Genomic DNA, 144,179 nt, shown 5'->3' on the forward strand with positions numbered 1-144,179 from the left:
TCAACGCTATATATTATTTCCCAATGATGTATGGCTATCTTATGATGTTTGAGTAGATCCGTTTTGTCCTATGGGTTAATTGATGATCGTGATTGGTTTGAGTTGCATGTTTTATTATTGGTGCTGTCCTATGGTGCTCTCCGTGTCGCGCAAGCATGAGGGATCCCCGCTGTAGGGTGTTGCAATGTGTTCATGATTCTCTTATAGTGGGTTGAGTGAGTGACTGAAACACAAACCCGAGTAAGGGGATTGTTGCGTATGAGATAAAGGGGACTTGATGCTTTAATGCTATGGTTGGGTTTTTACCTTAATGAATCTTTAGTAGTTGCGGCCGCTTGCTAGAGTTCCAATCATAAGTGCATATGATCCAAGAAGAGAAAGTATGTTAGCTTATGCCTCTCCCTCAAATAGAATTGCAATAGTGATTACCGATCTAGTTATCGATTGCCTTGGACAAATAACTTTCTCATAACAAAAAGCTCTCTACTAATACTTACTTTATTGCATCTTTATCTAAACAGCCCCTAGTTTTTATTTACATGCTCTTTATTATCTTGCAAACCTATCCTATCACACCTACAAAGTACTTCTAGTTTCATACTTGTTCTAGGTAAAGCGAACGTCAAGCATGCGTAGAGTCGTATCAGTGGCCGATAGGACTTGAGAGAGTATTTGTTCTACCTTTAGCTCCTCATTGGGTTTGACACTCTTACTTATCGAAATAGGCTACAACTATCCCATATACTTGCGGGTCATCAACCGCCGTGTCTTCAGTGTTATCCCTGTTGTTTCGACGCTTATGTCTATTGCGTCAGGGCTTGCCGTTGCTGTTTCTGGCTTCACAAGTGCCAGGTTCGCTTGCATTATTATTGCAATGGGCTAGCCAACTATCTTTGCCCGCGCAAAAGTGGGTCATGAGTGTCATAAAGGCCACAATAGACTTTGGCTTTTCCTGTCCGAGATGTCAGGCAAGCCATTCATCACGGATTCTATGCTTAAAGGCCGCTAGGGCTTCGGCATCCAAACAGTCTACGATCTGGTTCTTTTTAGTTAAGAACCTAGTCCAGAATTTCCTGGCTGACTCTCCGGGCTATTGGACAATGTGACTTAAATCATATGCATTCGGAGGCGGACGTATGTTCCTTGGAAGTTGTCCAAGAAGGCTTCTTCCAAGTCTTCCCAGCTCCCGATAGAGTTTTCTGGCAGACTGTTTAACCAGTACCGAGATGGTCATTTGAGCTTTAGTGGGAGATATTTGATGGCGTGGAGATCATCACCACAAGCCGTGTGAATATGGATGAGAAAATCCTCGATCCAGACCACAGGGTCTATTGTCCCATCATATGATTTGATGTTTACGGGTTTGAACCCTTCTGGGAATTCGTGATCCATTACTTCGTCAGTGAAGCAAAGAGGGTGTGCGGCGCCTCTATATCGGGCCACATCACGACGTAGCTCTGATGGAGTCCGTCTGCAGCATTCGGCCCGAGCGTGACTAGGCTTGTTACATCCAAATAGGTGGCCGTCATCACGTGTCGAGGCACGTCCTCGCAATCCGTAGATCGATCTAGTATGTCCTGCATTATTGTCCAGTTTTTGCCGCAGGTCATAGGTATGTTCCCGAGCTGTTTTATCTCTGCCTTTACTGTGAGGTGGAGCGGGCTGGTGTTCGGCTTGAGTTTCTGCCTTGTCCTGACCATGTGGTGGTCGGTCAGCCGCATTGCACGATGATGGTAGGGGCTCCAACGCCTCATCATCGAACTGAGGTAGCAGTTTACGCTGCGGGTAACTTTTGGCTGGGTGCTTAAGGCCGTATTGCTCGGCTGCCAGGACGTCAATCCATCTATCATTGAGCAGATCTTGATCATCTTGAAGCTGCTGCTGCTTCTTTTTCAGGCTCCTTGCAGTGGCTATTAGCCGGTGCTTAAAGCGTTCCTGTTCGAGGGGTTCCTCAGGCACGATAAAACTCTCGTTGCCGAGGCTCACCTCCTCCTCGGAGGGTGGATAATAACTACCGTCCTCCGAGTCTTCGTCTATGGCTTGTTCCTCATGGCTGACTTTCCCATCTTCCTGATTGTCCTATTCGGTAGTTTGTTCGCCGGGGTCTTTTATGTCTTCGGCACCGTCCGGAGCGTTGTCGTCTCCTGTGCCGGAGTTGTTGTCTTTGCTGCGGCGTGATTTGGAGCGGCGCCGCTGACGCCGGCGCTTCGGTTGTGTCCTGGGAGGTTTATCCCCAACTGGGTCTTCCTTGTCATTGCCGCTATTATCTTTTGGCGTATCCACCATGTATACGTCGTATGAGGAAGTGGTCGTCCATCGTCCGGTCAACGGCGTGGTTTGGGCCTCCTCTTCTCCGGCATCGTCGTACATGCCGTCGATGTCTTCAGAGTCATAATCAAGCGTGTCGGTTAGGTCTTCGACAGTGGCTATGAAGTGGGCAATGGGTGGGAAACGAAACTCTCCGTCATCAGCCTCCAGTTTGAACCGGACATAATTCGGCTGCGAGTCCCCCACTAAGGATAGATTTTTTAATGAGTTTAGCACATTGCCCAAGGACGAGTGCCGAAAGATGTCCGCGGAGCTGAATTCGACGACCGATGACCGATCAAGCTCGACGCATGCGAACGTGTACAATTCGGAATCTGTAGCCGGAGACGAGTCCGGGGTTCCGGTGACACAAGCCCAGCTCGATGTTGGGTCTGTGTGCGGCTCGAATGCCACCAAGTCTGCAGTCTCCGAGGCGGGGTTAAGCTTCCTATCTTCGGGCGACGCAGTCTGCTCCAGATCTAGGGCCAGAGTGGCCACAGGCGCTATCTCCTGCGCACGACCAGATGACATCTAAGTCATGTTCATCGTGGTGGTGGGGAGCGGCCGCCGCGGTCTCGAATCCGTTGAAGATCAAGTCCCCGTGGATGTCTGCAACATAATTTAAGCTCCCAAATCTGACCTTATGGCCAGGGGCGTAGCTTTCAATCCGCTCCAGATGGCCAAACGAGTTGGCCCGCAGTGTGAAGCCGCCGAATACAAAGATCTGTGCGGGTAGGAAGACTTCCCTTTGGATAACATCATTGTAGATGATTGAAGGAGCCATCAAACCTCTTGATGACGGCACAATGGAACTCTCAATGAAAGCACCAATGTCGGTATCAAAACCGGCCGATCTCGGGTAGGGGGTCCCGAACTGTGCATCTAGGATCGATGGTAACAGGAGACGGGGGACACAATGTTTTACCCAGGTTCGGGCCCTCGCTATGGAGGTAATACCCTACTTCCTGCTTGATTGCTCTTGATGAATATGAATATTACAAGAGTTGATCTACCGCGAGATCGTAATGGCTAAACCCTAGAGGCCTAGCCTGTATGACTATGGTTATGAGTGTCTCTCGATCTGGACTAAGCCCTCCTGTTTATATGACACTGGAGGGATCTAGGGTTACATAGGGTCGGTTACAGAGAAAGGAATCTTCATGTTTAGTTGCCAAGCTTGCCTTCCACGCTAAGGAGAGTCCCATCCGGACACGGGTGGAGCCTTTGGTCTTTGTATCTTCACAGCCCATCAGTCCGGCCCATGGCTAACAGGCCGGACGCCCGAGGACCCCTTAGTCCAGGACTCCCTCAACCGTTTGTGGTCTCCTTTTTAGAATTTGAACAAGCATCAAAGTCAACAGCCATTGTCATATATTTTTAGTCACCGTCTGTAGTTTATTGGTAACTGTCCTTCCATTGAGAAGCATAAGGCGCCCATGTATTCCATGATTTCTGTCTGAACCAAAATTAGTTCATCAGTGTGTGGCTTACCTAATAGTATAACATTAATATTGTTGGATTCAGGGTTTGAATCTGGCCAATGGTGTCAATAGAGAGCAACTACAGAATTTAGCACATCCATTACAAAATAGAGAAATTCATAGTGGATCTAGCCCAATGGGCTAGGGTGGGCCAACAATAGAACTGTTCATAAAAATTATCTTTTTCTCAATATTCTTTACATTTTTTCCTATGCTATAAAGCTATTTAAAAAATCTCAGGGTGAGTCGTGGCCCACCCTGTCCACCCTCTACCTCCGCCACTGCATGTAACCATGCTTTTGGCGGAGTAGCATGCTTCACCCACCTCACCTCTCATACTATTTCATTCCATCTCCAAATTTGAACTAAAAGTCCAAATTAAGTTGAGTTTGCATATTTGTGTTTGTTGTAACTTTCGAACAAGACCACTCTTGAATAATTTTTGACATTTTTTTACTAAGTTTCAAATATTAAACTTGAATGTTGCAATATTAAGTTTGTACCAAGTTTCTTTTTCTTATAGGGTTTAGTGTTTAGCACATAGGGCTTAGGGGTTAGGGATTAGATTATATGGGGCTAGGGGTTAGGGTTTAGAATTGAAGTTTAAGTTTTCGGAACTGGTGAATTTATCATTCGATCTATCAAGTTTTAGTAGTTGAAACTTGGTGAAGTTTATAAACTTGCCAAAACATACTCAAGAGCTATCTTGTTTCAGAGCCCTCGTCACACGTAACATGAATATGCAAACAAAATATAAATTAGACTTTGGCTGAAAAGATATAATAGATTTAAATTTAGAAGTCAAACGAAACCAACATGGAAGGTGGGGTGTGTGGGGTATGTGACTTCATTGGATAAGGAAGAAAGTCTATGGTTGTGGCCAGAAGCCGAATTACAAAACATCACTCTCGCAGCAATAGAATACTCAAATACTTCGCCCCAGCGAGACCCCATAGACACATTCCTCTTTAATCTTAGCAATAATTACTCCAACCGACTCTGCAACGTTGCAGAAGACCCTTGCATTGCATTCCTTCCATATTTCCCATGAGATGAGAAGCATTAGAGAGATGAGTGGTCACCAGAACTGCGTCATGTTGGTTGCATTGAGGCTCCACCATCTTTAAAAGACTCCATTTGACCCCAATGTAGAAGGTTCACATTATGCATGCCCAGCCATCCCCCTTGATCAGATTCCACACTCTTGTTGTGTATCTATAGTGGAAGAGAAGACGTGCCACCGTTTCTTGGACTTGCTTACAGAGGAGGCATACGTTACAATTAGGCCATCCTCTTCTTTGGAGTAGACCCGCCGTCCAAATCCTGTTATTGACTACAAGCCAAGCAAAAAAACTTACATTTGGGGGGGGGGGCAGTTCCTCCAAAGAGTGTGTACAAGTTCAGTATCAATCAATCCTCTGAATTTGACCTCCTGCACAAATTTGGCGGAGTAGTGTCTGTCGTTCGTTAGCTTCCAGTAGATGGTGTCCAACCCGTTCGGGTTATAAGATGAATGGAAGATAGCTTTTCCCAAAGATTAGCGAACTCCGTAAGGTGGTCAACAGAGATGCCCGCGTCGATGTTGATTTGGGCGAGCCAGAAGTTTTTTTTTATCAGAAAGACAGTAAGGGAGGCCCCTATAGTATAATTGGTGCAACAAATCCAAATTGCAAGTACCATGCCTTAAATCTGGGTTGGTGGGAAGGCATCAACCCCTTTCCACCAGTAGGTTATGCCTTAGTCTACGCATGGCCTTTTGGACAGAGCAATTCTTACTTTTTGATAGCAGGAAGATGCGGGCGATGTCTTTGGGTCGTAATCCATTGAGCAAGGTATAATCCCAAAAAGAAGCATGAAGGCCATCACAAATTTCCACCTTTGTAGCAGCCCCAAAAATGGCACGCTCGGCCTTGTCACACGGTTTCCCCAGACCCACCCAATGTTTCATCGGTTCCATCCATCCAAACCACAACCACCGAATACGCAATGCAGCGGCAAACTTTTTTAGATTTAGGATACCCATGCCTTTGTGAGTTTTTGATTTGCAAACTTGCTCCCAGTTAATTTGCACTTGCCCTCGGTAAATTTATCACATACTACCTATAAATAAGCCCGCTGCAGAGCATGAATCTTCTTCAGGAGCTCAACCAAAAGATTCAAGGCTATCATGGAGTAAATGGTAGTGGGCATGAGAATAGACTTTACCAAAACAACCCTCCCAGGAGAGGCCACATGCTTTCCCAACCAAGGCACAAGTTGGGCCGCGAGCCTATCCTCAAGCGGTTGAAAGTGGATCCACTTCAGCCTCTTCACTGACAGAGGGAGGCCAAGGTATTTCATTGGAAATGAAGAACTGTTGGCCGGAAAAGGTTGAAGGATGCCCCTAACCGGAAAAGCGATCGTAAGCATTTTGGTCAATGAGGGAGTCCCGGATTAGGGGGTGTCCGGATAGCCGAACTATCACCTTTGCCCGGACTCCTGGACTATGAAGATACAAGATTGAAGACTTCGTCCCGTGTTCGGATGGGACTTTCCTTGGTGTGAAAGGCAAGCTTGGCGATACGGATATGTAGATCTCCTACCATTGTAACTGACTCTGTGTAACCCTAACCCTCTTCGGTGCCTATATAAACCGGAGGGTTTTAGTCCATAGGACGAACAACAATCATACCATAGGCTAGCTTCTAGGGTTTAGCCTCTCTAATCTCGTGGTAGATCTACTCTTGTACTACCCATATCATCAATATTAATCAAGCAGGAGTAGGGTTTTACCTCCATCGAGAGGGCCCGAACCTGTGTAAAAACATCGTGTCCCTTGTCTCCTGTTACCATCCGCCTAGACGCACAGTTCGGGACCCCCTACCCGAGATCCGCTGGTTTTGACACCGACATTGGTGCTTTCAGTGAGAGTTCCTCTGTGTCATCATCTTTAGGCCCGATGGCTCCTCTGATCATCAACAACGATGCGGTCCAGGGTGAGACTTTTCTCCCCGGACAGATCTTCACATTCGGCGGCTTTGCACTGCGGGCCAATTCGCTTGGCCATCTGGAGCAGATTGAAAGCTACGCCCCTGGCCATCAGGTCAGATTTGGAAGTTTGAATTACACGGCTGACGTCCACAGAGACTTGATCTTCGACGGGTCCGAGCCACAACCAAGCACGCCACACTGTCATGATGGGCATGATCTAGCTCTGCCACCGAACAGTGCCCTGGAGGCCGCACCAGTGTCCGCTCCGACCCTTAGCTGAGAGCCGACTGCGCTGATCGAGGACGGGTGGCTGGACACCACCTCGGGGGCTGCGATCTCTATGGCGATTGAGCCGAACACCATCCGTGTCCTTTGCAAGGCTCGTAACTCCAAGGTGTCGGACTCCTCTCCAGACTCTGAACCTTCCGCGCCCCTGCCAATCGAATCCGATTGGGCGCCGGTCATGGAATTCACCGCCGCGGACATCTTTCAGCACTCGCCCTTTGGCAACATCCTGAATTAACTAAAGTCTCTCTCTTTATTAGGAGAGCCCTGGCCGGACTATGGCCAGGAAGGTTGGGATGCGGACGACGAAGAAATTCAAAGCCCACCCACCACCCACTTCGTAGCCACTGTCGATGATTTAACCAACATGCTCGACTTCGACTCTGAAGAGATCGACGGTATGGACGACGATGCAGGAGACGACCAACAACCAGCGCCTACAGGGCACTGGAAGGCCACCTCATCATACGACATATACATGGTGGACATCCCAAAAGATGGGAATGGCGATGGAACAACGGAGGATGACCCCTCCAAGAAACAGCCTAAGCGTCGGCGTCAGCGGTGCCGCTCTAAATCCCGCCACAGTAAAAATGGCGATTCCGGCACCGGAGATAATAACACCCCGGACAATGCCGAAGACAACCCCCTCCAGCAGGTTTCGGCGCAGGAGGATGGAGAAGCCAGCCCTTATGAGAGAGCGGGAGACAGAGAGGTAGAGGATGATAATTACATGCCTCCCTCCAAAGACGAGGCAAGCCTCGACGATGATGAATTTGTCGTTCCTGAGGATCCCGTCGAACAGGAGCATTTCAAACGCAGGCTTATGGCCACGACAAGCAGCCTAAAGAAAAAGCAGCAACAACTTAGAGCTGACTAAGACTTGCTAGCTGATAGATGGACCGAAGTCCTCGCGGCCGAAGAGTATGAACTCGAACGCCCCTCCAAGAGCTGCCCAAAACGTAGGCTGCTACCCCGATTAGAGGAGGAAGCACCTAAACCTACATCACCAGCGCATGATGCGGCCGACCGGCCACCTCGCGTCCGCGACAGAGAGGCCTCTCGGCCCTCCACTCAAGCCGCACCCCGGCGTCGCTCAAAAAGTACCAAGGCATGGGGAAATGCGCCAGACCTGCGGGATATATTGGAGGACAAGGCAAGGCAAACAAGATCGAGCTCTGTCACAATTGGATATCCCAAAGGACCTCAAACAAATACAAAAATTGACGGGATGCGTGGCGGCTTTAAGCCGCTTTATCTCCCGTTTAGGAGAAAAGGCATTACCCCTTTATCGCCTCTTCCGACGCACTGAACACTTTCAGTGGATGGATGCCGCCACGGCCGGACTCGAAGAAATAAAAGCCATATTGGCAACAAACCCAGTCCTGGCCGCGCCCAACATGGGCGAACCAGTGCTATTATATATCGCGGCAACTCATCAAGTGGTGAGCGCGGTGCTCGTTGTCGAACGAGAAATGGACGGACACAAGTTCCCCCTTCAAAAACCAGTTTACTACGTGTCCACTGTCCTGACTCCATGCAAGTCATGGTACCCGCATTATCAAAAGATAGCGTACGCGGTGTTCATGGCATCCCGGAAGCTACGACACTACTTTCAAGAGTGTTCGATAACAGTAGCCTCCGAAGTACCTCTTAATGACATTATAAACAACCGCGACGCGATGGGCCAGATTGCCAAATGGGCCATTGAGCTCCTCCCGTTCGACATAACCTATAAGCCACGGCGAGCTATTAAGTCGCAAGTTTTGGCCGACTTCGTCGCCGAATGGACTGAAGCCGAACTCCCTAAAGAGTACGGCGCATATTCCAACTGGATCATGCACTTGACGGCTCCAAAATGTTGTCTGGTCTGGGGGCTGGCATCATTCTGACGTCCCCAACCGGAGATACGGTTCAATACGTGCTCCAGATAATGTATACGGACTCCAACAACGCAGCCGAATATGAGGCCCTGCTACATGGCCTCCGGATGGCAGTATCCATGGGCATTCAACGCCTAGAGGTGCACGGGGATTCGAACCTCGTGATATCCTAAATAAATGGAGACTTTGATGCCAAGGATCCGAAAATGGCAGCTTATCGCAACGCCGTCCTAAAAATGTCAGCTCGGTTTGAGGGGCTCGAATTTCACCATATAGCCCGGGATAACAACCAGGCAGCAGACGTATTGGCACGCATTGGCGCAAAGCGCGATGCCGTCCCTCCCAACATCTTCCTAGAGAGGCTGTTCAAGCCATTTGTACTATGGGAGGGGGAATCCGGAAATACAAACCCGGATCCAACCGCACTGCCCGACACCGAACATTCTGACACAATGGGTGGTTCTGCCAACGAAGTAACATCCTCAGCCCACGTAATAATGGCAGTAATTGCCCCATGGACGGAACCATTCCTAGCCTACCTAACCAGGCAGGAACGTCCCGAGGACCAAAACGAGGCCCGCTACATAGTGCGGTGATCTAAAGCCTATAAGGTCCATGAGGGAGAGCTTTACAAGAAAAGCACAACCGGAGTCCTTCAAAGGTGTATCTCCGAAGAGGAAGGGCGGAACCTTCTGGCAAAAATTCATGCCGGACTCAGCGGGCACCACGCCGCAGCCCGGGCCCTTGTAGGCAAGGCCTTCCGTACAAGATTTTATTGGCCGACGGCCCGGGCAGATGCTCAGGACTTAGTCCAACGATGCGTCGGTTGCCAGCTCTTTGCTAATCAAAGCCACATGCCACCCACCGCCCTCAAAACTATACCCATAACCTGGACCTTCGCGGTCTGGGGGCTTGACATGGTTGGACCCCTTAAAGGAGGAACCCACAAACAAAAATACCTACTGGTCATGGTGGATAAATTCACCAAATGGATAGGGGCCAAATCTGTTAAGACGGCCGAATCCGGACCGGTGATAGACTTCATATCAGGGGTCGTACACCATTACGGCGTCCCCCATAGCATCATCACTGACAACGGCACGAACTTTACGGCCGATGAGGTTAAACTCTGGTGCAAAAACATGGGCATTAAGCTCGACTATGCTTCAGTCTATCACCCTCAAACTAACGGTCAAGTCGAGCGATCAAATGGTCTAATCATGAGCGGCATCAAACCCAGATTAGTGCGGTCCCTCAAGGAATCTACTGGGTAGAGGATCTCGACTCTGTACTCTGGGGGCTGCGGACCACTCCGAATCGCACCACCGGATTTACACCATTCTTTATGGTATACGACGCAGAGGCAGTTCTGCCATGTGACATAATTCATGACTCACCTCGCGTGCGCATGTACGAAGAAAGAGAAGCCGAGCTCGATCGGCAGGACAGTTTGGACGCATTGGAGGAGGAGCGTGACGTGGCAAAAGCCCGTTCCGCATCTATCAATAGCAAGCTCGAAGATATCAAAGCAGAGAAGTATGGGCCAAAACTTACAACGTTGGTGAGTTAGTTCTACGCCTACCGGACAAGAAAAAGTACAAACTCAAGCCCAAATGGGAAGGTCCCTTTATCATCGACCAAGTCCTGACCGGTGGAGCGTACCGTCTGCGAGATGCATCGGATAACCGACTCGAGCCGAACCCATGGAACGCAGCCCGTCTCCGAAGATTCTACACCTAGCGCCGGATTCTGAGTTCGTCTCCTTCTTCCGTCTATATTTTACATATTAGCTGTCTTTTGTTTCTCTCCTTCTCCCTCCTTTCCTACTACAGCCTTTGAAAGCTTGTTTGCACATTGTTCGCACACACTTGACGCGCTATCCGCGCTCATTATACCTGGGGGATTCTTTAACAGAAGCTTATTTATACAGGCTTCATGCCCAACACATGTGTCATACTTCCGCATGAACCTTTTATTCACTATTATATGCATCGATATGACTTAAGTTTTGGCCAAGCTGGGTTGCCTGGCTCCTATGCTTACCCCTACGTTCCCAATTGTTTGGCTAGGCGGTAAAGGGAGCACCTCTGTGACTATTACTACCGGGTCAGCCGGATGTGTACCTCAGACTGGGTGAAGCCGAAAGCTAGCGTTCTTAAGGGAATATTCGGTTGGTGAACTAAAAGACGATTTCTTACTTATTTATTTATCTGCCCCCAGATGTTTTTCTGCTTTTTTCGCAGTCCGGACATGCACTTTAGGGCATGCCTCCCAGGGAAAAGAACCCCTAACGGAACTATTCTCCCTGGAAGATGTTTCTTACTAACCATGTAATATAACATAACTAGTTGGGCACTTGTCTGATAAAGCACTAATGACCCCTACGCCTGGTCTCCACACATGCCCCAGTTCTTATATAACCACGAGGGTATTCGGACACACTCCAGACTATTGGGTCCCGAGGTTGAAGCGAAAGGGTCCGCTATGACAAACGATCTACAATCCGGCTAGAAGGCATTTTACATGTCATCTTAAATTACATAGTCAACTTGACTGGGCATATTCCTCTTCAATGCCATCCAGCAGGTTGTCTAGTTTACAGTCCTATTGGGAATACTTTGCGGCCAATTCTACTTGGCCATACACTAAGCTCACAGGGATCTCCTTCCCATCGGGCCCCGCAGGTCCGACCTCGGTCATGTGGTTTGGGTCAGCCTTCGTATACCGCGTCTTCACCATGGCCCAGGCCTCCCTGGTGCCTTAACGGTAGGTCGATATCTTCCATAAGCGGAAGCGCTGCCGCGCTCCCTGAAGCCTCTCCGCAAGCTCTCCAAGGCCTTCGGGCAGGGAGACAGACGGCCACAAGGCCTGGGCGACACCTTTCATCACCTGCCAAACTCGTTCATGCAGTTGCAAGAGCTCGGGAAGAAGGTCACCCGTAGAACCGGGCATTTCCTCTGCAGGACGGCCTGTGAGCATACCTACAGACATAACTCTGTTAGTCGACTTCCTCGCCGAACTCTTTTTTCAAAGTTCGTTCAAGCACTTACTAAAAATGCCGCGTCGAAGCCGCTGATTCTCCTTAACGGAGTCAGACAGCTGGGCACGAAAATCCTTCAGTTCCTCACCCAGCTGGGTGTTGGCATCTGGGAGATTATTTTTCTCTTGCCTCACCCTTGTCAGCACATTCTTGCTAGCCTTTAACCGGCGCAAGAGTTGTTGCTTGTCCGGATCTATCCCGACGCCATCTGCAATATTATTGTCAGACTCATACACACGCCGCACTTCATAAATTACTCATCTTTTGAAGCATATATTACCGGAGGGAGTCTCTTTGGCTTCCCCCACTGCGGCTAGTGCGGCCTCAAGTTGGGCTTTGCAGTTCTCCAGCTCCTGGGACAGTTGGGTATTCTTTTTCGTAAGATCCTGCACAATGCTTAAATCAGTTATTCTAACTATTTCAAGTCTCGGGGGCTACTGGCATATATAACTGTCAAATTTTCTCACCCGTATATCTTTTACATACTGCTTCGTGGCTCTGGCTAGACCATTTTGAGCGGCACGGAGGTGCGCATCTCCTGAATTGAAGGCATCCAATGCCTCTGGGGAGAAACATGCGTCACGAAGAACTGTCCGGCTACGCCTATGATTCATGGCACTCTCCACCTCGGAATTGGTGGCAGATAACCTGTCAGCATCCTCTGTCGGAGGGGCATCCAACGCACGCCTCGTGTTCGCCTCCGCTTCTGGACCTGGCTTTGGAGCCTGGCGAGCAGAGGATTGATTGGCAACCTCTCCGGATATAGTCCGGCGAGCGCTCTTCTTCCTGAAAAAGCACGAGCGTTAGTATGCCTCCCGGGAATAAAACCTGGGAGCAAGATGACACGCCATACCATTGCATCGGTGTTTCAATCTGGACTGCACTTCTTTTCGGCCTGTTGGGCCTTGCTGTCCCTTGTTGACTGGCCGTCGCAGGCTTGGCCTTCCGCCTCAAGGACTTCCCTTGCGAAACACCATTGGTATACGGTGATCAAAAACACGCACGGATGGGTCATTTTCAAAGTATTGGGACTTCGGTCTCAGTTACCTACGAGTCGAGAAGTATTCCGGGGTAATCGGCCGTAATGGCGACCAAGGCATTATTTATACTCAGTTGGTGGAATACCCCGTCGATCAGCTCCACCGATATGTCCGGATCCTCTTGGGAGGTCGGATCGAGGAACCGTTCCGGATCCTCGGGTTGTGGAGGCGTGCTGCTTATATCCTTTACGGCCCGGCGCAGTTCCTGCGCCGAAATCACAAAATGAGATACTTGACTATGGGAGTATGGATCGGATAGGCAAAAATAAATGTCTGCTTACCCAGCTTGGAGGATTGTTCATAGAAAATCCGCCCTGCGGATTGACGCGGAGAAATTCCTCCTCTTCTCCCTTGTACAATGCGGACAAGATCTTCATCAGATCGGTGACCGATCTCGGCCCCTTACGGCCGCAGTGGGTGGCATCATCCTCCCCGTTGAAATCCCACATGGGGTGGCCTCTATACTGGAGCGGCTGCACCCCCCGCATAATGCATGTGGCCATGACCCCGATCATGGTCAGTCCGGAATGAGCTAACAGCCTAATTCGGCTCATCAGGTAAAGGACGTCCCTGTCATTTTCCTTCTGAGGGCTCCGTGGGCACCAGCTTAGGCGTTTCTTCAAAGGAGCGTTATTGAACTCAAGGGGGCCGATCCGAATAGGGTCCGGCAGGGGGACATCTTCTATGTAAAACCATTCCGAAGGCCAGTCTTCGGACGCCTTCTTTGGGGTTCCGGATAGATATCCGGTCTCGGTGATGCGCCATAGTTCGGCTCCGCCCACTCGATATATTGAACCCTCTTGAGAATGAGGCACAAGGCAGAACAGCTTCTTCCACAGCGCAAAATGAGCCTCGATACCCAAAAACAGCTCGCAAAGGGCCACGAAGCCCGCAATATGCAAAATGGAGGCAGGCGTAAGGTTGTGCAACTGGAGGCCGTATAACTCCAGGAGCCCCCGGGGAAACGGATGAATTGGAAATCCGAGCCCTCTTATCAAATAAGAGACAAGGCATACCCGCTCTCCTTTGGAGGGGCTGGGGACGCTCTCCGCTTGCTTTCCGCCCTTATAGGTGGCGAGTCCGGCTCGAACTGGAACCATGAAAGCTGGGGGAAGAAATCCCTTGGTTTGGAGTGTCACTAACTCGCTGTACGGGACAGAGCATCTCTCCCAATCTCCAGGCCGAGGGCTGGGAGTGCGAGAGGAGGAGCCGCGTCGACTGTCCATGATGGAGTGGATTTCTGTCAGATGCGCTCTGACGAATGCTTGCGAAGGGAGGATGGTGTGATTCGGATCTAGATCCTCGTCTCTTTTATAGGCAGCTCATTTGCGCAGCTAGGGGGGTAAATGTAAAAATACCCTGACTTTTCGCATTCGTTCAACACGTGGAAGACGGCCATTATTGGGCGTGGAAGCCGAGGAGCGCAATATTCACAGGAAGCCGGACGCTATTCAACAGGTACACAGGATTTGGAGAAGAACCCGCCTTGCAATGCCGAAGACAATCAACGCGCCGGACTCATCGCCATTGAAGCCTGGTTTGGGGGCTACTGAGGGAGTCCCGGATTAGGGGGTGTCCGGATAGCCAAACTATCACCTTTGGCCGGGCTCCTGGACTATGAAGATACAAGATTGAAGACTTCGTCCCGTGTCCGGATGGGACTTTCCTTGGCGTGGAAGGCAAGCTTGGCGATACGGATATGTAGATCTCCTACCATTGTAACCGACTCTGTGTAACCCTAACCTTCTTCGGTGCCTATATAAACCGGAGGGTTTTAGTCCGTAGGACGAACAACAATCATACCATAGGCTAGCTTCTAGGGTTTAGCCTCTCTGATCTCGTGGTAGATCTACTCTTATACTATCCATATCATCAATATTAATCAAGCAGGAGTAGCGTTTTACCTCCATCGAGAGGGCCCGAACCTGGGTAAAAACATCGTGTCCCTTGTCTCCTGTTACCATCTGCCTAGACACACAGTTCGGGACCCCCTACCCGAGATCCGCCGGTTTTGACACCGACAGTCAAGAGTTCAAGTTCTTTCTACGAACTTACAATACATATTTCACACCTTTTTTCTCTGCCCTGAACTTAGATATTTCTGCAAACATACAATACGTAGTTCACAATCTTCTATCATGAACTTACGGAGCACCAGTTCATGTACTTTCTTTCATCTAGAAGAGTTGATTTAAATAAAATTAACTACAGACTAGTAACTCATATCACTTTGTTTAGTACCAAGAATGACTGCCCATATTGACATGAAGTACGAGTCAATGAAGAAATCAGTCTTTGCTCTTGAGAGGCTGCCCAGCTCCATTGCCATGGAAATCACTATCCTTGGATGCCGGAAGATTTGGTTACAAAGAAAAGACAAAATCTAGAGAACTGCAACTCCACATATAACTTCAAGCATTGAAACACTCCTTCAAGGAAGATCTAAGGCTGCTTAGTCACAGAATTAGGAATAAGCATGATATTATTGCTTTCATGCATGGGTAGACTCAAAGTTCTAATTCGGTTTCATTATGTTGCCCAGAATTGGAATTGGCTATTTTTTTATTATTTCTTTATTAGTTAGCCTAGTTAGAGCTTTCTCCTTTCTTCTCTTTGCTCTTCTCCCACTTGTACTATTTTATATTAGTGAAAATACCGTAGAACAATTGTTCTACGGTGCAGTGCTTTAAAAAAATTAACAGGAAATGATAAGGGAAGAGTGGAGTTAAATTTATGTACTCCCCTACAAAAACATCTTACATTTTGAGATGGAAGTTGTATATATATATACGGTTACCCATTTCTGAGCTCAGGCAAAGCTACACCCGCCCAGACAACAAAAAACAAAATAAATACTAAAAAAATCAAAAAAATCCAATTTTTTTGTGTGGTAGATAATTTGATGCGTGAGGTTGGCTTTAATTTTCAAGACATTTGGACATCTGAGCAGCTCTCGGCAAAAACGACAAATTCGGGATCTGTAAAAACGTTTATTATTCATGCACTGTTCTGACCCGATTTGTCTTTTTGTTGAGAGCTGCTCAGATGTCCAAATGACTTGAAAATTGGAGCGAACCTCACGCATCAAATTATCTATCACAAAAAATGTAATTGTTTGAATTTTCCTAGTATTTGTTTTGATATTTTTTCTGACTGGGTGCACATGAGCCCGGGCACCGAAACACCACACTTATATATATTGTTTTGATATTTTTTTCTGACCGGGTGCACATGAGCCTGGGCACCGAAACACCGCACTTATATATATATAGCCTTATCATCAAAACATGTACAGTGCAATTCCTCGTAGCCGAACGCCCGTTGGTACTTGCCAGCAGGGGCCGTTGGAGAACCGGGACATGACTACATGCGCTAGTTGTGGTGACGTGACCCGAGACAAGTACCGATCAGTGGCTACCCCTTGGCGCTGCCGGCGATCAGGCGCGTGGGCTGGCCGGTACACTACCGCCGCACATGGGACGGGGCGAGAGGATCGTGGGACGTCCATGGACAGATGTGCCTAGGCTACCTGTGACGAGAAAAAGAGATCCATGGGCGCGACAGGCTCCTTTACCAGGGGGTGCGGTGTGACTGTTGCGTCAAGATTATGCATGCTTGTCCCAGTACGAGAGAAGGCGACGGTGCCTTTGCGCCAGGCGGCGGTGGGCCGGCCGCCGGAGGAATCGTAGCGCTGGCCTCACGGACGTGCGTACCATGCGTGCCGTGTGCCTGTCTCCGGGGTGCGCGACCGGCCGTGCGTGCTGAGCTAGGAGGACGCGGCAGCGGACAAGCGCAAACAGTGGCACCGGGTCACCGTACCACTACCATCGGGCTTCCGGGACCAGCCCCGGCGCGCTCCAGGAAACGCCGGTCGACTACATGGTTCGGATAGTTGGGACGATCACACATGGGCCGGTTGCCAACTTGTTGGCGAATAATTAGTGCGGAAACATGTCCTATCTGTCTGGTTCCTGTACGGGGATTAATTGGCGAGGATGTACGACGAACGATTATAGTACTGTGTACTACCAGAGTTACGATATGTTGCTTTTTTATTGAAGGTATGTTACTTTGATTGATACTCCCTCCTATAGATTTTTCTGAAAGTCAAGTTTTATCAACTTTAATCAACTTTATAGAAAAAACTGTCTACATCTACATTACCAAACATGTAGATTATGGAAATATAAGGGCATCTGCAACGGCAACCCGCAAAATTCCGTCCGCGAAAGGGGCCGGGGGGCAGTCTACGGACAAGGATGCGGGAGGCTGCCATTCAATCGTAGCCGCATACATTTTGACAACTCGAACCAACTGAACGAAATTCGATCAAACCGGACGAATTTTGATATAAACACGACGGATTTCATCGAAACTAGGATAATATGTACATAAAACCAGACGATATTTCGTTCGGTGAACTAAAAATCATAAAATAAAACCATAAACTATCCTATACTTGACGGTGACCTCGTAGGCCATGTCGGGCTGGCCGGCGGTTCCTCCTCCGTCATCGGCGCCCGATCCACCGTCAGAGTCGTCGTCGTCGGGCTTCGGGTGGCGGAAGGTGGCGGCGTCGCAACAGGGCTTCCCAGCGGCCGCTTGACGCTCGCGGATGATCCTCTCCGATTCCTCCTGCGTCGTGCGCAATGCCGCCGCGGCCACCGAGTACATGGGCTGGGGGAGAGGGCGGCGGTCATTGGAGGAGGCGTCGATGGCGAATCTCGGCGAGGGACCATTCCTTGCCATGCCCGGTCATCTCCCCGTCGAGGCGACGGAGACGACACTTGGCCGTCGAAGCGGTCCAGGGCCCAAGCGTAAAACAGGTCCGGGTCCGCTGTGATGTGTGGCGCCGGGACGTCCGAGTCCGCGAACTTGGACCAGCACGCGGCCTTGCGGCTGTCCTGCCAGCGCTGCTCCCGGTCGGCGTACTCCCGCACCGCCATGGCGCTCCAAGACCACGAACAGTTGTCGCCGGCCCTACCACCGCAGAGTTAGTGGAGAGTGCGACTGCGCGCCTTGGGCAGGGGCAGTGGTGGGCGACGCTCCTCCTTGATGATGCGCCGGGGCCGCGGTGAGCGACGCTCCTCCTTGATGGAGTGTTGGGGCGGCGGTGAGAGCCACTCCTCCTTGACACGTCTGTGCGGTGGTGAGAGCCACTCTTCCTTCACACGACGTTCGATTTGAACGCCGCGGCTGCGCGACGACGGAGAGCATGGAGGGGATGTCGGCTCCGGCTTCACGGGGAGGAGCGTCCCTGGTGGCGGAGCCAAGCCGTTGATGTCAACGATGGAGCGATGGAGCATCAGCTCGATCTGCTCCTCGAACTCCGTGTCAGTGGCGGCGTAGTGCTGGCCCGGCACCGCCGGCGCGGACTGCTACGACGTTGGCTGCTGGTCCTCCTCGTTGCCATAGGAGATGAAGATCTACTTCCTTGTCGAGGAGTCGCCCGCCAATGAGGACGACGGTCCCGAAGTTCGAGGGCGGCATGCCGGCATCGCCACGATCCACCAGATCCCGCCCGGGAAACCGCCTGCCGGCGCCTAAGCCTAGGACTTGCCCATCGCCGAACATGTGGAGGGAGATGGGCATGGAGAGGGAAGGAGGAGGATGCAATGTGGACGACGCCAGAGCGCGGCTTATATAGCAGTGGCTAGGCCGTGCGAAGGGCCGGTCAGCTGCTTGAATGCGGCGCAATGGCCGAAGTTGGTTCCTTGGAAACCCGCGTCCGCATTGAAGCGGTGGCTGCCGAGTGATCGTCGGTCAGCGCCGCCCTCCCTCTGTCCGGTCACATCACAACATCAATGCCGGCCTCTGCGTGCTCTGGGCCAACATGAATGCGGCGCGGTAAGTGACGCGTGCATCAGAAGGAAAGCGCGGGAGGGGGTGAGGGGTGTTTGGTGGGCCAGGGCGATCAGAAGTGAGCGTGGGATCGGTCTGGACTCCCACTAAGCCTCCCACACTTGTCTTTGATTTGCGGGGGAAATTGCGTCCGTACCGCGCCGCAGACCGATACAGCCCCTTGTTGGATGGCTTCTGCTGTTCGGACACATGCGAAAGGTTTGCGGGTAGGCGTTCGAGATGCCTTAACTCATGATTAATCCAATGATGTGCATTTCGTATTCTAAATGTACATATATTTTTTCTATAAATATGGTCAAAGTTTGTAGTGTTTGAGATTTAGACAAATTTATAGGCACTATGTTATGGAAGTAGGGCTGCAAACGAGACGAGTTCGAGCGAGTTGGACTTGGCTCAGCTCAACTCATATTATAATTCGAGCGAGCTCAAATTGAGTGAAGCTTAAGATCGAGCTGTAGAACATGACTCGTGCTCAGCTTGTAATGATCTCGAGTTGATCTCGAGCTAGTTTCGAGCTAAATGAGACGACAATTTTTTTAAGACTATGACTATTATTCCCACTAGATAAGGCATAACTTGACATAGAAAACATTAAAATATTTATCCCAATCAAAACGTTGATAATAATAATTTCTTAGAATGACTTATTCTCCCACCACTGAAAGTCTGGGAAAACAAAACAGGCCAACAATCATGAAAACTTGCAGCGTAGTGCATGCTGGAGAGCCAAAAACAATAGAGTATTTAACACATGGCCGACCACATACCATAATATGGTCTAAATTTTCCTTACAATTAATTAAGCTTCCATGTTTGTTTGTAAATAAAATGGAGAAAAATCCTGGGCGATATATATGGTAATAAATTATCCTATTTCTATTTAATATATGACTTAATCCCGAGCGAGCTAGTATTGACTCAAGATCAGCTCGTTTCTCAACCGGGCTACAAAAAGTGTTCATACTTAGCTCATTTCTTTTTGAGTTGATCTTGAGTCGAGCCAAAAAACGAGTTGATCTCGAGCGGCTCACGAGCCTCGAACATTTCTTGCAGCCCTATATGGAAGGGAGGAAGTATACATTTGTTCGTCATGATGTACTTCCTCCATTCTTAAATATAAGTCTTTATAGAGATTTCACTATAAGCCACATACGAATGTATATAGATGCATTTTAGAGCGTAGATTCACTTATTTTGCTTCGTATGTAGTCGCGTAAAGATTACTATGTATATAGTATAATAAATCCCCAAAAGAACTTGGTTGTAGTCGCGCAGCTCTGTGATGAATCAACCGGTCGGTCACCCATTATCGGGAAAAGAGTGTACAGGGTTATCTTAAGAAAAAAATGTCAGGTCATTGGCCATACCTGTAGATCTATAAGAACATCTACAAGGTTACCTCACGATAATTTTAGAGGAAAATGTATATTCAATCTCAAACTCATATCTTAGTTCAATTTGCAATCCTGGACTTTAAAACTGGCTAGGATATGATCTCGAACTATGAATACCATTTATTTTGCCCACCAGACCATCGTGAGCTGGTTTTGCCCCATTGACCATCCAGTTAGCAAGCCAAACCACAAGGAAGAAAATCCTTGTCTCGGCCATCTCCCGTCGAACATGGTCATGATGGTGTCAGGACACTCATCCTTCTGCAAGGTGTTGGTGTGGAAAATGTCAACTTTAACTTCGTATCTTGCAATAGTTTGATTGTAGTAGACGTCCAATACCTGGCTTAAAGTTTAATCAGAATGGTTGTGTGCATCATAATGAGGAGGGCAGTCTCGCTTCAAGGTTCTTGTAAGTCGGAATTGTTCATCATGCATGCTTTATGAATAATTTCTTATTTTCGTTTGTGTAAATCTATTTAAGTCGAACTGATACCTATCATCCGCAGCCCACACCTGCGCCGCTACCACCTTCTAAGCACTACTCTTCCTTGGCCATCATGTACACGACCTCTAAAATGTTTTTGTAGCAGCATCCTCCGTAATTTTTTAGAGGACACTGAGGTTACGTGCAAATAGAGTCGTCGAAGGAGCAACATCCATAATTTTTTTCCTATCTTTCACCGTCAAACACTTAAACATTTTCAACTAAATCATCATAGGCTCCAAAAGAATAAACACAAAATGAAGTATCATGCACACATTCAACTGACATGTACAAATCACATGCCATCGGCTCCCATGTGTGTACCGTCTCCTCCTTCTGTGTGTTAACTGCTCCAAGCCATACTAGAAGACTACCGTTTGCCTCATCTTCCAAAATGTTCTTGATGTGTCATCCACGACATTTGGATCTAACATCATCAACCAGTTGTCCTCGACAATCTTCCATTGTGGCAACTGATTCTCCTCAAATTGAAGCCTACGCGCCTCCATCTCATCCTTGCACATTTTACTTTCGTGCATTTGTTCCCACCACACATTCTTCTCTTCTGGCATCCTCTCCTCCAACTCCATATTTTCTTGTTTCCTCTTCTTTGCCAACTCCTTCTCCTTCGTTGACTTGATCAACTCATCAAGATGTCTTTCATCCCCACCACAATTCATTGTCTTTTGAGCATCTCCTATGATCTCCTCCTCCCGTCGCGCCTCCACACGCCTGACGCCAGATTGGGACTTCTAGGCTTCTTCTCCTTTCCATCACCATCATTTCCTATCGTCACCCAATTCTAGAGAGGAAGATGTACATGACCTCGATTGTTTGAAGGAGCGTCCTCATTCCTTGTGTTCCACTTCTCGTTGGCCTCTGATTCTTTCGAACAATGTCGATGGCCAAATGCTTTGCCCTTCTCTTTGGTAAAATTCTTGTACCTTTCTTGGGCTCCCATAGTACAAGTTCCAAATGAACAATGCATTGATGCTAAAATTTATACGCAGATGTGGTGTTTAACAGAAGATAAGAGTGCTCAGATATTCGTTAATGGTGGTACTGCTAGGAGTCGAGTTCCTCACTTGCTCCAAACAACCAACCCAATGGCTACATATATGTTGAATCACACGCCATCGATTTGTGAGAGATTTGTGGGGTATGTGTGGATTTATAGGGAAGGTGATGACAAAAATAATCTTTGATGCATTTTCAATACTTTGCACTGGTATGGTTTTTCAATGATCATATCCATAGTGATATCTTGTCATGCCAACACAAGAGCAACTTCATCTTCGTTGGTTTAGTTTGCAGGCTGGGCTACTTTCTTCCTAGAAGCTTGTGAGCCCTAGAATTTATCTAGTTTGGCTTCTTTGCTAGCATCATCCAATCACTCAAAGTGGTGTCAAGAGAGAAATCATGACTATCCAAATATCCTGGGTCGTCGTTTACCTCCACCGAATAACCCATCGTACTCATCAATAAGCATACACAATTGACCAGAGATCCACCCAAATGCATAGTGATATAGAAGCATCAGCAGACACAAAATATTGCACAATTTCCCTCATTGTTCCACTATTACATTGCATCTAAGCATACAAATAGATTAAAAAATGGATCCAGTTCAGCGTATCACCGGACACTTTCAAGTTCATAAGTGCCACTTCTTCGCCAGCCATCGTGATGAATGGATGAGGGGGAGACACCCACCTTCTTCCTCTAGTTCATATTTGTTCTTTGTTGTGTCGTGGTTCAACGACTTTAGCAGGTGGCCGGAGGACGAAGTAGACGTTGTTAGCAGGGTTGTCAGCGACATATTTGATGACATAATGGCCTAGGAGGTGGTCATCTGATGGTGCCAGCGTGGGATTTGTGGAAGGAGTAGGAGGCAAGGCACGTCATCCGAAAATGTGATGGTAGGAGTCCATGGTGTTGCCCCGAGGGCAGCCAGAGGCAGTTCTACAATGATGCAAGGGAGGAGGCATCACGAACAAGAAGAGTAGTGTGGGAAAATGTCTTCCATGCCAAATCATTTTTGGGATGGAGTGCACTCCAAAATATCCCCCCTCCCCAACCCAACCTCCAAAAATATTAATGATAGAGTGTGGCATAGCGACTCTACTAGACCGATTTATCTTGTTAAAATGATTATATGGGCGATTCTTACAGTGATTGGCATGTTTTGATGACCTTGATAGAAGTTCTCTAATAGGTTATACGTTCTTTTCCCGCTAGTTGGCATTATCTTTCTTATATCCATTCTTTTCTCTTGGAAATCGACGTTCTATTTATAGCGAGATCTCCATTTCCGTCTAGAGCTGGGAGCACAAGAATTTTCTTCGGTAATCTATTAACACGTGAGAGGAAGACTATCTATTTTAATAGTAGTGCACATAAAATCTGACTGCAGGAACCATAGCAAATCCAAGAAGGAAAAACATGGACTAGCTACTACTCTAGGAGATGTCAAATCCAACCTAAATTGGGGGTTGAGGGGATATCATGTGCTTCTAAGCCTCCCATGATCCAGTGATACGTGCCCACGTTAGTTGTTGGATCTTAGAGCCAAGGGTTAGGGACGAAGCTACAAGAACTACATGTAACTACTCTACTCAAAGGGGTATGCGAAAGTTTCAAAGCTCTTCAAATGGCTGTTGGATCTCAGATCCAATGGTCGAGCTCGCACTAGATCATGGGAGCAGGCTCCCCTGGAAGCACCACATATTTTCACCTACATCGGGGTGGACATCATTTTCTTCTTCTTCGGGTTCCTCTCGAATTCACTTCCGTCACCAAGATAGTCATCCCCACCCCTCCTCCCTTTGCACTCATCTCTAGATCATCATTCATTTATGCACTAGAGTTCAAGAGAAGAAGGGGAGGCTCAACACGACTATATACTTATGTTGGCCCTCCCTTTCGCTTATTTTGTTAATGACTCTTCACCGGGGAGGTGACTTCAGTACTCAGATCAACAACATTACTTGAGCTCTTTTATTCTCACTGGCTACTCGGACGATCATTGCTCGAATTATCTCCTGAACAAGCTCTTTTGCGATCATATTGTAGCCAAAGCTTAGACCCAAACGGTAAGTTTTCGTTTTCATCAGTAGGTCCCGTAGTTGGGCAAAGCAATCCAGAATTTCTCAGGCAATCGCAGGAGATGCATAAGTGTGGCATATTCTCATATAGGATGTCACATAAATCTTGCTTCTTCCTTCACGCCGAATCAATCAGTACCCATCTCCTAAGCGGTTTATTTACATCAATAGAAACCCTCGCACGCAGGAAGCCACCAACATGATCAAATTGAATCGAGGTGGCCTACTTATCAATTTGCTTTGCAATTTCCTTGGCCCAAGCACCATATCTTAGATTATAGGGCAGGTTCAGGACCCTGGCCAAATTTTACCCCATCTGGCCTCATAAAATCCTTGAATTTAGCTAAGGTCACAAAGTTTTGGCTCACATGCCATGTCGATCCTCCCCGGATCTGATTGTGATCCCTCTATGGCTCAACCTTGGCCATGAACATAGTTCCCACCAGATTAGAATTGCAGCCGCTCAAATTCAACAAGGCCGGACGAAGAACAATCTTATATTTTCTAATTAGAAGCACCATATGAGGCACCACGTTAATCCTGAGAGTTAAGAAATTACATCCATCTGATTAGCATACAATGTGTCCTTAGCCATAGGATGAAGCATGGGACGTGAAAAAAAGGAGACGTCCTCACCTGGGTCTATCCACGTTTTCTCTTGGTAATAAAGAAAGAAAGCAGACGTTCTCATCCGGGTCTCTCCCCGTTTCCTTATATAAAGAAACAAAAAGGGAAATCTGGGCGTGGTCTCCTCCCAACCATCCCATGTTGTGATGCAAATCCTATGTGGTCTCTCTTTTTTCTGTCACGACCCATTTTCCAATAAAAAGCTTATTGAGAAACCGACCCTTATATAGACCAGTATAGGAAAAATCTTCTTACTGGCAGACAAATCCTTGACACAGAAATCCAGAAGTACTAATTATTATACAAGGTTGAGCTGAGGCTACTCAACAATTTATTACAAGCACGCCAATATTATACATAAGGGCGGATATGACACAAGGGTGTGGTGGCATACTACTGACTTGTAATAAAAGTGGTGGTGGATATGTCACAGTGAAGTGGGTGACATGACTCCTAATCTTACAGCTCATCGAGCGTCGGAGTGAGGCTCGATGATTTTATTCGGGTAGCGGAAGCGTGTATGATACAAGTGACCAATTCCAGGATCGCACGGGACTGACTGGGACTCCTCTAGGCGTCAGACTCGCTATCGTACTCTTCATCCATAAGATCGCCTTCGTCAACATCTGGCCAAATCAACAAGCCAGGTGAGTACTTTGAATGTACTTGCAAGACAGTTCGGATATAAGATATAACAAATGCAAACATGATGCACATGAGCAGTTAGCAATGCACACTCAGATAATAAATTTGCACGGCATGTTAAATAAAAAGGAAGTCAGGCGGTAGTCCTCCCGAAATTCCAATAAAATAACTGAAAACCGATCGGGTGTCTGAAGCGACGCCTCGAAAGGTAAAAATAAATTAACATGCCGCAGTCGGGCGTCTGAGTGACACAACATAAAGGGCTTATATTGAAATGTAAATGACAGTGCGTGCCACAGTCGGACGTCCATGCGACATCTCTGAAAGGGCTTATAATGAAAGTAAATAACATGGATGCCACAGTCGGATGTCTGAGCGACATCACATAAAGGGCTTATATCGAAAGTAAATAACAAGAGTGCCATAGTCGGACGTCTGAGCGACATCACATAAAGGGCTTATATCGAAAGTAAATATCAAGAGTGCCACAGTCGGACGTCTGAGCGACATCACATAAAGGGCTTATATCGAAAGTAAATATCAAGAGTGCCACAGTCGGACGTCTGAGCAACATCACAGAAAGGGCTTATATTTCATCATTCGTATTCAATAAATTCATGAAGTTAAATCACTCCAAGGAAATACTCAGTACATAATAATAAACGGGTTAGTCCACCCACAGGAGTAATCATTCAGCCGGATTTAACACTCATGTTTATTCACTAGAGATTGTCACTGAGATTGACACTCAGACTAACAAAGACAAGTTGAACACAGTCCTTGACCATAGATACGGTTACTCGAATGATTTTGACTCTGCAGAGTTTGTACTATTTAACCACAGCCAACCGGTTTCAGTAGTCACGAAGGACTAGTTCCGTTTACGGTATTTCAGAAGAAACACATCTAACCAGTACACACACATTCCACATCCCGATGCCAGGAATCACCCCAGGCAACGTTCAAGAAAAACTTTGAGACGGGGAGGCCACAACCTCGAGTAACATGGGATCAAATTTATATCACGCGCTCTAAGGGGTGCCCCCCTCTCGATCCCAACCGGAAACACCCATGCCCCCTGACCGGATGACTGGCTTTAATCCAAGGCCATTGAACCCTCGTCACGGCCCCTCTATTTGGTGTGTACGAGGAAAGAGGTTTGCAACTTACTAAACCATATTCTTTGCAGAAAACATGTGGTAGCACAAAAAGGGAACGGATGGTAACGTGACTTGATCCACGTTATCACTGGAGTTAAATGGTTTGGCATAAGACTGGCATGCTTCAACAATACCATCTTACCACCTTTCATGTCACCACATGATTATGTAAACTCACATCAAATAACACATCGAGTTTCGAAGCTCACTTGTATTAGCTTTGCATGCAATATAACACTTACTGATATTCATATAAACATGCCATGAAATAACCATTCAAGCAAACATGCAAAACACTCATCATATGAAAGGTTCAAACATGCTTGCCTGGTTCGGAGTAGTCGGAGTCTAGCTCGGTGAAGTTTGCGGTTCCGTCACCTCCTCCGGTATCTAAGGTATAAAGAAAACGCGTATTGACGTAAATACCATGTGTGCACATAAAGTGTTCCAAATATTTTTCAAATAAAGATGATAAAAAACTAGACAGAAAAATAAAGATGACAGAAAAAGAATCAATCAAAAATCATTTTTTGTTTAAAAGTTATTAAGGTTTTAGTCGAGGGACTCATCTGTAATGAAACAGAAAGTTTCCAGGGGGTAGATCAGAAAAAGACAGAAACCGCTTCAGTGTAGAAAGCGTATTTTGCCCGAAGGCGTTTTTAGAAAACGGTTCAAAAAGAAGAAAACGCTGACGAGGGGGTCCCACCCGTCAGGTTTGAATCTTCAAAACAGAGTCACCGGCGCCCGAAGGCTGCGGTGGTCGCCGGCGGCGATCCACGGCGAGTTAGGAGGAGTGGATGGTACCTATGGACTCAGGGTGTTCTTCCACTTCTGTGGGTGGTGGAGTTGGTCGTCGGCGAGCACCACGTCGAGGGCGGCCTTTACTCCAGCGGACGGCGGTTCAGGCGGTGGTGGATCTCGCCTAGGAGAGCTGCAAACGCCAAATCGAGGCTAGGGTCAGACGTGTGGGTGCACTAGAGGGTTGCTGACGCGGTTTGGGAGGCGGAGGTGTCCTCACCGGAGTGGATCGTGCCGGAGCCCGAAGCGGATCGAGACGGCCGGAGTCGGGGAAGGAGACCTCCTCGAGGTCCTCCTAGTGGCTAGGCGGGGCTCTGGTGAGGCGGAGGAGTGGCGCTGGGTCGAGAACGAGCTCGAGGGCTCCTTTTATAGCTGGTCCGAGGTGGTGGCCGAGAACGGGATAACTCCGGCGATGATTACGGCGAGGCAATGGTCGGTCAGGTGATTTAGGGGGCTAGGCATCACCGCGATGGTCTACTGGTTCCGTTCAAGTGCTAAGCTTGGCCTGCCTTGGGTGATACTCCAAGTTTCCGACGGAACGGCTCACACAGCTCGTCGGCGGCAGAGAGCACGCTCTGTGTTGCTCAGGCCACAGCGACGGTGCCGCAGCGTGCACAGGCAAGCGGACATCCACGCGGAGGCTTCGCGTGGCTTGGGCGGTGCTGGACGGCGCCGAAAGGTGGTGTTGGTCCCTGCTGGCCGCCACGGGTGGCTCTGCCACCGCAGAAGTTGCCGGCGTCGGTGAGAGACGTCACCTCCGACGCTGGTGCCCGTCCAAATGACCGTGCGGCGCTCTGGATAAGGAGGAGGATCAGTGAGCATCGTGCCAAAGCGGGCACTGGTGAGATTGACGCTGAGGCTCTGAAGAAAACGACGTTGTCGACTGAACCCAACACTGAATCTCTGAACTTTACTGAATTTGAACAGACACAGTGCACACCAGGTGTTTGATGAAATGATTTTGGCACATGATTTTTTTTTCTGGAGCTGATCTTTGGTGAGGTGGTCTCTTGATGCATCTAGGGGTTGCCTGATTTATCTCATAATTTTTGGGGAAGAAAATTATTGAATTTCACCAAAAATGACAAATCTGGTCCAAACTTGCAGTGAGCAAAACTTGAAAATTTTGAACTGTGGACAAGTGGGTCTTGATGGGTCTAGGTTGGGGGTACAAAGGACTAGTCAGAGGAGTTGGTTTGGGATCAAAACTCAAAAGTAATCTTGTACTTCCTTTGTAAATCACCTAGGTCCAAAATAAAAGACAGAAATAGTTTTGAGGATAAAATAAATAGAATAAAAATCAAAAATGGGTTGAACTTGCTGGGATTGGATATTTGACTTGACCCAAAGTGGAGGGAGGGGTTTTGGAAGAAATTTTTAACATGAGGCATGGCAAAAGAGAATGGTTTGAATAAAAAGAATAATTCAAAAACCCATAGGATTTCTCTTTAATTGAAAAACTTTCCAAAAATTAATTGTGATGAGTCAACACCAAATGAAAAGCCTTCAATACCAAACATCAAGGTTGAGGATGACCCAAAATAAAATATTTGTCATAAGAGAATTTTTTTGAGAAGGAGAGTCCTTTTTGAAAGATTTTAAATAGCCTCCTTCAAATCAAATAAAATAAAATTTGATAAAAACTAAATCAATTTTTTTGGAGTGTCACAACACCTACCCCCTTAGGAAAAATCTCGTCCCCGAGATTTCAGCTGATCCTCAAATAGGTGTGGGTGTTCTGTCCGAAGAAAATCCTCTCTTTCCCATGTTGCTTCATCCTCGGTGTGATTGCTCCACTGAACTCTAAAAAACTTAATTGTTTTCTGATGGGTCCTCCTTTCAGACTCCTCCAATATTTTTATTGGGCGTTCCTTGTAGGTGAGGTCTGGTTGCACGTCAATGTCTTCATGAGATACATGCTTCTCTGGGTTGCTTACGCATTTCCTCAACTGTGAGACGTGGAACACGTCGTGGATGTCTGACAGTTCTTCGGGTAGGTCTAGCTGGTAGGCTACCGTGCCTCTTCGCGCAACTACACAGAAGGGTCCGATGAATCTTGGTGCTAGCTTTCCTTCAACTTTGAATCATTGCAGGCCCCTCATAGGGGATACTCGTAGGTACACATACTCACCGGGTTCAAAGCTGACTCCCCGATGTTTTCGTTCGTAATAACTCTTCTGTCGGCTTTGAGCTGTCTTGAGTCGGTCCCTGATTATCCTAACTTTCTCCTTAGCTTCCTTGAGCATGTCTGGGCCGAAGATACGACTGTCTCCGGTCTCTGACAAATTTAGTGGGGTACGACATCTCCGCCTGTACAAGGCTTCAAAAGGTGCCATTTGTAGGCTGGCTTGGTATCCATTGTTGTATGCGAACTCGGCATATGGCAAGCTTTCTTTACAACTGATTCCATAGGTGAGGACACACGCTCTCAGCATGTCCTCTAGAATTTGGTTCGCGCGTTCAGTTTGTCCATCAGTCTGGGGGTGGTAAGCTGTACTGAATGCTAGTTGAGTTCCCAGAGCTTGTTGTAATTGATCCCAAAATCTAGAGATGAATTGAGTGCCTCTGTCAGATATTATAGTCTTTGGAACTCCATGCAGAAAGACGATACGGGAGAGACAAAGTTTGGCAAGTTTCTGAGTGGTGTGGGTCGTCTTTACTGGGATGAAATGTGCTACCTTAGTCAATCTATCTGTGATGACCCATATGGCATCATTTCCGTATCGCGATCGAGGTAGTCCGACAATAAAATCCATTCCAATTTCGTCCCATTTCGACTCGGGTATCTTATTTGGCTGTAATAGTCCTGCTGGTTTTTGGTGCTCGGCTTTAATGCGTTGACATGAATCACAACATGCAATGAATGTGGCTATATCCCTTTTCATATCGTGCCACCAAATTTTTTCCTGAATGTCCTTGTACATTTTGGTCCCTCTAGGATGGATTGAATATGGAGCGGTGTGACCTTCGGCTAGAATTTGCTGTTTAAGGTCTTCTATATTTGGTACGCAAAGCCTATCTCTGTACCATAATATTCCCTTATCGTCTATGACGAATTCTGAGGCCTTGCCCAAACTCGCTTTTCTTTTTATGCCTTCGATGCTGGGGTGTCCATGCTGAGCCTCCTTAATCTGTTCCATTAGGGTAGGCTGTATTTCCAAATTTGATACATTGCCTTCAGTGACCATTACCAAGTTGAGTTTAGCAAATTCCTGCTGAAATTCAGGTCTCATGTTTGGTAGACTGTCGTTGCCCGAGCTGGGGTTCCGACTAAGAGCATCCGCCACTACATTTGCTTTTCCTGGATGGTAGTGAATGCCAACCTCATAATCTTTCACTAATTCCAACCAGCGTCGTTGTTGTAAATTGAGCTCTGGTTGTGTGAAAATATATTTGAGGCTTTTATGGTCCGTATATATTTCACAACGATTCCCAAGCAAAAAGTGCCTCCACTCTTTGAGTGCATGAATGTCTGCTGCCAACTCCAAGTCATGAGTGGGATAATTTTCTTCATGCTTTCGTAGTTGCCTGGAAGCGTATGTGACTACTTTGCCTTCTTGCATTAACACGCATCCGAGGCCCTTCCGGGATGCGTCACAATACACTTCAAAGCTTTTGTGTATGTCTGGTACAACCAATATTGGTGCTATTGTTAATTTCGTTTTGAGTTCTTGGAAACTTTTCTCAAAGGCTTCAGTCCATACAAACTTCTTATCCTTCTTGAGTAACTGTGTCACTGGTTTTGCTATGGTGGAGAACCCTTCAATAAATCTTCGGTAATATCCTGCCATTCCCAAGAAACTTCGTACATCCATTACGCTGGCAGGTGGTTTCTAGCCAAGTACGGCCTTGACCTTTTCCGGGTCTACGACAACACCTTCTTGGGTTAGTACATGGCCTAGAAAACCAACCTGTCTTAACCGAAATTCACATTTGCTGAACTTGGCGTATAATTGATGTTTCCTTAATTCTCCCAGTACAATCCTGAAATGTTCAGCATGCTCTTCTGGTGTCTTGGAGTATACCAGAATATCATCAATGAACACTACCACAAATTTGTCCATAAATTTCATAAATACTTTGTTCATGAGGTGGACAAAATATGCGGGGGCGTTTGTTAGTCCAAATGGCATTATTGTAAACTTAAATAGTCCATATCTAGAGGTGAATGCTGTCTTGGGAACATCTTCTGGCCGTACTTTTAATTGATGATACCCCGACCTTAATCAATTTTTGAGAAAACCTTGGCTTGTGCGAGCTGGTTAAATAAGTCATTTATCCGTGGCATTGGATATTTGTTTTTGATGGTGACCATGTTGAGTGCTCGATAGTCCATACATAATCTTAGTGTCCCATCCTTTTTCTTGGTAAATAATACTGGTGAACCCCAAGGTGAGGAGCTAGCCCGTATAAATCCTTTGTCCAATAATTATTTTATTTGCTTCTTTAATTCTACCAACTCGGAGGGTGCCATTCTATAGGGCTTCTTGTAAATGGGGGTGGTTCCAGGTGCTAGCTCAATGATGAATTCTATTTCCCGGTCTGGTGGCATGCCTGGTAGTTCTTCGGGAAATACGTCTGGGAACTCACACACCACTAGAACTTTGCTTAACTCTGAAATGTCCACCTTGTTCAACCTTGGTTGCCGTGATATTTGTCTTTCTTGAGCTGCAATTTTTATTGTCTTCCCGTGATGGTGGGTAAGAATTACAGTCCGATTGAAGCAGTCAATAAATCCTTTGTTGGTGGTTAACCAGTCCATTCCTATGATAACATCCAGTCCCTTATTTTCCAATACAATGAGGTTTGCATGAAACTTTAGTCCCTCAAACTCAATCACCACACCTTGGCAGTAACTCTGAGTAACTTGCTTAATCCTGGGGGACTTGATGATCATGGATTTTTCCAAGGGAAGCATCGAAAAATCATTTTGCAAAGCAAATTTCTTTGAGATGAACGAGTGAGAAGCTCTAGAATCAAACAAAACCGTGGCAGGTATTGTGTTGACAGGGAACGTATCGAGTACGATATCCGGGGCATTCTGTGCTTCCTCCTTGGACACATGGTTCAAGTGACCCTTCTTGTGATCGTTATTGGGGTTGAAGTTGTTTCGCTTGGGCGTTGAATTATTGCCACCGTTGTTCGGCTTGGGGGCCGAGTTTCTTGGCTTTGGACACTGCTTGGCATAGTGTCCTTCTTCTCCACAAGCGTAGCAAGTAACACCTGGGCGATATGTAAAATCCTTGTCCCTCGCATGGAAATTTTTGTTTGGGCATGAAACATTGGTCGTGGGTTTGTGTGCCCCACCTTTCTGAAAATCAGTCTTGCTCCGGTGGTTGCGAGCAAGAGTAGTCTAGTCCCTTTTGCGCTTGCGGAAATCCTCCAAGCTGCGATGCTCATTTTCCAATGCAATGGCTTTGTCCACAAGTGTTTTGAAATCCGGAAAGGTGTGTACGACCAGCTGGCATTTAAGTGCTGGTGCCAGACCATCTAAATTTTTTTCCATCTTTTTATTTTCAGTCATGTGCTCTTCGTTGGCATAACGAGATAATTGAGTAAACTGACTATTGTACTCAGTCACCATCATGGTTCTTTGCTTGAGGTCATCAAACTCCCTCTTCTTGATCTTCATAATACTTCTAGGAATGTGTGCCCCACGAAAACCTTCTTTAAATTCTTCCCAAGTGATGTTGTTTTCATCGGGGTGCATGTGTAGGAAATTCTGCTACCATGATGCAGCTGCTCTAGTGAGATAGTGAGGTGCATATAGTACCTTCTCACGGTCTGAACATTGTGCAATAACTAATTTCCTTTCAATGTCTCGAAGCCAATCATCGGCCTCAAGAGGTTTGTCAGTATGAGATAACATTGGGGGACACATCTTTTGTAGTTCAAACAATTTGGATTGCTGCTGATACGGACCACGGTGATTTCCCATATTGATGACATGGTTCATCATTTCTTGATGTTGTTGCTGGCTTTGCTCATAAAGGTGGCATACTTGAGAAAATGCTGCTTCACTGCCTTGCTGACTTGACTGCCCTGTGTGAAATTGTTACTTGTCTGCGTACCATAATTTTCTTCCGGCGGACTTGGCATGGAACGAGTCCAAGGACGAGGCATTTTCCACTCTGGGGTATTTTTTTGTAAAACTTATGAGAAAAGCTGAGTGGCAGAATAAATAATTTTGCAAGGCGAAAAAAAAGAACTCCAACATTTTTCAAGAAAATACTCGATTGCGCATGGAGAAGGACCGCTCAGTACATATCTTACACGCAAGCCATAATTATACAATACATCACTCAGGATGTGCGTACACATTCCTGACATGTTATTTAGGCTAGTGCACTTCTCCCGGTTCCTACATGATGCGCACACAAACTACTTCTCACAACCTATATACATATAAACATATCATACAAGCTGACGCCTTGCACGGCTGCTAGGCGCACTCAGTCGGAGATGGTAAGGACTTCCCTCGGTCTGCCAAGGGTAAGACCCAGTGATGCTGGAGACTCAACCTCCTCCTCACTAATAGGCTCCAGACGTGAAGCACTGAGTTGTGGAGCTGGTGCGGGTGTGGTAGATGGTGCAGCTCTGACTGGAGTAGGAGCGATGACTTGGTCAAATTCTTCAGGAGTAGGCAGGAGGAGAGCAGTGGCGATGGTGGCAGGTGTATAGGATGCTGAGGACGAGACGTAAGTCAGTGGTGGTGCTGTATGGAGGAGCTCCCTCCTGTTGGCGGAACAACTCTGCACAGAGTCCATATGAGCAGCCACAAGGTCGTCCACGAGGTTATCAAAAGCTGCCTCGAGGGCCTTGAGATACTCAACTAACATCTCAATAGCCTCATCTCTCTCTCCCCTAGGGCAAGCGAATGCATAGTGACATGTGTATGGCACGTGGCATAGGAGGTAGCGGTAGCGACGAGTCTTCATTGAAGGAAGAACATCACGAAGACGAGCTATCGCCTCACACGCAGCCATCTGCATAGCATGCCTCTCCATAGGCATGGCCCTTCCCACAAACCGGAAGCGGCATGACTCAACACGTCCTCCCCTGAATTGCACCGCGGCCTGGTGCATGGACAGACTGTCGCTGATCTTGTGTTGGTAGAGTGTGAACTCCGGACGAGTCGATGGCCCGATCGCGACTTTGACGATGAAGACGAGAAGCTTGGCAAACCCCTCAGGTACATTGGCGAACACCTGTGACTCACAGTCATTGCCAACCAGCTACAAAAGTAGGCAAAAATTCTGAATAGTCAGATCATAAATTTACGCCGACTGTCAGAAAATGACTATATTTGCAAAATATTAAAATATCACTTATTACGCTAATAACCAATTAGCGATCGCACCTAGTGGCTTCCTACAGTCAGCCTGGCTCTGGTACCAAGTTTGTCACAATTGGTTTTCCAATAAAAAGCTTATTGAGAAACTGACCCTAATATAAACCAGTATAGGAAAAATCTCCTTATTGGCAGACAAATCCTTGATACAGAAATCCAGAAGTACTAATTATTATACAAGGTTGAGCTGAGGCTGCTCAACAATTTATTACAAGCACGCCAATATTATACATAAGGGCGGATATGACACAAGGGTGTGGTGGCATACTACTGACTTGTAATAAAAGTGGTGGTGGATATGTCACAGTGAAGTGGGTGACATGACTCCTAATCTTACAACTCATCGAGCGTCGGAGTGAGGCTCAATGATTTTATTCGGGTAGCAGAAGCGTATATGATACAAGTGACCAATTCCAGGATCGCACGGGACTGACTGGGACTCCTCTAGGCGTCGGACTCGCTATCGTACTCTTCATCCATAAGATCGCCTTCGTCAACATCTGGCCAAATCAACAAGCCAGGTGAGTACTTTGAATGTACTCGCAAGACAGTTCGGACATAAGATATAACAAATGCAAACATGATGCACATGAGCAGGTAGAAATGCACACTCAGATAATAAATTTGCACGACATGTTAAATAAAAAGGAAGTCAGGCGGTAGTCCTCCCGAAATTCCAATAAAATAACTGAAAACCGATCGGGTGTCTGAAGCGACGCCTCGAAAGGTAAAAATAAATTAACATGCCGCAGTCGGGCGTCTGAGCGACACCACATAAAGGGCTTATATTGAAATGTAAATGACAGTGCGTGCCACAGTCGGACGTCTACGCGACATCTCGGAAAGGGCTTATAATGAAAGTAAATAACATGGATGCCACAGTCGGATGTCTGAGAGACATCACATAAAGGGCTTATATCAAAAGTAAATAACAAGAGTGCCACAATCGGACGTCTGAGCGACATCACATAAAGGGCTTATATCAGAAGTAAATATCAAGAGTGCCACAGTCGGATGTCTGAGCGACATCACATAAAGGCCTTATATCGAAAGTAAATATCAAGAGTGCCACAGTCGGACGTCTGAGCGACATCACAGAAAGGGCTTATATTTCATCATTCGCATTCAATAAATTCATGAAGTTAAATCACTCCAAGGAAATACTCAGTACATAATAATAAACGGGTTAGTCCATGCACAGGGGTAATCATTCAGCCGGATTTAACACTCATGTTTATTCACCAAAGATTTTCACAGAGACTGACACTGAGACTGACAAAGACAAGTTGAACACAGTCCTTGACCATAGATACGGTTACTCAAATGATTTTGACTCTGCAGAGTTTGTACTATTTAACCACAGCCAACGGGTTTTAGTAGTCACGAAGGACTAGTTCCGTTTACGGTATTTCAGAAGAAACACATTTAACCAGTACACACCCATTCCACATCCCGATGCCAGGAATCACCCCAGGCAACGTTCAAGAAAAACTTTGAGACGGGGAGGCCACAACCTCGAGTAGCATGGGATCAAATTTATATCGCGCGCTCTAAGGGGTGCCCCCTCTCGGTCCCAACCGGAAACACCCATGCCCCCTGACCGAATGACTTGCTTTAATCCAGGGCCATGGAACCCTCGTCACGGCCCCACTATTTGGTGTGTACGAGGAAAGAGGTTTGCAACTTACTAAACCATATTCTTTGCAGAAAACATGTGGTAGCACAAAAAGGGAAAGGATGGTAACGTGACTTGATCCACGTTATCACTGGAGTTAAATGGTTTGGCATAAGACTGGCATGCTTCAACAATACCATGTTACCACCTTTCATGTCACCACATGATCATGTAAACTCACATCAAATAACACATCGAGTTTCGAAGCCTACTTGCATTAGCTTTGCATGCAATATAACACTTACTGATATTCATATAAACATGCCATGAAATAACCACTCAAGCAAACATGCAAAACACTCATCATAACAAAGGTTCAAACTTGCTTGCCTGGTTCGGAGTAGTCGGAGTCTAGCTCGGTGAAGTTTGCGGTTCCGTCACCTCCTCCGGTATCTACGGTATAAAGAAAACGCGTACTGACGTAAATACCGTGTGAGGACAAAAAGTGCTCCAAATATTTTTCAAATAAATATGATAAAAAACTAGACTGAAAAATAAAGATGACAGAAAAAGAATCAATCAAAAACCATTTCCTGTTTAAAAGTTATCAAGGTTTTAGTCCAGGGACTCATCTGTAATGAAACAGAAAGTTTCCAGGGGGTAGATCAGAAAAAGACAGAAACCGCTTCAGTGTAGAAAGCGTATTTTGCCCGAAGGCGTTTTCAGAAAACGGTTCAAAAAGAAGAAAACGCTGACGAGGGGGTCCCAGCGTCAGGTTTGAATCTTCAAAACAGAGTCACCGGTGCCCGAAGGCTGCGGTGGTCGCCGGCGGCGATCCACGGTGAGTTAGGAGGAGTGGATGGTACCTATGGACTCAGGGTGCTCTTCCACTTCTGTGGGTGGTGGAGTTGGTCGTCGGCGAGCACCACGTCGACGGCGGCCTTTACTCCAGCGGACGGCGGTTCAGGCGGTGGTGGATCTCGCCTAGGAGAGCTGCAAACGCCAAATCAAGGCTAGGGTCAGTCGTGTGGGTGCACTAGAGGGTTGCTGACGCGGTTTGGGAGGCGGAGGTGTCCTCAACGGAGTGGATCGTGCTGGAGCCCGAAGCGGATTGGGGCGGCCGGAGTCGGGGAAGGATACCTCATCGAGGTCCTCCTAGTGGCTAGGCGGGGTTCTGGTGAGGTGGAGGAGTGGAGCTGGGTCGAGAACGAGCTCGAGGGCTCCTTTTATAGCTGGTCTGAGGTGGTGGCCGAGAACGGGATAACTCCGGCGATGATTACGGCAAGGTAGAGGTCGGTCAGGTGATTTAGGGGGCTAGGCATCACCGCGATGGTCTACTGGTTCCGTTCAAGTGCTAAGCTTGGCCTGCCTTGGGTGATACTCCAAGTTTCCGATGGAACGGCTCACGAAGCTCGTTGGCGGCAGAGAGCATGCTCTGCGCTGCTTAGGCCATGGCGACGGTGCCGCGGCATGCACAGGCAAGCGGACAGCCACGCGGAGGCTTCGGGTGGCTTGGGCGGTGCTGGACGGCGCCGAAAGGTGGTGCTGGTCCCTGCTGGCCGCCACGGGTGGCTCTGCCACCGCAGAAATTGCCGGCGTCGGCGAGACACGTCACCACCGACGCCGGTGCCCGTCCAAATGACCGTGCGGCGCTCTGGATAAGGAGGAGGAGCAGTGAGCATCGCGCCAGAGCGGGCACTGGTGAGATTGACGCCGAGGCTCTGAAGAAAACGATGCTGTCGACTGAACCCAACACTGAATCTCTGAACTTTACTGAATTTGAACAGAAATAGTGCACGCCAGGTGTTTGATGAAATGATTTTGGCACGTGAATTTTTTTCTGGAGCTGATCTTTGGTGAGGTTGTCTCTTGATGCATCTAGGGGTAGCCTGATTTATCTCAGAATTTTTGGGGAAGAAAATTATTGAATTTCACCAAAAATGACAAATCTGGTCCAAACTTGCAGTGAGCAAAACTTGAAAATTTTGAACTATGGACAAGTGGGTCTTGATGGATCTAGGTTGGGGCTACAAAGGACTAGTCAGAGGATTTGGTTTGGGATCAAAACTCAAAAGCAATCTGGTACTTCCTTTGTAAATCACCTAGGTCCAAAATAAAAGACATAAATAGTTTTGAGGATAAAATAAATAGAATAAAAAACAAAAATGGGTTGAACTTGCTGGGATTGGATATTTGACTTGACCCAAAGTGGAGGGAGGGGTTTTGGAAGAAATTTTTAACTTGAGGCATGGCAAAAGAGAATGGTTTGAATAAAAAGAATAAATCAAAAACCCATCGAATTTCTTTTTAATTGAAAAACTTTCCAAAAATTAATTGTGATGAGTCAACACCAAATGAAAAACCTTCAATACCAAACATCAAGGTTGAGGATGACCCAAAATAAAATATTTGTAATAAGAGAATTTTTTTGAGAAGGAGAGTCCTTTTTGAAAGATTTTAAATAGCCTCCTTCAAATCAAATAATTTTTTTTTAATAAAAACTAAATCAAAATTTTTGGAGTGTCACATTTTCCCTGCGCATGCATGTACGTGCCCATAAATTGTACATGCAAACGCAAAGGAAGGAGATGGTTCACATCTGGACTCTTTATTCCTCTTAATATTTTTTTTTTGGAGAAGAGTCCAAATGATACAAGTTTATCTAAATCATTTAAAGCTTTGGATATGTGCACAATACGTGCAAAGGCAAACGAAGTGTCGATCTTAATGATTTTTTTGCAGAAACGGTTCTAATAACATATGTTTATGTGAATCATGTAAGGTGTATAATTTTTTATAGCTTCCTAGGTGGATATCAACATACATACATGCATAGTGCTTCTATGTAATTTATTTCATGCGACCATGCATGGGAAATGTGCTCGGTGTCTGCGGAGCCGTCGTGACTCAACGTATTGAGACAAAATAGAAGCTCTAAGGCGCCAGTGTGTAGTTAACAACTCCTTTACGCCACCGGGTGCAGGCTACATGCGAGTCTCCAGAAGGAATGCAATGTGCCGCCTACATTCGATGTCTCTGCATACTAACTGACAAAGTCTTTTAGGAGTATCATTTTTTGCACAGAACATTCCGAATGTTTTTTCTTCACAAACTATCTACATAAATTATTTCACATATATCCATTATAGAAAATAAATATAATCTATTTTAAGGGCATGTTTATCGTCGAGCTTTTTAAATGTTCCCCTATGCGTTCTTTATCTCAGTAAATTGTAAGCTCAAATTCTATCTTCCTTCATGACAAAATGACACGATATGGTACTACAGGGTATTCAATTTGCATAACTTATAGGTTACAATTGAAGAGATCATACACATATTACTTATGTTCCTCAATATTTAGGTCCAATCTTTCCAGTTTGCTATTTGTAACCAACTTATCACTTTGCTTCCTCTGTTCCCAGTACCATCATGTGAATTCTACCATGTTTTGCAACTGTATATATTATCCACAAATGCATATCTTAATAAACTTCCAGGTTCATATTTTTACAATACCTATAAACCTAAGGTCTTTTGCAATGACACGATGATACGTCTCCGTCGTATCTACTTTTCCAAACACTTTTGCCCTTGTTTTGGACTCTAACTTGTATGATTTGAATGGAACTAACCCGGACTGACGCTGTTTTCAGCAGAATTGCCATGGTGTTGTTTTATGTGCAGAAAATAAAAGTTCTCGGAATGACCTGAAACTCCACGGAACACCTTAGAAAAAACAATAAAAAATCCTCGCAAAAGATGAAGACTAGGGGGCCCACACCCTGTCCACGAGGGTGGGGGCGCCCGCCCTGGGCGCGCCCCCTACCCCGTGGGCCCCCTGGTGGCCCTCCGACGCCAACTCCAACTCCATATATTGGCTTTCGGGGAGAAAAAATCAGAGAGAAGAAATCATCGCGTTTTACGATACGGAGCCGCCGCCAAGCCCCAATCTCTCTCGGGAGGGCTGATCTGGAGTCTGTTCGGGACTTCGGAGAGGGGGATTCGTCACCGTCGTCATCATCAACCATCCTCCATCACCAATTTCATGATGCTCACCGCCGTGTGTGAGTAATTGCAACGCAGGCTTGCTGGACGGTGATGGATTGGATGAGATTTATCATGTAATCGAGTTAGTTTTGTTAGGGTTTGATCCCTAGTATCCATTATGTTCTGAGATTGATGTTGCTATGACTTTGCTATGCTTAATGCTTGTCACTAGGGCCCGAGTGCCATGATTTCAGATCTGAACCTATTATGTTTTCTTGAATATGTGTGTTCTTGATCCTATCTTTCAAGTCTATAGTCACCTACTATGTGTTATGATCCAGCAACCCCGAAGTGACAATAATCGGGACCACTCCCGGTGATGACCATAGTTTGAGGAGTTCATGTATTCACTATGTGCTAATGCTTTGTTCCAGTTCTCTATTAAAAGGAGGCCTTAATATCCCTTAGTTTCCAATAGGACCCCGCTGCCACGGGAGGGTAGGACAAAAGATGTCATGCAAGTTCTTTTCCATAAGCACGTATGACTATATACGGAATACATGCCTACATTACATTGATGAACTGGAGCTAGTTCTGTGTCACCCTATGTTATGACTGTTACATGACGAACCACATCCGGCATAATTATCCATTGCTAATCCGGTGCCTACGAGTTTTCCATATACTGCTTCTCGCTTATTTACTTTTCCGTTGCTACTATTACAATCACTACAAAATACCAAAAACATTACTTTTGCTATCTTTACTTTTGTTACCGTTACCACCACTATCATATTACTTTGCTACTAAACACTTAGCTGCAGATACTAAGTTTCCAGGTGTGGTTGAATTGACAACTCAGCTGCTAATACTTGAGAATATTCTTTGGCTCCCCTTGTGTCGAATCAACAAATTTGGGTTCAATACTCTACCCTCGAAAACTGTTGCGATCCCCTATACTTGTGGATTATCAAGACCTTTTTCGGGCGCCGTTGCCAGGGAGCATAGCTCTATTCTTTGAGTCACTTGGGATTTATATCTGCTGGACACTATGAAGAACTTGAAAGACGATCGAACTACTATTTTGCCCTCAACTACGAGGGGAGGTAAGGAACTGCCATCTAGCCTTGCACTATATTCTCCTTCTGTTATAAGTAAGCTTGCGACACCTAAACCTATTACTGCTATGAATTCTGATATGTCGCATGTTATTGAGGATGCCACTTCTGCTATGCATGATACTCATGATGAAACTACTTCTATGTTTGATACTACTGTGCCCCTTGGTGAATTTCTTGATGAGAAAATTGCTAGGTCTAGAGAAACAGAAATTATCGAACCTGAATACGATGATATTAGTGATGATGAAAATATGCCTGCTATTCCTGAGGGTTATCTTTTTGATGCAGAATCTTCTACAGCTATTTTTGCTTGCCAGGATAGATATGAACTTAAGAGGTTGCTAGTTAAATGGAGTAAAGAATCTATTAGAGATAGAATGAGACCTGACCCTGCTTTTGCTACTTCACCTATTTGTGTCCCTGATAAGGATTATTATGATTTTTCTGTTGATCCAGATATAATTACTTTGGTTGAATCTGATCCTTTTTATGGCTATGAATCTGAAACTGTTGTGGCACATCTTACTAAGTTAAATGATATAGCTGCCCTGTTTACTAATAATGAGAGATCGTGCTACCTTTATTTACTCAAAATATTTCCATTCTCATTAAAGGGTGATGCTAAGATATGGTTTAATTCTCTTGATCCTGGATGTGTGCAAAGTCCCCAGGATATGATTTATTACTTCTCTGCTAAATATTTCCCTGCTCATAAGAAACAAGCTGCCTTGAGGGAAATATACAACTTTGTGCAAATTGAAGAAGAGAGTCTCCCACAAGCTTGGGGGAGGCTTCTCAAGTTACTTAATGCTTTTCCTGATCATCCTCTTAAGAAACCTGAAATATTTGATATCTTTTATAATGGACTAACTAATGCTTCCAGAGATTACCTGGATAGTTGTGCTGGTTCTCTTTTCAGGGAAAGAACACCGGACGAAGCTGAAATTCTATTGAATAATATGTTGGCAAATGAAAATAATTGGGCACCTCCTGAGCCACCTCCTGAGCCAGTTCCAGAGCCAATTACTGAGCCTATTCCTAAACCAACTCCGAAGAAGAGATGTGTTCTATTTCTCAGTCCCGAAGATATGCAAGAGGCAAAGAAATCTATGAAAGAAAAATGTATTAAAGCTGAAGATGTTAAGAATTTACCTCCTATTGAAGAAATACATGGTCTTAATTTACCGCCTGTTGAAGAAGTATATGATCTCAATTACTTATTTACTGAAGAACCTCCCGATATCCCGACACAGGTAGTAAAGGTAAATTCTCTCTATAGATATGATAAAGCTGAAGTCCCTCCTACTAAAATTGCTAGTTAGTGCTTGGATGAGTTCGATGACTTTATGTTTAAGCAAGATGACTTTAATGCTTATTTTGGTAGACAATTAAAATAGAATACCTTTATGATTAAACGCTTGGGTGAGTTTATGGCTGATATTAGAGGTGAACTTAAACTTGTTAGCAAACATGCTTCTATGGTTACCACTCAAGTAGAACAAGTACTTAAAGCTCAGAAAGAAGTGCTTGATGAAATGAATAGTAAGAAAAATGATTATGATTATGCTGTTAGAGTGGCTACTAGAACTGGTAGAATGACTCAGGAACCTTTGTATCCTGAAGGCCACCCTAAGAGAATCGAGCAAGATTCTCAGAGAAATAATATTGATGTACCTAGTTCTTCTAAAAGGAAGAAAAAGAAAAATGATAGGACTTTGCAAATTTCTAGTGAACCTATTGCTGAACCACCTGAGAATCCAAATGATATCTCTATTTCTGATGCTCAAACACAATCAGGTGATGAACATGAACCTAGTGATAATGTTAATGATAATGTTCATGTTGATGCTCAGCCTAGTAATGATAATCATGTAGAAGTTGAACCTACTGTAGATCTTGATAACCCACAATCAAGGAATCAACGTTATGATAAAAGAGACTTTGTTGCTAGGAAACATGGTAAAGAAAGGGAACCATGGGTTCAGAAACCCATGCCTTTTCCTCCGAAACCATCCAAGAAAAAGGATGATGAGGATTTTGAGTGCTTTGCTGAAATGATTAGACCCATCTTTTTGCGTATGCGATTAACTGATGTGCTCAAAACAAATCCTTATGCTAAGTATATGAAGGATATCATTACTAATAAAAGAAAGATACCAGAAGCTGAAATTTCCACCATGCTTGCTAATTATACTTTTAAGGGTGGAATACCAAAGGAACTTGGAGATCCAGGAGTACCTACTATACCATGCTCCATTAAGAGAAATTATGTTAAAACTGCTTTATGTGATCTTGGAGCCGGTGTTAGTGTTATGCCTCTCTCTTTATATCGTATACTTGACTTGAATAAGTTGACACCTACTGAAATATCTTTGCAAATGGCTGATAAATCAACTGCTATACCTGTCGGTATTTGTGAGGATGTGCCTGTTGTGGTTGCAAACGTTACTATTTTAACGGACTTTGTTATTCTTGATATTCCCGAGGATGATAGTATGTCTATTATTCTTGGAAGACCTTTCCTTAATACTGCAGGGGCTGTTATTGATTGCACCAAAGGCAATGTCACTTTTCATGTTAATGGCAATGAGCACACGGTACATTTTCCGAGGAAACAACCTCAAGTTTATAGTATCATCTCTATTGGAAAAATTCCATCGATTTTATTTGGAGGTTTTGAATTTCCTCTCCCTACTGTCAATAAAAAGTATAATATTCTTATTGTTGGGGATTTTCATATCCCGGTTGAGGTAACCTAGTGTCATTCGAAATTTCTCCGGTTCCGTGATTATTCGGAATGAGTTTGTTAACAAGACTTGATCAACCTTGTTAGTGGGTTCATTTTGATGATCACGAGATGGATGAAACTAGAAGCACAACCTTCTGTACCCTCTTTATATTTTCTATTATTTAGTAGAAATAAAGTAAAATAGTATTTTTCTGTCTGTCTCCTGATTTATCCGTGCAATATAAAAATATCCCGAAAATAGAAGTCCTCAGAATGCCATGCCAATTTAATATGATTTTCTCGGGAATATTTGAGGATTTACTGTGCAAAAATTACCACGGGGGGAGCTGCCACCTGGTCACGAGGGTGGAGGGCGCGCCCTACCCCCCTGGGCGCGCCCCCTGCCTCGTGGGCCCACAGTGGCCCTCCTCCATTTATCCCAGCACCCATCTTCTTCCTCTTCCTCACACAAACACGAAAAAACCAACTCAAGCACGAGTTCCAGCCCCCGTTGCTGTGATTTTCGATCTCCTTGCTCAAAGCACCTCTCGCAAAACTGCTTATGGAGATTGTTCCTTGGTATGTGACTCCTCCATTGGTCCAATTAGTTTTTGTTCTAGTGCTTTATTCATTGCAAATTTGTGCTGCATAGGTGACCATGTTCTTAAGCTTGCATGTCAAATTTATATGGTTCCAAGTAGTTCCAATGCTTTATATAGGCTCTAGGCACTTATGGGAGTTGTTTCTATCAATTTTATTGAAGTTGGTTCACTTTTATTTGAAGTTACTAAAACTTTCAGAAATTTTTCAGAGGAAACAATATGTTGAGGAGGATGTTCCAAGGTGGTTCTTCAAGGAAGCAAGGTCCCAGACTTGCAATACGTGATGCTGACGAGGAACCACCAAGAGATGCTCCTGTGAGGCCCTGTGAATGGCCATCGGAAAATTTTATGAATCAAGTGGGAATCAAAGAAGAATTTAGCGCATATTTGCGTAACGCTGGTCTTGAGGACTTTGAAGCTGACAAATGCCCCCAGTATCATGATCTCACAAGTTCATTTGTGAGGAGGTTTGAGTTTTCATCTTCGCGTAATTCTCCTTCAGTCAGGTTTGACCTTTATGACAAATCTTATACCATGGACTTAGAGGATTTCACTTCTGCTTGCAAACTTCCATCTTGGGGTAACGTCAGGGATCCCCCTAAATCTGAATATATAGACTTTTTCTTGCTAAAATAACTGTGGGGGAATCTAGAGATATAACACAAGCCACTATAGGGAGCGTTCACTTTCCTGCTATACATTATTTTGCTCTCTTCATAGGTAGATGCATAAATGCTAAGGATGAAGCATGTCACATGTGTGTCCCTGATCTCAGCATTCTCAGGAGTGCTGTATTAGGAGACCAATCTTATCATATGGGAGCCATTGTAGCTCGCAGGTTGCATCAGAATAGACATAACGGAGATTTCTTTGGAGGAATTTATGCAACCCGTTTAGCTAATTTTCTTGAGATTGACATTCGTGAGGGTGATATGGAGTTACCCCCTTCTTATTTAGATTCTGATTCTATGGTTTCCCACTAGTTTGTTGAGAGGATTGAACCACCTCTCCAGTATCGACTAATATTTAACAAACGTCATGTAGTCCATATTGCTCGTCCTGCTCCTGCCTTCTTTGATTTTCAGACAAAAGGAAGATATATTATTACCAGAGAGGAGGCAGATGTGTGACGCCCGCGATTCAATCATACAGTAATCATGCACGCAAACGTGTACGATCAAGATCAGGGACTCACGGGAAGATATCATAACACAACTCTAAAAACATAAATAAGTCATACAAGCATCATAATACAAGCCAGGGGCCTCGAGGGCTCGAATACAAGTGCTCGATCATAGACAAGTCAACGGAAGCAACAATATCTTAGTACAGACATAAGTTAAACAAGTTGCGATAAGATGGCTAGCACAAACTGGTATACAGATCGAAAGAGGCGCAGGCCTCCTGCCTAGGATCCTCCTAAACTACTCCTGGTCGTCGTCAGCGGCCTGCACGTAGTTGTAGGCACCTCCTGTGTAGTAGGATTCGTCGTCGACGGTAGCGTCTGGCTCCTGGGCTCCAGCATCTGGTTGCGACAACCAGGTAGAAGGGAAAGGGGGAAAAGAGGGAGAAAAGCAACCGTGAGTACTCATCCAAAGTACTCGCAAGCGAGGAGCTACACTACATATGCATGGATATATGTGTAAAGGGCCATATCAGTGGACTGAACTGCAGAATGCCAGAATAAGAGGGGGATAACTAATCCTGTCGAAGACTACGCTTCTGGCAGCCTCCATCTTGCAGCATGAAGAAGAGAGTAGACTGAAGTCCTCCAAGTAGCATCGCATAGCATAATGCTACCCGACAATCCCCTCCTCGTCGCCCTGTGAAAAAGCGATCACCGGGTTGTCTGTGGAACTTGTCTGGGTGTATTTTATTAAGTATCCGATTCTAGTTGTCATAAGGTCAAGGTACAACTCCGGGTCGTCCTTTTACCGAGGGACACGACTATTCGAATAGATTAACTTCCCTGCAGGGGTGCACCACATAACCCAACACGCTCGATCCCATTTGGCCGGACACACTTTCTTGGGTCATGCCCGGCCTCGGAAGATCAACACGTCGCAGCCCCACCTAGGCACAACAGAGATCAGCCCGCCGGTCTAAATCCTATGCGTGCAGGGGTCTGGGCCCATCGCCCATTGCACACCTGCACGTTGCGAGGGCGGCCGGAAGCAGACCTAGCAACCTCCATTACAAAGGAAGTCACGTTACGCGGTCCAATCCGGCGCGCGCCGCTCCGTCGCTAACGTCAAGAAGGCTTCGACTGATACCACGACGTCGAGTGCCCATATCTTTCCCACGTAGTTGGTTAGTGCGTATAGGCCAGTGGCCAGACTCAGACCAAATACCAAGATCTCGTTAAGCGTGTTATTATGACGCAACCGCGGACGCCGACCAGGGCCAGGCCCACCTCTCGCCTAGGTGGTCTCAACCTGCCCTGTCGCTCCGCCACAAATATCCACACAGAGGGCCGTTGGGACAAAGGTCCTTTCAGGCCCCAATCCGTGAATCACTCGCGGGTACTCTTCGAGCGGACCCGACTTTAGTCACCATCTGTAATATGTATATATGTATAGTATATACCCGTGATCACCTCCCAAGTGATCACGGCCTAATAGTATAGCAAGGCGGACTGACAAGAATGTAGGGCCAATGATGATAAACTAGCATCCTATACTAAGCATTTAGGATTGCGGGTAAGGTATCAATGACTGTAGCAACAATGACAGGCTATGCAACAGAATAGGAGTAGCCGAACAATAACATGCTACACTACTCTAATGCAAGCAGTACAGAGAAGAATAGGTGATATCTGGTGATCAAGGGGGGGGGGCTTGCCTGGTTGCTCTGGCAAGAGAGAGGGGTCGTCAACTCCGTAGTTGAACGGGGCGGCAGCAGCGTCGGTCTCGTAGTCTACCGGAGAGAAGAGGGGGAAGAAACAATGAATACAATGCAAACAGATGCATAACGATGCATGACAAAGCAATGCGTGATGCTAGGTGTGCCCTAACATAGTATGAGGTGATACCGGTGAAGGGGGGAACAACCGGGAAAGTATCCCCGATGTTCCGCGTTTTCGGGCAGAGGAGCCGGAGGGGGAAAGTTGCGAGTTTGATATGTTATGGGTGTGTGGCAGACGAACGGGTTGCGTATCCGTATTCGTCTCGTCGTTCTGAGCAACTTTCATGTACAAAGTATTTTCATCCGAGTTACGGATTAAAAGATATGATTTTCTAAAGATTTAAATCATTTTTTGATTTTAATTAGTTATTTAATTCTAACATTATCCAAAACAGTGAATGATGACGCAGGCATGACATCAGAGTGATGTCAGCAGGTCAACTAGTCGGTTGACCAGTCAAACCAGACAGGTGGGTCCAGTGGGACCCACATGTCATTGTCAGGGCCACTAACAGGGGGTTTAGTCTAACTAAATGGGTTAATTAGTGGGTGGGCCCCAACAGTGAGTGTCTAACTAGGTTTTAGTTAATTAACTTAATTAATTAGCAGTTTATATATTTGTTTTATTTGTTTTATGGCATGGGGCCTGCATGTCAGTGGCAGTAGCTGCCACGTCAACACGTTGACTGGGACAACCCAGTCAATGGGGCCCTCAGGACCCACTGGTCAGTGACACAGAGGCGGGGCCCACTGCGCCACGTCGGCGTCGGCGCCGGAGCGACTCCGGCGACCCACACATAGGCGGCCCCCCTCGCCGGGGTTAGCCGGAATCGCGCTACGGGGCTCGAGGAGGAGCGGGGCTAGGCCCATTCCAAGGCCCGCGCCGTGGCACATTCAATGGAGGTGGTGGCTTGGTCGGAGGAGGGCCACGGCGTCGCCGGCGGCGAGCGGGGCGGACGCCGGCGTTCGGCCGCGAGAGGGAAATGGCGCTGCGACACGGCAGCAAGTACCCTAAACGGCCAGGAGGCTTCTACGGATGCGTGCGAGCACAACGGCCACGAGCCCAGGACCAAATGGTCACCGGATGGCTACCGGCGACGAGCGCGTGCGGCGATGCGCTCGGGCAAGTTGGGGGCGGTGCTTCCAACTAGCGAACAGCGTCGAGAGAGAGAGGAGGGAGCGGGGACTCACCGAGCGGCAACACGGTGGCCCTTGGCGGCTTAGTAGCTGCAGAGGGCGTCGCCGGAGTTGGCGATGAGCGGTGGCGAGGCGGAGGAAGAAGACGACCTCGTCCATGACGCTGCGACGTCGCGGAGCTTGAATCGACGGTCAGGGACGACGAGGCGGGTGACGAGGGAGACTGGCGACACGTTGGCGCAGTGCGGGGAGAACGACGACCGTGGTTAGCATGGCGGTGCAGCCATGGGCGCGCTCGGGCGCTGCAGATCTGGAAGGGGGGAGAGAGTGAGTGGGAGAGCGAGGGGCAAGTGGGGAGGGAAGCCCGAGGGGGCGCAACGTCGGCGCCCTTATCCTCTCCGGGGCCTGTAGTGGCGCGGGGCGGCGAGCTGGTCCATCGGCGACAGCGGGCGCGATCGGACGAATAGTGGGGGGGGGGCGTGGGGAGAAAGTGACAATGGTGGGGAGGTGGCAGCTGGGCCACCTGGGCCGGCTGGGTGCGATGGAATGGGCCAAAGCCCAGGGGGAGCCAGGGGGGTCTTTCTCCTTTTTTTTCTGCTTGCTTTTCCCTTTTGTATTTTCTTTCTTTTATTTATTTTCTTTCTGTTTTATTTCATTTTAGGGCATTTAAGTATTTTGTAAAATTGTGCCCACTACACCATAATTACTTATGCAATATTTGGCAACCCCCGAACATTTTTGTTTTGACCTTAGAAAACTTTTGTTGTTTGACTTGTTTAGAATTTTAAATTTGAAACGGTTCGAACTAACGCGAAACTAACAACAGTAATCGTGGTGACGTGGCATCCTTAGTAGATGGTTACTGTAGCTTAACTATCCGGGCGGCACAATTCTCCTCCGCTACAAGAAATCTCGTCCCGAGATTTAAGCGGTGGAGTAAGGGGAGAGGTGCTGGTAGCGAAAAACCTAACGAGTCTTCTCGGTCTTGGATGCCCTTTCGAAGAGGTCGATCCCTTTCGTTCATGCCTACATTTCTCTGCTTCAAGTCATCATGATGGAGCCGTCATCCTTTCTTCGGTATCTCCATCGTCCTACGAAAGCGACCAAGGGGAAAAACTCCGGAAGAACGCATCTCCAGAAAGTTGGGCATCTGACGGTGAACTCAATGGGAAATTCAAAAGTTACCCCACGAGTTGTATTTCAGTGAATTCGTTGAGTGCAATATACGATGGTACCAAAGTTTCAAAAGGGTAGGCAATCATTCGATGACTAGATATAAGCTGGAATGGGGGTTTGAACACCGAGATTAACATGGTGTTTGATTCCAGGATGATTAATGGTATAGCATTTAGCTCGTGAACCGCATACGAAGCCAGGTGCAAAGGATACATTAGAATCCGGGTTGTGAAGAAGAGTCAGGTTTCGATCCAGTGGATCTGTGGGTTATGAGCCCACCATGTAGGTTGAAAGTAGGAAAGGCGGTGACATCTTGCACAGCCGCGACAGGAAGGCACGTCAGTGGATAGCTTGTCAGCTATGTCGGCAACAATGTCGGTACCAAGGACGAGGAATGAAGAGAAACCATTTTCCTGCACGTTGAATGAGGCGAACCAATTGGCAAAGTTCTCACTCCTCGGTGGTTACCGGAATGTCATCAACAATAGTAACAGGGTCTTACAGACAGAGTGGTACAACAAGGTGCTTACCCAAGAAGGGAATTATCTCTGCTCAGTTAAGCCAGATTACAGTAAAGGTTAAACAAAAGAATGGAAAGGAAAATGTGATTATCAGATTAAACAGACCAATGGAAAGAAAAATTGTGATTACACACAATTATTAGGAGTATATCCTTCTCATGGGCAAGCAGAACATGGCATACAGGGTAGGAGAGCAAGTACCCAACCATTCAGATAAAGAGGCGAGGATTAATCAAGATGTTACCCATACAATGGTGTTTGGATAACTGATCAAGAAACATTTAGCATCGTGCCTCCAATGTTCTTGTTGATGAGCGTGGTATCATAGTCATGCTTCGAGGTAGCAATGATATGGTGTTTCAATCAAGGGTCTGACTTTGGATACACAAATGATCCATCAGGAGCAACTTATAAAATAAGTTTTACAGTTTCCTCTAGGAAGAATGGTTATCCTTGCAAAAGAAATTATAATGATAGGTCCTCCAGTCGGGGGGGGGGGGGTGCTAGGCATGACATCATATTACCGGGTCATCAAAGGACCAACATCATATCTCATGGAAAGTTGCCCCAACCATCATATCTGACTGAGATTCAGATCCGATTGGTGTCATGATACCTCAGACTCAGGATGTCCGATAAGAAAAGGTGCAACACAAATCGACGAAATGACTTTGCAAGATTCTCGGGAAATGAACTATGGGAGAGAGTTCCTGAAACAATAGTTCATCATTAAACCAAGGAGGGGATGAGAAGGTGGCTGATGGGCTCAGTGACAATTCATCGAGAATTCCAAAAAGATGGATTTTCACAACTATTTGAACAAGGAGATAACATTAGCTAGATCAAATGACTTAATGATGTATGCTCGAGGAAAACATACACAGTTAAACATTGGTTGAAATGTGCACCTGAAATATGGGCTAGGTAGCACGATCAATGTTTGAATGATGATTCAATAAGCCATAGACGTAAAATGAAACTATAGACCAATAACTTCAAAGCAATAGGGTTGCTACAAGTTTAGAATTTACACATCACAGACCATTTGTCGGTATTCCGGTTAGAAACAACACGGGGACCAAGAAAGAATGGTGATGGTAATAAGTATCACTTGTATCAAGAATTCTTAGGGGTGGTGAATTTCTCGCAACATTCTTGACATGAAATACGATAGTGCTCCATGGTAGGACATAAGATGGATAGCAAGGAGCTCCATAACATGAACAAGTATGTGTTGGAGGGAAGGCAATAATGTTGTCGATGATAACACAAACCATCGAGGGACAAGCATGGAATTTCTCATTAGGAACTCAATGTATGTCTCGGAAACGTTAAAATGCTGACGATGATCACGACACATTTGTCGAGGGGTTTCAAAAAGATGTAATCGATCAACGACAACATCAAGCCAAGGGGATGGTGAAGCAAAAGGTTATTATAACCATAGATAAGATGCCACATCAGAATTCAGAGTTGTCTCTTAAGACGAACAAAATGATGCTGAAAGTCGATGTAATCTTAGAGCACTGTTGGAATTATGTCCCAGAGATGAAGGACATACATAGAATGGTCAAGCAGTCAGCCTGAGGATGATGATGTAGTCAATCAGCTGGGAATGACATGATCGAGTACAACTCGTAAGCAATGAAGATTGCTGAGAGTTGTTGAATCGCAGTGCAGACTCAATTCAGTTTTCGGTGTCACTGAGTGTTTAATAACTCAGAGCCCATGGAAAATTTGAATCAGTGAGAATGTAGTACTTGATGAAGCACTCATAAGAAGTTATGCAGTTTCATGATAATCTCGAGATACCAGGGGGTAATACTCGATAACAGATCAAAGTAGAGGTTGGACTGGGGTATTGCTCTGCAGAAGACAAGTGATTAAACTTGCACGAGAAATGGTAATTAAAGGAGAACGTGGTCGGAACCACGACTGCAAAAAGGTCAGATCCCAGATTTAAGATGAACTAATACCAAGGGAATAATTAATGTAAGAGAAGCTTTAATGATAAGATCTACATCGTGTCCATGGGCATGAACACACAGTTCAAGGTCGACTCCCACTTCTCCAAAGCATAACCTTACAGTCACTTCTCGTTTTGATAATGGCATTAGTGTTGAAAGTTTTACCTGGTGAAATACCAGATGAGTATGACCCGTGAAAACTTCCGAGTTCACATATATTAAGGAAGGCATAGGTTCAACCCATCAGGGCATCTTAGGAACATATACCACAAACTTCGGGGTAAATAATACAAGCTCGGAAGTAGAGCATTGTTCAAAAGGAGATGATACAATTTAGCAAAAGCATTATATACCCATGGAAAGGCTCTCAAGGTTATTCAATATGAAGGACACTGTCGGATAAAATCCAACAAAGGAACCGATGGTCCACAAGGGATCTGATGTGAGCATCGGTACTCAACCAGAGGAAGAAGAATGCACGGGCATCATATTATAGAACATCTAAATAATTCGATTCTTAGGTAACAAAGGAATTACGATTTCCAAAACAAAGGATCAGAAGCAGTCGCTTTGATCAAGGATGGATAAGTTGGATAGACCAGAGGCACAATTGACGACAAATAGTTTGGTCGAGAACCAGCTCATGTTCAAGAATGATGTCTTAGCCGGAAAGATAATTTAGAAGGGTTGATAGATTATTGTGTGCATTCGCACACATGTTGAATCAATAGGATCAAAATGACGGTGTCAAAAGATACTAGTGAATATTGCCAGATATATGGGAAGCATCCATAATGCTAGTAGACAAGTATTTGTAGAGCAACAAGCTGCTGAGGATTATCAGAGGATCGAATAGTATTTCGAAGACTTTTGTGAAACACATGAACAACTGGAAATGAGCGGATACTCAGTAAGTGTGAGGAATTATTTGCAGGTGTACTCATGAGGAAAAGGAGCTGCAAGGCAGCAGACACAAACGATCCTCAGAATATCCGAAGTATTTCAGGGTATCTTGTAATAACAAGATCAAATTGGAAATGAAGTTATGGACGACAAGTGTATGAAGCTTTCCATAAGAATTTATCGTTGGTATGGAATTGCAACGACGAAGGGCACAAGGGTCTCGGGGAAACATCGAAGAGTATCTTTAAAGTTTTCTGGTGCAGCAGGCGATCATCTAGACTGGAGGGGCTCTCCGGGAGAAAGTATTTTCAAGAACCTAAAGTTAGATTTTAGTAAAATCATTTAACCCGAATAGAAGAGAGTTCAGAATCCCGGAGTAAAGACCGAGGAGTAAAAGATCCTAATACCACCCAATGGCGACGTGGGCCCATGGGCCGCACAGCCATGTTAGTAAAAGTTCTGCAATGTCTAGACTCGACTTCGGCCAAGGAGTGTGGAAGGGGGATTCCTACAGGCAGTCGGCTCTGATACCAACTTGTGATGCCCCCGATTCAATCGTACACTAATCATGCACGCTAACGTGTACGATCAAGATTAGGGACTCACGGGAAGATATCATAACACAACTCTAAAAACATAAATAAGTCATACAAGCATCATAATACAAGGCAGGGGCCTCGAGCGCTCGAATACAAGTGCTCGATCATAGACGAGTCAACGGAAGCAACAATATCTGACTACAGACATAAGTTAAACAAGTTGCCATAAGATGGCTAGCACAAACTGGGATACAGATCGAAAGAGGCGCATGCCTCCTGCCTGGGATCCTCCTAAACTACTCCTGGTCGTCGTCAGCGGCCTGCACGTAGTTGTAGGCACCTCCGGTGTAGTAGGATTCGTCGTCGACGGTAGCGTCTGGCTCCTGGGCTCCAGCATCTGATTGCAACAACCAGGTAGAAGGGAAAGGGGGAAAAGAGGGAGAAAAGCAACCATGAGTACTCATCCAAAGTACTCGCAAGCAAGGAGCTACACTACATATGCATGGATATATGTGTAAAGGGCCATATCGGTGGACTGAACTGCAGAATGCCAGAATAAGAGGGGGATAACTAATCATGTCGAAGACTACGCTTCTGGCAACCTCCGTCTTGCAGCATGAAGAAGAGAGTAGACTGAAGTCCTCCAAGTAGCATCACATAGCATAATCCTACCCGGCAATCCCCTCCTCGTCGCCCTGTGGAAAAGCGATCACCGGGTTGTCTGTGGAACTTGTCTGGGTGTGTTTTAGTAAGTATCCGATTCTAGTTGTCATAAGGTCAAGGTACAACTCTGGGTCGTCCTTTTACCAAGGGACACGGCTATTCGAATAGATTAACTTCCCTGCAGGGGTGCACCACATAACCCAACATGCTCGATCCCATTTGGCCGGACACACTTTCCTGGGTCATGCCCGGCCTCGAAAGATCAACACGTCGCAGCCCCACCTAGGCACAACAGAGAGGTCAGCCCGCCGGTCTAAATCCTATGCGCGCAGGGGTCTGGGCCCATCGCCCATTGCACACCTGCACATTGCAAGGGCGGCCAGAAGCAGACCTAGCAACCTCCATTACAAAGGAAGTCACGTTACGCGGTCCAATCCGGCGCGCGCTGCTCCGTCACTAACGTCAAGAAGGCTTCGGCTGATACCACGACGTCGAGTGCCCATATCTTTCCCGCGTAGTTGGTTAGTGCGTATAGGCCAGTGGCCAGACTCAGATCAAATACCAAGATCTCGTTAAGCGTGTTATTATGAAGCAACCACGGACGCCAACCAGGGCCAGGCCCACCTCTCGCCTAGGTGGTCTCAACCTGCCCTGTCGATCCGCCACAAAGATCCACACAGAGGGCCGTCGGGACAAAGGTCCTTTCAGCCCCCAATCCGTGAATCACTCGCGGGTACTCTTCGAGCAGACCCGACTTTAGTCACCATCTGTAATATGTATATATGTATAGTATATACCCGTGATCACCTCCCAAGTGATCACGGCCCAATAGTATAGCAAGGCAGGCTGACAAGAATGTAGGGCCAATGATGATAAACTAGCATCCTATACTAAGCATTTAGGATTGCGGGTAAGGTATCAATGACTGTAGCAACAATGACAGGCTATGCAACAGAATAGGAGTAACCGAACAGTAACATGCTACACTACTCTAATGCAAGCAGTATAGAGAAGAATAGGTGATATCTGGTGATCAAGGGGGGGGGGGGCTTGCCTGGTTGCTCTGGCAAGAGAGAGGGGTCGTCAACTCCATAATCGAACGGGGCAGCAACAGCGTCGGTCTCGTAGTCTACCGGAGAGAAGAGGGGAAGAAACAATGAATACAATGCAAACAGATGCATAACGATGCATGACAAAGCAATGCGTGATGCTAGGCGTGCCCTAACACAGTATGAGGTGATACCAGTGAAGGGGGGAACAACCGGGAAAGTATCCCCGGTGTTCCGCGTTTTCGGGCAGAGGAGCCGGAGGGGGAAAGTTGCGAGTTTGATATGTTAGGGGTGTGTGGCGGACGAACGGGTTGCGTATCCGGATTTGTCTCATCGTTCTGAGCAACTTTCATGTATAAAGTATTTTCATCCGAGTTACGGATTAAAAGATATGATTTTCTAAAGATTTAAATCATTTTCTGATTTTAATTAGTTATTTAATTCTAACATTATCCAAAATAGTGAATGATGATGCAGGCATGACATCAGAGTGATGTCAGCAGGTCAACTGGTCGGTTGGCCAGTCAAACCAGACAGGTGGGTCCAGTGGGACCCACATGTCATTGTCAGGGCCACTAACAAGGGGTTTAGTCTAACTAAATGGGTTAATTAGTGGGTGGGCCCCAACAGTCAGTGTCTAACTAGGTTTTAGTTAATTAACTTAATTAATTAGAAGTTTATATATTTGTTTGTATTTTTTATGGCATGGGGCCCGCATGTCAGTGGCACTAGCTGCCACGTCAACAAGTTGACTGGGTCAACCCAGTCAATGGGGCCCTCAGGACCCACTAGTCTGCGACATAGAGGCGGGGCCCACTGTGCCACCTCGGCGTCGGTGCCGGAGCGACTCCGGTGACCCAAACAGAGGCGGCCCCCCTCGCCGGGGTTGGCCGGAATCGCGCTACGGGGCTCAGGGAGGAGCGGGGCTAGGCCCATTCCAAGGCCCGCGCCGTGGCGCATTCAATTGAGGTGGTGGCTTGGTCGGAGGAGGGCCGCAGCGTCACCGGAGGCGAGCGGGGCGGACGCCGGCGTTCGGCCGTGAGAGGGAAATGGCGCCGCGACACGGCAGCAAGTACCCTAAACGGCCAGGAGGCTTCTACGAACGCGTGCGAGCACAACGGCCACGAGCCCGGGACCAAATGGTCACCGGATGGCTACCGGCGACGAGCGCGTGCGGCGAGGCGCTCGGGCAAGTTGGGGGCAGCGTGTCCAACTAGCGAACGGCATCAAGAGAGAGAGGAGGGAGTGGGGGCTCACCGAGCGGCAACACGGTGGCCCTTGGCGGCTTAGTAGCTGCAGAGGGCGTCGCCGGAGTTGGGGATGAGCGGTGGCGAGGCGGAGGAAGAAGACGACCTCGTCCACGACGCTGCAACGTCGCGGAGCTCGAATCGACGGTCGGGGACGACGAGGCGGGTGACGAGGGAGACCGGCGACACGTTGGCGTGGTGCAGGGAGAACGGCGGCCATGGTTAGCACGGCGGTGCAGCCATGGGCGTGCTCAGGCGCTGCAGATCTAGAAGGGGGGGAAGAGAGTGAGTGGGAGAGCGAGGGGCAAGTGGGGAGGGGAGCCCAAGGGGGCGCAGCGTCGGCGCCCTTATCCTCTCAGGGGCCTGTAGTGGCGCGGGGATGCGAGCTGGTCCGTCGGCGACAGCGGGCGCGGTCGGACGAACAGTGGGGGGGCGTGGGGAGAAGGTGACAACGGTGGGGAGGTGGCAGCTGGGCCACCTGGGCCGGCCGGGTGCGATGGAATGGGCCGAAGCCCAGGGGGAGCCAGGGGGGTCTTTCTCCTTTTTTTTCTGCTTGCTTTTCCCTTTTGTATTTTCTTTCTTTTATTTATTTTCTTTCTGTTTTATTTCATTTTAGGGCATTTAGGTATCTTGTAAAATTGTGCCCACTAGGCAACCCCCGAACACTTTTGTTTTGACCTTAGAAAACTTTTGTCGTTTGACTTGTTTAGAATTTTAAATTTGAAACGGTTCGAACTAACGTGAAACTAACAACAGTAATCGTGGTGACATGGCATCATTAGTAGATGGTTACTGTAGCTTAACTATCCGGGCGTCACAAGATGAGTACGAGAGGGGAGCGGAGGCTGCTCGACGCCACGCTATAGCTCAGGCGGCGATAGCCACTGCATCACAGTATGACCCAGCTTCACCTACGGATATCCGCCAAGCTATCCCTGGCAATAGACCAACTTAGGCCAAAAGCCTAAGCTTGGGGGAGTACATATTTCCCGCCGACATTACATTCATGTTCACACACACACTCATTGCTAGATGTCGGTGCTCATACTTTTTCACCGTAATATCCATGCTAGTTTATTTTCTTTTTCTGGCTTTCTTCTTGTGTGTTTAATAAACCTTAAGAAAAAACCAAAAATTAGTTAGTTTAATTTCTTTGCTGTAGTAATTAAAAAGAAAACCCAAAAATATTTCCCGTTCTTCTTTTGCTTGTTGGGAGCTTTCCCGTGTAAATAGTTTTATTTCTTTCCCTTTCTTTTGGGGGTCGAGAAGACTATATTGAAAATGCTTAGTGGCTCTTATATGCATGATTGTTTATTTAACTTCGAGTCCATATTACTCGTCTTCTCTCTTGAATTGAATGCTTGCAGATTCTAGCTTAGTCCAATGCAGGTGCACTCTTATTATTATACACACCGTTCGGTCGTGCAAGTGAAAGGCAATAATGATGATATATGATGGACTTATTGGGATGAGAAAAGCTGGTATGAACTCGACCTCTCTTGTTTTTGTAAATATGACGATTCATTGTTCCTGTGTCAGCTATTATGAAGTAAACATATTTGCAATGACATTTAGAGATTATAGTTGCTTGTGCCATGCTTGATTAGCTATGAGTTATAATGGTTTACCTTGCGTGCCAACATGCTATTAGAATGATTATGATGTGGTATGATGGGATGGTATCCTCCTTTGAATGAATTAAGTGACTCGACTTGGCACATGTTCACGCATGTAGTTGAATCAAATCAACATAGCCTTCATGATATTTATGTTCATGGTGGATTATATCCTACTCATGCTTGTATTCGGTGTAAATTAATTTTAATGCATGTTTACGACAGTTGTCGCTCTCTCAGTTGGTCACTTCCCAGTCTTTTGCTAGCCTTCACCTGTACTAAGCGGGAATACTGTTTGTGCATCCAAACTCCTTAAACCCCAAAGTCGTTCCATATGAGTCCACTATACCTACCTATATGCGGTATTTACCTGCCGTTCCAAGTAAATTTGTATGTGCCAAACTCTAAACCTTCAAATAAACATTCTGTTTTGCATGCTCGAATAGCTCATATGTCAACTAGAGTTGCCCTTATCTTCCGTGTTAGGCGGGTTATTCTCAAGAGGAGTGGACTCCGCTCCTCATTCACGAGAAAATGGCTGGTAACCGAGATGCCCAGTCCCATGCTTTATGAAAACTAAATCAAAATAACTGCAAACAAAACTCCCCCTGTGACCCGTTGAATGTTGGAGGCACTCGTTGTTTCGAGCAAGCCATGGATTGATGCTTGTGGAGGAGGGGGAGTATAAACATTACCATTCTGTTTGGGAACCGCCTATAATCTGTTTAGCATGGAAGATATCGTCGTCTTTTAGTTGTTATGTTGACAATGAAAGTATGCCGCTCAAAATATAATTTATCTCTATTTCAAAACCGAGCTCTGGCACCTCTACAAATCCCTGCTTCCCTCTGCGAAGGGCCTATCTATTTACTTTTATGTTGAGTCATCACCCTTCTTATTAAAAGCACCCGCTGGAGAGCACACTGTCGTTTGCATTCATTATAATTGGTTTATATTGGGTATGACTTGACTGGATCTCTTTTACCATTAATTACAATGTTTAGTCAGTCCTTGATCTTTAAAGGTGCTCTGCATTTATGTTTTGCGGTCTCAGAAAGGGCTAGCGAGATACCATTTTGTTATATCATGTTATGATTATTTTTAGAAAGTGTTGTCATCCGAGTTTTATTATTATAGCTCGCTAGCTGATTATGCTATTGATATGAGTAATTGTGAGATCTACTTGTTATTTTGAGTATGGTTAGTTCATAATATTTGCTGAAACTTGAATGCTAGCTTTTCATGTTTACAACAACAAGAGCAAACATAGTTTGTAAAAGTTTTTATTTTCTCTTTCAGTTTGTCAACTGAATTGCTTGAGGACAAGCAAGGGGTTTAAGCTTGGGGGAGTTGATACGTCTCCGTCGTATCTACTTTTCCAAACACTTTTGCCCTGTTTTTGGACTCTAACTTGTATGATTTGAATGGAACTAACCCGGACTGACATTGTTTTCAGCAGAATTGCCATGGTGTTGTCTTATGTGCAGAAAATAAAAGTTCTCGGAATGACCTGAAACTCCACGTAACACCTTAGAAAAAACAATAAAAAAGCCTCGCAAAATATGAAGACCAGGGGGCCCACACCCTGTCCACGAGGGTGGGGGGTGCCCCCCCTGGGCGCGCCCCCTACCTCGTGGGCCCCCTGGTGGCCCTCCGACGCCAACTCCAACTCCATATATTGGCTTTCGGGGAGAAAAAATTCAGAGAGAAGAAATCATCGCATTTTACGATACGGAGCCGCCGCCAAGCCCTAATCTCTCTCGGGAGGGCTGATCTGGAGTTTGTTCGGGGCTCCGGAGAGGGGGATTCATCGTCGTCGTCATCATCAACCATCCTCCATCACCAATTTCATGATGCTCACCGCCGTGCTGAGTAATTGCATCGTAGGCTTGTTGGACGGTGATGGGTTGGATGAGATTTATCATGTAATCGAGTTAGTTTTGTTAGGGTTTGATCCCTAGTATCCATTATGTTCTGAGATTGATATTGCTATGACTTTGCTATGCTTAATGCTTGTCACTAGGGCCCGAGTGCCATGATTTCAGATCTGAACCTATTATGTTTTCTTGAATATATGTGTGTTCTTGATCATATCTTTCAAGTCTATAGTCACCTACTATGTGTTATGATCCGGCAACCCCGAAGTGACAATAATCGGGACCACTCCCGGTGATGACCATAGTTTGAGGAGTTCATGTATTCACTATGTGCTAATGCTTTGTTCCGGTTCTCTATTAAAAGGAGGCCTTAATATCCCTTAGTTTCCAATAGGACCCCGCTGCCACGGGAGGGTAGGACAAAAGATGTCATGCAAGTTCTTTTCCATAAGCACGTATGACTATATACGAAATACATGCCTACATTACATTGATGAATTGGAGCTAGTTCTGTGTCACCCTATGTTATGACTGTTACATGACGAACCACATCCGGCATAATTATCCATTGCTAATCCGGTGCCTACGAGTTTTCCATATACTGCTTCTCGCTTATTTACTTTTCCGTTGCTACTATTACAATCACTACAAAATACCAAAAACATTACTTTTGCTATCTTTACTTTTGTTACCGTTACCACCACTATCATATTACTTTGCTACTAAACACTTAGCTGCAGATACTAAGTTTCCAGGTGTGGTTGAATTGACAACTCAGCTGCTAATACTTGAGAATATTCTTTGGCTCCCCTTGTGTCGAATCAACAAATTTGGGTTGAATACTCTACCCTCGAAAACTGTTGCGATTCCCTATACTTGTGGATTATCACACGAGAACAATTTTTGTGTATCATGGTGACACATTTAGCTTTCAAAATTCATAATGAGACATTGATTCAAGGTTCATAATTCATTTTTGCCCTATGTCTAACCAACAAAAATAGTGCATGTTGTGTTTAATAACTATTTATGAAAACATTGTATAATTGTCAGACATTTCCTATTGCAAAAAAACTTAACATACTAAGAAGTAAAAAAATGCTAGCCCGTGCAGATGCATGGGTTGACGACTAGTGGTGATAGTTTTGCTGTGGAATAGGTCTCTCTAGTGAGATATGCCTGCTAGCACCCACTTGGTTGGTAGACCTTCTAATCGGTCGTCAATGATCAAAGGCACCACCTCCTCATCAGTAATCCCCAGTTTTTCTAGTGCCTGAATCTAGGGTTTCTCTTTCCCTTCCCTATCACTTGGAGGCTAGGGTAAACTCTCCCTCTAGGCTTCATCGACGAGCCTATGGACTCACTTCCCTGTTGCCTGCTGCTCCGGCGGCCGGTGGCAGGGAGGACAATCCCGGTGCCTCCACTCATGTTAGCAGTTTAGGCTAGGGTTTTTTTAGTCCATGCAGGTGCGACGCTTGGGAAGATGGTGGCGCTTCTTCTTCAAGTTCGTTTTTCGAGCTCCAATCCTCCTCGATTTCGTCCATCTGGACATGATCTACGAAGCTCCGGCATAGATTCCATCTCCTTGGGGCGGTGAGGTTAGGGTTTATCGTCATGTGGTGAGATTTGGTGCGGCTCTAGGGCGCTAGTCCTTATAGGCACATGCGCGAAGACTTCTCGGCTATCATTGGCAAGGTCAAGCCGGCTCCGGTAGGGGAGCGGCGACAATGCCGCGTCGGTGGCTCATTCTAACGGTGGTAGTGGTCGTCCAGTGCTCTCGGAACCTCGATGTAATTTTTATTATATTGAAAAGCTTTGTTCTTCCGATGAACTTTAATAATAGATCTGGATCATTTTGGCAAAAATAAATCATAGTGCCTCACCAGAGATTGACGGGCGCTGTCAGTCAATACCCACTAGAAACCTTAATTGCCGCTGCAGGTTTTTTAGGTTTTCGAGAAACTAGACTTCCATGTTTACGATGAGTGTGATTTTTTTAACCAGGCTAACCCCCATTCCATTGAAAGAAATGGAAATACATCAGTCTTACAAAGTCAGGAAAAGGGAAAGGGAGGGGAGCGAGTTCAAAGCATTGTCCAGGAAACCCACTGCACATGCCCGATGTTGAGATGCGCACCATGGACGAAAACCTGGCAGCACCTAAAGTATGGAAAAATACTAAGCCGTATTACAAGAACAGGGAACCTTTGTGCTATAGACAACTAGTAATAGAGAGTCTACAGAGACTAGCAAAACATCCCAACAACATAACAACATGAGCGCAGGAGGCATTGGAATAGCCAGGGGAGCTTGAGAACGTGCAGACTTGAGAACAGCCTCACTAGCATCCTTCGATCGAGCTTCTAGAGGCCACACAAATCCTCATAAGTTCATGGTGCTGTTGCATAGCAGCTCGCGCCTCCATGCAAGATCTTCACGTCGCCCTCCTTCTGAAGCCCTGCCCAGTACAAAAGAAAAGAGCAAGTGGGAAAAAAATTTCAAACGGGGTTTTAATCAATTTATGCTCAAAGGTGGCTCGGTTTCGAGACAACCAAATAGCCCAGGTAACCGCGGCCAACCCGACCGTATAAAATCTTTACCCTCCAAGGAGAAACCTATTGCACCAAGCAAAGAATTTCCAGTGATTGTTAGGGAACATATTAGTCCCAAACCACTCCTATCGATCACCAAACTACTCAGGCTATGGGGCAAGTGAAAAACAACTGCTGCAAGGATTCCACCTCCTTACAAAAGGAACAACTGGGGTTTCCAGGCCACTTGCGATGTTGCATAACTTTCCTAGTTAGTATAGAACCTTGGAATTCTTGCCATAAGAAAATCTGGATTTTCAAGGGGGCCTTGGCTTCCCAAATCCACTTGTAATTTCAGCCACTCAATGGTTTTTCCAGCAATTTGTACATGGATTTGTTGGTGTATTTTGCAGTTTTGTTTAACCCCCCCCCCAATAGACCAGATCGCCTATGTCTGAGAGTTGAAAATTCTTGATTAGGTTTTTAATGTCTAGCTACTAATCAAACAAGTTAGGAGTCAGTATTCTCCTAAAGAAAGAGGAAGTGTCAACAGTACTGACCCGGTTGATGGTGCAGTCCTGTTCATTATAGACATCGAACTGTTGAGGAAATTTATCACAAAGAAGGACAAGCCCCTTAGTGGGGTCTTTCCAGAGTCTAGCAATATCATCAGCTCTAATATGGATCCTACGTCCCATCATGTATAGATCCTTAACCTTAAGAACTACCTTCCAACATGGGAGGATCAGCGAATTTAGGTTTAACTGCATCTATGGAACAGTTTTTCAGATATCCGGCTTTAATAATATCTTGCCAAACCCCTTTTGGGTATCTAACTTCCATTACCACTTCACCATTAGGATGATGGTCTATTTCTTCAAGTCTTTCACACCCAAGCCTCCCTTGTTTTTGGATCTACAAATCCTACCCCATTTGCCAAGATAGTATCTCCTTTTCTTGTGCCCACTACCAGAAAAACCTTCTTCTATATTTGTCTAATTTCTCCACAAATGTCTTATGCATCAACCACATAGACATGTGGTAAAGGGAAATTTGAGACAAAACTGAGTTAAGAAGAGTGTGTCTCCCCCATGGATATAACATTACCCACCCACACATCCGACCTTTTCATGTATTTTCCTTCAATGAAGTCCCAATCTGAGCTCGTAAGGAAGTGAAGCTAACTGGCATGCCAAGATACTTGATAGGGAACTGACCAACATCACAACAAAAAAGATCTGCATATGCTTTAACAATAGTTTCATCCCCACCCACTGTAAAAATCTCGCTTTTCTGAAAGTTCACTTTAAGCCCGGACATCATCTCAAACATATAAAGGAGGACTTTTTTGCATAGTAATACATATCTCATTAATAAAATAACGAGTTAGTTAAGAGCCACGTAAACACCGACATTACAAGACTGAAAAGATAGGATAATCCTATGCAAAAAACCAGTGCATGTCCCTCTCCACCAAGGGAAAGGAGACAGATCACCTCTCCATCTGAGCTCGACGCGGCTCCATCGTCGATCTGGCGTTTTACGGACCTCCAAATTAGTTTGCCTGAAGCAAAACCATTGCCGTTAAAAAAATCTGACAGGGGCAATGTGTTCCCGAACACGCCATCAAACTCTAGAACTGACACGCCCGCATGACTACAACATCGGAGGAGGAAACTTGAACTATCAGACTCCAACCACCAACCCAGCATAGGATGCACCTTCTTCCAGTTGTCACTTCTTTAGACAACCATCTGCGCGTACTCCCGGGCGAAAAAACCTCTCTGCTCCACCATGACATCGAAGACAACACCATAGCAATGGAGAAAGAGCAGAAGGAGAGACACACCTGAAGGGGCCGCCACCGACACCATCCATGAACCATATCGCCATTGATCTAAAGGATCGGCAAACACACGATGCCATCAACTTCGAGACGCCACCACGAAGTACGCCGTCGGTGTGGGAGTGGAGCTGTGGTAGATTTATTCGTCTGGGTGCCACTCCCACCACCCCAACAGCGCACCACAACCTACAAAACCAAAACCTAACTACAAAGCGGAGGAACGTGGTTCCCACTCCCTCCTGCCACTGGAGCAGCAGTCGAAGGGAGAGGGGACCAACACTAGCTGGTGGAGATCGGAGGTAGAGGATCGCAGTCTTAGTCACCTCACGTGGTGGTGGCTAGATTAGGCAAAACGATATATAAAAAGGAGTTTTTTTAACACAGTATAGATGCAGGCACTCATATATACGCGCATACACTCACCCCTATGAAACGTGCACACCCTACCCCTTTGAGCACCTCCAAGAGACTGGGCCGGCATATCCTCTTGAGATTTTATGAAGTCATCATAGGTGCCTCGTAGTCGACGGGAACGTCTCCTCACACTGACCGCACATCACCGGAACTCCTGAAATAAATACAGGATAGATGCCAGCACTAGGACTTGAATCCTAGTGGGCTGGAGATACCACTGTCCACCTAACCATTGATACGTCCCCATCTTATCTACTTTCCCAAACACTTTTGCCCTTGTTTTGGACTCTAACTTGCATGATTTGAATGGAACAAACCCGGACTGACGCTGTTTTTAGCAGAACTGCCATGGTGTTATTTTTGTGCAGAAATAAAAGTTCTCAGAATGACCTGAAACTCCACGAAAGTTACTTTTGGAATTAATAAAAAATACTAGCGAAAGAATCAAGTTCATGGGGGCCACACCCTGTCCACGAGGGTGGGGGGCGCGCCCTACCCCCTGGGCGCGCCCCCTGCCTCGTGAGCCCCGTGATGCTCCACCGACGTCAACTCCAACTCTAAATATTCACGTTCGGGGAGAAAAAAATAAGAGAGAAGGATTCATCGCGTTTTACGATACGGAGCCGCCGCCAAGCCCTAATCTCTCTCGGGAGGGCGGATCTGGAGTCCGTTCGGGGCTCCGGAGAGGGGAATCCGTCGTCGTCGTCATCATCAACCATCCTCCATCACCAATTTCATGATGCTCACCGCCATGCGTGAGTAATTCCATCGTAGGCTTGCTGGACGGTGATGAGTTGGATGAGATTTACCATGTAATCGAGTTAGTTTTCTTAGGGTTTGATCCCTAGTATCCATTATGTACTGAGATTGATGTTGCTATGACTTTGCTATGCCTAATGCTTGTCACTAGGGTCCGAGTGCCATGATTTCAGATCTGAACCTATTATGTTTCCATGAATATATGTGAGTTCTTGATCCTATCTTGCAAGTCTATAGTCACCTATTATGTGTTATGATCTGTTAACCCCGAGGTGACAATAATCGGGATACTTACCAGTGATGACCGTAGTTTGAGGAGTTCATGTATTCACTAAGTGTTAATGCTTTGGTCCGGTACTCTATTAAAAGGAGGCCTTAATATCCCTTAGTTTCCAATAGGAACTCGCTGTCATGGGAGGGTAGGACAAAAGATGGCATGCAAGTTCTTTTCCATAAGAACGTATGACTATATTTGGAATACATGCCTACATTACATTGATGAATTGGAGCTAGTTCTGTGTCACCCTATGTTATAACTATTGCATGAGGAATCGCATCCGACATAATTATCCATCACTGATCCAATGCCTACGAGCTTTTCACATATTAATCTTTGCTTAGTGACTTTACCGTTGCCACTATTACAATTACTACAAAACTGCTACTGTTAGTTTTGCTACCGTTACCGTTACTTCCATACTACTTTGCTACTAAATACTTTGCTGAAGATATTAAGTCATCCAGGTGTGGTTGAATTGACAACTCAACTGCTAATACTTGAGAGTATTCTTTGGCTCCCCTTGTGTCGAATCAATAAATTTGGGTTGAATACTGTACCCTCGGAAACTGTTGGGATCCCCTATACTTGTGGGTTATCTAGACTATTTTCTCGCGCCGTTGTCGGGGAGCATAGCTCTATTCTTTGAGTCACTTGGGATTTATATCTGTTGATAACTATGAGGAACTTGAAATACGAAAAAACCAAGATTTATCCCTCAACTACAAGGGGAGGTAAGGAACTGCCATCTAGATCTGCATTTGATTCACCTTCTGTTTTGAGTAAACTTGCGACAACTAAACCTGCTTCTGCTATCTAATATGTCGCATGTTATTGATGATGCCACTTCTGCTATGCATGATGCTTATGTTGAAACTACTTCTATGCTTGATAATACTGTGCCACTAGGTGAATTTCTTGATGAACAACTTGCTAGGGCTAGAGAGAATGAAATTATTGAAACTGATAATACTGATGAAAGTGATGACAAAGATTCTCCCCCTAGATATGAATTACCTGTTGTTCCTGAGGGTTATGTTATGGATGAAGAAACTGCTAGAGATTTTCTTGCTTGCAATGATAGATCTGATCTTAAGAAATTATTAGCTAAGCTGAAAGAAAAGTCTCCAAATGCTAGAATAAAATACGACCCTGCTTTTGTTACTTCACCTATTTGTGTTACTGGTAAGGATTATAATTTCTCTGTCGATCCTGAGATAATTACTTTGGTGGAATCTGATCCTTTTTATGGCTATGAATCTGAAACTGTTGTGGCACATCTTACTAAATTAAATGATATAGCCACCCTATTCACTAATGATGAGAAAACTCGTTACTACTATATCCTTAAATTATTTCCATTCCCATTAAAGGGTGATGCTAAAACATGGTTTAGTTCTCTTGATCCTGGTTGTGTGCATAGTCCCCAGGATATGATTTATTACTTCTCTGCTAAATATTTCCCCGCTCATAAGAAACAAGCTGCTTTAAGGGAAATATATAATTTTGTGCAAATTGAAGAAGAGAGTCTCCCACAAGCTTGGGGGATGCTTCTCTGATTGCTAAATATTCACTAATGCTTTGCCTGATCATCCTCTCAAGAAAAATGAAATACTTGATATCTTTTATAATGGACTAACCGATGCTTCCAGAGACCACCTGGAGAGTTGTGCTGGTTGTGTTTTCAGGGATAGAACTGTTGATCAAGCTGAATTGTTGTTCAATAATATGTTGACTAATGAAAACAATTGGACACTCCCTGAACCAACTCCTAAGCCAACTCCAAAGAAAAGAGGTGTTCTATTTCTCAGTCCTGAAGATATGCAAGAGGCAAAGAAATCTGTGAAAGAAAAGGGTATTAAAGCTGAAGATGTTAAGAATTTACCACCTATCGAATAAATACACGGTCTTGATAACCCGACGCTGTAGTAAAGGTAAATTCTCTCTATGGATATGATAAAGTTGAAATCCCGTCTATTAAGTTTGCTAGCCAATGCTTGGATGAGTTTGATGACTTTATGGCTAAACAAGAAAACTTCAATGCTTATGTTGGTAGACAATTGAAACGTAATGCTTATATGATTGAACATTTGAGTGATCATGTGTCTAGAGTTAAAGGAGAACTTAAACTTATTAGTAAACATGCTTCTATGGTTACCACTCAAGTAGAAGAATTGCTTAAAGCACAAAATGATTTGCTCAATGAATTAAATGATAAGAAAAATGATATTTCTTTTAGAGTTGTGACTAGAGGTGGTAAAATGACTCAAGAACCTTTGTATCCCGAGGGCCACCATAAGAGAATTGAGCAAGATTCTTAGAGAACTAATGTTGATGCACCTAGTCCTTCTAAAAAGAAGAAGAGGAAAAATGATAGGACTTTTCATGCTTCTAGTGAACCTGTTGTAGACACACCTGAGAATCCCAAAGATATTTCTATTTCTAATGCTGAAACACAATCTGGCAATGAACATGAACCTAGTAATAATGTTAATGATAATGTTCATGTTGATGCTCAACCTAGAAATAACAATGATGGAGAGATTGAACCTGCTGTTGATCTTGATAACCCACAATCAAAGAATCAATGTTATGATAAGAGATACTTCGTTGCTAGGAAGCACAGTAAAGAAAGAGAACCATTGGTTCAGAATCCCATGCCTTTTCCTCCTAAACAATTCAAGAAAAAGGATGATGAGAATTTTGAGCGCTTGGCTGAAATGATTAGACCTATCTTTTTGCGTATGCGTTTGACTCATATGCTTAAAATGAATCCTTATGCTAAGTAAATGAAAGATATATTGCTACAAATAAAAGAAAAATACCGAAAGCTGAAATTTCCACCATGTTTTCTAATTATACTTTTAAGGGTGGAATACCTAAGAAACTAGGAGATCTAGGAGTATCAACTATACCATGCTCCATCAAAAGAAACTATGTTAAAACTGCTTTATGCGATCTTGGAGCTGGTGTTAGTGTTATGCCTCTCTCTTTATATCGTAGACTTGAATTGAATAAGTTGACACCTACTCAAATATCTTTGCAAATGGCCGATAAATCAACTGCTATACCTGTCGGTATTTGTGAGGATGTGCCTGTTGTGGTTGCAAATGTTACTATTTTAACAGACTTTGTTATTCTTGATATTCCCGAGGACGATAGTATGTCGATTATCCTTGGTAGGCCCTTTTTGAATACTGCAGGGGCTGTTATTGATTGCAACAAATGCAATATCACTTTTCATGTTAATGGTAATGAGCATACGGTACACTTTCTGAGGAAACAATCTCAAGTTCACAGTATCAGAAAAATTCCATCGATTATCATTGGAGGTTTTGAATTTCCTCTTCCTACTGTCAAGAAGAAATATGATATTCTTATTATTGGGGATGTACATATCCCCATTGAGGTAACTTAGTGTTATTCGAAATTTCTCCGGTTTCATGTGATTCGAAATGAGTTGTTAACAAGACTTGATCAACCTTGTTAGTGGATTCCTTTTGATGAGCATGAGATGGATGAAGCTAGAAAAAACAACTTTCTGTACCCTCCTTTTACTTCCTGTTATTTAGATTAAATAAAGAAAAAAAATAATATTTTCCTGTTTGCTTTCTGATATATCCTTGCAATAAAAAATACCCTGAAAATAGAAGTTCTCCAAATGCCCTGAAAATGAAATATGATTTTTTTCTAGAATATTTGAGAATATCTGGCACTAAGAACACACCAGATGGGGCAACCACCTGGCCACGAGGATCCAGGGCGCCCCCACCCCCCTAGGGCGCGCCCCCTGCCTCGTGGGCCCCTGGTGGCCCCCCTCCACTTATTCCAGCACCCACACACTCCTTCTTCCTCCCAAAAAAAATCACCAACCAGCTCAAGCACGAGGTCTAGCTCATCTTGCTGCCGTTTTCGATCTCCTTGCTCAAAGCTCTATTCACAAAACTGCTTTGGGGGATTGTTCTTCGGTATGTGACTCCTCCAATGGTCCAATTAGTTTTTGTTCTAGTGCTTTATTCATTACAATTTTTTGCTGCTAAGGTGACCCTGTTCTTGAACTTGCATGTCAAATTTATATGGTCCCCAGTAGTTCTAATGTATGATATAGTCCCTAGGTACTTGTGGGAGTAGTTGCTATCAATTTTGTTGAGTTTGGTTCACTTTTATTTTGAGTTACTAAAATTTTCAGAAATTGTTCAGAGGAAGAAATATGTTTAGGAAAATGTACCAAGGTGGTTCTTCAAGGAAGCGAGGACCCAGGCCCGCACTACATGAGTCGGACGATGAACCACCGAGGGAAGCTCAAGTGCGGCCTTGTGAATGGCCGTCAGAGGAGTTTATGGTCCAAGCAGGCATCAAGGATGAATTTGACGCATATGTCTGTAATACTGAACTCGAGGGCTTCATGCTAGATAAGTGCCCTCAGTATTACCACTTAACTGATTCCTTTGTGAGAAGGTTTAAATTTACATCTTCACGCAATCCTCACAATGTCCTATTTGATCTTTATGATAAATCTTATACCATGGACTTAGAAGATTTTAATACTGCTTGTAAACTCCCGCAATGGGGTAGTGTTAGTGGACCTCGCAAATCTGAATTTAAAGATTTTCTTGCTAGTATCACTGTTGGGGAATCTAGAGAAATAACACAAGCTAACATATGGAGCATTCATTTTCCTGCTATACATTATTTTGCTCTCTTTATAGGTAGATGCATAAATGGCAAGGACGAGGCATGTCACATGTGTGTTCCAAATCTTAGTGTTCTCAAGAGTGTTGTGCTAGGAGATAAACAATATAACTTGGGGGCCATTGTTGCACGTAGGTTGCATAATAATAGTTTAAATGGAGACTTGTTTGGTGGGATTTATGCAACAAGTGTGGCTAATTTTCTTGAGATGCCCATACATGAAAATGATATGGAGTTGCCTCTCGCTTATTTAGATCATGATGCTATGGTTCGTCATCAGTTTGTTGGGAGGAATGAACAGTTCCTCCAATACCGACTAATCTTTGACAGACATCGCATTGTCCATGTTGCTCTCCCTACTCCTGGTTTCTTTGACTTTCAGGCAAAAAGGAGATATTTTATAACTAGGTAGGAGGCAAACGAATATGAGAGAAGGACGGAGGCAACTCACCTCCAAGCTGCAGCTCATGAGGCAGTAGCTGCTGCATCTCAATACGACCCCAGCTACAACTTTGATCCATGGGCATAGACCAACTTAGGCCAAAATCCTAAGCTTGGGGGAGTACGTATTTCTCACCGACATTACATTCATGTTCACACACTCATTCCAGTTGTCGGTGCTCATACTTTTTCATTGTATTATCCATGCTAGTTTATTTTCTTTTTCTCGCTTTCTTCTTGTGAGTTTGAATAAACCTTAAGAAAAACCAAAAATTACTAATAGCTTTTAGCTAGTTTACTTTCCATGCTTGTAGTAGTAGTAATTAAAAGAAAACCCAAAAAGATTTCCCGTTCTTCATTTGCTTGTTGGGAGCTTTCCCGTGTAAATAGTTTTATCTCTTTTCTTTTCTTTTGGGGTCGAGAGGAGAAGACCATGATGAAAATGTTGAGTGGCTCTCATATACATTATTGTTGATTTAACCAAGAGCTCATATTACCTTGTCTTCTCCCTTGAATTGAATGCTTGTAGATTCCATCTTAGTCTAATGCACATGCACTATTATTATTATTATAATCACCCTTCGGTCGTGCAAGCGAAAGGAAATAATGATGATATATGATGGACTGAGATGAGAGAAGCTGGTATGAACTCGACCTATCTTGTTTTTGTAAATATGATTAGTTCATCGTTCCTGATTCAGCCTATTATGAATAAACATGTTTGCAATGACAATTAGAGATTATAGTTGCTTATGCCATGCTTAATTAGGTAGGAGTTTATAATGGTTTACCTTGCGTGCCAACATGCTATTAAAATGGTTGTGATGTGGTATGATAGGGTGGTATCCTCCTTTGAATGATTCGAGTGACTTGACTTGGCACATGTTCACGCATGTAGTTGAAACAAAATCAACATAGCCTCCACGATATTTATGATCATGGTGGATTATATCCTACTCATGCTTGCACTCAGTGTTGAGTAATTTTAATGCATGTTCATGACTGTTATCGCTCTCTAGTTGGTAGCTTCCCAGTCTCTTTCCAGCCTTCACTTGTACTAAGCGAGATACCATCTTGTTATATCATATTATGATTGTTTTGAGAAAGTGTTGTCATCCGAGATTTATTATTATTGCTCGCTAGTTGATTATGCCATTGATATGAGTAAACATGAGACCTAAGTGCTATTGTGAATATGGTTAGTTCATTATCTTTGCTAAAAACTTGAATGCTGGCTTTACATATTTAAAACAACAAGAGCAAAAAGAGTTTGTAGAAGTTTTTCTTTATCACTTTCAGTTTCTCAACTGAATTGCTTGAGGACAAGCAAAGGTTTAAGCTTGGGGGAGTTGATACGTCTCCATCGTATCTACTTTTCCAAACACTTTTGCCCGTGTTTTGGACTCTAACTTGCATGATTTGAATGGAACTAACCCAAACTGGCGCTATTTTCAGCAGAACTGCCAAGTTGTTATTTTTGTGCAGAAATAGAAGTTCTCGGAATGACCTGAAACTCCACGGAAGTCATTTTTGGAATTAATAAAAAATACTGGTGAAAGAATCAAGGTCATGGGGCCCACACCCTGTCCACGAGGGTGGCGGGCGCGCCCTACCCCCTGGGTGCGCCTCCCTGCCTCGTCAGCCCCCTGATGCTCCACCGACGTCAACTCCAACTCTATATATTCACGTTCGGGGAGAAAAAATAAGAGAGAAGGAATCATTGCGTTTTATGATACGGAGCCGCCGCCAAGCCCTAATCTCTCTGGGGAGGGCTGATCTGGAGTCCGTTCGGGGCTCCGGAGAGGGGAATCTGTCAGCGTCGTCATCATCAACCATCCTCCATCACCAATTTCATGATGCTCACCGCCGTGCGTGAGTATTTCCATCATAGGCTTGCAGGACAGTGATGGGTTGGATTAGATTTACCATGTAATCGAGTTAGTTTTGTTAGGGTTTGATCCCTAGTATCCATTATGTTCCGAGATTGATGTTGCTATGACTTTGCTATGCTTAATTCTTGTCACTAGGGCCCAGTGCCATGATTTCAGATTTGAACCTATTATGTTTCCATGAATATATGTGAGTTCTTGATCCTATCTTGAAAGTCTATAGTCACCTATTATGTGTTATGATCCGTTAACCCTGAAGTGACAATAATCGGGATACTTATCGGTGATGACCGTAGTTTGAGGAGTTCATGTATTCACTAAGTGTTAATGCTTTGGTCCGGTACTATATTAAAAGGAGGCCTTAATATCCCTTAGTTTCCAGTAGGACCCCACTGCCACGGGAGGGTACGACAAAAGATGCCATGCCGGTTCTTTTCCATAAGCACGTATGACTATATTCGGAATACGTGCCTACATTACATTGATGAATTGGAGCTAGTTCTGTGTCACCCTATGTTATAACTATTGCATGAGGAATTGCATCCGACATAATTATCCATCACTGATCCAATGCCTACGAGCTTTTCACATATTGATCTTTGCTTAGTTACTTTACCGTTGCCACTGTTACAATTACTACAAAACTGCTACTGTTACTTTTGCTACCGTTAGCGTTACTTCCATACTACTTTGCTACTATATACTTTGCTGCAGATATTAAGTTATCCAGGTGTGGTTGAATTGACAACTCAACTGCTAATACTTGAGAATATTCTTTGGCTCCCCTTGTGTCGAATCAATAAACTTGGGTTGAAGACTCTACCCTTGAAAACTGTTGTGATCACCTATACTTGTGGGTTATCAACCATCCAACCACATGTTGGTTCGCAAATAAAAAGGAGTTTTTTTCCATAGTAATACGTGTCTGATTAATAAAATAAAGATTCAGTTACAAGCCACGTAAACATCGATATTATAGGACTGGAAAGATAGGATATTCCTATGCAAAAAACCAGCGCTTGTCCCTCTTCACTAAGGAAGAGAAGACATATCATCTCTCCATCCGAGCTTGACGCGGGTCCATCGCTGATTGATACGTCCATTTTGCATCATGCTTTTTTATCGATATCGATCGCATTATGGGCTGTTATTGTTGGGGAACGTAGCAGAAATTCAAAATTTTCCTATGTGTCACCAAGATCTATCTATGGAGAGACCAGCAACGAGTAGAAAGGAGAGTGCATCTACATACCCTTGTAGATCGCTAAGCGGAAGCGTTCACTTGAACGGGGTTGATGAAGTCGTAGTCGTCGTGATTCAAATCACCGATGATCAAGTGCCGAACGCACGGCACCTCCGCGTTCAACACACGTACAGCCCGGTGACGTATCCCACGCCTTGATCCAGCAAGGAGAGAGGGAGAGGTTGAGGAAGACTCCATCCAGCAGCAGCACAACGGCGTGGTGGTGGTGGAGGAGCGTGGCAATCCTGCAGGGCTTCGCCAAGCACCACGGGAGAAGAGGAGTACTTGGGAGAGGGGGAGGGCTGCGCCAGAACTTCGTGTATAGCTCCCATGCGCCTCCCCACTATATATAGGGGTGGAGGGGCTGGTTTCTTGCCCTCCAAGTCCATTGGGGCGTTGGCCAAGGTGGGAGGAAAGAAATCTCATTATTTCCTTCCCCACCGATTGTTATCCCCCCTTTTTAGGGATCTTGATCTTATCCCTTCGGGATATGATCTTATTCCTTCTAAGGGGGGATCTTGTTGCGCCTTGACCAGGGGTGTGGGGCCTTGCCCCCACTACCCACGTTCATGTGGGTCCCCCCATGCAGGTGGGCCCCACTCCGGAACCTTCTAGAACCTTCCCGGTACAATACCGAAAAATCCCGAACATTTTCCGGTGGCCAAAATAGGACTTCCCATATATAAATCTTTACCTCCGGACCATTCCGGAACTCCTCATGACGTCCGGGATCTCATCCGGGACTCCGAACAACATTCGGTAACCACATACAAACTTCCTTTATAACCCTAGCGTCATCGAACCTTAAGTGTGTAGACCCTACGGGTTCGGGAGACATGCAGACATGACCGAGACGTTCTCTGGTCAATAACCAACAGCGGGATCTGGATACCCATGATGGCTCCCACATGCTCCACGATGATCTCATCGGATGAACCACGATGTCAAGGACTTAATCAATCCCGTATTCAATTCCCTTTGTCTATCGTTATGTTACTTGCCCGAGACTCGATCGTCGGTATCCAATACCTTGTTCAATCTCGTTGCCGGCAAGTCACTTTACTCGTTCCGTAACACATCATCCCATGATCAACTCCTTGTTCACATTGCGCATATGATGATGTCCTACCGAGTGGGCCCAGAGATACCTCTCCGTTTACACGGAGTGACAAATCCCAGTCTCGATCCGCATAAAACAATAGATACTTTCGGAGATACCTGTAGTGCACCTTTATAGTCACCCAGTTACGTTGTGACGTTTGATACACCCAAAGCACTCCTACGGTATCCAGGAGTTACACGCTCTCATGGTCAAAGGAAGAGATACTTGACATTGGCAAAGCTCTAGCAAACGAACTACACGATCTTTGTACTAGGCTTAGGATTGGGTCTTGTCCATCACATCATTCTCCTAATGATGTGATCCCGTTATCAACGACATCTAATGTCCATAGCCAGGAAACCATGACTATCTGTTGATCACAACGAGCTAGTCAACTAGAGGCTCACTAGGGACATATTGTGGTCTATGTATTCACACGTGTATTACGATTTCCGGATAATACAGTTATAGCATGAATAAAAGACAATTATCATGAACAAGGAAATATAATAATAGTACTTTTATTATTGCCTCTAGGGCATATTTCCAACAGTCTCCCACTTGCACTAGAGTCAATAATCTAGTTCACATCGCCATGTGATTAACACTCACAGGTCACATCGCCATGTGACTAATACCCAAGAGTTTTAGGTTTGATCATGTTGCTTGTGAGAGAGGTTTTAGTCAACGGGTCCGAACCTTTCAGATCCGTGTGTGCTTTACAAATCTCTATGTCATCTCCTAGATGCAGCTACCACGCTCTATTTGGAGCTATTCCAAACAACTGTTCTACTTGGAGCTATTCTAAATTGTTGCCCCATAATACGTATCTGGTATCTCTTCTTAGAGCTATCCGGATAGGTGTTAAGCTTGCATCGACGTAACCTTTACGACGAACTCTTTTACCACCTCCATAATCGAGAAAATTCCTTAGTCCACTAGTTACCAAGGATAACTTTGACCGCTGTCTGTGATCCATTCATGGATCACTCTTGTACCCCTTGACTGACTCATGGCAAGGCACACTTCAGGTGCGGTACTCAGCATGGCATACTGTAGAGCCTATGTCTTAAGCATAGGGGACGACCTTCGTCCTTTCTCTCTATTCTGCCGAGGTCGAGCTTTAAGTCTTAACTTCGTGCCTTACAACTCAGGCAAGAACTCCTTCTTTGACTGGTCCATCTTGAACACCTTCAAGATCATGTCAAGGTATGTGCTCATTTGAAAGTATTATTAAGTATTTTGATCTATCCTTATAGATCTCGATGCTCAATGTTCAAGTAGCTTAATCCAGGTTTTCTATTGAAAAACACCTTTCAAATAACCCTATATGCTTTCTAGAAATTCTACATCATTTCTGATCAACATATACTCATCAAAAATTCTATAGTGCTCCCACTCACTTCTTTGGAAATACAAGTTTTTCATAAAACTTTGTACAAACCCAAAATCTTTGATCATCTAATCAAAGTGTACATTCCAACTCCGAGATGCTTACTCCAGTCCTTAGAAGGATCACTGGTGCTAGCATACCTTTTAGCATCCTTAGGATCGACAAAACCTTTCTGATTGTATTGCATACAACCTTTCCATACGAAGACTGGTAAGGAAACTCGTTTTGTCATCCATCTACCAGATTTCATAAATGCAGCTAATGCTAACATGAATCCGACGGACTTTAAGCATCGCTACGGATGAGAAAATCTCATCGTAGTCAACTCCTTGAACTTGTGAAAAAACTCTTCGCCACAAGTCGAGCTTCATAGATGGTGACATTACCATCCACGTCCGTCTTCTTCTTAAAGATCCATTTATCTCAATGGCTTGCCGATCATCGGGCAAGTCCACCAAAGTCCATGCTTTGTTCTGATACATGGATCCTATCTCGGATTTCATGGCTTCTAACCATTTGTCGGAATTTGGGCCCACAATCGCCTCTCCATAGCTCGTAGGTTCATTGTTGTGTAGCAACATGACCTTCAAGACAAGATTACTGTACCACTCTGAAGTAGTACGTATCCTTGTCACCCTACGAGGTTTGGGAGTGACTTGATCTGAAGTTTCATGATCACTATCATAAGCTTCTACTTCAATTGGTGTAGGTGCCACAGGAACAACTTCCTGTGCCCTACTACACACTGGTTGATGGTTCAATAACCTCATCAAGTCTCCACCATCCTCCCACTCAATTCTTTTGAGAGAAACCTTTCCTCGAGAAAGGACCCGATTCTAGAAACAATTCATATTGCTTTTGGATCTGAATTAGGAGGTATACCCAACTGTTTTGGGTGTCCTATGAAGATGTACTTTATCCGCTTTGGGTTCGAGCTTAATCCTGAAACTTTTTCACATAAGCGTCGCAGCCCCAAACCTTTAAGAAACGACAACTTAGGTTTCTCTAAACCATAATTCATACGGTGTCATCTCATCGGAATTACGTGGTGCCCTATTTAAAGTGAATGTGGTTGTCTCTAATGCCTAACCCATGAACAATAGTGGTAATTCGATAAGAGAAATCATGGTACGCATCATATCCAATAGGGTGCAACTATGATGTTCGGACACACCATCACACTATGGTGTTCCAGGCGGTATTAACTGTGAAACAATTTCCACAATGTCTTAATTGTGTGCCAAAACTCGTAACTCAGATATTCATCTCTATGATCATATCATAGACATTTTATCCTCTTGTCACAATGATCTTCTACTTCACTCTGAAATTACTTGAACCATTCAATAATTCAGACTTGTTTTTCATCAAGTAAATATTCTCAACATCTACTCGAATCATCCGTGAAGTAAGAACATAACGATATTCACTGCATGCCTCAGCACTCATTGGACTGGACACATCAAAATGTGTTACTTCCAACAAGTTGCTATCTTGTTCCATTTTACTGAAACCGAGGCTTTTCAGTCATCTTGCCTATGTGGTATGATTTGCATATCTCAAGTGATCCAAAATCAAGTGAGTCCAAACGATCCATCTGCATGGAGTTTCTTCAAGCGTATACACCAATAGACATGGTTCGCATGTCTCAAACTTTTCAAAAACGAGTGAGTCCAAAGATCCATCAACATGGAGCTTCTTCATGCGTTTTATACCAATATGACTTACATGGCAGTGCCACAAGTAAGTGGTACTATCATTACTATCTTATATCTTTTGGCATGAAAATGTGTATCACTACGATCGAGATTCAATAAACCATTTAGGTTTAATACTAATCTTGATGGTAGAGGGAGCGTGCGATGTTTGATCACATCAAACTTGGAAACATTTCCAACACATATCGTCAGCTCACCTTTAGCTAGTCTCCGTTTTATTCCGTAGCTTTTATTTCGAGTTACTAACACTTAGCAACCGAACCGGTATCTAATACCCTGGTGCTACTAGGAGTACTAGTAAAGTACACATTAACATAATGTATATCCAATATACTTCTATCGACCTTGCCAGCCTTCTTATCTACCAAGTATCTAGGGTAATTCTGCTCCAGCGGCTATTCCCCTTATCACAGAAGCACTTAGTCTCGGGTTTGGGTTCAATCTCGGGTTTCTTCACTGGTGCAGCAGCTGATTTGCCGTTTCATGAAGTATCCCTTCTTGCATTTGCCCTTCTTGAAACTAGTGGTTTCACCAACCATCAACAATTGATGCTCCTTCTTGATTTCTACTTTCGCGGTGTCAAACATCGCGAATACCTCAAGGATCATCATATCTATCCCTGATATGTTATAGTTCATCACGAAGCTCTAGCAGCTTGGTGGCAATGACTTTGGGGAAACATCACTATCTCATCTGGAAGATTAACTCCCACTTGATTCAAGTGATTGTTGCACTCAGACAATCTGAGCACAAGCTCAACGATTGAGCTTTTCTCCCTTAGTTTGCAGGCTAAGAAAATCGCCGGAGGTCTCATACCTCTTGACGTGGGCACGAGCCTGAAATCCCAATTTCAGCCCTCGAAACATCTCATATGTTCCGCGACGTTTCGAAAATGTCTTTGGTGCCTCTACTTAAACCATTTAACTGAACTATCACGTAGTTATCAAAACGTGTATGTTCGATGTTCGAAACATCCACAAATGACGTTTGGGGTTCAGCACACTGAGCAGTGCATTAAGGACATAAGCGTTCTACTGTCCGCATAATCGCTACTGTCAACTTTCAACTATATTTTCTCTAGGAACATATCTAAACAGTGGAACTAAAGCGCGAGCTTACGACATAATTTGCAAAAAGGTCTTTTGACTATGTTCAAGATAATTAAGTTCATCTTATGAACTCCCACTCAGATAGACATCCCTCTAGTCATCTAAGCGATTACATGATCCGAGTCAACTAGGCCGTGTCCGATCATCACGTGAGACGGACTAGTCATCATTGGTGAACATCTTCATGTTGATCGTATCTACTATACGACTCATGCTCGACCTTTCGGTCTCCGTGTTCCGAGGCCGTGCTGCACATGCTAGGCTCGTCAAGTTAACCCTAAGTGTTTTCGCTGTGTAAAACTGTCTTACACCCGTTGTATGTGAACGTAAGAATCCATCACACCCGATCATCACGTGGTGCTTAGAAGCGACGAACTGTAGCAACGGTGCACAGTTAGGGGAGAACACTTCTTGAAATTTTGTAAGGGATCATCTTATTTACTACCGTCGTCCTAAGTAAACAAGATGCATAAACATGATAAACATCACATGCAATCAAATAGTGACATGATATGGCCAATATCATTTTTGCTCCTTTTGATCTTCATCTTCGGGGCTCCATGATCATCATCGTCACCGGCATGACACCATGATCTCCATCATCATGATCTCCATCATCGTGTCTTCATGAAGTTGTCACGCCAACGACTACTTCTACTTCTATGGCTAACGCGTTTAGCAATAAAGTAAAGTAATTTACATGGCGTTGTTAAATGACACGCAGGTCATACAATAAATAAAGACAACTCCTATGGCTCCTGCCGGTTGTCATACTCATCGACATGCAAGTCGTGAATCCTATTACAAGAACATGATCAATCTCATACATCACATATATCATTCATCACATCCTTTTGTCCATATCACATCACATAGCATACCCTGCAAAAACAAGTTAGACGTCCTCTAATTGTTGTTTGCATGTTTTATGTGGCTGCTATGGGTTTCTAGCAAGAACGTTTCTTACCTACGCAAAACCACAACGTGATATGCCAATTGCTATTTACCCGTCATAAGGACCCTTTTCATCGAATCCGTTTCGACTAAAGTGGGAGAGACTGGCACCCGCTAGCCACCTTATGCACCAAGTGCATGTCAATCGGTGGAACCTGTCTCACCTAAGAGTACGTGTAAGGTCGGTCCGGGCCGCTTCATCCCACAATACCGTCGAAACAAGATTGGGCTAGTAACGGTAAGCATATTGAACAACATCAACGCCCACAACTACTTTGTGTTCTACTCGTGCAAAGAATCTACGCAATAGACCTAGCTCATGATGCCACTGTTGGGGAACGTAGCAGAAATTCAAAATTTTCCTACGTGTCACCAAGATCTATCTATGGAGAGACCAGCAACGAGTAGAAAGGAGAGTGCATCTACATACCCTTGTAGATCGCTAAGCGGAAGCATTCACTTGAACGGGGTTGATGAAGTCGTACTCGTCGTGATTCAAATCACCGATGATCAAGTGCCGAACGCACGGCACCTCCGCGTTCAACACACGTACAGCCCGGTGACGTATCCCACGCCTTGATCCAGCAAGGAGAGAGGGAGAGGTTGAGGAAGACTCCATCCAGCAGCAGCACAACGGCGTGGTGGTGGTGGAGGAGCGTGGCAATCCTGCAGGGCTTCGCCAAGCACCACGGGAGAAGAGGAGTACTTGGGAGAGGGGGAGGGCTGCGCCAGAACTTCGTGTATAGCTCCCATGCGCCTCCCCACTATATATAGGGGTGGAGGGGCTGGTTTCTTGCCCTCCAAGTCCATTGGGGCGTCGGCCAAGGTGGGAGGAAAGAAATCTCATTATTTCCTTCCCCACCGATTGTTATCCCCCCTTTTTAGGGATCTTGATCTTATCCCTTCGGGATATGATCTTATTCCTTCTAAGGGGGGATCTTGTTGCGCCTTGACCAGGGGTGTGGGGCCTTGCCCCCACTACCCACGTTCATGTGGGTCCCCCCATGCAGGTGGGCCCCACTTCGGAACCTTCTAGAACCTTCTCGGTACAATACCGAAAAATCCCGAACATTTTCCGGTGGCCAAAATAGGACTTCCCATATATAAATCTTTACCTCCGGACCATTCTGGAACTCCTCATGACGTCCGGGATCTCATCCGGGACTCCGAACAACATTCGGTAACCACATACAAACTTCCTTTATAACCCTAGCGTCATCGAACCTTAAGTGTGTAGACCCTACGGGTTCGGGAGACATGCAGACATGACCGAGACGTTCTCTGGTCAATAACCAACAGCGGGATCTGGATACCCATGATGGCTCCCACATGCTCCACGATGATCTCATCGGATGAACCACGATGTCAAGGACTTAATCAATCCCGTATTCAATTCCCTTTGTCTATCGGTATGTTACTTGCCCGAGACTCGATCGTCGGTATCCAATACCTTGTTCAATCTCGTTGCCGGCAAGTCACTTTACTCGTTCCGTAACACATCATCCCGTGATCAACTCCTTGGTCACATTGCGCATATGATGATGTCCTACCGAGTGGGCCCAGAGATACCTCTCCGTTTACACGGAGTGACAAATCCCAGTCTCGATCCGCATAAAACAATAGATACTTTTGGAGATACCTGTAGTGCACCTTTATAGTCACCCAGTTACGTTGTGACGTTTGATACACCCAAAGCACTCCTACGGTATCCAGGAGTTACATGCTCTCATGGTCAAAGGAAGAGATACTTGACATTGGCAAAGCTCTAGCAAACGAACTACACGATCTTTGTACTAGGCTTAGGATTGGGTCTTGTCCATCACATCATTCTCCTAATGATGTGATCCCGTTATCAACGACATCCAATGTCCATAGCCAGGAAACCATGACTATCTGTTGATCACAACGAGCTAGTCAACTAGAGGCTCACTAGGGACATATTGTGGTCTATGTATTCACACGTGTATTACGATTTCCGGATAATACAGTTATAGCATGAATAAAAGAAAATTATCATGAACAAGGAAATATAATAATAATACTTTTATTATTGCCTCTAGGGCATATTTCCAACAGTTATTACACATTATGTCACACTACTTATGCCTATTTTCTCTCATTTTACAAGGTTTACATGAAGAGGGAGAATGCCGGCAGCTGGAATTCTAGGCTGGAAAAGGAGCAAATATTAGAGACCTATTCTGCACAACTCCAAAAGTCCTGAAACTTCATGGAGGCACGTTTTGGAATATATAAAAACTACTGGAGAAAGAATCAACCAGAGGGGGCCCACACCTTGGCCACGAGGGTGGGGGCGCGCCCTACCCCCTGGGTGCATCCCCTGCCTCATGGGCCCCCTGGCAGGCCTACGATGCTCCTCTTCTGCTATATGAAGTCTTTCATCCTGGAAAAAATCAGAAGGAAGCTTTCGGGATGAAACACCGCCGCCTCGAGGCAGAACCTGGGCGGAACCAATCTAGGGCTCCGGTAGAGTTGTTCTGCCGGGGAAACATCCCTCCGGGAGGGGGAAATCATCACCATCGTCATCACCACCGATCCTCTTAGTGGGAGGGGGTCAATCTCCATCAACATCTTCACCAGCACCATCTCCTCTCAAACCCTAGTTCATCTCTTGTATCCAATCTTTGTCCCAAAACCTCAGATTGGTACCTGTGGGTTGCTAGTAGTGTTGATTACTCCTTGTAGTTGATGCTAGTTGGTTTATTTGGTGGAAGATCATATGTTCAGTTCCTCTATGCATATTAATACCCCTCTGATTATGAACATGAACATGATTTGTGAGTAGTTATGTTTGTTCCTGGGGACATGGGAGAAGTCTTGCTATAAGTAGTCATGTGAATTTGGTATTCGTTCGATATTTTGATGAGATGTATGTTGTCTTTCCTCTAGTGGTGTGAACGTCGACTACATGACACTTCACCATTGTTTGGGCCTAGAGGAAGGCATTGGGAAGTAATAAGTAGATGATGGGTTGCTAGAGTGACAGAAGCTTAAACCCTAGTTTATGCGTTGCTTCGTAAGGGGCTGATTTGGATCCATATGTTTCATGCTATGGTTAGGTTTACCTTAATACTTCTTTTGTAGTTTAGGATGCTTGTCAATAGGGGTTAATCAAAAGTGGGATACTTGTCCAAGAAAGGGCAGTACCCAAGCACTGGTCCACCCACATATCAAATTATCAAAGTAACGAACGCGAATCATATGAGCGTGATGAAAACTAGCTTGAAGATAATTCCCATGTGTCCTCGGGAGCATTTTCCTTTATATAAGAGTTTGTCCAGGCTTGTTATTTGCTACAAAAAGGATTGGGACACCTTGCTGCACCTTGTTTACTTTTGTTACTTGTCACCCGTTACAAATTACCTTATCACAAAACTATCTGTTACCGATAATGTCAGTGCTTGCAGAGAATACTTTACTGAATACCGCTTTTCATTTCCTTCTACTCCTCGTTGGGTTCGACACTCTTACTTATCGAAAGGACTAAGATAGATCCCCTACACTTGTGGGTCATCAAGAGTCTTTTCTGGCGCCGTTGCCGGGGAGTGAAGCGCCTTTGGTAGGTGGAATTTGGTACGGAAAAATTTATATAGTGTGCTGAAATTTACTTCACTTGTTACTATGGAACATAATCCTTTGAGGGGCTTGTTCGGGGTATCTTCACCCTGACCAGTAGAGCAAAGAGTTGTTCCTCAACCTACCGAACCTACTGAAAATGTTTACTTTGAAATTCCTTCGGGTATGATAGAGAAACTGCTAGCTAATCCTTTTACAAGTGATGGAACATTACATCCCGATTTGCACCTAATCTATGTGGATGCAGTTTGTGGATTATTTAAGCTTGCAGGCATGCCCGAGGATGTTATCAAGAAGAAGGTTTTCCCTTTGTCTTTGAAGGGAAAGGCATTGACATGGTTTAGGCAATGTGATGATATGGGATCATGGAACTACAACCGATTGAAATTGGAATTTCATCAGAAGTTTTATCCTATGCATCTGGTTCATCGTGATTGTAATTATATATATAATTTTTGGCCTCGTGAAGGAGAAAGCATCGCTCAAGCTTGGGGAAGGCTTAAATAAATGTTATATTCATGCCCCAATCATGAGCTCTCAAGAGAAATTGTTATTCAAAAATTTTATGCTCGGCATTCTCTCAATAATCACTCCATGCTCGATACTTCTTGTACTGGATATTTTATGATGAAGACTATTGAATTCAAATGGGATTTATTGGAAAGAATTAAACGCAACTTTGAAGATTGGGATCTCGACGAAGGTAAGGAGTCATGTATAAGACCCTAGTTTGATTGTGTTAAATCTTTTATGGATACCGATGTTTTCTGTGAATTTAGCACTAAATATGGACTTGACTCTAAGATAGTAGCTTCTTTCTGTGAATACTTTGCTACTCATGTTGATCTTCCTAAGGAGAAGTGGTTTAAATATAATCCTCCCATTGAATTAAAAGTAGTTGCACCTATTAAATTTGAAGAAAAGACTATCACTTATAATGTTGATCCTGTTGTTCCTACTGCTTATATTGAGAAGCCACCTTTCCCTGTTAGAATAAAGGATCATGCTAAAGCTTCAACTGTGGTTCGTAAGTGTAACACTAGAACACCTACATCTCCTGAGCAAATTAAAGTTGAAACTAGTATTGCTATGGTTAAAGATCTCTTGGCCGATAATATTGATGGGCGTGTTATTTACTTCTGTGATGAAGCTGCTAGAATTGCTAGACCTGATACTAAAAATAAACATAGACCTATTGTAGGCATGCCTGTTATTTCTGTTAAAATAGGAGATCATTGTTATCATAGCTTGTGTGATATGGGTGCTAGTGCAAATGCAATACCTCGTTCCTTATACAATGAAATTATGCATGATATTGCACCTGCTGAGATAGAGGAAATTGATGTTACAATTAAGCTTGCCAATAGAGACACTATTTCACCAGTTGGGATTGTTAGAGATGTTGAAGTCTTGTGTGGGAAAGTTAAATATCCTGCTGATTTTCTTGTTCTTGGTTCCCCACAAGATAACTTTTGTCCTATTATATTTGGTAGACCCTTCTTGAATACTGTTAATGCTAGGATAGACTGCAGAAAGGATGTTGTTACTATTGGTTTGGGGGATATGTCTCATGAGTTTAATTTTGCTAAATTTCGTAAGAAAAACCATGATAAAGAATTGCCTAGTAAAGATGAAATTATCGGTCTTGCTTCTATTGTCGTGCCTCCTAATGATCTATTAGAACAATATCTGCTCGACCATGAAAATGATATGTTTATGCATGAAAGAAGGGAAATAGATGAAGTATTCTTTAAACAGGGACCTATTTTGAAACACAACCTGCCTATTGAAATCCTAGGGGATCCTCCTCCACCCAAGGGTGATCCTGTGTTTGTGCTTAAACCATTACCTGATACTCTTAAATATGCTTATCTTGATGAGAAAAAGATATATCTTGTTATTATTAGTGCTAACCTTTCAGAGCATGAAGAAAAGAAATTACTGAAAACTCTAAAGAAGCACCGTGCTGCTATTGGATATACTCCTGATGATCCTAAGGGCATTAGTCCCACTCTATGCCAACACAAAATAAAATTGGAGAAAGATGCTAAACCGGTTGTTAATCACCAATGAAGGTTAAATCCTAAGATGAAAGAAGTGGTAAGAAAAGAAATGTTAAAGCTTCTGGAGGCAGGTATAATTTATCCCATTGCTGATAGTCAGTGGGTAAGTCCTGTCCATTGTGTCCCTAAGAAGGAAGGTATTACTGTTGCTCCCAATGATAAAGATGAATTGGTCCCACAAAGAATTGTTACAGGTTATAGAATGGTAATTGATTTCCATAAACTAAATAAAGCTACTAAAAAGGATCATTACCCCTTACCTTTTATTGATCAAATGCTAGAAAGATTATCCAAACATACACATTTTTGCTTTCTAGATGGTTATTCTGGTTTCTCTCAAATACCTGCGTCAAAAGAGGATCAAGAAAAGACCACTTTTACTTGCCCTTTCGGTACCTTTGCTTATAGACATATGCCTTTTGGTTTATGCAATGCACCTGCTACCTTTCAAAGATGCATGATGGCTATATTCTCTGATTTTTGTGAAAAGATTGTTGAGGTTTTCATGGATGATTTCTTCGTATATGGAACTTCTTTTGATGATTGCTTGAGCAACCTTGATCGAGTTTTATAGAGATGTGAAGAAACTAATCTTGTCTTGAATTGGGAGAAGTGCCATTTTATGGTTAATGAAGGCATTGTCTTGGGGCATAAAATTTCTAAAAGAGGTATTGAAGTTGATAACGCTAAATTTGATGCTATTGAAAAGATGTCGTGTCCTAAGGACATTAAAGGTATAAGAAGTTTCCTTGGTCATGGCGGTTTTTATAGGAGGTTCACTAAGGACTTCTCTAAAATTTCTAGGCCTCTGACTAATCTCTTACAAAAAGATGTTCCTTTTTCCTTTGATGATGATTATGTAGAAGCATTTGAAATACTTAAGAAAGCCTTGATTTCTGCACCTATTGTTCAGCCACCTGATTGGAATTTACCCTTTGAAATTATGTGTGATGCTAGTGATTATGCCATAGGTGCTGTTCTAGGACAAAGAGTTGATAAGAAATTAAATGTTATTCAATATGCTAGTAAAACTCTAGACAGTGCCCAGATAAATTATGCTACTACCGAAAAAGAACTTTTAGCAGTTGTATTTGCTTGTGATAACTTCATACCTTGTATTGTTGATTCTAAAGTAACCGTTCACACTGATCATGTTGCTATTAAATATCTTATGGAAAAGAAAGATGCTAAACCTAGACTTATTTGATGGGTTCTCTTGCTACAAGAATTTGATTTGCATATTATTGATAGAAAGGGAGCTGAGAACCCCGTTGCAGACAACTTATCTAGGTTAGAGAATATTCTTGATGACCCACTACCTATTGATGATAGCTTACTTGATGAATAATTAGTTGTCATAAATGCTTCTCGCACTGCTCCATGGTATGCTGATTATGCTAATTACATTGTTGCTAAATGTATACCACCTAGCTTTACATACCAGCAAAAGAATAAGTTTTTCTATGATTTAAGACATTACTTCTGGGACGACCCACACCTTTATAAAGAAGGAGTAGATGGTGTTATTAGACGTTGTGTACCTGAGCATGAACAGGAACAGATCCTACGCAAGTGTCACTCCGAGGCTTATGGAGGGCACCATGCTGGAGATAGAACTACACATAAGGTATTGCAATCCAGTTTTTATTGGCCTACTCTCTTCAAGGATGCCCGTAAGTTTGTCTTGTCTTGTGATGAATGTCAACGAATCAGTAATATTAGCAGACGTCAAGAAATGCCTATGAATTATTCACTTGTTATTGAACCATTCGATGTTTGGGGCTTTGATTATATGGGACCGTTTCCTTCCTCTAATGGCTATACACATATTTTAGTTGCTGTTGATTACATTACTAAATGGGTAGAAGCTATTTCAACTAGTAGTGCTGATCATAAGACCTCTATTAAGATGCTTAAAGAAGTTATTTTTCTGATGGAGTCCCTAGATATTTAATGACTGATGGTGGTTCACATTTTATTCATGGTGCTTTTCATAAGATGCTTGCTAAATATGATGTTAATCATAGAATTGCATCTCCATACCACCCACAGTCTAGTGGTCAAGTAGAACTGAGTAATAGAGAGCTTAAACTAATCTTGCAAAAGACTATTAATAGATCTAGAAAGAATTGGTCCAAGAAACTGGATGATGAATTATGGGCCTATAAAACTGCATATAAAAATCCTATGGGTATGTCTCCGTATAAAATGGTTTATGGAAAAGCATGTCACTTACCTCTCGAACTAGAACATAAGGCATATTGGGCCGTTAAAGAGCTCAATTATGATTTCAAACTTGCCGGTGAGAAGAGGCTATTTGACATTAGCTCACTTGATGAATGGAGAACTCAAGCCTATGAGAATGCTAAACTGTTTAAAGAAAAAGTTAAAAGATGGCATGACAGAAGGATACAAAAGTGTGAGTTTAATGTAGGTGATTATGTGTTGCTATTCAACTCTTGCTTAAGATTTTTTGGAGGAAAACTTCTCTTTAAATGGGAAGGGCCTTATGTTATCGAGGAGGTCTATCGTTCCGGTGCCATAAAAATCAACAACTTCGAAGGCACAAATCCGAAGGTGGTGAACGGTCAAAGAATCAAACATTATATCTTAGGTAATCCTATAAAAGCTGAAACTAATGTTACTGAAACCGTAACCCCGGAGGAATATATAAGGGACATTTTCTAGAACATTTCAGACTCCAAAAATGAATAGGTATGTGGTATGGTAAGTAAACCGACTCCAAAACAGTTCTAATGGTAATTTTTCTCCGTTTTGGAATATTTAGAAAATAGGAAAATAAGAAGTAGTCCGGGAAGGACACGAGGTGTCCACGAGGGTGGAGGGCGCGCCCTACCCCCTGGGCGCGCCCCCTTGCCTCGTGGGCACCTCGTGTGCTCTCTGGACTCCGTTTTCTTGCACGATACTTCTTTTGGTCAGTAAAAATTCATTATATAATCTCCCGACGGTTTTGACCACCTTACCACACAAATATCCTCTGTTTTTGTTTCGAGCTGTTTTTCTGACAGATCTAGATCACCATGACGTCTCCATCTGCCCCCAAGGACAAGTTCTTCGAGAAGGTCATCAACCCCTACCTCGTGGAAGTGCTACAACATCCTCAGACCATTGAGGTGCGTGAGGGGTTGTTGCACATCCGCGATGTTGAGGCAATAATAAAATGGTTATTATTATATTTCCTTATTCATGATAATTGTCTATTGTTCATGCTATAATTGTATTAACTGGAAACCATAATACATGTGTGAATACATAGACCACAACACGTCCCTAGTGAGCCTCTAGTTGACTAGCTCGTTGATCAATAAATGGTTATGGTTTCCTGACCATGGACATTGGATGTCATTGATAATGGGATCACATCATTAGAGAATGATGTGATGGACAAGACCCAATCCTAAGCATAGCACAAGATCGTGTAGTTCGTTTGCTAAAAGCTTTTCTAATGTCAAGTATCATTTCCTTAGACCATGAGATTGTGCAACTCCCGGATACCGTAGGAATGCTTTGGGTGTGCCAAACATCACAACGTAACTGGGTGGCTATAAAGGTGCACTACGGGTATCTCCGAAAGTGTTTGTTGGGTTGGCATGAATTGAGACTGGGATTTGTCACTCCGTGTGACGGAGAGGTATCTCTGGGCAAACTCGGTAATGCATCATCATAATGAGCTCAATGTGACTAAGTAGTTAGTCATGGGATCATGCATTACGGAACGAGTAAAGTGACTTGCCGGTAACGAGATTGAATGAGGTATTGGGATACCGACGATTGAATCTCGGGCAAGTAACGTACCGATTGACAAAGGGAATTGTATACGGGATTGCTTGAATCCTTGACATCGTGGTTCATCCGATGAGATCATCATGGGACATGTGGGAGCCAGCATGGGTATCCAGATCCCGTTGTTGGTTATTTGCCAGAGAGCTGTCTCGGTCATGACTGCATGATTCCCAAACCCGTAGGGTCTACACACTTAAGGTTCGGTGACGCTAGAGTTGTTATGGGAAATAGTGTGCAGTTACCAAATGTTGTTCGGAGTCCCGGATGAGATCCCGGATGTCACGAGGAGTTCCCGAATGGTCCGGAGGTAAAGATTTATATATGGGAAGTCCTATTTTGGCCACCGGAAAATGTTTGGGATTTTTCAGTATTGTACCGGGAAGGTTCTAGAAGGTTTCGGAGTGGGCCCACCTGCATGGGGGGACCCACATGAACGTGGATAGTGGGGGAAAGGCCCCACAACCCTGGTCAAGGCGCACCAAGATCCCCCCTTAGAAGGAATAAGATCATATCCCGAAGGGATAAGATCAAGATCCCTAAAAAAGGGGGATAACAATCGGTGGGGAAGGAAATCGGTGGGGAAGGCAAGAAACCAGCCCCCTCCACCCCTATATATAGTGGGGAGGTGCATGGGAGCTTAACCCTTTCCCCTGGCGCAGCCCTCTCCCTCCCCAACACCTCCACCTCCTCCTCCGTAGTGCTTGGCGAAGCTCTGCCGGAGAACTGCAAGCTCCACCACCACGCCGTCGTGCTGCCGGAGCTCTCCCTCAACTTCTCCTCTCCCCTTGCTGGATCAAGAAGGAGGAGACGTCCCCGGGCTGTACGTGTGTTGAACGCGGAGGCACTGTTGTTCGGTGCTTAGATCGGATTCGGCCGCGATCTGAATCGCTTAGTGAATGACTCCACCGACCATGTTCTTGCAATGCTTCCGCATCGTGATCTTCAAGGGTATGAAGATGCACTCCCCTCTCTCTCGTTGCTAGTCTCTCCGTAGATTGATCTTGGTGATGCGTAGAAAATTTTGAATTTCTGCTACGTTCCCCAACAGTGGCATCATGAGGTAGGCCTATGCGTAGTTTCTATGCCCGAGTAGAACACAAGTTGTTGTGGGCGTCGATTTTGTCAATTTACTTGCCACTACTAGTCTTATCTTGATTTGGCGGCATCATGGGATGAAGCGGCCCGGACAGACCTTACACGTACACTTACGTGAGATAGGTTCCACTGACTGACATGCACTAGTTGCATAAGGTGGCTAGCTGGTGTCTGTCTCTCCCACTTTAGTCGGATCGAATTCGATGAAAATGATCCTTATGAAGGGTAAATAGCAATTGGCATATCACGTTGTGGTTTTGGCGTAGGTAAGAAACGTTCTTGCTAGAAACCTATAGCAGCCACGTAAAAACTTGCAACAAGAATTAGAGGACGTCTAACTTGTTCTTCCAGCATATGCCGTGTGATGTGATATGGCCAAAGGATGTGATGAATGAAATATATGTGATGTATGAGATTGATCATATTCTTGTAATAGGAATCACGACTTGCATGTCGATGAGTATGACAACCGGCAGGAGCCATAGGAGTTGTCTTAATTTGTTGTATGACCTGCGTGTCATTGGATAACGCCATGTAATTACTTTAATTTATATATAAACCGTTAGCCATAGTAGTATAAGTAATAGTTGGCGAGACAACTTCATGAATACACGATGATGTAGATCATGGTGTCATGCCGGTGACGATGATGATCATGGCGCCCCGAAGATGGAGATCAAAAGGAGCAAAATGATATTGGCCATATCAAGTCATTTTTTGATTGCATGTGATGTTTATCATGTTTTTACATCTTATTTCCTTAGAATGACGGTAGCATAAATAAGATGATCCCTCGCTAAAATTTCAAGAAAGTGTTCCCCCTAACTGTGCACCGTTGCGAAGGTTCGTTGTTTCGAAGCACCACATGATGATCGGGTGTGATAGATTCTAACGTTCGAATACACCGGGTGTAAGCCAGATTTACACAAGCAAAACACTTAGGTTGACTTGACGAGCCTAGCATGTACAGACATGGCCTCGGAACACAAGAGACCGAAAGGTCGAACATGAGTCTTATAGCAGATACGATCAACATGAAGATGTCCATCGATGATGACTAGTCCGTCTCACGTGATGATCGGACACGACCTAGTTGACTCGGATCATGTATCACTTAGATGATTATAGGGTGTCTATCTAAGTGGGAGTTCATTAAATAATTAGATGAACTTAATTATCATGAACATAGTCAAAAGGTCTTTGCAAATTATGTCGTAACTTGCGCTTTAGTTCTACTGTTTTAGATATGTTCCTAGAGAAAATTTAGTTGAAAGTTGACAGTAGCAATTATGCGGACTGGGTCCGTATACTGAGGATTGTCCTCATTGCTGCCCAGAAGGCTTATGTCCTTAATGCACCGCTCGGTGTGCTGAACCTTGAGCATCGTTTGTGGATGTTGCGAACATCTGACATACACATTTTGATGACTACGTGATAGTTCAGTGTGTAATGTTAAACGGTTTAGAATTGAGGCAGCGAAGACAATTTTTGAAACATCGCAGAACATATGAGATGTTCCAAGAGCTGAAATTAGGATTCCAGGCTCGTGCCCATGTCAAGAGGTATGAGACCTCCGACAAGTTTCTTAACTTGCAAACTAAGGGAGAAAAGCGCAATCATTGAGCATGTGCTCAGATTGTCTAAGTACTACAATCACTTGAATCGAGTGGGAGTTATTCTTCCAGATGAGATAGTGATGGTTCTCCATAGTCACTGCCACAAAGCTATTAGAGCTTCGTGATGAACTATAACATATCAGGGATAGACATGATGATCCTTGAGCAATTCGCGATGTTTGACACCGCGAAAGTAGAAATCAAGTAGGAGCATCAATTGTTGATGGTTAGTAAAACCACTAGTTTCAAGAAGGGCAAGGGCAAGAAGGGATACTTCATGAGACGACAAATCAGTTGCTGCTCTAGTGAAGAAACCCAGGGTTGAACCCAAACCCGAGACTAAGTGCTTCTGTAATGAGGGAACGGTCACTGAAGCAGAACTACCCTAGATACTTGGTAGATGAGAAGGCTGGCAAGGTTGACAGAATTATATTGGATATAAATTGTATTAAATGTGTACTTTACTAGTACTCCTAGTAGCACCAGGGTATTAAGATACCGGTTCGGTTGCTAAGTGTTAGTAACTCGAAATAAAAGAGCTATGGAATAAACGGAGACTAGCTAAAGGTGAGATGACGATGTGTGTTGGAAGTGTTTCCAAGATTGATGTGATCAAGCATCGCCTGCTCCCTCTACCATCGAGATTGGTGTTAAACCTAAATAATTGTTATTTGGTGTTTGCGTTGAGCATAAACATGATTGGATTATGTTTATCGCAATACGGTTATTCATTTAACGAGAATAATGGTTACTCTGTTTATTTGAATAATACCTTCAACGGTCTTGCACCTAAAATGAATGGTTTATTGAATCTCGATCGTAGTGATACACATGTTCATACCAAAAGATATAAGATAGTAATGATAGTAACACATACTTGTGGCACTGCCATTTGAGTCATACCAGTATAAAACGCATGAAGAAGCTCCATGTTGATGGATCTTTGGACTCACTCGTTTTGAAAAGATTGAGACATGCGAACCATGTCTGTTGGTATATATGCATGAAGAAACTCCATACATATGGATCATTTGGACTCACTTGATTTTGAATCACTTGAGACATGCAAATCATACCACATGGGCAAGATGACTGAAAGGCCTCGTTTTTCAGTGAGATGAAACAAGAGAGCAACTTGTTGGAAGTAATACATTTGATGTGTGCAATCCAATGAGTGCTGAGGCACACAGTGAATATCTTATGCTCTTACTTCACAGATTATTTGAATAGATTCTGAGTATATTTACTTGATGAAACACGAGTCTGAATTATTGAAAGGTTCAAGCAATTTCAGAGTGAAGTCGAAGATCATCGTGGCAAGAGGATAAAATGTCTATGATATGATCATAGAGATGAATATCTGAGTTACGCGTTTGGTACACAATTAAGACCTTGTGGAAATTGTTTCACAACTAATACCGCCTGGAACACCATAGTGTGATGGTGTGCCCGAACATCATAAATGCACCCTATTGGATATGGTGCATACCATGATGTCTCTTATCAAATTACCACTATCGTTTATGGGTTAGGCATTACAGTCAACCGCATTCACTTTAAATAGGGCACACGTAACTCCGTTGAGATGACACCATATGAACTATGGTTTAGAGAAACCTAAGTTGTCATTTCTTAAAAAAAATTGGGGCTGTGATGCTTATGTGAAAAGTTTTGCCTGACGAGCTCGAACCCAAAGCGGATAAAATGCATCTTCATAGGACACCCAAAAACAGTTGGGTATACCTCCTAATTCAGATCCGGAAGCAAAAGTGATTATTTCGAGAAACAGGTCCTTTCTGGAGGAAAAGTTTCTCTTGAAAGAATTGAGTGGGAGGATGGTGGAGACTTGATGAGGTTATTGAACCATCACTTCAACTAGTGTGTAGCAGGGCACAAGAAGTTGTTCCTATGGCGCCTACACCAATTGAAGTGGAAGCTGATGATAGTGATCATGAAACTTCTGATCAAGTCACTACCAAACCTCGTAGGTCTACAAGGATGCGTACTACTTCAGAGTGGTACGTAATCCTGTCTTAGGGGTCATGTTGCTAGACAAAAATAAACCTACGAGCTATGGAGAAGCGATTGTGAGCCCGGATTCCGACGAATGGGTCGAGGCCATAAAATCCGAGAGAGGATCCATGTATGAAAACAAAGTATAGACTTTGGAAGAACTACTCGATGGTCGTAAGGCTTTTGAGTACAAATGGATTTTAAAAGGAAGACAGACAATGATGGTAAGTGTCACCATTAAGAAAGCTCGACTTGTCACTAAGATGTTTTCCGACAAGTTCAAGGAGTTGACTACGATGAGACTTTCTCACTCGTAGCGATGCTAAGAGTCTGTTGGAATTATGTTAGCAGTTGATGCATTATTTATGAAATCTTGCAGATAGGATGTCAAAACATTGTTTCCTCAAAGATTTTCTTGAGGAAAGGTTGTATGTGATATAACCAGAAGGTTTTCTCAATCCTGAAAGATGCTACCAAGTATGCAAAGCTCCAGTAATCCTTCTAAGGACTGGAGTAAGCATCTCGGAGTTGGAATATACGCTTTGATGATATGATCAAAGATTTTGGGTTTATACAAAGTTTATGAGAAACTTGTATTTCCAAAGAAGTGAGTGGGAGCACTATAGAATTTCTGATGAGTATATGCTGTTGACATATTGTTGATCGAAAATGATGTAGAATTTCTAGAAAGCATATAGGGTTGTTTGAAAGGTGTTTTTCAATGGAAAACCTGGATTAAGCTACTTGAACGTTGAGCATCAAGATCTATAAGGATAGATCAAAAATGCTTAATAGTACTTTCAAATGAATACATATCGTGACAAGATTTTGAAGGAGTTCAAACAAATCAGCAAAGAAGGAGTTCTTGGCTATGTTATAAAGTGCGAGCATTGAGTAAGACTCAAGATCTGACCACGGCAGAAGAGAGAGAAAGGACGAAGGTCGACCCCTATGCTTTAGACATAGGCTCTATAGTATGTTGTGCTGTGTACCGCACCCGAAGTGTGCCTTGCCATGAAGTCAATCAAGGGGTACAAGAGCGATCAGGGAATGAATCACATGATAGCAGTCAAACTTATCCTTAGTAACTAGTGGACTAAGGAATTTTCTCGATTATGGAGGTGGTAAAAAAGTTCGTCGTAAAGGGTTACGTCGATGCAAACTTTGACACTAATCCGGATGACACTGAGTAGTAAACCGGATTCATATAGTAGAGCAGTTATTTGGAATAGTTCCAAATAGCGCGTGGTAGCTACATCTAGGAGATGACATAGAGATTTGTTAAGCACACACGGATCTGAAAGATTCAGACCCGTTGACTAATATCCTCTCTCACAAGCGAGATATGATCAAACCCAATGGGTGTTGAATTCATTGCAATCACATAGTGATGTGAACTAGATTATTGACTCTAGTGCAAGTGGGAGACTGTTGGAAATATGCCCTAGAGGCAATAATAAAATGGTTATTATTATATTTCCTTGTTCATGATAATTGTCTATTGTTCATGCTATAATTGTATTAACTGGAAACCGTAATACATGTGTGAATACATAGACCACAACATGTCCCTAGTGAGCCTCTAGTTGACTAGCTCGTTGATCAATAGATGGTTATGGTTTCCTGACCATGGACATTGGATGTCACTGATAACGGGATCACATCATTAGGAGAATGATGTGATGGACAAGACCCAATCCTAAGCATAGCACAAGATCGTGTAGTTCGTTTGCTAAAAGCTTTTCTAATGTCAAATATCATTTCCTTAGACCATGAGATTGTGCAACTCCCGGATACCATATGAATGCTTTGGGTGTGCCAAACGACACAACATAACTGGGTGGCTATAAAGGTGCACTACGGGTATCTCCAAAAGTGTCTGTTGGGTTGGCACGAACCGAGACTAGGATTTGTCACTCCGTGTGACGGAGAGGTATCTTTGGGCCCACTCGGTAATGCATCATCGTAATGAGCTCAATGTGACTAAGTAGTTAGTCATGGGATCATGCATTACGGAACGAGTAAAGTGACTTGCCGGTAATGATATTGAATGAGGTATTGGGATACCGACGATCGGATCTCGGGCAAGTAACGTACCGATTGACAAAGGGAATTGTATACGGGATTGCTTGAATCCTTGACATCGTGGTTCATCCGATGAGATCATCGTGGAACATGTGGGAGCCAACATGGGTATCCAGATCCCGCTGTTGGTTATTGGCCAGAGAGCTGTCTCGGTCATGACTGCATGATTCCCGAACCCGTAGGATCTACACACTTAAGGTTCGGTGACGCTAGAGTTGTTATGGGAAATAGTGTGGAGTTACCGAATGTTGTCCAGAGTCCCGGATGAGATCCCCGACGTCACGAGGAGTTCCGGAATGGTTTGGAGGTAAAGATTTATATATGGGAAGTCCTATTTTGGCCACCGGAAAATGTTTGGGATTTTTCGGTACTGTACCGGGAAGGTTCTAGAAGGTTCCGGAGTGGGGCCCACCTGCATGGGGGGACCCACATGAACGTGGGTAGTGGGGGCGAGGCCCCACACCCCTGGTCAAGGCGCACCAAGATCCTCCCTTAGAAGGAATAAGATCATATCCCGAAGGGATAAGATCAAGATCCCTAAAAAAGGGGGGATAACAATCGGTGGGGAAGGAAATGATGGGATTTCTTTCCTCCCACCTTTGCCAACGCCCCCAATGGACTTGGAGGGCAAGAAACCAGCCCCCTCCACCCCTATATATAGTGGGGAGGCGCATGGGAGCTTAACCCTTTCCCCTGGCGCAGCCCTCTCCCTCCCCAACACCTCCTCCTCCTCCGTAGTGCTTGGCGAAGCTCTGCCGGAGAACTGCAAGCTCCACCACCACGCCGTCGTGCTGCCGGAGCTCTCCCTCAACTTCTCCTCTCCCCTTGCTGGATCAAGAAGGAGGAGACGTCCCCGGGATGTACGTGTGTTGAACGCGGAGGCACCGTTGTTCGGTGCTTAGATCGGATTCGGCCGCGATCTGAATCGCTTAGTGAATCACTCCACCGACCGTGTTCTTCCAATGCTTCCGCATCGCGATCTTCAAGGGTATGAAGATGCACTCCCCTCTCTCTAGTTGCTAGTCTCTCTGTAGATTGATCTTGGTGATGCGTAGAAAATTTTGAATTTCTGCTACGTTCCCCAACAGAGGGACCAAGGAGGACCGGAAGCACGGAGACAAGGCTCGAAGCAATGGAGCAACAACTTTTCAAGTGCCAGGAGATGATGGAACGTGGACTCGACGCCAATCACATAATGCTCATGGAGTTCACCAACAACCACAAGATGGATGCCAAGAACATTGGGGAGGCCATCTTTAAGCTTCACGAGAAAATTGAGCGCCTCCAAGCCCAGATCTATGACCTGCAAAACCAAAACTGTGAGTATGAATATAGATTCAAGAGGATGAGTTTGGCTGCTGATTTGAGGATACCGAAGACTCGATCATCCTTTTACGATGGTGAGCCTATGCCTTGGTAGATGGACGCTAAGCCTACATCATCAACAACTCCATCATCACCACCCCCGAGGAAAGAGATATAATCACATGGGTATGGGCACTCCCTTGGCAACGGCCAAGCTTGGGGTAGTTGCCCTTGTATCGTATCACCATCATACTCCTATCTTTACCGTTTTTCTTAGTTTGATCCTTTTGGTAATATCTTGATCTAGTAGAATAAAGTTTTAGTATGATTTAGTTTTGGGTTTTGCCTTATGATCCTTTTATGTAATCGAGTCCGTGAGTTATATATATATATATATATATAATAAAGATTAGTGTTGAGTCAAGGGTTTGATTATCTTGCTATGATCTTGAGGGAATTAAATAAATAGAAAGAATAAAAAGAAATAAAGATATCATATCGATCTTATGGAGAGTAATGACTTCACATATAAAGAGTATGATGAATAAAAGTTGTTGACAGTTGAAAAACATCGTATTGGTCATTGTTGCAATTAATAGGAAATAATAAAGGAAGAGAGGTTCTCACATATAAATATACTATCTTGGACATCTTTTATGATTGTGAGCACTCATTAAAATATGACATGCTAAAGAGTTGATGTTGGACAAGGAAGACAACGTAATGGGTTATGTTTTCTTATATCCGAAATAAAGTATATTGTGATGGATCATCCAACATGTTGAGCTTGCACTTCCCCCTCATGCTAGCCAAATTCTTTGCACCAAGTAGAGATACTACTTGTGCTTCCGAATATCATAAACGCGGTTTTGCCATGAGAGTCCACCATATCTACCTATGGATTGAGTAAGATCCTTCAAGTAAGTTGTCATCGTTGCATGCAATTAAAATTGCTCTCTAAGTATGTATGATTTATTAGTGTGGAGAAAATAAGCTTTATACGATGTTGTGATGTGGAAGCAATAAAAGCGACGAACTGCATAATAAAGGTCCATATCACAAGTGGCAATATAAAGTGACGTTCTTTTGCATTGAGATTTCGTGCATCCAACCATAAAAGCAAATGACAACCTCTGCTTCCCTCTGCGAAGGGCCTATCTTTTATTCTTGCCTTATACCCTATACAAGAGTCATGGTGATCTTCACCTTTCCTTTTTACATTTTATCCTTCGGCAAGCAAATAGTGTTGGAAAGATCCTGATATATATATATATATATATATATATATATATATAGATATATATATATATATATATATCCAATTGGATGTAAGTTATCATGAACTATTATTGTTGACATTACCCTTGAGGTAAAAGGTTGGGAGGCAACACTATAAGCCCCTATCTTTCTCTATGTCCGATTAAAACTCCATACCCATAAGTATTGCGTGAGTGTTAGCAATTGTGAAAGACTAAATGATAGTTGAGTATGTGGACTTGCTAATAAGCTCCTATATTGACTCTTTCCGATGTTATGATAAATTGCAATTGTTCAATGACCGAGATCATAGGTTGTTAGCTTCCAATGAAGTTTTTGATTCATACTTGACATTGTGAATAGATTATTACTTGAGCATCAGAAATCATATGACAATACTTATATATGTTGCTGTTATAAGAATGATCATGATGCCCTCGCGTTCGTATTTTATTTTATTGACACCTCTATCTCTAAACATGTGGACATATTTTTCGTTATCGGTTTCCGCTTGAGGACAAGCGAGGTCTAAGCTTGGGGGAGTTGATACGTCCATTTTGCATCATGCTTTTTTATCGATATCTATCGCATTATGGGCTGTTATTACACATTATGTCACAATACTTATGCCTATTTTCTCTCATTTTACAAGGTTTACATGAAGAGGGAGAATGCCAGCAACTGGAATTCTGGGCTGGAAAAGAGCAAATATTAGAGACCTCTTCTGCACAACTCCAAAAGTCCTGAAACTTCAGGGAGGCACGTTTTGGAATATATATAAAATACTGGAGAAAGAATCAATGAGAGGGGGCCCACACCCTGGCCACGAGGGTGGGGGCGCGCCCTACCCCCTGGCAGGCCTCCGATGCCCCTCTTCTGCTATATGAAGTCTTTCACCCTGGAAAAAATCAGAAGGAAGTTTTCGGGATGAAACACCACCGCCACGAGACGGAACCTTGGCGGAACCAATCTAGGGTTCGGGCAGAGCTGTTGTGCCCGGGAAACATCCGTCCGGGAGGGGGAAATCATCACCATTGTTGTAACATCCCAAATTTTCAATTTGGAATTTTATACATAGGTCATCATATGCATATCATATTTTATTTGCATTTTCGTTTGATCATAGAAATTCTAAGCAACTCAAGGACCCACGGAGAGAGTTGGGGATTTCGTTTATTTCCATATTTGAATTTTTTCAAATTTGAAAAGAGGATCATTTTGGTTTCAATGTTTTTCTCTCCAAAAATATTTCCAATATTAAAATAAAAGAGAGGGGATAAAATGACTTCCCCAAAATAAAAGAAATATTGGAGGAAAAGTGTTAAAATCAAATAAATATTTTATTTGGATATTTTGTTGCTATTTTATTTGAATTAGAAAAATATTTATTTTTCAAAATTGAATACTTAGCCCAAATAAATGTTCACTTTGTCCTAAATATTATTAAAGGACCGTGAAAATTTATTTCGGAATTTTCGGACTCCATTTGATATTGCTTTTATTCATTTTACTCCGTTCGTTAAAAAAACGCGCGAACCGACCTTTGGGTCGTGCCCGAGCCAGACTCCTCGTGGCCGGCCCCTTTAAAGGGCAAGCCCGAGGCCCCGCTCAGCCTAGCCGCCGCCCCTGCCAAACCCTAGCCACCGCGCCGCCGCCACCTCTCACCGCTGCCGCCCCACGCAGCGCCTCGCTGCCACCTCGCACCGCCGCCTCGCACCGCCGCCGCCCCACCTCGTCGGAGTTCGTCGGAAGCTGCCGCCGGTTTTTCACTCGATTTAGGTAAAAACCGTTCGTGTTTTTAAAAAAAATCCTAGATCCGTTTTTTTATATATCGGTTCTGTTTTTGTCGGTTTATTTATTTAGCGGACGTTCGTCCGTTCGTTCATTTAAACGAACGTCATTCACTGGTTAGGCTCAAACAGCGAACGTTCATTTGTTAGTCTGTTTGTTCCATTTTATTTTCCAAGGTTTATCTGCGATTATTTTCGATCGGGATTTGTGCCCTGAACTTCGATCTAGTATATCTTTTTGCTCATTTATTCAAATTAGATGAAACCAGCGCCTAAATATTCGCCTCGAAGCCCTCTTTTTGTTTAACCAACTTGAACATGATTTTGGTACTGTAAAATTTGACTTCAGTCCAGATTAGTAAACGAATCTTGTTTCGTTCGTATCTTGAGTTTCGTTGCTCCGTTTGAGTTGATTCTTTTTGCAAATCGAAGCTCTTCAGTTGAACTTTCTGTTTGGATCTTCTTACTTGAGTTTTACCCATGCATCTTTGCTGGAGTGCTTATGTATGATATTGTTTGTTTGCGATAGAATTCCCGGAGTGCAAAGCATGCTACTACGAGTCTCTAGGATTTGCATATCGTCAGCAAGGAAAGTAACACTGATCATATCTTTATTACCCAGTTCTTATGCATTAGTTACAATCCTCAAACATTGCAGGGTTAGGATCTTATTAACATGTGGGTTTGGGAAGTAGACGATGAGGTAGAACCTAATGCCCTTTTATTATCAAACCTTTGGGAGTTACTTCTACGTTATGCTCAGGTTACTATGCTATGCTCGTAGACGTGGATTGGTTGAGTGTATCCATGACAGATGTGAGAGTTGATAATTAATGGTTAACTTAAGGTGGCTACTTAAATACACATCTGGGTGGATTGGTTGCGGGCACCTGGAGAATCCAGTGTTGTCCTAGGATATCCCGGAGTACTCTTGTGATCATCCTACGGTTCGCCACCCAGGCTCAAAGGGATCATAAGATTATTCATGCTAGAAACTTTTATGTGCAGCCACAAGCTATTATGGGCTCTAGCATAGTTGAGTAGGTTGCATGACCTCTTTTAGTGGTGCACTAGAAGATGTAGGGGAAAGTAGGTGTAATTGTCCATCCAGAATAAAGAGTTAATGTTTCTGAAAGACTGTATCTCGGTCATCCGTTTCTCAAACACCATGTAGTGCGAGAGTAAAGAGTTCATGTTTCTGAAAGACTATGTCTCGGTCATCCGTTTCTCTAACACCATGTAGTGCGAGAAATCTAACGGAGGAGGTCGAGTCTTGTGGGGAAAGGTGTGCAAACCTCTACAGAGTGTACAAACTAATCATGGTTAGCCATGTCCCCGGTTCTGGACATCTTGAGTATCTGGTTCTTGGATTATCATGTTGATCTCATCACACTAAATTAATTTTGTTTTGTTAATTGATATTGCTTAATTGGGATTGAGTTGGAGGAACCTTCTCAATGTTTAACAACCACCATGAGAGTTAAATAAAATGTGTTCCTTTGTTGTAGGGAAAATTTGGCTTTATGCAAAACTTTAACCATAGAACTTTCCACCAGCCATATATGCATGTAGTGACTATTCATTGCTCTTTTGTGTTACATTGCCAGCATATTCCATGTGCTGACCCGTTTCAGGCTGCAACATATCATGTTGCAGACTTTTCAGACGACGAGTAAGGTGCGCTAGGTCATTGTCATTCACTCAGCTATGCCATTGGAGTTGATGGACTCACTTTATATTCCAAGGCTTCCGCTGTTATCTTTTAGATGGCCTTAAGCCATAATATTGTAATAAGTTCTCTTTTGAGACATTTCGATGTAATAAGTGTGTGATTGAGACTCTGTTATAAATCCTCGAGTACTGTGCGTGTCAGCACTCACTACTAGGGAAAAGCTTATACACAGGATCTTACCAGCAGCGAGTTTTAAATTAAGGCGCTACTTCTACTTACTAGTAGCGCGCTATATTGACCCACGCTACTAGTTAATATTACTCGTAGCGCGTGGATAAAAAAACACGCTACTAGTAAATATCCCCAATCGTGTCCTGCGGATATGCCATAGTAGTAGCGTGGGTCTGCTGGGCCGCGCTAGTAATAGAAACGTAGTTGTAGCGCTGGTCACGAAAAGCACTACAACTAACCCAGCCGACCCAGCCAAGCGAGACAACCAACCTAGCCTAGCGAACAACCACCATCGCTCTCTCATTTTCTCCTCTTCCTCCCGCGAACCCTCGTCGCCGCCACCAACGCCGGGCGATTCCGACTACTTCCGGCAGCCATTGATGGAACTGCACACCCATGAACTCTCACAACGGTTCTTCCTTCCCTCCGTCCAGATCCGCTCCTTGTGGCGGCAAGAGCTCGCGCGCGACCCCTCCCCGCGGCTAGGGTTTCGGCTGCCTCCAACTCCGGTGCGGTGCGATCTCCTCTCCCCTCGATTCATGCCCTCTCCTCTCCCCTTCTTTCTTCTCTCCCAACCCCCTCACTTATTTCTTTGGTTCAGTGCAGAGTCTGCCCTCCTCCGTGGACGAGGACGACCACCACGGCACGCACGTGGTCGAGTTCGCCGTCGCCTACTCCGGTGCGGTGCTGGACCAAGGACCTCCGCCTCAACAGATCCTATCTTGGGGAAGCACCCCCATCCCCATGGTCGTTTCACTTTCTTCCTCTGCCCCTCTTCTCTGTTCTTCCATGAATCCTCTGGTTTTAGTTAATTAGCAGCGCAACCACAACCACACGAAGGCGTGAGCATTGTTGTAGGCACCCCACCTAGCTCGCTCCAGATTCTGCAGATGTGCTCGCCTCAACTAATAATCAATATTTGTTTTTGCAAATAAGTTCTATTTAACAAAAAATAGTAGTTCAAACTTAGCAATTCAGTGTATTTTCTTGATCCGTGTTGTAGCTTAACTTATGTTGTGTTGTTACTAAGCTGCAGATAAACTTGTTTGGCTGTAGCTGTACTAATGTTATACTATTACTGAACCTGTGTTTTGGCTCAATTTGAATTGCTGCATATGAAACACATATGCACGATTTGAACCGGCGGTGCTTCCGTCGCACCGGCCCCTTCCCCCGCCACCGTGCCACGGATCCTCTCCCCCACGGGCCCGAGCGTGGATCCCCTGCAGCGGCCAAATCCCGGCGCGCCCAGCCGCTGCTCGTGAGCCCTGCCTCCATCAGCTCCACTTCATTGGAGCAGTTAGTCTGTAGGAGTAGGGGTAGCATGTCCACTTCCTCTACTCGCTGGCTCCCACGAGGACGTTGTACTCTTGCCCAAGTTTAATCAGTGGCTGCTCCGCCCACCGGCCGTCAGCCAGAGGTGAGCTCTTCTCAGCTAAGAGCACAGAGTCCTTTCAGGGATGCAAATTGGGAAGCTTTGGTGTTACCACCATCCAAATTTTGTTCTTCAGATATGCAAAATTATTCATTGTTCATCGGTTGCTTAGGGGAACATGGTTACCTTGGTGAGTCATCTCTAGTGAATTAGGTGTTGAAAATGTTTTCTTATGTATGTTTCAGTGGGAAGTCCGATCATTTGCTGGTCAAAATTTGACAAATTGGAGGAGGAATGCGCGAGAAGCAAGTCTATCATCAATGGCAAGGTTGGTCGTGTATTCCTATTCTTTGAGTTTTCTCTGTTTCAACCATACAATTCATCTAGCATACGGTATCGTCGTTGCAACCTTCAATTTGGTAACTTGGAAGTAGTTTACAGTTACTGTATTGTGAGTGTGTGAACCGAAAGTAAGGTAGCAAATTACTATAGATACTACTTCAAAACCATGTACTCCTACTCACTATTTATGTGTGTCATGTGTACTACCAACTTACTGATGTTTCTTTAATTCCCACAGTCTACAAAGTTCATGCTTGCTGCTGTAAGTTTGTGCCCCTAGCTTGCATGCTGATGTTGTATGTGCATGGTGGTGGCCTCCTTCCTGTTGTTATTTGCTCCATATTGATAATTGTTTTGTAAAATATAATGAGATGGATGCAGTTAGGAGATGATGCTAGCAAGTTCAAACTCTCTTCAATGGATACATCATAGTGCAGTTAGGAGAAGTGATGTTATGAATATGTTGTATGCAAGTGCAGTGTGTATTAGAAAAAGTTCAGCATTAAATTATATAGCAAATTCACTACACGGGGATTTGGCAAGCATTTTTCTAAAGAAGTTTATGGCGATTTGCTCCGACATGATTTTGTGTGTATATTTTGGCAGCTCAACAAGATGAACCATACAGGCGAGGAACCTCCCAGGCGTAGCAACTCCTCCGTCCAAGTTGAGCGCTGGGCGTCGTCCACCCTGTTGGCCACCAGGACGTACGAGGCGACGACCGACAGTCTCGGCGGACCGGATGCCAACATGCCGATGAGGCTAAGAGCCACAAACAGGTAGCACCTGGTGATCCTGATAACAGAGTGCTTCAGAATTCTGCAAATACTTCATGTGTAGTACAATTCATATCTGCACACCTTGGTAATTTGAACAGGCTTATGCCTTGCCGTTGGAAAAATGAATTCAAGTTTTTGCAGGATCCAACGTATCGCTAAGGCTGGCTGTGAGTAGAGTGTGAACTCACAGAGGATACGAATCATATCTCTTGTAGCATCTGATCGTTTCATGGAACAACTAGCTAGTGCTCTGTTTTCTTGGGCTAGATGCCTAGAACAATCCATGTTAATTTTAGTATCTGTAGTTTCCAACTCTGAAATGTATGCTAGTTTTTAATGATGTACTGTTACTCTGGCTGTCACTATTGATTCATGTGCATGTGCTAGAAAGAAATAAAATACCCTACTAGATTTGGATCTGGACGCTAACTAACAAGTTTTCACTTTCCTGACATGGGCACATGGTTGATTGACGCGGACTACCGCTGCCCAGTGGGCAGTGTGCTCTTCAACGACTCGGAGGTGGACTTGGCCGTGAAGACCGGCGACCGCGTCGCACAGATGATCATCCAGGTAATCTCGACGCCGGAGGTCGCCGAGGAGGAGGACCTCGACGCCACAGTCCGGGGGGAGGTCCACCTGCGTCTAAACTCCGAGTCTTGGTAGATACATCTAGAGAAGTGGTATGTTTAGGTTGATGGAACGCTAGGGAAAGTACCCACCTTTCAATGATAGTTGTGTGCGTATGATATGGGATGTCGTGATTTCTTCCTGTTCAGATGTTCACTATTGTATCCATGAATGCTGCAAGTGTTAAAGATGGTTCTGTGACCTGACCTTATTTTTCATTGGACGTGTATCTGATGGAAGCAACTGCATCTAACTTTTTTAAAATTCGCAATTAGTTAGTAGTAGCGTGGGGAAACAACTCGCTACTAGTATTTAGGATAGTAGTAGCGCGGGTGTGAAACAGCAGTAGCGTGGGTGGCACACGCTACTACTAGCAAAGTTAGTAGTAGTGCGGGTTTAACCCACGCTACTACTAACTATTAGTTGTAGTGCGATACTAGGAGCGCGGGTACCCGTGCTGCTAGTAGCCATTTTACCCGCGCTGCTAGTAGCCTTTTCCCTAGTAGTGATTACCGATCCAGGGATGACACTGATGCACAGAGACTAGACTGTTTGAGGTCTGGTCGCTACAAGATGGTATCAGAGCACACGCTGACTGTAGGACACGACCAATAAGATGAACCATAGGTCACTCTTCTCTACTCATTTTTGACTCCTCCCCTTTTCCACTCTATAGGATGGCAGACTTGAGGAACAAGTTTGCACAACCGGATGAAGACACTCCTTTTGGACGACACTTGAAGGAAGTTATTAGGTACCTAAACATCGAAATACCAAGATTCACCGGAACCCACATCGCCCCTTTACCAGAAGAGGAGTGTTGGATGATTCGAGTTCAAGTTCCAGGAAGGACATTCATGCCAGTTACTGAGCCCATAGAGTTTTCCTTTGATGCACCAACCTGGAGTCTAGGAAAGAGCATGGCAGCCCACATCTCCATGGGACGCATTGGAGAAGTTTATCACAAGGATCTTAAGGACACTATCTACCAGATATGTGGGTGCCGAGATGAGCAATGGGAGATGATCAGCACCAGGAGGGACAGGTCCATTGCAGCTTTTATCCAGGAGTTAAACCAGCACATGCGTCGCCAGGAGAACCAGATGTGCGCAAGCATGATAGATCTGAAGAAGGCAATGACCAGGATTACGGAGCTGGAGGTGGAACTCAAGTCTACACGCGACGGATATGAGGAGGAAATGATGATACTAGTGCAGAAGAATGACGACCTGACGAGGAAGCTAGGAGTATTCATGGGAGACCCCGCGCCAGGAAGAGATGACGACCATTCGAAGAACATTTGTTCAGAGGACTACATCATCATCAACGACATCGATTCTGACCCCGACAATAGCAATGATGACTATGTTGATGAAGCTGGAGCGGATATCATGGAGTCTTCCACCGATCAATACTTCTAGTCGACCATCATATCAGTAGTAGTATTCCCCCATGTATATAGAATAGTCCGAGCACTTTTGTAACGATAGTTGGCCGATTGTATGCCCTTGTTTGAATTGATTGAAGTGATATGATTATGTTTGTCTCATGAGCATATGCGTAGTGTTTTTCCTTTAGACCTCATTCTATTCTGTCTCCTCATCTTTTCTAAACCCATCAGATGCCTCCGAGACGTGACAATGGATTTTCTTTCCCACCGGAGCTCACTCAGTTGATCCAGCAGGAGAACACCTTGATGCAACTACTAGTTTAGAATCAGAATCAAGGCAACAACAACAACAACAACAACAACAACAACAACAACAACCCACCACCACCACCACCTGTTGATCACTTAGCCCATTTCCTGAGGCTGGATCCGCCAGTGTTCTCTAGTAGCACCGAGCCGATTATTGCAGATGATTGGCTCCGCAAGATTGGAAAGGAGCTGACCACTGCAGGATGCACAGATGCGGAGAGAGTGCATTTTGCCGCACATCAGCTTGATGGACCCGCATCATCATGGTGGGAGAATTTCACAACCACTTATCCCATTAACACTATTACATGGGATCAGTTTCAGCAGGCTTTCCGCACTGCCCATGTTCCAGCAGGAGCTATGAACATGAAGAAGCGCGAGTTTCACAACTTGCGCCAAGGAGGACGCACAGTGGGCAAGTATGTGGATGAGTTTAGTAAGTTAGCATGCTATGCCCCTGATGACGTAGCAATTGATGCTGCTAAGCAGGAGAAGTTTCTGGAAGGACTGAATGATGAGCTGAGCATGCAGTTGATAGTGGCAGCATTCAACAACTACCAGGAGTTGGTAGATAGAGCTCTTATGATTGAAGGGAAGCAGCAGCAGATAGAGAGCCGCAAGAGGAAGTATGTACAAGGGAAGTACAGTTCAGGAGCTCAGCAGAGACCTCGTTTTACCCCGAACTCGAGAGGACACATTCACCATAACCATGGAGGCCATAATTCCAATGGAGGAAGTTCGCATAACCATAGTGGCCCCAAGAATGGGAATGGGAATGGAGGAAGCAACAGCCAGAACCGTTCCAACCCGGCAACGCCCGCCAAGAAGGATCTAAGTCACATTACTTGTTTCAAGTGCGGGAAGAATGGACATTACGCCACTGAGTGTTCTGAAGCAAAGAATGGAAATGGCAATGGAAGCTCTGGGAAGAATCCCAACCCTTTCAACAGGGGACAAGTGAATCACGTCAGCGTGGAGGAGGTTGAAGAGCAGCCTGATGCAGTATAGGTAAGTTTTTGTTTAAGTCATTCACTGCAATCGTTCTTTTTGATACTGGTGCATCGCATTCATACATATCAAGGGGATTTGTGGATAAGTATAAGTTGCCCACCAAAGTTCTTAGGACACCTATGTTAGTAAGCTCGCCAGGAGCGGAGTATATGGCAAGCCAAGGATGTTTTCAGAAGCCAGTGACCATAGATAGGCATGTTTTCCCCTCGGATTTGATAATTCTGGAGTCACAAGGGTTGGATGTGATTTTGGGTATGGGTTGGTTATCGATGTATGGAGGAAACATCGATTGCGCTAGTAAGTCAATTATGCTCACCACCCCAGAAGGAAGAAGGATCAAGTATGTATCCCGGCATGTGCCGAAGAGGATTCAAGTGAATTCCTTATCAAGAGTTGTACAGGAGGAAGTACCAGTTGTGAAGGATTACCCCGACGTATTTCTGGAGGAGTTGCCAGGCATGCCACTGGATAGAGACATTGAGTTTTTGACTGAGCTTTTCCCAGGCACCGGACCAATATCAAAGTGACCGTATCAGATGCCCACACGGGATTTGGAGGAAATTAAGAAACATATTAAGGAGTTATTGGATAAAGGTTACATTCGGCCAAGTTTGTCACCTTGGGGAGCCCCAGTACTTCTAGTGGAGAAGAAGGATGGATCATTAAGGATGGTTGTTGATTATCGTGCGTTGAATGAAGTGACGATCAAGAACAAGTACCCGCTGCCGATGATCAGTGATTTGTTTGACTAGTTGCAAGGAGCTAAAGTATTTTCCAAGATCGATCTGCGATTAGGATACCATCAGTTGAAGATTCGAGAGCAGGGTATACCTAAGACAACTTTTACCACAAGGTATGGGCTATACGAGTATATACCGTTATGTCATTTGGTCTGACTAAAGCGCCTGCCTATTTCATGAACATGATGAACAAGGTGTTTACGGAGTTTTTGGATAAGTTCGTCGTGGTGTTCATTGATGATATATTGGTCTACTCAAAGAATGAAGAGGAGCATAAGGAGCATTTGCGTTTGGTTCTCCAGAAGCTCAGGGAACACCGGTTATATGCCAAGTTCAGCAAGTGTGAGTTTTGGCTAAAGGAAGTTGGATTTCTTGGACATGTTATATCCGGAGAAGGAATAGCAGTAGACCCCACCAAGGTTGTTTCTGTAACTAAATGGGTAGCACCCACATCAGTTGGAGAGATCAGGAGTTTTCTTGGACTTGCAGGATATTATCGGAGGTTCATAGAGAATTTCTCCAGGATTGCAAAGCCCATGAGAGATTGTTGAAGAAGGACACCAAGTTCAAATGGACCGAGGAGTGTAAAGCCAGTTTTCAGGAGTTGAAGAAGCGTTTGGTTATAGCCCCAGTGCTGATTCTTCCAGATCAACGAAAGGATTATCAAGTGTACTGCGACGCTTCTCGTCGAGGACTTGGAGCAGTGCTTATGCAGGAGGGAAGAGTCATTTCATATGCCTCATGATAGCTTAAACCTCATGAGCTAAATTATGCTACACATGATTTGGAGCTAGCTGTCGTAGTGCATGCGTTGAAGACGTGGAGACATTTTCTCATCGGAAACCATTGTGAGGTATACACGGATCATAAGAGTTTGAAATATATCTTCACGCAGAAGGAGTTGAATCTCAAGTAAAGGAGATGGTTGGAGCTCATTAAGGATTATGATATGAAATTACACTATCATCCCAGAAAGGATAATGTAGTAGCCGATGCGTTGAGTCGCAAGAGTTATGTTAATACGCTCATGACCAGAGGATTACCCAAGGAGTTAGCAGAGGATCTTCGCGAGCTATGTTTGGAAATTGTCCCAAGAGGTTATGTAGCAGCATTTGAAATTCAGTCCATTTTGATGGATAAGATCAGAGAAGCCCAGAAGACAGACAAGGAGATTGTCGAGATAAAGGAAAGGATGAGTAAAGGAAAGGCTAAAGGATTGCATGAGGATGAGCATGATACTTTATGGTTTGAGGATCTCGTATACGTGCCTAATGACCCTGAGATCAGGAAGTTGATTCTGCAGGAGGCCCATGATTCGCTGTATTCGATTCACCCAGGAAACACTAAGATGTATCTGGATTTGATGGAAAGTTTCTGGTGGACAGGAATGAAGAAAGATATTTCCGAGCATGTAGCAGTATGTGATGTATGTTAAAGAGTTAAGGCAGAGCATCAGAAGCCAGCAGGATTGCTACAGCCATTGCCGATACCCAAATGTAAGTGGGACAAGCTTGGCATGGATTTTATCACGGGATTGCCCAGGACTCGTTCAGGCTATGACTCTATATGGGTTGTAGTCGATCGATTGACGAAAGTAGCTCATTTCATTCTAGTGAAGACTACTTATACGAGTGCTAAGTTGGCAAAGATATACATGACTAGGATCGTATGTCTGCATGGAGTTCCGAGGACCATTGTATCAGATAGAGGAACCCAGTTTACCTCAAAGTTCTGGAACCAGTTACATGAAACTTTGGGTACTAGGCTAGGGTTCAGTACAACCTTTCATCCACAGACAGATGGGCAGACCAAGAGAGTCAATCGGATTCTAGAGGACATGTTGAGAGCTTGTGCGCTAGATTATAGATCTAGTTGGGGAGACAACTTGCCGTATGCAGAGTTCTCTTATAACAACAGTTATCAATCCAGCTTGAAGATGGCCCCTTTAGAAGCCTTGTACGGAAGGAGGTGCAGGACACCGTTATTGTGGGATGAAGTTGGAGACCGTCAGTTGTTTGGACCAGATTTGATTAAAGAGTCTGAAGAGAAGGTTAAACTGATTCGGGATAGACTCAAGGTAGCCCAGTCCAGGTAGAAGAGTTATGCGGATTCTAAACGCAAGGAGACAGTTTACAAAGTCAGAGACAGAGTATACCTTCGTGTGTCACCGCTTTGAGGAGTTAAGCGTTTTGGAGTTAAGGGAAAGTTAGCACCACGTTTTGTGGGACCATACAAAGTCTTGGAACATATGGGAGAAGTTGCTTACAAGCTAGAATTGCTAGAAGGATTGTCAGGAGTTCACGATGTATTTCATGTTTCCCAATTGAAGAAGTGCCACGCGGAGATGGCCGATATTCCTCTGAGAGATACAGTGTCACTAGAAGCAATTCAGCTGGATAGTGATTTGACCTACGAGGAGAAACCAGTGAAGATTCTCGAGTTTTCCAGCCGAGTCACACGCAGAAAGGTTATCAAATTTTGCAAAGTTCAGTGGAGCCACCATACCGAGGAGGAAGACACCTGGGAACGAGAGGAAGACCTATGGAAGGACCACCCGCACCTATTTTCTAGCCAACCCGAATCTCGAGCGCGAGATTCATCTTAAGGGGGGTTGATACGTCTCCAACGTATCTATAATTTTTGATTGCTCCATGCTACTTTATCTACTATTTTAGGCAATATTGGGCTTTATTATCCACTTTTATATTATTTTTGGGACTGACCTATTAACTAGAGGCCCAGCCCAGATTTGCTGTTTTATGCCTATTTCAGTGTTTCGAGCAAAAGGAATATCAGACGGAGTCAAAACGGAATGAAATCAACTGGAGAAGTTAATTTTGGAAGGAAACCAACCTAATGGGCTTGGAGTGCACGCCAGGGGAGCCCTGGTCTGTCCACGAGGGTGGAGGGTGCGCCCCTCCCCCCTGGGCGCGCCCCCTACCTCGTGAGCAGCCCGGAGGTCCACCGACGTACCCCTTTCACCCATATATACCTACGTACCCTAAAACTTCCAGAATAGAAGATAGATCGGGAGTTCCGCCGCCGCAAGCCTCTGTAGCCACCAAAACCCAATCGGGACCCTGTTCCGGCACCCTGCCGAAGGGGGATCCCATCATCGGTGGCCATCTTCATCATCCCGACGCTATCCATGACGAGGAGGGAGTAGTTCACCCTCGAGGCTGAGGGTATGTACCAGTAGCTATGTGTTTGATCTCTCTCTCTCTCGTGTTCTCTCTTGTGTTCCCTCGATGGCACGATCTTGATGTATCCCGAGCTTTGCTATTGTAGTTGGATCTTATGATGTTTCTCCCCCTCTACTCTCTTGTGATGAATTGAATTTCCCTTTCGAAGTTATCTTATTGGATTGAGTCTTTTATGAACACTTGATGTATGTCTTGCGTGGGATAACCGTGGTGACAATGGGTTATTCTATTGATCCACTTGATGTATGTTTTGGTGATCAACTTGCGGGTTTCGTGACACTTGGGAACCTATGCATAGGGGTTGGCACACGTTCTTGACTCTCCGGTAGAAACTTTGGGGCACTCTTTGAAGTACTTTTATGTTGGTTGGATGAATCTGAGATTGTGTGATGCATATCGTATAATCATGCCCACGGATACTTGAGGTGACAATGGAGTATCTAGGTGACATTAGGGTTTTGGTTGATTTGTATCTTAAGGTGTTATTCTAGTACGAACTCTTTTATAGATCGATCCGAAAGAATATCTTTGTGGTGGTTTCATACCCGACCATAATCTCTATGTTTGTTCTCCGCTATTAGTGGCTTTGGAGTGACTCTTTGTTGCATGTTGAGGGCTTGTCATATGTTCTATCTATGTTATTATTGTTGAGAGAACTTACACTAGTGAAAGTATGAATCCTAGGCCTTGTTTCCTATCATTGCAATACCGTTTACGCTCACTTTTATCGCTTGCTACCTTGCTGTTTTTATTATTTCAGATTACAAAAACCTATATCTACTATCTATTTTGCACTTGTATCACCATCTCTTCGCCGAACTAGTGCACCTATACAATTTACCATTGTATTGGGTGTGTTGGGGACACAAGAGACTTTTTTTTTATTTGGTTGCAGGGTTGTTTGAGAGAGACCATCTTCATCCTACGCCTCCCACGGATTGATAAATCTTAGGTCATCCACTTGAGGGAAATTTGCTACTGTCCTACAAACCTGTGCACTTGCATGCCCAACAACGTCTACAAGAAGAAGGTTGTGTAGTATACATCAAGCTCTTTTATGGCGCCGTTGCCGGGGAGGCTAGGTAAGTGAAGGTATATCTTTAGATCTTGCAATTGGATCTTTTTGTTTCTTGTTTTAGCACTAGTCTAGTTTATAAAATAAAACTACAAAAAATGGAATTAAGTTTGTCTCAAACACTTCACCTTTTTAATATCTTTCGTGAGTATGATGGAAAGGATAATTGTGCTCAAGTACTAGAAGAAGAAATCTATTGAATGTTTTTATATGATGAGCATGATTGCAATGTTGTTAGTATGAATTCCTTGAATATCCATGATGCTAATAATATACAAAGCCACAAGCTTGGGGAAGCTATGTTTGATGGAGATGATATTTTTTGTCCCCCAAGCTTTGATGAGCAAATTTATTATGACGAAAGCATGCCTCCTATCTATGATGATTATTGTGATGATACGTATGCCATAAAGTAGAAGATTGATTATGTGGAGAGTAGTAAATTTTCTATGCTAGTAGATCATGAAAAGAATGCTTTAGGTGCTGGTTATATTGTTGAATTAATTCATGATGCTACTGAACATTATTATGAGGGAGGAACATATGCTTGTAGGAGTTGCAATAATGTCAAGTTTCCTCTCTATGTGCTTAAATTCTTGAAGTTATGCTTGTTGTACCATCCTATGCTAGTTGATTATTGTTCCCATAAATTGTTTGCTCACAAAATCCCTATGCATAGGAAGTGGGTTAGACTTAAATGTGCTAGTCATGTGCTTCATGATGCTCCCGTTATGTTTCAATTCTTATCTTTTATGTGAGCATCATTGTCATCATCATGCCTAGCTAAAAGGCATTAAAGAAAAGCGCTTGTTGGGAGACAACCCAATATTTATCCTTACTGTTTTTGTGTGTGCACGTGATTATGCTACTGTAGTAATCATGTTTTATAGCTTTTGTTTCAATAAAGTGCCAAGTAGAACCTTTGGGAAGACTTGGGTGAAGTTTATATGATCTTGCTGTGAAAAACAGAAACTTTAGCGCTCACGATATTAGCTGCCATTTTTTACTGGAGAGAGATTTTAGGTTGATTCTTTTTGAAGATTATTAATAGACAAATTGATCAGGTCCATAAATTTATTTCATAATTTTTGGGGTTCCATAAGTATACGTTTTATACAGATTACTACAGACTGTTCTGTTTTTGACAGATTCTGTTTTCTATGTGTTGTTTGCTTATTTTGATGAATCTATGAGTAGTATCGAAGGGTATGAACCATAGATAAGTTGGAGTACAGTAGATATTACACCAATATGAATTTATAATGAGTTCATTACAGTACCTAAGTGGTGGTTTTATTTTCTTATACTAACGGAGCTTACGAGTTTTGTGTTGAGTTTTGTGTGGTTGAAGTTTTCAAGTTTTGGGTAAAGATTTGATGGACTATGGAATAAGGAGTGGCAAGAGCCTAATCTTGGGGATGCCCAAGGCACCCCAAGGTAATATTCAAGGACAACCAAGCAACTAAGCTTGGGGATGCCCCGGAAGGCATCCCCTCTTTCGTCTTCGTTCATCGGTAACTTTACTTGGAGCTATATTTTTATTCACCACTTGATATGTGTTTTGCTTGGAGCGTCATTTTATTTTGTTATTTTTTGCTTGCTGTTAGTTATAATAATGTATTTTCATCTTTAGTTTCAATAAAAAAGTCAAGGATAGCCTTTGCCATGCTTATTTTGCTTGTATGCATGTTGCTGTTTGAAAACAGAAAGTTTACCGCTGTTGCAAAAATTCCCTAGAAAAGTCAGAGAGTGGTATAATGTTGAATCGTTTTGAATATTGAGCTCTGATAAATTTATTACAGTGGGAATTTTAGTTCATAATTTTTGGAGTCAGGGAAGTATTGATACTCTTGCATTCTTTACAGACTGTACTGTTTTGGCAGATTGCTGTTATGGTTGCATTGTTTGCGTATGTTTGCTTGTTTAATGATTCTACTTGAGGATAGGAGTATTAAATATACAGAGGCATTTAGTATGCAATGTTGAATAATAATTTAAGTGATTTGTTACAGTGGAAAATGATAAGGTTTTGCATTAGTTTATACTAACCTATCTCACGAGTTCTTGTTGAGTTTGTTGTGAATGAAGCTTTTGATAAAAAGAGAAACCATGATATGAGAGGAATTAAGGAGACACAAAAGCTCAAGCTTGGGGATGCCCAAGGCACCCCAAGATAATATTTCAAGAAGTCTCAAGCATCTAAGCTTGGGGATGCCCCGGTAGGCATCCCACCTTTCTTCTTCAACAACTATCGGTTAGTATCGGTTGAGCCTAAGTTTTTGCTTCTTCACATGAGTTGTGCTATCCTTGCAATATAGTTTTCTTTAGATTTGCTTGCTGTTTGAATAAAGTATCAAGATCTGAAATTATTGAGAGAGCCACACATGAATTATTGAGAGAGCCACACATGAATTGGAATTTGATAGTTTTGCTCATAGTGCTTCACTTATATGTTTTTGAGCGTGATAGTTTATGCTCTAGTGCTTCACTTATATCTTTTAGAGCACGGTGGTGGATTTGTTTTAAAGAAACTTTTGATCTCTCATGCTTCACTTAGATTATTTTGAGAGTCATTAATAGCATGGTGATTTGCTTAATGTTAATATACTTAGTGTTCAAGATATGTGAAACTTTCTTTTGAGTGAATTGAATACTAAGATAAATTTAATGCTTAATAATTGTTTTGAGATATGGAGGTAATAATATCAAAGTCGTGCTAGTTGAGTAGTTGTGAATTTGAGAAATACTTGTGTTAAAGTTTGCAAGTCCCGTAGCATGCACGTATGGGTAAAGTTGTGTAACAAATTTGAAGCATGGAGTGTACCTGGCTTGTGCATCCTTATGAGTGGCGGTCGGGGACGAGCGATGGTCATTTCCTACCAATCTATCCCCTAGGAACATTGTGCGTAGTACTTGATTTTTGATGGCTTCTAATTTTTTGCAATAAGTATATGAGTTCTTTTGACTAATGTTGAGTCCATGGATTATACGCACTTTTACCTTTCCGCATTTGCTAGCCTCTTCGGTACCGTGCATTGCCCTTTCTCACATTCAGAGTTGGTGCAAACTTCGCCGGTGCATCCAAACCCCGTGATATGATACGCTCTTTCACACATAAACCTCCTTATATCTTCCTCAAAACAGCCACCATACCTACCTATTATGGCATTTCCATAGCCATTCCGAGATATATTGCCATGCAACTTTCCACCGTTCCGTTCATCATCATCATGACATACATTACTTTTGTCATATTGCCATTGCATGATCATGTAGTTGACATCGTATTTGTGGCAAAGCCACCATGCATTATTTTCCATACATGTCACTCTTGATTCATTGCACCATCCCAGTACACCGCCGGAGGCATTCATATAGAGTCATATTTTGTTCTAAGTTTCGAGTTGTAATTGTTGAGTTGTAAGAGAAATAAAAGTGTGATGATCATCATTATTAGAGCATTGTCCCAAGTGAGGAAAGGATGATGGAGACTATGATTCCCCCATAAGTCGGCATGAGACTCCAGACGAAAAAAAAGGCCAAAAAAAGAGAAAAGGCCCAAATAAAAAAATAAGAAAATAAAAATAAAAAAATGAGAGAAAAAGAGAGAAGGGACATTGCTACTATCCTTTTACCACACTTGTGCTTCAAAGTAGCACCTTGTTCTTCATGTAGTGAGTCTCATATATTGTGCTTCAAAGTATCACCAAGATCTTCATAATAGAGAGTCTCTCATTTTGTCACTTTCTTATACTAGTGGGAATTTTTCATTATAGAACTTGGCTTGTATATTCCAATGATGGGCTTCCTCAAAATGCCCTAGGTCTTCGTGAGCAAGCAAGTTGGATGCACACCCACTTAGTTTCTTTTGTAGAGCTTTCATATACTTATAGCTCTAGTGCATCCGTTGCATGGCAATCCCTACTCCTCATGTTGACATCAATTGATGGGCATCTCCATAGCCCGTTGATTAGCCTCGTCAATGTGAGACTTTCTCCTTTTTTGTCTTTTGCACACAATCCCATTATCATATTCTATTCCATCCATAGTGCTATATCCATGGCTCACGCTCATGTATTGCGTGAAGGTTGAAAGAGTTTGAGATTATTTGAGTATGAAACAATTGTTTGGCTTGTCATCGGGGGTATAGAAGTTGGGAACATCTTTGTGTGACAAAAATGAAGCATAGCCTAACTATATGATTTTGTAGGGATGAACTTTCTTTGGCCATGTTATTTTGAGATGACATAATTGCTTAGTTAGTATGCTTGAAGTATTATTATTTCTGTGTCAATATGAACTTTTGTCTTAAATCTTTCGGATCTAAATATTCATATCACAAGTAAGAAGAATTACATTGAAATTATGCCAAAGTATCACTTCGCATCAAAAATTCTTTTTTATCATTTACCTACTCGAGGACGAGCAGGATTTAAGCTTGGGGATGCTTGATACGTCTCCAACGTATCTATAATTTTTGATTGCTCCATGCTACTTTTTTATCTACTGTTGTAGGCAATATTGGGATTTATTATCCACTTTTATATTATTTTTGGGACTAACCTATTAACCGGAGTCCCAGTCCAGATTTGCTGTTTTATGCCTATTTCAGTGTTTCGAGGAAAAGGAATATCAGACGGAGTCAAAACGGAACGAAATCAACTGGAGAAGTTAATTTTGGAAGGAAACCAACCTGATGGGCTTGGAGTGCACGCCAGGGGAGCCCTGGGCTGTCCACGAGGGTGGAGGGCGTGCCCCTCCCCCCGGGCGCGCCCCCCTACCTCGTGAGCAGTTCAGAGGTCCACCGACGTACCCCTTTCACCCATATATACCTACGTACCCTAAAACTTCCAAAACAGAAGATAGATCGGGAGTTCTGCTACCGCAAGCCTCTGTAGCCACCAAAAACCAATCGGGACCCTGTTCCGGCACCCTGCCGGAGGGGGATCCCATCACCGATGGCCATCTTCATCATCCCGGCGCTATCCATGACGAGGAGGGAGTAGTTCACCCTCGGGGCTGAGGGTATGTACCAGTAGCTATGTGTTTGATCTCTCTCTCTCGTGTTCTCTCTCGTGTTCCCTCGATGGCACGATCTTGATGTATCCCGAGCTTTGCTATTGTAGTTGGATCTTATGATGTTTCTCCCCCTCTACTCTCTTGTGATGAATTGAGTTTCCCTTTTGAAGTTATCTTATTGGATTGAGTCTTTTATGAACACTTGATGTATGTCTTGCGTGGGATAACCGTGGTGACAATGGGTTATTCTATTGATCCACTTGATGTATGTTTTGGTGATCAACTTGCGGGTTTCGTGACACTTGTGAACCTATGCATAGGGGTTGGCACACGTTCTTGACTCTCCGGTAGAAACTTTGGGGCACTCTTTGAAGTACTTTTATGTTGGTTGGATGAATCTGAGATTGTGTGATGCATATCGTATAATCATGCCCACGGATACTTGAGGTGACAATGGAGTATCTAGGTGACATTAGGGTTTTGGTTGATTTGTATCTTAAGGTGTTATTCTAGTACGAACTCTTTTATAGATCGATCCGAAAGAATAGCTTTGTGGTGGTTTCGTACCTGACCATAATCTCTACGTTTGTTCTCCGCTATTAGTGGCTTTGGAGTGACTCTTTGTTGCATGTTGAGGGCTTGTCATATGTTCTATCTATGTTATTATTGTTGAGGGAACTTACACTAGTGAAAGTATGAACCCTAGGCCTTGTTTCCTATCATTGCAATACCGTTTACGCTCACTTTTATCACTTGCTACCTTGCTGTTTTTATTATTTCAGATTACAAAAACCTATATCTACTATCTATTTTGCACTTGTATCACCATCTTTCGCCGAACTAGTGCACCTATACAATTTACCATTGTATTGGGTGTGTTGGGGACACAAGAGACTTTTTGTTATTTGGTTGCAGGGTTGTTTGAGAGAGACAATCTTCATCCTACGCCTCCCACGGATTGATAAACCTTAGGTCATCCACTTGAGGGAAATTTGCTACTGTCCTACAAACATGCGCACTTGCAGGCCCAACAACGTCTACAAGAAGAAGCTTGTGTAGTAGACATCAGGGGTAGGTTTGTTGGGGAACTTTGCATAAAATAAATTTTCCTACATTCACCATGATCAATCTATGGAGTCATCTAGCAACGAGAGAGGGCAGAGCATCTACATACGCTAATAGATCGCGTGCGGAAGTGTTCAAGAGAACGGGGTTGAGGGAGTCGTACTCGTCGTGATCCAAATCACCGGAGATCCTAGCGCCGAACGGACGGCACCTCCGCATTCAACACACATACGGTTGGGAAGACATATCCTCCTTCTTCATCCATCAAGGGGGAAGGAGAGGTTGATGAAGATCCAGCAGCACGACGGCGTGGTGGTGGATGCAGCTGTGAACACGGCAGGGCTTCGCCAAGCTTCTGCGAGAGGAAGAGGTGTAGCAAGGGGAGAGGGAGGCGCCAAGAGCATGGGTGAGGCTGCCCTTCCTCCTCCCCTTGTATATAGGCCCCCTAGGGGGGGCGCCGTCCCTAGGAGATGCAATCTCCAAGGGGGGCGGCGGCCAGGGGGGAAACTTGCCCCCCAAGCCAGGTGGAGGCGCCCCCACCCCTAGGGTTTCCAACCCTAGGTGCAGGGGGGCCAAGGGGGGCGCACCAGCCCACCAGGGGCTGGTTCCCCTCCCACTTCAGCCCATGGGGCCCTCCGGGATAGGTGGCCCCACCCGGTGGACCCCCGGGAACCTTCTGATGGTCCCGGTACAATACCGGTGACCCCCGAAACTTTGCCGATGGCCGAAACCTGACTTCCTATATGTAATTCTTCACCTCCGGACCATTCCGGAACTCCTCGTGACGTCCGGGATCTCATCCGGGACTCCGAACAACTTTCGGGTTACTGCATACTCATATCTCTACAACCCTAGCGTCATCGAACCTTAAGTGTGTAGACCCTACGGGTTCGGGAGACATGCAAACATGACCGAGACGCCTCTCCGGTCAATAACCAACAGCGGGATCTGGATACCCATGTTGGCTCCCACATGCTCCTCGATGATCTCATCAGATGAACCACGATGTCGAGGAGTCAATCAATCCCGTATACAATTCCCTTTGTCAGTCGGTACGTTACTTGCCCGAGACTCGATCGTCGGTATCCCAATACCTCATTCAGTCTCATTACCGGCAAGTCACTTTACTCGTACCGTAATGCATGATATCGTGACCATACACTTGGTCACACTGAGCTCATTATGATGATGCATTACCGAGTGGGACCAGAGATACCTCTCCATCATACGGAGTGACAAATCCCAGTCTCAATTCGTGCCAACCCAACAGACACTTTCGGAGATACCCGTAGTGCACCTTTATAGTCACCCAGTTACATTGTGATGTTTGGCACACCCAAATCACTCCTACGGTATCCGGGAGTTGCACAATCTCATGGTCTAAGGAAATGGTACTTGACATTTGGAAAAGCTCTAGTGAAACGAACTACACGATCTTTGTGCTATGCTTAGGATTGGGTCTTGTCCTTCACATCATTCTCCTAATGATGTGATCCCATTATCAATGACATCCAATGTCCATAGTCAGGAAACCATGACTATCTGTTGATCAACGAGCTAGTCAACTAGAGGCTCACTAGGGACTTGTTGTGGTCTATGTATTCACACATGTATTACGATTTCCGGATAATACAATTATAGCATGAACAATAGACAATTATCATGAACAAAGAAATATAATAATAACCATTTTATTATTGCCTCTAGGGCATATTTCCAACAGTCTCCCACTTGCACTAGAGTCAATAATCTAGTTACATTGTGATGTATCGAACACCCATTGCGTTCTGGTGTTGATCATGTTTTGCTCTAGGGAGAGGTTTAGTCAACGGATCTGCTACATTCAGGTCCGTATGTACTTTACAAATATCTATGTCTCCATCTTGAACATTTCACGGATGGAGTTGAAGCGACGCTTGATGTGCCTGGTCTTCTTGTGAAACCTGGGCTCCTTGGCAAGTGCAATAGCTCCAGTGTTGTCACAGAAGAGTGTGATCGGCCCCGACGCATTGGGTATGACTCCTAGGTCGGTGATGAACTCCTTCACCCAGATAGCTTCATGCGCTGCCTCCGAGGCTGCCATGTACTCCGCTTCACATGTAGATCCCGCCACGACGCTCTGCTTGCAACTGCACCAGCTTACTGCCCCACCATTCAAAATATACACGTATCCGGTTTGTGACTTAGAGTCATCCAGATCTGTGTCGAAGCTAGCGTCGACGTAACCCTTTACGACGAGCTCTTCGTCACCTCCATATACGAGAAACATATCCTTAGTCCTTTTCAGGTACTTAAGGATGTTCTTGACCGCTGTCCAGTGTTCCATGCCGGGATTACTTTGGTACCTTCCTACCAAACTTACGGCAAGGTTTATATCAGGTCTGGTACAGGTCATGGCATACATGATAGACCCTATGGCTGAGGCATAGGGGACGACACTCATCTTTTCTCTATCTTCTGCCGTGGTCGGGCATTGAGCCGAGCTCAATTTCACACCTTGCAACACAGGCAAGAACCCCTTCTTGGACTGATCCATATTGAACTTCTTCAATATCTTATCAAGGTATGTGCTCTGTGAAAGACCTATGAGGTGTCTTGATCTATCTCTATAGATTTTGATGCCTAATATGTAAGCAGCTTCTCCAAGGTCCTTCATTGAAAAACACTTATTCAAGTAGGCCTTAATGCTGTCCAAAAGTTCTATATCATTTCCCATCAAAAGTATGTCATCCACATATAATATGAGAAATGCTACAGAGCTCCCACTCACTTTCTTGTAAACGCAGGCTTCTCCATAAGTCTGCATAAACCCAAACGCTTTGATCATCTCATTAAAGCGAATGTTCCAACTCCGAGATGCTTGCACCAGCCCATAGATGGAGCGCTGGAGCTTGCATACCTTGTTAGCATTCTTAGGGTCGACAAAACCTTCCGGCTGCATCATATACAGTTCTTCCTTAAGGTGACCGTTAAGGAATGCCGTTTTGACGTCCATTTGCCATATCTCATAATCATAGTATGCGGCAATTGCTAACATGATTCGGACGGACTTCAGCTTCGCTACGGGAGAGAATGTCTCATCGTAGTCAATCCCTTGAACTTGTCGATAACCCTTAGCGACAAGTCGAGCTTTATATATGGTAACATTACCATCCGCGTCCGTCTTCTTCTTAAAGATCCATTTGTTTTCTATTGCTCGCCGATCATCGGGCAAGTCTGTCAAAGTCCACACTTTGTTTTCATACATGGATCCTATCTCGGATTGCATGGCTTCAAGCCATTTGTTGGAATCTGGGCCCGCCATCGCTTCTTCATAGTTCGAAGGTTCACCGTTGTCTAACAACATGATTTCCAAGACAGGGTTGCCGTACCACTCTGGTGCGGAACGTGTCCTTGTGGACCTTCGAAGTTCAGTAGGAGCTTGATCCGAAGTATCTTGATCATCATCATTAACCTCCTCTCTTGTCGGTGCAGGCACCACAGGAACATCTTCCTGAGTTGCGCTACTTACCGTTTCAAGAGGTAGTACTTCATCAAGCTCTACTTTCCTCCCACTTAATTCTTTCGAGAGAAACTCTTTCTCCAGAAAGGACCCGTTCTTGGCAACAAAGATCTTGCCCTCGGATCTTAAGTAGAAGGTATACCCAATGGTTTCCTTAGGGTATCCTATGAAGACGCATTTTTCCGACTTGGGTTCGAGCTTCTCAGGTTGAAGTTTCTTGACATAAGCATCGCATCCCCAAACTTTTAGAAACGACAGCTTAGGTTTCTTCCCAAACCATAATTCATACGGTGTCGTCTCAACGGATTTAGACGGTGCCCTATTTAAAGTGAATGTAGCTGTCTCTAGAGCGTATCCCCAAAATGATAGCGGTAAATCGGTAAGTGACATCATAGATCGCACCATATCCAATAGAGTGCGATTACGACGTTCGGACACACCATTTCGCTGAGGTGTTCCAGGCGGCGTGAGTTGTGAAACGATTCCACCTTTCCTTACGTCCGTACCACATTCGTGCCTCAAATCTTCTCCCCCCCGATCTGCTCCTAACACCTTTATCTTTTGGTCACGTTGATTCTCTACCTCATTCTGAAATTCCTTGAACTTTTCAAAGGTCTCAGACTTGTGTTTCATCAAGTAGACATACCCATATCTACTCAAGTCATCAGTGAGAGTGAGAACATAACGATATCCTCCGCGAGCCTCAACGCTCATTGGACCGCACACATCAGTATGTATGATTTCCAATAAGTTGGTTGCTCGCCCCATTGTTCTGGAGAACGGAGTCTTGGTCATTTTGTCCATGAGGCATGGTTCGCATGTGTCAAACGATTCATAATCTAGAGACTCTAAAAGTCCATCAGCATGGAGCTTCTTCATGCGCTTGACACCATGTGACCAAGGCGGCAGTGCCACAAGTATGTGGGACTATCGTTATCAACTTTACATCTTTTGGTATTCACACTATGAATATGTGTAACATTACGCTCGAGATTCATTAAGAATAAACCATTCACTAGCGGGGCATGACCATAAAACATATCACTCATATAAATAGAACAACCATTATTCTCGGATTTAAATGAGTAGCCATCTCGAATTAAATGAGATCCTGATACAATGTTCATGCTCAAAGCTGGTACTAAATAACAATTATTGAGGTTTAAAACTAATCCCGTAGGTAAATGTAGAGGTAGCGTGCCGACGGCGATCACATCGACCTTGGAACCATTCCCGACGCGCATCGTCACCTCGTCCTTCGCCAGTCTCCGCTTATTCCGTAGCTCCTGCTTTGAGTTACAAATATGAGCAACCGCACCGGTATCAAATACCTAGGAGCTACTACGAGCACTGGTAAGGTACGCATCAATTACATGTATATCACATATACCTTTGGTTTTGCCGGCCTTCTTGTCCGCTAAGTACTTGGGGCAGTTCCGCTTCCAGTGACCACTTCCCTTGCAATAAAAGCACTCAGTCTCAGGCTTGGGTCCATTGTTTGACTTCTTCCCGGCAACTGGCTTACCGGGCGCGGCAACTCCCTTGCCGTCCTTCTTGAAGTTCTTCTTACCCTTGCCTTTCTTGAACTTAGTGGTTTTATTCACCATCAACACTTGATGTTCCTTTTTGATCTCTACCTCTGCTGATTTCAGCATTGAATATACCTCAGGAATGGTCTTTTCCATCCCCTGCATATTGAAGTTCATCACAAAGCTCTTGTAGCTTGGTGGGAGCGACTGGAGGATTCTGTCAATGACCGCGTCATCCGGGAGATTAACTCCCAGCTGAGTCAAGCGGTTGTGCAACCCAGACATCTTGAGTATGTGCTCACTAACAGAACTATTTTCCTCCATCTTACAGCTGAAGAACTTGTCGGAGACTTCATATCTCTCGACCCGGGCATGAGCTTGGAAAACCATTTTCAGCTCTTCGAACATCTCATATGCTCCGTGTTGCTCAAAACGCTTTTGGAGCCCCGGTTCTAAGCTGTAAAGCATGCCGCACTGAACGAGGGAGTAATCATCAGCACGAGACTGCCAAGCGTTCATAACGTCTTGGTTCTCTGGGATTGGTGCTTCACCTAGCGGCGCTTCTAGGACATAATCTTTCTTGGCAGCTATGAGGATGATCCTCAGGTTCCGGACCCAGTCCGTATAGTTGCTGCCATCATCTTTCAGCTTGGTTTTCTCTAGGAACGCGTTGAAGTTGAGGTGGACATGAGCGTTGGCCATTTGATCTACAAGACATTTTGCAAAGGTTTTAGACTAAGTTCATGATAATTAAGTTCATCTAATCAAATTATTCAATGAACTCCCACTTAGACAGACATCCCTCTAGTCATCTAAGTGAAACATGATCCGAGTCAACTAGGCCGTGTCCGATCATCACGTGAGACGGACTAGTTAACATCGGTGAACATCTTCATGTTGATCGTATCTTCTATACGACTCATGCTCGACCTTTCGGTCTTCCGTGTTCCGAGGCCATGTCTGTACATGCTAGGCTCGTCAAGTCAACCTAAGTGTATTGCGTGTGTAAATCTGGCTTACACCCGTTGTATTCGAACGTTAGGATCTATCACACCCGATCATCACGTGGTGCTTCGAAACAACGAACCTTCGCAACGGTGCACAGTTAGGGGGAACACTTTTCTTGAAATTATTTCGAGGGATCATCTTATTTAAGCTACCGTCGTTCTAAGCAAATAAGATGTAAAACATGATAAACATCACATGCAATCAAATAGTGACATGATATGGCCAATATCATATTGCTCCTTTGATCTCCATCTTCGGGGCGCCATGATCATCTTAGTCACCGGCATGACACCATGATCTCCATCATCATGATCTCCATCATCGTGTCTTCATGAAGTTGTCACGCCAACGACTACTTCTACTTCTATGGCTAACGTGTTTAGCAATAAAGTAAAGTAATTTACATGGCGTTCTTCAATGACACGCAGGTCATACAAAAAATAAAGACAACTCGTATGGCTCCTGCCGGTTGTCATACTCATCGACATGCAAGTCGTGATTCCTATTACAAGAACATGATCATCTCATACATCACATATATCATTCATCACATCCTTTGGCCATATCACATCACAAAACACTTGCTGCAAAAACAAGTTAGACGTCCTCTAATTGTTGTTGCAAGTTTTTACATGGCTTCTATAGCTGTTCTAGCAAGAACGTTTCTTACCTACGTAAAACCACAACGTGATGTGCCAATTTCTATTTACCCTTCATAAGGACCCTTTTCATCGAATCCGCTCCAACTAAAGTGGGAGAGATAGACACCCGCTAGACACCTTATGTAACTAGTGCATGTCAGTCGGTGGAACCTGTCTCACGTAAGCGTACGTGTAAGGTCAGTCCGGGCCGCTTCATCCCATGATGCCGCCGAAGCAAGATAAGACTAGTAGTGGCAAGAAAATTAACAACATCTACGCCCACAACTGCTTTGTGTTCTACTCGTGCATAGTAACTACGCATAGACCTAGCTCATGATGCCACTGTTGGGGAATGTTGCATAAAATAAAATTTTCCTACGTTCACCATGATCAATCTATGGAGTCATCTAGCAACGAGAGAGGGGAGAGCATCTACATACCCTTGTAGATTGCGTGCGGAATCGTTCAAGAGAACAGGGTTGAGGGAGTCATACTCGTCGTGATCCAAATCACCGGAGATCCTAGCGTCGAACGGACGGCACCTCCGCGTTCAACACACGTACGGTTGGGAAGACGTCTCCTTCTTGATCCAGCAAGGGGGAAGGAGAGGTTGATGAAGATCCAGCAGCACGACGGCATGGTGGTGGATGCAGCTGTGAACACGGCAGGGCTTCGCCAAGCTTCTACGAGAGGGAGAGGTGTAGCAAGGGGAGAGAGAGGCGCCAAGAGCATGGGTGCGGCTGCCCTCCCTCCCCCCCTTTTATATAGGCCCCCTAGGGGGGCGCCGTCCCTAGGAGATGCAATCTCCAAGGGGGCGGCGGCCAGGGGGGAAACTTGCCCCCCAAGCTAGGTGGAGGCGCCCCCACCCGTAGGGTTTCCAACCCTAGGCGCAGGGGGGGCCAAGGGGGGCACACCAGCCCACCAGGGGCTGGTTCCCCTCCCACTTCAGCCCATGGGGCCTTCCGGGATAGGTGGCCCCACCTGGTGGACCCCCGGGACCCTTCCGGTGGTCCCGGTACAATACCGATCACCCCCGAAACTTTCCCGATGGCCGAAACCTGACTTCCTATATGTAATTCTTCACCTCCGGACCATTCCGGAACTCCTCGTGACATCCGGGATCTCATCTGGGACTCCGAACAACTTTCGGGTTACTGCATATTCATATCTCTACAACCCTAGCGTCACCGAACCTTAAGTGTGTAGACCCTACGGGTTCGGGAGACATGCAGACATGACCGAGACTCCTCTCCAGTCAATAACCAACAGCGGGATCTGGATACCCATGTTGGCTCCCACATGCTCCTCGATGATCTCATCAGATGAACCACAATGTCGAGGGTTCAATCAATCCCGTATACAATTCCCTTTGTTAGTCGGTACGTTACTTGCCCGAGACTCGATCGTCGGTATCCCAATACCTTGTTCAGTCTCGTTACCGGCAAGTCACTTTACTCGTACCGTAATGCATGATCCCGTGACCAGACACTTGGTCACACTGAGCTCATTATGATGATGCATTACTGAGTGGGCCCAGAGATACCTCTCTGTCATACGGAGTGACAAATCCCAGTCTTGATTCATGCCAACCCAACAGACACTTTCGGAGATACCCGTAGTGCACCTTTATAGTCACCCAGTTACGTTGTGACATTTGGCACACCCAAAGTACTCCTATGGTATCCGGGAGTTGCACAATCTCATGGTCTAAGGAAATGATAATTGACATTTGGAAAAGCTCTAGCGAAACGAACTACACGATCGTTGTGCTATGCTTAGGATTGGGTCTTGTCCATCACATCATTCTGCTAATGATGTGATACCGTTATCAATGACATCCAATGTCCATAGTCAGGAAACCATGACTATCTGTTGATCAACGAGCTAGTCAACTAGAGGCTCACTAGGGACTTGTTGTGGTCTATGTATCCACACATGTATTACGATTTCCGGTTAATACAATTATAGCATGAACAATAGACAATTATCATGAACAATGAAATATAATAATAACCATTTTATTATTGCCTCTAGGGAATATTTCCAACAAGGTTTGTAACATCCCAAATTTTCAATTGGAATGTTATACATAGGTCATCATATGCATATCATATTTTATTTGCATTTTGGTTTGATCCTAGAAATTCTAAGCAACTCAAGGACCCACGGGGAGAGTTGGGGATTTCATTTATTTTCATATTTGAATTTTCTCAAATTTGAAAGAGGATCATTTTGGTTTAAATGTTTTTCTCTCCAAAAAAATATCCAATATTAAAATAATAAATGTTCACTTTGTCCTAAATATTATTAGAGGACTGTGAAAATTTATTTCAGAATTTTTGGACTCTGTTCGGTATTTCTTTTATTTGTTTTACTCCGTCCGTTAAAAAAACACGCGAACCGACCTTTGCGCCGTGCCTGAGCCGAACTCCTCCCGGTCGGACCCTTTAAAAGGGCGAGCCCGTGGCCCCGCTTAGCCCAGCCGCCGCCCCTCCCAAACTCTAGCCGCCGCGCTACCGACCGCCTCGCGTCGCCACCTCGCACCGCCGCCGTGCCCCACCGCCGACCGCCATTGTCGACCGCCGCCCGCCGCCGCCCCGCCTCACCGGAGTTCGCTGGAAGCCGCCGCCGCCGGTTTTTCGCTCGGTTTTGGTAAAAACCGTTCGTTTTTTAAATAGATCCATTTTTTTATAGATAGGTTCGTTTTTCGTCGGTTTATTTATTTAGCGGATGTTCATCCGTTTGTTTGTTTTAACGAACATCATTCACCATTTAGGCTCAGACAGCGAACGTTTGTTCGTTAATCTGTTCGATCCGTTTTATTTTCCAGGGTTTATCTGCGATTATTTTTTATCGCGATTTCTGCCCTGATCTTCGATCTAGTATATCTGTTTGCTCGTTTATCCAAATTAGATGAAATCAGCGCCTAAATCTTCGCCTCGAAGCCCTCTTTCTGTTTAACCAACTTGAACATGATTTTGGTACTATAAAATTTGACTCTAGTCCAGATTAGTAAATGAATCTTGTTTCGTTCGTATCTTGAGTTTCATTGCTCTGTTTGAGTTGATTCTTTTGCAAATCGAAGCTCTTCAGTTGAACTTTCTGTTTGGATCTTTTTACTTGAGTTTTACCCGTGCATCTATGCTGGAGTGCTTACGTATGCTATTGTTTGTTTGCGATGGAATTCCCGGAGTGTGAAGCGTGCTACTACGAGTCTCTAGGATTTGCAGATCATCAGCAAGGCAAGTAACACTTTGATAATATCTTTATTACCCAGTTTTTATGCATTAGTTACAATCCTCAAACATTGCATGGTTAGGATCTTATTAACATGTGGGTTTGGGAAGTAGACGATGAGGAAGAACCTAATGCCCTTTTATTATCAAACCTTTGGGAGTTACTTCTACGTTATGCTCAGGTTACTATGCTATGCTTGTAGACGTGGATTGGTTGAGTGTATCCATGAAAGATGTGAGAGTTGATAATAAATGGTTAACTTAAGGTGGCTACTTAAATACACATCTGGGTGGATTGGTTGCGGGCACCTGGAGAATCCAGTGTTGTCCTAGGATATCCCAGAGTACCCGTGTGACCATCCTACGGTTCGCCACCCAGGATCAAAGGGATCATAAGATTATTCATGCTAGAAACTTCCGTGTGCAGCCACAAGCTATTATGGGCTCTAGCATAGTTGAGTGGGTTGCATGACCTCTTTCAGTGGTGGGCTAGCAGATGTAGGGGAAAGTAGGTGTAACTGTCCATCCAGAGTAAAGAGTTAATGTTTCTGAAGGATTGTGTCTCGGTCATCCATTTCTCAAACACCATGTAGTGCGAGAAATCTAACGAAGGAGATCGAGTCTTGTGGGGAAAAGTGCGCAAACGTCTGCAGAGTGTACAAACTAATCATGGTTAGCCGTGTCCCTGATTGTGGACATCTTGAGTATCTGGTTCTTGGATTATCATGTTGATTTCATCACTCTAAATTAATTTTGTTGGGTTAATTGATATTGCTTAATTGGGATTGAGTTGGAGGAACCTTCTCAATGTTTAACAACCACCATGATAGTTAAATAAAATTTATTCCTTTGTTGTAGGGAAAAATTGGCTTTATGCAAAACTTTAACTATAGAGCTTTCCACCAGCCATATATGCATGTAGTGATAGCATTTATTCTTATCATTGCTCTTTTGTGTTACATTGCCAGCATATTCCATGTGCTGACCCATTTTGGGCTGCAACATATCATGTTGCAGACTTTTCAGACGACGAGTAAGGTGCGCTAGGTCGTTGTCGTTCACTCAGCTATGCCGTTGGAGTTGATGGACTCACTTTATCTTCCAAGCCTTCCGCTGTTTTCTTTTAGATGGCCTTAAGCCATATTATTGTAATAAGTTCTCTTTTGAGACATTTCAATGTAATAAGTGTGTGATTGAGACTCTGTTATAAATCCTCGAGTACTGTGTGTGTCAGCATTACCGATCCAGGGATGACACTGATGCACAAAGACTAGACTGTTTGAGGTCTGGTCGCTACAATCGTCATCACCACCGATCCTCTCAGTGGGAGGGGGTCAATCTCCATCAACATCTTCACAAGCACCATCTCCTGTCAAACCCTAGTTCATCTCTTGTATCCAATCTTTGCCCCAAAACCTCAGATTGGTGCCTGTGGGTTGCTAGTAGTGTTGATTACTCCTGTTAGTTGATGCTAGTTGGTTTATTTGGTGGAAGATCATATGTTCAGATACTCTATGCATATTAATACCCCTCTGATTATGAACATGAATATAATTTGTGAGTAGTTACGTTTGTTCCTGAGGACATGGGAGAAGTCTTGCTATAAGTAGTCATGTGAATTTGGTATTCGTTCGATATTTTGATGAGATGTATGTTGTCTTTCCTCTAGTGGTGTTATGTGAACATCAACCACATGACACTTCACCATTTTTTGGGCCTAGAGGAAGGCATTGGGAAGTAATAAGTAGATGATGGGTTGCTAGAATGACAGAAGCTTAAACCCTAGTTTATGCGTTGCTTCGTAAGGGGCTGATTTGGATCCATATGTTTCATGTTATGGTTAGGTTTACCTTAATACTTCTTTTGTAGTTGTGAATGCTTGCAATAGGGGTTAATCGTAAGTGGGATGCTTGTCCAAGAAAGGGCAGTACCCAAGCACTGTTCCACCCACATATCAATGTTGGGTAACACAGTAATTTCAAAAAAAATCCTACGCACATGCAATATCATGGTGATGCATAGCAACAAGAGGGGAGAGTGTAGTCCACGTACCCTCGTAGACCGTAAGCGGAAGCGTTTATCAATGCGTTTTATGTAGTCGTACACCTTCATGATCCATCCCGATCAAGTACTGAAACTAAGGCACCTCCGCGTTCAGCACACGTTCATCTCGATGACGTCCTAGCCTTCTTGATCCAGCAAGAGGGGCGAAGTAGTAGATGAGTTCCGGCAGCACGACGGTGTGGTGACGGTGTTGGTGAATAATAATCTCTGCAGGGCTTCCCCTAAGCACTACGAAAACTATGACGGAGGATAAACTAGAGGGGACAGGGTTGCCGGCAGACGGCTTGGTGTTTCTTGATGTGTCTTGGGTGCTAGCCCTACCCCTCTATTTATATGTTGAGCCTTGGGGTCGAAACTTAGAGTAAAAGCCTCCACAAAGTCGGTTTCACCCGAAAGGCAAGAGTCCTCGGAGTCCAGGGCCAGACGCCAGGGTTCCCAGCGTCTGGACCCAGACGCCATGGACCCTGGCGTCTGGCCCCTGGACTCCACAAAAATTCCTTTTGCGCTTTCCAAAAACCTTGTGGGCTTTCCCCATTGGCCCAAATAACGTGTTCTCGTACCCAAACATTTCGGGAAACATCCGGAACCCCTTCCAGTGAATTCCGGAACCCTTCCGAAGACCAAACACTATTATCCCATATATTAAACTTTATCTCCAGACCATTCCGGAGTTCCTAGTCATGTCCGTGTTCTCATCTGGGACCCCGAATAACATTTGGTTACCAACATACATAACTCATATAATACTATATCATCAACGAACGTTAAGCGTGTGGACCCTACGGGTTCGAGAACTATGTAGACATGACCGAGACCCCTCTCTAGTCAATAACCAATAGCGGAACCTGGATGCCCATATTGGCTCCTACATGTTCTACGAAGATCTTTATCGGTCAAACTGCATAACAACATACGTTGTTCCCTTTGTCAACGGTATGTTACTTGCCCGAGATTCGATCGCCGGTATCTCAATACCTAGTTCAATCTCGTTACCGGCAAGTCTCTTTACTTGTTCCATAATACATCATCCCGCAACTAACTCATTAGTTGCATTGCTTGCAAGGTTTATAGTGATGTGCATTGCTGAGAGGGCCCAGCGATACCTCTCCGACAATCGGAGTGACAAATCCTAATCTCGATCTATGCCAACCCAACAAACACCATCGGAGACACCTGTAGAGCACCTTTATAATCACCCAGTTATGTTGTGACGTTTGGTAGCACACAAAGTGTTCCTCCAGTATTCGGGAGTTGCATAATCTCATAGTCATTGGAACATGTATAAGTCATGAAGAAAGCAATAGCAACATTCTAAACGATCAAGTGCTAAGCTAACGGAATGGGTCAAGTCAATCACATAATTCTCTAATGATTTGATCCCGTTAATAAAATGACAACTCATGTCTATGGCTAGGAAACTTAACCATCTTTGATTCAACGAGCTAGTCAAGTAGAGGCATACTAGTGACACTCTGTTTGTCTATGTATTCACACATGTATCAAGTTTCCGGTTAATACAATTCTAGCATGAATAATAAACATTTATCATGAAATAAGGAAATAAATAATAACTTTATTATTGCCTCTAGGGCATATTTCCTTCAGTCTCCCACTTGCACTAGAGTCAATAATCTATTTCACATCACCATGTGATTCAACACCAACAGTTCGCATCACCATGTGATTAACATCCATAGTTCACATCGCCATGTGACCAACACTCAAAGGGTTTACTAGAGTTAGTAATCTTAGTTCACATCGTCATGTGATTAACACCCAAAGAGTACTTAGGTGTGATCATGTTTTGCTTGTGAGAGAAGTATAGTCAATGGGTCTGCTATATTCAGATCTGTAAGTATTTTGCAAATTTCTATGTCTACAATGCTCTGCACGGAGCTACTCTAACTAATTGCTCCCACTTTCAATATGTATCCAGATTGAGACTCATAGTCATCTGGATAAGTGTCAAAACTTGCATCGATGTAACCCTTTACGACGAACCTTTTGTCACCTCCATAATCGAGAAACATATCCGTATTCCACTAAGGATAATTTTGACCAATGCCCAGTGATCTACTCCTAGATCACTATTGTACTCCCTTACCAAACTCAATGCAGGGTATACAATAGGTCTGGTCCATAGCATGGCATACTTTATAGAACCTATGACTGAGGCATAGGGAATGACTTTCATTCTCTTTCTATTTTCTGCCATGGTCGGGATTTGAGTCTTACTCAATTTAACACCTTTGCAACACAGGCAAGAACTCTTTCTTTGACTGTTCCATTTTGAACTACTTCAAAATCTTGTCAAGGTATATATTCATTGAAATCCTTATCAAGCGTCTTGATCTATCTCAATAGATCTTGATGCTCAATATGTAAGTAGCTTTACTGAGGTCTTTCTTTTGAAGAGCTCCTTTTGAACACTCCTTTATGCTTTCCAGAAAATTCTACATCATTTCTGATCAACGTGTAGTGCTCCCACTCACTTTATTGTAAATACAGGCTTCATTGCAAGTCCATATAAAACTATATGCTTTGATCAACTTATCAAAGCGTATATTCCAACTCCGAGATGCTTGCATCAGTCCATAGATGGATCACTGGAGCTTGCACATTTTGTTAGCACCTTTAGGATCGACAAAACCTTCTGGTTGCATCATATACAACTCTTCTTTAAGAAATCCATTAAGGAATGTAGTTTTGACATCCATTTGCCAAATTTCATAAAATGCGGCAATTGCTAACATGATTCGGACAGACTTTTAAGCATCGATACGAGTGAGAAAATCTCATTGTATTCAACACCTTGAACTTGTCGAAAACCTTTTTCGACAATTTGAGCTTTGTAGATAGTAACACAACTATCAGCGTCCGTCTTCCTCTTGAAGATCCATTTATTTCTATGGCTTGCCGATCATCAAGCAAGTCAACCAAAGTCCACACTTTGTTCTCATACATGGATCCCATCTCAAATTTCATAGCCTTAAGCCATTTCGCGGAATCTGGGCTCATCATCACTTTCTCATAGTTCATAGGTCCGTCATGATCAAGTAACATGACCTCCAGAACAGGATTATCGTACCACTCTGGTGCGGACCTTACTCTGGTTGACCTACGAGGTTCGGTAGTAACTTGATCCGAAGTTTCATGACCATCATAATTAACTTCCTCACTAATCGGTGTAGGCATCACTGGAAGTGGTTTCTATGATGAACTACTTTCTAATTCGGGAGAAGCTACAATTACCTTATCAAGTTCTACTTTCCTCCCACTCACTTCTTTCGAGAAAACTCATTCTCTAGAAAGGATCCATTCTTAGCAACGAATGTTTTGCCTTTAGATCTTTGATAGAAGGTGTACCCAACTGTCTCCTTTGGGTATCCTATGAAGACACATTTCTCCGATTTGGGTTTGAGCTTATCAGGATGAAACCTTTTCACATAAGCATCGCAATCCCAAACTTTATGAAATGGCAGCTTAGGTTTCTTGCTAAACCACAGTTCATACAGTGTCATCTCAACGGATTTAGATGGTGCCTTTTTTTAACGTGAATGCAGCTGTCTCTAATGCATAACCCCAAAACGATAGTGGTAAATCGGTAAGAGACATCATAGATCGCACCATATCTAGTAAAGTACGATTGCGACGTTCGGACACACCATTACATTGTGGTGTTCCAGGGGACGTGAGTTGCGAAACTATTTCACATTGTTTCAAATGAAGACCAAACTCGTAACTCAAATATTCGTCTCCACGATCAGATCGTAGAAACTTTATTTTCTTGTTATGATGATTTTCCTCTTCACTCTGAAATTCTTTATACTTTTCAAATGTTTCAGACTTATGTTTCATCAAGTAGATATACCCATATCTGCTCAAATCATTTGTGAAGGTCAGAAAATAGCGATACCCGCCACGAGCCTCAACACTTATCGGATCACATACATCAATATGTATTATTTCCAATAAGTCAGTTGCTCACTCCATTGTTCCGGAGAATGGAGTCTTAGTCATCTTGCCCATAAGGCATGGTTCGCAAGCATCAAGTGATTCCAAAATCCCATCAGCATGGAGTTTCTTCATGCCCTTTACACCGATATGACCTAAACGGCAGTGCCACAAATAAGTTGCACTATCATTATTAACTTTGCATCTTTTGGCTTCAATATTATGAATTTGTGTATCACTATGATCGAGATCCAACAAACCATTTTCATTGGGTGTATGACCATAGAAGGTTTTATTCATGTAAACAGAACAACAATTATTCTCTGACTTAAATGAATAACCATATTGCAATGAACATGATTAAATCATATTCATGCTCAACGCAAACACCAAATAACACTTATTTAGGTTCAACACTAATCCCGAAAGTATAGGGAGTGTGCGATGATGATCATATCAAATGTTGGAACCACTTCCAACACACATCGTCACTTCACCCTTAACTAGTCTATGTTCATTCTGCAACTCCCGTTTCGAGTTACTGCTCTTAGCAACTGAACTAGTATCAAATACCGAGGGGTTATTATGAACACTAGTAGCATACACATTAATAATATGTATATCAAATATACCTTTGTTTACTTTGCCATCCTTCTTACCCGCCAAATGTTTGGGGTAGTTCCACTTCCAATGACCATTCCTTTGCAGTAGAAGCACTCAGTTCCAGGCTTGGGTCTAGCTTTGGGCTTCTTCATTGGAGCAGCAACTTGCTTGCTATTCTTCTTGAAGTTCCCTTTCTTTCCCTTAGCCATTTTACTTGAAACTAGTGGTCTTTTCAACCATCAACACTTGATGCTTTTCTTGATTTCTACCTTTGCTGACTTCAGCATTGCGAAGAGCTCGGGAATTTTTTCGTTATCCCTCGCATATTGTGGTTCATCATGAAGTTCTAGTAACTTGGTGATAGTGACTAGAGAATTCTGTCAATCATTATCTTATCTGGAAGATTACTTCCCACTTGATTCAACCGATTATAGTACCCAAACAATCTGAGCATATACTCACTGGTTGAGCTATTCTCCTCCATCTTGTAGGCAAAGTACTGTCAGAGGTCTCATACCTCTCAACATGGGCATGAGTATGAAGTACCGACTTCAACTCTTGGAACATCTTATATGTTCCATGGCGTTCAAAACATTTTTGAAGTCCTGGTTCTAAACCGTAAAGCATGGTGCACTAAACTATCAAGTAGTCATCATACCGAGCTTTTTCAAAACATTCATAATGTCTGCATCTGCTCCTGCAATAGGTTTGTCACCTAGCGGTGCATCAAGGACATAATTTTTCTGTGCAGCAATGAGGACAATCCTCAGATAATGGACCTAGTATGCATCATTGCTACTATCATCTTTCAACATAGTTTTTCTCTAGGAACATATCAAAAATAAACGGGGAGCAACAACGCGAGCTATTGATCTACAACATAGTTATGCAAATACTGTCAGGACTAAGTTCATGATAATTTAAAGTTCAATTTAATCATATTACTTAAGAACTCTCACTTAGATAGACATCCCTCTAGTCATCTAAGTTATCACATGATCCATATCAACTAAACCATGTCCGATCATCACGTGAGATGGAGTAGTTTTCAATGGTGAACATCACTATGTTGATTATATCTACTATATGATTCATACTCGACCTTTCGGTCTCAGTGTTCTGAGGCCATATCTGCATATGCTAGGCTCCTCAAGTTTAACCCGAGTATTTCTGCGTGTGCAAAACTGGCTTGCACCCGTTGTAGGTGAACGTTGAGCTTATCACACCCGATCATTATGTGGTGTCTCGGCACGACGAACTTTGGCAACGGTGCATACTCAGGGAGAACACTTGTACCTTGAAATTTTAGTAAGGGACCATCTTATAAAGCTACCGTCGAACTAAGCAAAATAAGATGTATAAAAGATAAACATCATATGTAATCATAATACGTGACATGATATGGCCATCATCATCTTGTGCCTTTGATCTCCATCTCCAAAGCATCGTCATGATCTCCATTGTCACCGGCATGACACCATGATCTCCATCATCTTGATCTATATTAATGTGTCGTCACATGGTCGCCTCGCCAACTATTGCTCTTGCCACTATTGCTATCGCATAGCAATAAAGTAAAGCAATTATTTGGCGCTTGCATCTTATGCAATAAACAGACAACCATAAGGCTTCTGCCAGTTGTCGATAACTTCAACAAAACATGATCATCTCATACAACAACTTATATCTCATCACGTCTTGACCATATCACATCACAATATGCCCTGCAAAAACAAGTTAGACGTCCTCTACTTTGTTGTTGCAAGTTTTACGTGGCTGCTACGGGCTGAGCAAGAACCGTTCTTACCTACGCATCAAAACCACAACGATATTTCGTCAAGTTAGTGTTGTTTTAACCTTCAACAAGGACCGGGCGTAGTCACACTCGGTTCAACTAAAGTTGGAGAAACTGACACCCGCCAGCCACCTGTGTGCAAAGCACGTCGGTAGAACCAGTCTCGCGTAAGCGTACGCGTAATGTCGGTCAAGGCCACTTCATCCAACAATACCGCCGAATCAAAGTATGACATGCTGGTAAGCAGTATGACTAGTATCGCCCACAACTCACTTGTGTTCTACTCGTGCATATAACATCTACGCATAAACCTGGCTCGGATGCCACTGTTGGGTAACGCAGTAATTTCAAACAAAAAATCCTACGCACACGCAAGATCATGGTGATGCATAGCAACGAGAGGGGAGAGTGTAGTCCATGTACCCTCGTAGACCGTAAGCGGAAGCGTTTATCAACGCAGTTGATGTAGTCGTACACCTTCACGATCCGTCCCGATCAAGTACCGGAACTACTGCACCTCCGCATTTAGCACACGTTCAGCTCGATGACGTCCTCGCCTTCTTGATCCAGCAAGAGGGGTGAAGTAGTAGATGAGTTTCGGCAGCACGACAATGTGGTGACGGTGTTGGTGAAGAATAATCTCCTCAGGGCTTCGCCTAAGCACTAGGAAAACTATGACGGAGGATAAACTAGAGGGGATAGGGTTGCCGGCACACGGATTGGTGTTTCTTGATGTGTCTTGGGTGCTAGCCCTACCCCTCTATTTATATGTTGAGCCTTGGGGTCGAAACTTGGAGTAAAAGCCTCCATAAGGTCGGTTTCACCCAAAGGCAAGAGTCCTTCTCGGACTCCAGGGTCAGACGCCAGGGTTCCCGGCGTCTGGATCCAAACGCCATGGACCCTGGCGTCTGGCCCCTGGACTCCGCAAAAATTCCTTTTGCTCTTTCCAAAAATCTTGTGGGCTTTCCCCTTTGGCCCAAATAACGTGTTCTCGTACCCCAAACACTTCGGGAAACATCCGGAACCCCTTCCGGTGAATTCCGAAATCCTTCCAGATACCAAACACTATTATCCCATATATTAAACTTTATCTCCAGACCATTTCGGAGGTCCTCGTCATGTACATGATCTCATCCGGGACTCCGACCAACATTTGGTTACCAACATACATAACTCATATAATACTATATCGTCAACGAACGTTAAGCGTTCGGACCCTACGGGTTCGAGAACTATGTAGACATGACCGAGACCCCTCTCTGATCAATAACCAATAGCGGAACCTGGATGCCCATATTGGCTCCTACATGTTCTACAAAGATCTTTATCGGTCGAACCGCATAACAACATACGTTGTTCCCTTTGTCATCGTTATGTTACTTGCCCGAGATTTGATCGTCGGTATCTCAATACCTAGTTCAATCTCGTTACCAGAAAGTCTCTTTACTCGTTCCGTAATACATCATCCCGCAGCTAACTCGTTAGTTGCATTGCTTGCAAGGATTATAGTGATGTGCATTACCGAGAGGGCCCAGAGATACCTCTCCGACAATCGGAGTGACAAATCCTAATATCGATCTATGCCAACCCAACAAACACCATCGGAGACACCTGTAGAGCACCTTTATAATCATCCAGTTACTTTGTGACGTTTGGTAGCACACAAAGTGTTCCTCGGGTATTCGGGAGTTGCATAATCTCATAGTCATAGGAACATGTATAAGTCATGAAGAAAGTAATATCAACATACTAAACGATCAAGTGCTAAGCTAACGGAATGGGTCAAGTCAATCACATCATTCTCTAATGATGTGATCCCGTTAATCAAATGACAACTCATGTCTATGGCTAGGAAACTTAACCATCTTTGATTCAACAAGCTAGTCAAGTAGAGGCATACTAATGACATTCTGTTTGTCTATGTATTCACACATTTATCATGAAATAAGGAGATAAATAATAACTTTATTATTGCCTCTAGGGCATATTTCCTTCAATCAAATTATCAAAGTAACGAACGCGAATCATATGAGCGTGATGAAAATTAGTTTGACGATAATTCCCATGTGTCCTCGAGAGCGTTTTTCTTTATATAAGAGTTTGTCCAAGCTTGTCCTTTGCTACAAAAAGGATTGGGCCACCTTGCTGCACCTTGTTTACTTTTGTTACTTGTCACCCGTTACAAATTACCTTATCACAAAACTATCTGTTACCGATAATTTCAGTGCTTGCAGAGAATACTTTCCCGAAAACCGCTTGTCATTTCCTTCTGCTCCTCGTTGGGTTCGACACTCTTACTTATCGAAAAGACTATGATAGATCCCCTACACTTGTGGGTCATCAGTGATTGGCAGCTTTACGGACCTCCAAAGTAGTTTGCCTGAAGCAAAACCATTGCTATTGAACGAATCAGACCGGGGCAACATGTCCCCGGACACGCCGTCGAACTTCAGAACTGACACACATGCACGACTACGACGGCGGAGGAGGAAACCAGAACTATCAGCCTCCAACCACAAATCCAGCACAAGATGCACCATCTTCCAGCTGTCACTTGCGTAGACAACCGTCTGCGCGTACTCTTGGATGACAAAACCTCCCTGCTCCACCATGACGTCGGAGACAACGTCGCATCAACGGGGACAGAGCAGAAGGAGAGACACATCCGATGAATTCGCCGCCGCCGCCTCGCCGACACCATTCATGAACCCTAACATCGCCGGTCTAAAGGATCGGCAAACACACGATGCCATCAACTTTGAGACGCCGCCATGAAGGGCACCAGCGATGTGAGAGTGAAGTTGAGGCAGATTTATTCGTCCGGGCGCCGCTCCCACCACCCCAACGGCGCACCATGACCTATAAATCCAAACCCTAACTACAGAGCGGAGGAATGGGATCCCCCTCCCTCCCGCCGCCCGAGCAGCAGCCGGAGGGAAAGGGGGCCAGCACCCTCGCTGGTGGAGATCGGCGGAAGGAGATTGCCTCCCTAGTCGCCTGGCTCCTGGCGGCGGCTAGGGTAGAAAAATGAATCGAATATGATGTATGTATCCGACGCGGACGAGAGCTTTTTTTAACATAGTACAGACGCAAGCGCTCATATAAACGCGCATCCACTCACCCCTATGAACGCGCACACACACATCCTACCTCTATGAGCACCAGGACTTGAACCCTGATGGGCTAGGGATACCACTGTCCATCTAACCATTTCAACCACATGATGGTTCACACGGACGAGAGTTTTTTTTTTGCATGGTAATACGTGTCTCATTCATATCATAAAGAACAAAGTAGAAGTCACGTAAAGACCGACATGACAAAACTGAAAAGATAATCCTCTCGTCCCTGGCGGCTGGAACCCTAGCCGCCGCCAGGGGGAGGCCAATCTTCCAACGCCGCTTTTCGGCGGCTCCCCTCCACCGGTGACCTCGGTCGTCGGTGGTGAGGGGGGTTGCCGGATCCACGCGTGTGGATCGTTTTTACTCTCTCGTAGTCTAGGTTTTTAGGTTGTTCATCGTCTTTGCTTCGGCGGCGACGATGACAACGCTGAATAAAGATTCTTTGGATCCTTCCCTGACGAGGCCGTCGGTCCTATGGTTGGGGATGGATTTGGAAACCAGTCTGTTCAAGCAAGGATGGCGTGGCAACGACGGCATCCTCGTGGTGGACCTATGTCCTTGGGCTCCGCCGTTGTGACGGTGTTTGCTCCAGCGTCGGCGCGGAGCTTGGGAGGTAGTCCAGGAGCGGATGCAGATTGTGGTCTGCATCGATGACATCTGGAAGACGGAGCATGTGTTGGGCTCGTGGTTGGTGGATGGCAAATATGGTTTCCTCCTTCGGCGTTTTAGTCGTGGTGGGTTGCCAGATCTGGAGTTCGATGGCGTGTCCGGGGTGTTGCCCCGGTCTGATTCGTTCAACGGTAAGAGTTTCACTTTTGGTGAGCCACCTTGGAGGTCCGTAAAGCTGTATATCAGTGATGGAGCCGCGTCGAGCTCAGGTCATGAGGTGATTCGTCATTCTTTTTTTTGGTGGTTACTGTGGTGATGCCGGAGGCAGGTGACGGGTGTTGCTGTCACGGACGAGAGTTTGAGGAAGTGTGTATTGCATGCTTCCTCGCACGTACGGAAGGAATACGTACGTATTTGTACATGTAACGCAGACCACGGAGGAATTTTGACGTAGTGTTCGCCGCTCGCGTGTGAACAGGTAACAGTTGCGGCGTATTCAGCTAAAAAGAAACCGTTGCGGCATATTGGTCGGTTGCTTTACCAGTTTGTTCTCGTCGGCAGAATCAGCCTTTTGTGATCTTAGCACGTCGCAACGTTGATAAGGATCATTAACTCTGACAGGGATCGTCGGTCAAATCAATAAAGACGTCGGAGTACGTACGTAGAGGTATTGATCAGCGGACGATGGAGAAATGCATGTACTACGATTTAGGATGAACAGTGGAGACGACACGTCCAGATGTCTATGGACAAGCAGCAGACAGGAAGTCGCTAGCATGATCTATGCTAGATATCTCGGGGCCCCCACGCTGTAACGTGCCGCTAACGTGACCGGGTCGATCGGGGTTCGGTAATTCGGCTTTGTACGCGCAGCATGGTGGGTCGGGATCGTTGCTTTTTCGACAAAGGATATTTGGAGTGTTCTGTGGGAATGAGTCATGTAAAAAATTAGGCTGGTCGTGGTCTTCCTGTTTGATTATTTACTGTTTGACTAGTAAAATGCACGTGCGTTGCTACGGACTACATTGCTACTAAATGAACCAATCAAATAATTAAGGTCGTCTTTAAAGTTGAAACTTAATTCTTTCTCATATGTCTGGATGTGTCCGGACATCAAACACGCGTCCAACGGGACTCCTTAAAATTCAATTGTGTGATAGTCAAGACTCTTCTAAATCGAGTCCATATATGATTGAGAAATGTAGTTATCCAGACTATCCATCTTGTTATGTTGAACATGAGGTCCAACACAAAAATCTACCACCATGTTACCTTCACCACGTTGTCCAACAAAAAACCCTATCCCATGGCGCACCCTTTCCTTTTTCTGCAGGATATTTCTCGCTGAAGCCCTCTCCTTTAAAACCAGATGAGGCCCACATCACATTCGTCATAGTGCCATCTCTCCTTCACATTATACTTTCCTACGGACCGCCAACCAACCCGCTCTCTGCTATAATTCGGTTTTAAAGGAGAGGGCTTCATCTGGTTTTAAAGGAGAAGGCTTCAGCGTGAAATGTGATGGCACTATGATAGCAAATTTTCTAGACAACAAAGATAATGCTAGATCAACATGCATTTAATAAAAAAATGAATTACAAATCACCATGAAAAAGTATTTGACGACTTAAAGCAAACAAATACTAATCTTTGTTGTTTTCTTTTCCATTTCAGTAAGAAACAAAATGAGTACATGAGTCATCCCCATGAAATGCATCAACAAAGCAGGCAGGAGCAACAAAAATAAAGCAAACTTCATAGAAATACATGGATGAAAGGGAGTAGCACAAGGTAGACCAGTATATGAAAGAACTTGAATTAAAAAAAGTAGCACCTGTTGTGTGCTTCAAGAATGAATAAATTTCTTCTATGAATGTTGCAGCTCTTATGTACCCCTAATGAGATACAGTATAATTATCCCTATGATTCACCAAACAGATTAAAAATCTTTGGAATTCTTGAACAAGCCCCAACAAACAAATCATCAAAAAATAGACCTACAGCCATATAAAAAGGAGCAGACATTAACTTAAGAGTTCAATATATAGCATATATGAAGAGACAATAATCCTAGACGCATAGACCCTTACGAGAGTTTTAGAAAATCTCCTTCTAACTAATCTTTCTCCCCCTGATTTTCAGTTGGGGTTGGCCCCATCCTTCCCTGATCTTAAATCCTTTTGGTCCACAGTCGAT

At 44.3% G+C, this 144,179-nt stretch overlaps 1 protein-coding gene across 1 annotated transcript; it reads left to right on the plus strand.

The window, feature by feature from the left end:
• The first annotated feature begins 17,848 nt into the window (after nt 1-17,848).
• LOC123139289 (uncharacterized) lies at nt 17,849-106,314 on the plus strand. Its single transcript, XM_044559088.1, has 8 exons — nt 17,849-17,999; nt 103,584-103,763; nt 104,571-104,685; nt 104,980-104,995; nt 105,306-105,363; nt 105,574-105,643; nt 105,940-106,051; nt 106,258-106,314. The coding sequence occupies exons 1-8, from the start codon at nt 17,849-17,851 to the stop codon at nt 106,312-106,314; spliced, it is 759 nt and encodes a 252-aa protein (XP_044415023.1).
• Nucleotides 106,315-144,179: the final 37,865 nt, after the last annotated feature.

Source organism: Triticum aestivum, chromosome 6B (assembly GCF_018294505.1).
Source record: "Triticum aestivum cultivar Chinese Spring chromosome 6B, IWGSC CS RefSeq v2.1, whole genome shotgun sequence".
Lineage (NCBI taxonomy): Eukaryota > Viridiplantae > Streptophyta > Magnoliopsida > Poales > Poaceae > Triticum > Triticum aestivum.

Bases quoted from the DNA above. Each gene is read 5' to 3' on its own strand.
- LOC123139289 (XM_044559088.1), top strand. From the start codon at position 17,849: ATGTGTGGCGCCGGGACGTCCGAGTCCGCGAACTTGGACCAGCACGCG. The intron at 103,764-104,570 runs GTTCTTCCATGA...CTAGTGAATTAG, and splicing joins TTCCTCTGCCCCTCTTCTCT to GTGTTGAAAATGTTTTCTTA. The intron at 106,052-106,257 runs GTAATCTCGACG...CTTCCTGTTCAG, and splicing joins TCGCACAGATGATCATCCAG to ATGTTCACTATTGTATCCAT.